Source organism: Drosophila navojoa, chromosome 4, assembly GCF_054131105.1.
Source record: "Drosophila navojoa isolate 15081-1374.11 chromosome 4, UAZ_NAV_1.0, whole genome shotgun sequence".
Taxonomy (NCBI): Eukaryota; Metazoa; Arthropoda; class Insecta; order Diptera; family Drosophilidae; genus Drosophila; species Drosophila navojoa.
In genome coordinates this window covers 23,440,968-23,585,146 of record NC_142892.1, presented here as the reverse complement: position 1 = coordinate 23,585,146, position 144,179 = coordinate 23,440,968, and the positions used below count along the sequence as shown (strand labels likewise).

Genomic DNA, 144,179 nt, shown 5'->3' with positions numbered 1-144,179 from the left:
CTGAACAACAAAGCTGCTCAGATCAAGGGCAAGGATGAATTTGCCGGTGTTGATCTGCAGTGCGATTTGGCATTTGAGCCCACGGAAATCTACAAACTGTGGAACGACAGCCGCGAGGAGCACGTGGAGGGCAGGCAGGAGGATGCTGAAGAGTTCTTGGGCTACGTTCTCAACAAGCTGAACGATGAGATGCTCGAGGTAGAGTTTCACTCTCCCTTAACGTGTGAATGATCTAACTCTAAGAATTCCTGTTTTTGTGTAGATTATCAAGCTGATTGCCAAGCCAAATGCCCAGCAGAATGGTGTGGAGCAAGAACAGGAGATCGAGGATGGAGGCGACGATTGGCAGGTAATTGTTTCCTAATGTATCAAAGTATTGCCTGATGTTCTATGCGTATCAGCAATGCTGATTCAGCATTTATATTAATCTTTGGTTCAGCTGATCGACAATCACAGTAAGCTTTAGTCTTTAAATAGGATAAAACGCCATTATGTCGACTTAGCACTGTCCGTCTGTCCGTATGCTTAAACGCGTCGATCTCAGAAGAAAAAGAGCTAGAGACTTTTAAAATGTCCGTGTGTATATTTTGTGAAAAACCCTATCGAAGGATAGTTATTGAATTATATCTTTAGAGGAAGAGTCGGCAAATTTTAAATGTAGACTCAAGTATTTTTTATAATTTCGATTTTAGTTGTAATTTACCCCCACCCCTGGAATTATTGTGAAGTATCAATTCCTCGAGGGGTTTAGGGGATTTTGTACTCGAGAAGTCTCGACTAGAGCTTTATTCCTTGTTCTTTATATATACATATATATATAATATTAATATACTCTATTTTTCCAGATGATTTGCAACAATCGCAATAAGGGCAGCATTACACGCCAAACTGATTTCGGACGCACTCCGCTGAGCGATATCTTCCGCGGGGAGTTACGTTCGCGACTTCAGCGTGAAGGCGAACACTCCACAGATGTTATACAGCCCTTCTTTACGCTCCAATTGAACATTGAGGTAAGTGAAATTGTGGAATAGCATATTAGGTGGAAGAATATTAATGGAATGATCATTGCAGAAAGCGGCGTCGGTGAAGGAGGCTTTGGAGATACTCGTGGGTCGTGATCAGCTAGAGGGCGTCACTGGCAGCAAGAGCAAACAAGAAGTGGTTGCCTGGCAGCAAATGACGGTGGAAAAGTTGCCCATCGTTTTGATATTGCATTTAAAATACTTTGACTACAGATCCGATGGCTGCACAAAAATACTGAAGAAGGTCGAGTTCCCAGTGGAGCTCAAAATCGATGCCAGTAAGTTAATATTCCAGGCCTCAAGGAGATAGACTCAGTTGTTATATGTTTCGCAGAAATACTCGGCTCGAAGAAGACGTCACAGAAGCAGCGCACCTATCGTCTGTTTGCTGTGGTCTATCACGATGGCAAAGAGGCTTCAAAGGGCCATTACATAACGGATGTATTTCATACCGGGTATAACAACTGGCTGCGCTACGATGACAGCTCGGTGAAGCCGATCGGAGAGAAGCAAGTGCTGCAACCGCACACGCCGCGTGTGCCTTACCTACTCTACTATCGCCGCTTCGATACCCTGCCTCCTGTGCAGGCTAGCAATGGCGGTGGTGCTGGCAGCACAGTAGGCGCCACCAACTCCCACGCACATGCCCATGCCTCAGCCAATCCCGCGTCCACAGCAGCCGCTAACTCAGCGAATAATAAATGAAACTAAGTTGTCAAAATAATGGCATATTCGGTCTGAGGGATTGCCAGTTTTTGGTTTTTATGCATATACAAACAGATGAACGGTTATATTATATTTAAATGCCTATGTTTAAGCCCAAAGTCCAAAGCGCATGTATGTGTGAATGGTAGTTGTATTTGTGTGGTGAATGCGTGTGTGTGTGTGTGTGCGTGTGTGTCGTCTAAGTTTAATAAATAACACACAACTCTTAGTTGGTAAGCTTTAGCCCTAATCCTAAGTTGATAACAGTTTAGTTGTGCAACAAAGCAAAACAAAAGCCAACAGCAGGTCGTTGTGACGATACCTTTGTACAAAACTTAGCGTTTGGGATGGCTACAGAAACAGCGAGCAAATTATATTCATATAGACTATATAGTAAGTCTCTTAGATTCAAACCAGCCAATATCTGTAAATCCTGTGTGCCCCTCAATCCTATCTGAATGGCACAAAACTCAGATGCGTGCATACGTAGTTGTAGTAGACCTCTTCAATATGACAAACGTTTAGAGCTCTATATGTACATAGATTCGTAGTATACATATATGATATGATATATTATATACAAATTAAGATGTAGAATTTACTTGCAGTAATTGTTTATAGCATGCAGAATGCATTTAGGCGACAGAGAATACAATCAGCCGTGCATCAGGTTAAAAACAATAATCTTATATTGAAATGCTTTGAATATGCTTTAAAACCAACAAACAAAAAACAAACATCTTTTGTATACAATACAAGACATGAAAATACATGAATAAATAGCATTATTTCGTGTGTAAGTTGAGAATATGTGAATGCAAAAACAAACAAAAAAATATAGAGGAAAAAAGAAAATTTAGGCGATTTTTTTAATAATTAATATAGTTTGTTGCTTAGTTAGATCCCATATTCATTTTCAAACTACATATATTACGTTTATGAAATCTGTTTGCATCCATTATGATATTTTAGTATCTGTTACGAGAAACCGTCAAATTGGCTCATTCATATATATATATATATATTTTTTTTTTTTTTTGAGAATTGTTTTATGTTTCCTTCGCAATTATAAACAAACATGATTGCTAGTTGCATATGGAGTTAATATAACACATTACGCGTATACATAAAGGTTCACATATATTATTTTCTAATTCATATATTATATATAAATTACTATAAATAACGTGCCAATGTTAAAAATCGATAAAAATGTAAAAAAAAAGTTATCCAAAACAATAATTTTTGATACTTGTGTAGTCAGTGACTTATCAAAGGAATATTGTAAAAGTTAGTTACAAACTTTTGTTGAAATCGGTTTTATATTTAATAATCGATGTAAATTAACGTTAAACCTATATAAAACCAATACAAGTGCGCCAACTTAGAATTGTTAAAACCTTCATCTTAATGTAATGAAGTTTAAACTTTCAAGTTACAAACACTATTCTATAAACAAATTGTTTAAAAATAATATATATATATATTTTTTTAAATTATAAAATGAATAAAATTATATTTCTGCATGTGGCGCGAAAATTTTTTCTTTTAAATAAATATCTTGAAAATTGAGTAAATTTCAACGCAAAGCCATTGTAAAAGAAAAAAAATAAATAAAAAAAACATACAAAGAAGAAGAAAATAAACAAGAATTCTTGAATTATTAAAGAGTAAATGTAATGCAATGCATATATACATTTATATATATTGTATGTACACTAATGAATATATAAATTGTACGATATATATTTTGATGTTACACATATATGAATTAATTGTAAGCCAAATTATAGTAACATTTTTTTCTAAAGAAATTTTACAGCGTCTGTGCTTTGCTAGTTACAAATAGGTTCCTAAAAATACGTGGAAATTATGTAAAACAAAACAAAAACGAAAACGAATAAGTAATGTAACAACAAACTAAAATCGATTCAAAGTAAAACACAACTAAGAAGCAAAGAGAATTAACGGTAAAAAGAAGCAAAAACAATAATATTCGGACTTGTAGTTTAGAGCCAAGCTAACGACATATGAAACGTAAACAAAAATTTACATATATACATTTACATATAAATAAACATAAATTAAATTTATACTTCAAAGGAAAGAAAAACTAAAAAGCTGAGGAAAATCATGATAATTTTCTTAAACATATATTTTTTCAAGCAACATTTATATGTTCAACATACATCGCATATATGTAGATATATATACTATATATATTAAAACAAAAACAAAAAGCTACCCAAACTAAAGACGTAATAGATGTAAATTTTTGTGAAAAATTTGTTTTATTGTTTAATATTATTTAATACTCCGGAAGCCAGGCCCCAAATTATAAAAGCCTTTCTAGATTTTGCAAAATTTTATACTTTTTTTTTAAATTGTTAATTTATTAACATTTGTTTCCTTTTTTTTAATATTGCTTTTGGCGCTACATCGTTTTTAATAGCCCTCGTATATGTTTTATGTTTATGTAGTTTCTAAGGCTGTGTAACTAACTAAATACAAATTAACAATTGTTTAAGTCGTAAAATCATATAAATCATAAATGTTGATGAGTCATTGCCTGACAATTTTTGTTTACCTTTGTTTTCCCGTTATTTGAGAAATAATTGTTGTGACCCTAGAAGGAATGAAAATGAAATAAACGAAAATTGGCAAGTGCACTTACTAAACGTATAAACGAGAATACGATAAACAGATAAGATATACATGAAATAATAAATAATTTCAGCTATAAGTAATAATTAAACAATTATGAGAGTATACAAGCAAACGACAAACAAACAAAAGTTAAAGTTAAGGTTAAATGTTTTGTAATAATTTTCTATTGCGAAAGAGAAAGTCGGAACGGCGATGCAGATAAGCAATTTTGAATATACATATTGCGAATGGAAGCAGAAAGCAGAAAACGGAATGAGTCTTTAGACATTGAAATACGATTTGAGACATATTGAACGAAGATACAAAGAACTCGTAATAATATTAGCCCACATTTAGTGTAAACTGAAACAAACGAATTGAAAAGTTGTACTAACTAAAGATTAAACATACCTATATAAATTGTAATATGATAAATCAAGCGAACCTAAAATGAAAATTAAACTAGCAATAAAATAATACCATTACCAAAATCAATTGTTTTCACAAATATATGTGGGAGAGTACCAAAGGGCAAAGGCGGACGAAAAGTGAAATGAGACAAGCTAAGAGAGTCGCTAACAGATTCAGGTGTGTAGGTCAAAAACAACACGGCACGAAGACGCTCAAAACCGGTTCTCAAAATAGCAAGCAATGTGTATGGTGGTTTATTGAAAGGCCGAATCTTGAATACTCTTTCGAAATCAACAAGATGAATGAATAATACAATGTGCCTTGTATAGACTATATATTACATTGAATATAAAACGGAGGGTAAATGAAATAGAATCGACTCATTCAAGGTTTCTGCTTAATAGCTTAAAGGTTTGTCGAAAATATATTGCAACAATTTCGTTATCGATTTGGACTTCTATTACATTCCATATTTATTTATTTGAATATTTGAGTCAACCTCAAATTGTAACGCAAAGCTCACCGTTTTCACCATAGAGCAAGTGTGACATAAGAGTGTAAAATATTCAACATTATTAAAAGAGAAGTTCGTTACGTCAAGCTGCTACTTACGTTCTATGTATGGTTCGCACTTCAATAAGCTTACGGCGTTTCCTCTATTCTTGGACTTGGAAAGGGAATGGAGCAGAGAAGAGTTTGTTAAATTTAGTCGGCGAACGTCTTCAGAGCATTGTAATTCATTTGTTATGCGATTCACAAGCCAAACCAAATCAAAACTCGTTTTTAGCCCACGGCTGTGCAAGAGTCACTTATTTGGAGACCGTTTTCGAGCTGAGCGATCAGTCGCGAGGCACCTGAATGCAGAGGCACTTCGCTCGGAGAAGATTTCGTACGGCCCAAAGTTGAAAGTTTCGGCAAATGTGCGGGCTGGTCGGGCGGCATGTTTCGGAATATGCTGTGTCTGGCGCTGGGCCTGATTGTGGGCATGCAGCTGACCGAGCTGTGGGACTACATGACGCTTACGGGTGAGGAGTATGAGAGCACGGTTGTTGCGGTCGACACAGATGCGTCTCGCACCAGGCCGTCGCCGGCGGATTGGCTGTTTCATGAGGCACGTGTGCTCTGCCTGGTGCTGACCATGCCAGCTCACCACAAGACCAAGGCGGCTAAGGTTCTCTCCACCTGGGGCTCGCGCTGCAACAAGCTGATCTTTATGAGCAGCGAAGACGACGACGCGCTCGGCGCCGTGAATCTGAATGTGTCGGAGAGCCGTGACAACCTGTACAGCAAGGTGCGGGCGGGGTTCGCCTATGCTTACGAGCATTTCGTGGAGGATTATGACTGGTTTCTCAAGGCGGACGACGACACGTAAGTGGCGCATAACCTACGGCATTCAATTGTTCTGCTCTGCTGACTGTTGACTGTTGACTGCTGACTGCATTTCTCTCAGCTATGTGATAATGGAGAATCTGAGAATGTTCCTCTACCCGTTCGACCCGGAGGCGGCTGTCTTCTTCGGCTATCGATTTCGCACTTCATATCCGCATGGCTACATGTCCGGCGGTGCTGGCTATGTGCTCAGTCGCGATGCACTGCGTCGCTTGAACCTCTTCGCGCTGAACAACACAAAATTCTGTCCGCTTAATACCTATTCAGAGGACAGACAAATTGGCTACTGCTTGCTAAATGTGGGCGTAACCGCCGGGGACTCCAGGGATGAGCATGGCCGCGAGAGATTCCTACCCCTTCATCCCAGGCACTTGATGCCGAGCATTCAAAACGGCACTTGGCTGACGACTTACTCCTACTTTACGCCGAATGTATGCCCTCCTCTCAGCTGGGATTGAATTAATATAGATTACTGTAATTGCATTTCATATTCACAGATGAGCGACTGCTGTGCCGAGACGGCCATAAGTTTCCACTACACCAAAATGCATGATTATGATAGGTATGAGTTCTTCTTGTACCATCTCCGAGCCCTGGGACTGCCGGAGAAGCCGACTGTGCTGCCAACAAAACTCACCTCTGAGCAGATGGAGCAAAAGCTTGAATTCTGGAATCAACAAGTGACGGATCAAACGGTGCCACTTAGTTGAGAACTCAGCTAAAACATTGTCAAGTATCAATAGCAAGAATTACGTCTCGTTGTTCAGCTAGGAATTCGAGTAATTAGTTGTAAATGAAATCAATAATCCTAAGTGCGATTAATTAATTCCATGTATGTACATATGTATGTATGTACATATGTATCATATTCTGTGCTGACTGTAAATGTTGCAAAAAGACATGTAATGCCGACTGCGTAATACTCGTTCGCGCTTTGAAAGTGATTAAATTTAAGTTTAAATTCAGTGACCATGTCATAATATTTATACATAGTTCGATCTGTAGGAGATGAATCAACTTGCGGATTATCGATTCAAGGAGCGCAATCGCGATTCCTATAATACATAAAATTTTATATACCAAGAGGAGATATGCAGTGACCTCACTCTTTATACCCTGAAATGTATGTAACGGGCAGACGTCCGTCCGTATGTATGAACGAAGATATAAGAGCTAGACTCTTGAAATTTTGTTTCCTAGTTCCGTGTATATCACGCGAACATCAAGTTTATCACTAAAAATCGATAACTACTCCCGATATTTTTATCGATTAAAACCTTATCGAAAGCTAGTTAATTAATTATATCTTCTACAGACTTATGTCTATTTTATATAGTTTCGATTTATGTTGTAACTTACCCCTCACGCCTAAATCCACCCCTCACACTCACCTTTGTAAAAGGCGTACTTCAAGTACTAGAGACTTGAGCTTTGGAATGTAAATACACTTGAACATAATGATTAAGTTCTGAAAGTTTCATTAAGACTGTACGTCTAGAAATTAAATTAGTCAGCAAATATATTCATATAATATCGCCCGCACTGCAGAGTAACCCAAGCGCAGTCGCTGCTTACTGCGCACTTATCAGAGCGCGCCTAAAAGAAGTGCAGAGCGATTAGAATATAAGATTGGAGGGTTCAGGTTATCTCCTAAGCGAGCAGTCTCGACTAGAGTCTTCTTACTTGTTTATCTTAGGTCTTTGAAAGGAGTATGAAAGCTTGGACCAGTCAAGATTGTGTTAAAATATATACGTGTAAATATGTATGTAAATATGTATATTGTATATGAACTACAATGTGAATATTTTATATATTCAAAGATCAGAATTACACATATAGTTCCTGTGCGGAATGCATATGAAAATATATTTCGGCAAGCGTGTAGATACATCATACATTTGTATGTGTTCATGCACGAAAATATTTATTTTAATGAACATATTTGTAGCTACATACATATGTATGTGAGTATATGAGAAGTCGGTGTACATACATACGTATGTACATACATACATATAAATTAATGCAGATATGTGCATATCTATAAATATATGTAAGTTTTAAGTAAATACCCATGTCTATTAATATATGTATATGTATTCACATGTATACATATGTGCATAAATAATTGCGACTCGTAGTGCATACCGAAACTTCTTAGTTTTGCAGAGAAATATGATACCATTATGTTATTAAAAATGTGGGAATTTTCCAGTTTTCCAATGTTATCGCTTTGTTCTGTACACGTGTTAAGTCGATTTATGAAGTAAACGTACGCATAAGACCCCATCAATCTCTCAACAGCTGAGGATGATTCAATTGACGTGGCAAAACAGATTAAAGTCACTCCATCAACAATCATATCAGTTCTACCCGAAAAAGAGTTTACTCTGAATAAATCAAACTGAATCAAACTATATAAATATTTAAAATCGAGTTTCGTTAAGCCTCTTCAAATAAAAATCTTGATAAATCGTATAGCCATGTATTCCGAAAATATATTCTGGGTGCGTTTTACTTGGGAGTCCACTGTATATCGGGACTCCATATGGAATGGATATGGAATGTTTATATGTTAGGTATGCATGTATGATGTGTGTATGTATTATGTATTTATGAATGTATTCATGTATGTGTGTACATATGCATGCATGTATATTTGTGTGCTACGTGTGTAAGACAAATTTGTATTACATATAGATATATCTATGTATATGTATGTAAATATAGATGCATCAGTCGGATTATATTTATTTACTTGTATCTACTTATATAAAGATAAATAAATGAAAGGTATATATAAATATTTATTTATTGTCAAGTCCATATACGTAATATCACACAGCAAACACTGTGTATCTGCCGACTTTGACAAATGATATAGGCGTATCAGTGAACTTAATGTAATTGGCCGACTTTGTAAATAAAACAAGAGACTCGCAGCCGGAACTAAGATTTATTTGACAATGTAGCAAACAATTGCATGTTGCCATGTGGAGACAGAAGGGAGAGGAGGTGAGGGACGTACGAGAGGGAGAGGGAAACCTAAAGTTTGGCTGTCCATTGGCACAGCTTTGGCAATTTATCAATGGAGTTGGCTGGATTCGGCCGTGGACCCCTGCTTTAAAGCCCAATTTATCACAAAGAGGACGGGCGCGTGCCGCGTGCGCCGCTCTCCGTTCCCCGACCGCCTCAGAGGATTAGAGGTCTGAGGAACAAATGCCGAATGGGAATCGAGAACCGGAAAATCGAGTGAAACGTGCCAAACACGTGAAAAATACCTGGGGATCTCGGTTGCTTTTATTATTCGAGTTTCTGTTGCATCCGCGCCGCCATTGTCGTTATTTATGAGCATCGAAATGAGCTGAAACTGCAGCACAAATGCCACGGTGTGTCGCAATGGGGTGAGCCGGTAAGGGGCTGGTGGCACGCGAGCCTCGGCCCGACCATGGACCGCGCCTTGGATAAGGATAAACTCGTTTTTGGCAAAGCCAGCGCCGGCAGCTGCCACACGGACAAAGCCCAAGTGCAGTCGAGCCGTAAATGTTATGTAAAAACGCATTTACGAGCTGCCTGTATGTGTCTATGCGTGTGTGTGTGTGCCGTTATCTAACCGGGGGTTGCCTTTGGAACGTGTTCTGGATCGTGCCATGCGCCCCTAACTCTACCCGCGCTCTCTCGTTCGGCTTGCGCTTGCGCAGCGCCCGCCGCGCAGTTTGTTAGCTTAATTTCCATATTTGCATAAATAAATAAATACATGCATGACAGACATGGAACAGTTGGTGCCGAGCTTTATCTACTCGACCCCCTCCCCGCCCCTCATGTAAATAAGCCAAAGTCCGTGTAGAATCGAACACGTGTGCTGGCCAACAAGCCGTGAACATGCAAATGACTACGTACCTGGAATTGGTCCTAGACATGAACAACAGCATGACAGATTTCTCCGCCGGATTGCTAGCAGCTGCCTGCCACGCGGCACCCGTTGAAGTTGCTGCGGTGAGATAGCAACGGAATTTCAAAGGAATTGATTAGTTGAATTAATTGATGAGGCGTGAGCAATCGAGAGAAATCTCATCAAAATCTTTCTTTAAATGACAACAGCTATCATTTTGCCCATGAAACTGTTAACAGGACGCTTAAGGCAACCTTAAAGCTAGCCCAATAATTGCCCACGCTTAGTGTGCAAGGACCTCCCTCTCCAGTACTCAAATGTCGTCCTTCTTCAAGCAGCTCGGCACGCCCCCCACTTTAGCTCTTGCCGTTTCCATTATTGCCATTGATAAACCCTTAAGTTGTCGCTTACTGCGCACATTGTTGGAATCATTCGCTGCTTAAGACCCAAGTCACAATCCGCATACGAGTCCTCCTCGGCAGGCTCCGCAACGCCCATGTAATTAGTAGCATTCCTTAGCTGACAAAGCGAATCGAAGAGATAGAGAGGGAGAGAGAGAGATGGAAAGAGAGGAAGAGGCAGTGAGAGCGTGTCCTTGCTCAAGACTCTCGCTCTGGCGACAAGCTGTCTGACATTGTGTTTACACATTTCGAAGACTTTTTATAATCAATTTAATGGCTTCCCTGGTGCAGAGCAAGCATAAAAAGGAACTACACTCAAGGTGAGGACGCCGAAGACAATGGCTGAGCAAAAGGCACATGGATAAAAAGCCAGCGCCAGGGACTCTCTGCGGGCATTTCAATTTGTAGCTGCCTAAAGTGAAACCTACAATTGGCACTTTCCAGCCAAAGGAATTGCCCCTTTTGCGTTCGCCCTATTCCTTGCCTTTTATTATTTCATTCCCTTTTCATTTTTTTTCTTGCGGCGCCGCAACTCAATTAAGTGACGAAAGTTGAATGAAAACCCAAAAGGGCAAGCTGAGCGAGCACCTCACAAAGGCGGGCTGGCACCTTGCAGTTCCTATAAGAAAGGCGGCTCCGAGCAGCGGCTCTGCCTGAGCCTGAGCCTGAAACCGAAACCGAGACTGGAACTGGAACTGAAACTGAAACTGAGAAGGGTCGGCAGCGAAGCACATAAATGCCGCCGCAAAAAGGGGCTGCGGTGACTCAACAATGTCTTGAACGTGTTGCTTCGCTTCCTTCGGAATGTTTCTTATAAGGATTTCCACTGCTCTGCCGCCAGCAACCCCTAAACAAAAGCAGCCAAGACAGTCGAGGGTTTCTTTCAGCCGCGACGTGTGCCAAGGCAGCTACTCCAATTGGGAATGAGGAAGAGACTCTGACTGAAAGCAAGGTATGTACTTGTGTATGTGTGGTACCTGTAGCAGGATCTGGACTTGCGCTGACAAGGCGACGTTCATTGCGCCATCGTCCGACGGCGCCGTCAACGTCACCGCCTCGCAGTTCCGTCGCTTAAGTCTCTGTGAAGGACATCAGGAGTTCCGAGCGCTGTGAGTCATTGGCGTGTTGTAAAGCGGAAGCGATTGTCAGAGCGGGGACTGCATTTTCCTTTTCCTCGTTTTCATACACAAAAATATTGAAAATTACAATCAACTAAAAACGGGCAATTAAAGGACCCGTGCACGTGTATGCAAAAAGGACTCGCGCTGCAAAGGAAGTGGCAGCCAAGCGTTAAATTGAAGCATGCCAAATCAATTAAAAATTTGTAGTCGCTCTTGTTTTCCTTCCTAACATAGTTTACATGGCAACAAATATCCAAATAGTCTCTCTTTTTATGACCATTCGCTGTGTAATTTGTTTGATTTTTTTGATGTTCGTTGTCGATTTTCCATCTGAAGTTGTGCCGCCGCTGCCCGCATCGGCAGCTGCTGCAATTCGCTTATCGCGTCGGGGTAAAAAATCAAAATACCTTTACACATGATTTATCCAAGCACTGCATGTGTGTGCGCGTGTATCTGTGTGTGTGCATGTACGTGAGTGTTGCAGCTGCCGTTGGTTTCTGCTGCCCCCTTTGGCATTCGAGGGCTGCGATCGCCCTTGGCCGAAAAATGCTTATGCTATTGCCCGAGAGTCCAAAAATCAACCCCCTGTTGGTCGGCCCAAAACAACATTTGGGGTGGCATCAATCCATATGCATGCCACTTCGTGCGTGAGTGTGTGTGTGTGTGTGTGTGTGTGCGTGTGTGCTATACAATTTAGACTAGCACTCCGTTATTTAGTTGCTGCTATTCTATGCACATAATTTGCATGAAATCCAATATATGTATCTGGTCCAAATTCGAGCGCCGACGCCACCAAAAATCTAAAAATCTGACCATCCGAGTTGTTACTGTTGCAACTGCAACTCCCATTGAAACAGCTCGTTTCCAGTTCCCTAGTTATCCGTCCATCTGTGTGCGCAAGGGGACCGGGCCGCTGTGGTTACTAGCCACATGCAATGGGCTCGCCTCGAATTGCGTCCTGCTTTCTAGATTTCTAATGCGCGAGCGTAACGAACTCTTTACCGACCGACAAGTCCCTTCGACTGGAACTAATGAGTATTGCCCTAGCGGTGAGACTGGGCCGAATGTAGCCAAAATTCTATGTCATAAAAGTTGGGCTTCCAATTTCAGAATCTAGAACTCATTAGACAATATGATGTTTTTGTCGGGTTTGATTTGCTGGAATTTGCATATGAGTTAGTTTGAAAAAAACAAATTATACGAGAAAAGCCCTCGGCTATTCATTGGCTAAATTTAAATTGAGCATTGTTAGAAAATATTTAATCTATTTTGCTGTATAAACTTATAAGCTGCATTTATCTTACCTAACCAAAAGCCCACGTAATGGCGTGGAACTTTCTACGGTCTTCAAAGCACAGTTATCTTTTAGCAAATCAACAAACTATGAGTAAATGTTTTTCGAATAAGAGTCGAACTTTGATAAGAAACATATTTTGGCCAACTAGTAAATAAACAGCTTATTAAAAAAAAAATAAATAAAAAAATTAATAAAAAACAAAACTATTATACCCTGATTTCCCATTTTCAATGGGTTCAGGGTATAAAAAGATCCCGAATATGAGACACCCTGAGCAAGTGGATCCCGTTTAAATTGTTTTTAAGAAACCATGCATGAAAATAATTAGCATGTAGGAAACAAAACATCTAATCGAATTTTTTATCCATCACATTGATATGGAATTAGTCAAATTTGTCGATCAACGCGTTCAAAATGCCCTATCTGGTCTTCATGCTCAAAGATAAATATACTCTGTCACGCCTCCTTGTGGCTGTTACAATCATGTTGATAGAATAATTATATCCTGATCTGCTATTTTCAATTGGTTTCAGGATATCGAGATTGAATTGCTTGATTGATCGGATAAATATTGTGAGACCTTTCTCCCAGGAAAAACTATTATCATTATCTCTTTAGGTACGATGATAGATATTCTTGACGTTCTAGACATTTCGTGGCAAGTGAATACAAACTCTATATATATAAAAAGAAGTTATCAATGAAAAGGCCAACAGTGAATCAATTCACACTTTTCATTTCTCAGAAATCCGGTTTGGCTCTTGGCTAGCAACATGAGTGGCTAACAGCTGCTTATAGCAGATGACTAAGACTGTAAATTTGATTATCTTGGCATCGGGGGACAGACAAATAGACTTTGTCTATTCCCACTACATTCATGTGGTCTGAAGCTTTGGCAAAGCAAACGCTTGATGCTGATAAGGTTTGATAACGGAGTCATGTAAATCAAATTTCTTACAACAAATATGCTCAGCCAGCGAAATCAAAACAAGACAAGATAAGCATCTACCTATATAAAGCCCTTAGGTCGGCTTCAGGCAGTATAAAGTACTAGCACGTTTAATAGAATGCATTTCGTTACAATAGCTCTCACCGCGATCTGTTGCCTCGGCACAGGACTATCGGCAATCGCCCCCGCTCCGGCAGCACCTGCAGCAGTTGCCAACCCCACTGCACCCGCAAGCAATTTCTACTTGGAGCTGAGGAGTGTGTTGCGGAATGTGCCATATAAGCAGATCGAGCACCTGGTTCAGGCCTATCTGCTGAACGATGCCGAGTTCCAGGCACTCATCCGGGAGATCAACTCGCTGCCAACGTATCGTCTGCGAATGCAGCTTCTGAATCAGCCAGAGCTGCGTCAATTCCTGCAGTGGCTGTCCCAGCAGCTGATCCTCTCGGGCGGCTCACTCAAGGTGTTCGAGGACCTGGAGCTGGAGATCAAGGTGCTCAACAAGTACCCCCACTGGGCGCAGTCAGTGAACGGCATAGGCGGCTTCGGGCAGGAGTTCTCATTCATCTATCCACTGGCAGCCATTCGCAATCTGCTCGAGACAAGTGCCCAGCAGAGCGCCGTGTTCGGCGAGTTCTGGCAGCGCGTGGTTGGCCTTAAGCCGGTCTACGAACGCTTCCTGGCCACGACACAGGCCAAAGCATTCGCCAACCGACTGCGGACTTTGGGTGTTGACGTTGCCGGCTTGGACTCATTCTTGCGCTATCAGCTGGGCTGGAGCAATGACACAGTTATCCCAACCTACGACTACGACTACAATTATGGATTCTATTAGGGCCCATAGCTAATGAATGCAGATGAGTTTGAAAACAAGAGAGGACTGTAAGACCCCATACTTATGTATCAGTATTCCAGAATAATCTATATGCTATATATAAAGCGATATTATATAATTTACTCTGATATTATACTACTAAGTATAAATTCTACCTAATATCAATAAATGTTTTAATAATTGCTAATTTAATCGAGTAAATTTTAATCTAAGGCATGGAAGTGAATGAAAATTTAGATTAATACTGAATGCTCTGTATACTTTGAATTGATATATATGATATGGTATTAGGGATTTGTTGAGCAGGCAGAAGGATACGGGTCACATTCTATAAACTACATATGTATACATATGTATATAACACGACAATGGGCGGAGTCGATCGAATGAGAGATTTAGAATTCGTCAAACATACAATAAAATATGTAGATCATATGCCTAGGATGTCATTGAAATTCGGTGAGAAACACAAAAGTTATTCACAAAAGATTACATTCAATGTGTTCCAGCTCATTCCAAGTAAGTATCCTAATTACGAGTGATTTGTATTTGATGTGAAACTGCTACTTGTGCTTAGATTTGATAGTTGGTTTTGAAATAAGAAGTGACTATCCGTGAGTTGTCCATCTGTATATCTGAGTGACATATTTGTGCAGATATTTCATGTCTTTAAAATGACATTGGGAGAGACAATCCCTTCAATAGAATACTGGAGTAAGGGGTCATCAGTTGCAGGCATATCCTTGAAGCTGCATAAATAGACAGTGGAATTAGCGTGCGAGTGCAGGCACACACCCTCATCAGCGGGGCCGAGGTATCCATGGCAATGCCATGATTAAGTAACAGATGAGCCATGTGCCAAGCAATGTCCTGCCTGCACTGCCTGGCCTCCTGGCCTGCCATTGCTTCTGCTTGTGCTTGTGCTTGTGCTGTGGGTCGCACATGCGATTTAATTGAAACAAACCAAACAGGAAACGGCACAGCAGCACAGGCCAACGCAAATGGGGTGCTTTTGTAATGAAGTTCACTGTTGGCCGTTGTCACTTCTCAGTTGCCAGTTGCCAGTTGCCAGTTGCGAGTTCCCAGTTCCCAGTTCCCAGCTCTGGCATACAGTTACTCATTAAAAGTGGCGGACGAGCCGCGATGAGGCGGTGGGGGCAGCGGCGGTGGTTACGGAATTGGAATTGCAGCGGAAACTAGTTAATGTGAGGCTATTGTCAAAAGCAGAAGCGCAACTTGTGCAATTTTCACACAGCAGCGACGCCGACGTTGACGTCGACGTTGACGTTGACGCTGAGGACGACGCTCGGTTCGGTTACCTCAATGCCGATGCTTCTGCCAACGTCGAAGGCAAATCTTGCACAGGATCTTTGCTTGTTAGGCGGTGCCGGCTCGACCATAATATTTAAACAAACCAAAGCTAGAATTGAGCTTGACGAATATTTTATACTCTTAATATTGCAGGTGTTTTTCGATATTCATATGTCGATTGTATCTGTTTAGTTTATGTCTGGGAATTATTACTTTACATTACATAAGCGGAAATATAGTAATCTTTTATTAGAGAAGTATTATAATATATATGAAGGAAATTAATATATATAGAGAGTTTTTACAGGAAAACTCTGTTTAGTAATATACTACACCATTTCTATTTTACACACTATAATGCGATACCACGTTACAAAATACAGTAATATTACAATAATTGGCATACTCTATTATAATATCAAAGTATATTAAAGTTTATAATTACAGATACACTATACAAATTTACCATGCGAGTATGGGATTTTGTAGTTGTTAAGGTAAAATTCGGAATAAATTCAAAATGGTTTCAATGGATAAATTCGATAAGCAGAACAAAATATATTCATTCAATAATTAATGAATATTGTAGAAAGTTGCCTAGAAAGTTGTACATAGGTGGATTCCAATGTTGATGTGTGTCTCAAGTATATAATATAATATAATATAATATACATTGGGAGGCTTTCAGTTGAGCATGATCAAAGCTGATCCACAATGTTTTGACTTTAGGGAACCAGAGCTGGTTTTTTCTGTGTGTCACAGATTTCGTGACAAAGTGAAAATGCCTTATGCAAGCATAAGCATAACAATGCAATAAAATTGAAAAGGTTCGCCCCTTTTTTTGCGGTAAACGCGTCCAATTGGAATTTTATATTGTAGACAATAAGTGCGGGGTAAAAATGAAATATATTTTTTAAATACATACATATATATGATCCCTGCAATGCCTCAACCCCAGTTCGCACCCTCCAGCCCAGTGTGCACTGTGAGTGACATGCGGATATACGACTCTGGAATATATGCGGCTGCAGTTCGAGCCACCCCTAAAGAGCGAAAGGCGCCCTAAAACAATTTTTAAAGCGCTTTCGAAATCAGCAACAGCCTCAGAGCGCGGAATCGAAATCGGAATCGCGCTACGCCAGAGCTCTGGTTTATATTCAGCTGTAAAGCAGGGGCTCGTTGCGCTGCGCTGTTCCGCCCCGTCCCCCTCGGTTAATGTCCTGCGCTGGCTTACGTTTACGGCCTGCGTTTGCTTTTGGCTCGTGTGTGTGCACCCTACGACATTTTGGTTAGTGTTTGCAAATGCACCTGGCTACATTTTTTCGGGCTTCGATTCCGTTCGACTTTTGTGCGTGTGTTTGCTTCTGCGTGTGTGTGTTCGGGTGGTTGCAGTGCCTTGCATTGTGATTTCCATGGCGCACATGCCAATGTGTGTGCCTATGTGGAAAATGACCCTTTGTAGCATTGACGCTATGCACCAGCAACTATGCGACTACGACTGTGCACAGCAAGGGCATTAGCAACAACAACAGCAGCAACAACAAAGCAACGTTGGTTGATGGTCGCGTGCCCGAAGCACTTCGACACCCAACTGAATTGTGATTGTTTTCCTTTTTCTTTGCGGCGCTTTTCCTTTTCGCATTTTGCGCGCTCATGCAAAACGCTTTGACGAGTTATGAACGAATGTATGCGTATGTGTGTGTGTGTGTGTGTGTGTGTGTGCGAGTGTCCTGCGGCGCGTAAATAAATGAATGCATGCATTTCGCCTTGACTCACACACAATTCCATACAATACAAATAGGAATAGAGCACATCTAGTATACAATTATTATTGCTCATGAGCTGTTCCTGCCTTCCTCTATTAAGTTGGCCAATTTGCTGTGCCCTGCCCAAATGGGGGTTAGTCATGCCGCTTTTGTTTGTATTTGGCGTGGATTAGAGTGCAAATTCCTTAATCCTATCCTGACTTAAATTTCGGCATGCCCATACAGCCTCGCTCCTAATTAAACACTCGCTGTCCAAATGGGACTTTGATTTAATTGAATATTAAAGGACGTATTTGTAAATGGATCAGAGAACTTTTATGAAAATTTACTTCTCTCCAACAGTGTGCCAATTTAATATTTTTCTGCTTTTGTTTATAGAATCCCACTTTACACACCAATTCGGTAAATTGTTGTGAGCTGTGAAGCCTTTAATACTAGTCAAAAGCTCAAAAACCTAAGTCGGGCTAAAAATAAAAAGTTGTTTTGAAAAACTTTGCAGCAGGCGGTTAGTCAGCTGGCAAAGCCTCGACTAACTAAATCTCCCTTAACAATCGCCAGTTCCACTCAAATCGCTGTTAATTGGTGCGGCGCAGCCAGCTGGGAACCTGTTCTAATGGCTTCCATATGGCACTCGAATTAAAAAAACTTGAATCAACTGAAAAACAATTAGAACAATTCACACTGAAATTAAAAGAAAGTTCAAGTCAGCTGTGTGGCACTGACGGATTGCTAAATACCCTCTCACAGCTTTGACATGCCGACGGAATTTGCAAATTTGTGAACGAAAAATAAAAGTAAAACCTAGTTCAGTCATCGTTTACCATTTTAGCAGTGGAATCAGATACTTGATACCCGTCGGATTTTAGGAAGGTTTCTGGGTTTTCAATGTTATCGTGTTCAATATATGGAGAACCTCTTTGAAAAACTAGAAAGAAATTGTTGCTATACTGATTATTAATAATAACCCCCTCATGGTCAAGTCCACCTTGTACAATTATTTCATTCTCATTTTCTACTTCCTAATTTTATTAGTGTCATCTCTCAAGTCATTTCGTGTTGGGCCCTAAAATGAAAGTGTTTAAATGGTGTGTGTTTATGTGGTTTGTTCTTCATTCATTAGGAAAATTTATATATTCGTATGATATAATGCAAACTCTTTGCTAAATTGGACAAGGAGTTAATTCACGAAAATAAATATTAAATAAATATGAAAAAAATTTATATATATCTTATATGATTCACAAGAATTCGTGATAAGAATAGTAAGAAGCAGCTAAATTTTATGAGTCCCGAATATGTAAATAATATGCAATTTAATTAATAAATTATACTTGAGTTTTTATTAAGAAAAAATTCAGATTTGGGTCTGACTAAGTAGTATAAATATTATTAGTATTAGCAATAATATTAGTATAAGAATAGTATTAGTATTATCAATAGCATTAGTTGTAACAATAGCAGTGGTAGTGCTAATAATCAGCAAAGCAAGCTCGACTACAGATTTTCTACTTTTATTGTATCTGCCTTAATGAACTTGGCTATAGCAATAGCAATCATTGAGGAATTATTTCTTGCTCAAACAAGTACTACTGGAAAGAGCCTGACTGCAGATTGTCTGTTACTATATACCCTTTTTATCACGCATTTTGCATAGATCTAGGGTATATGACCAAATCCCAGCCAGTTTCCGTTCAATTTTCGCGTGCCGCACACGAAAATTGCATCAAATTATGAAAGCAAAAATTTAATTACATCTCAACCGAGCTCTCCCCCCTCGACAGAGAGGTGTGGAGTACAGATGGGAGCGGCTTGGGTGTGTGTGTGTGTGCCTGCGGCAATGGCAACATGTGCTACAGTGGAGCATCCTTGAGGAGCTGCCCAAGCAAAAGTACACGGCGGCTGAAAAGCCTTTTGAGACACACAGATGCGAATGCATTATGCCACATAAACGATGCATTTTCGAACATTAATTATTGCCAAGCAGGCAGGAAGGTGGGCAGGCAGGCAGGCAGGTAGGGAGGCAGGGACGATAACAGATGCATCAGCCTTGGGGCTGGGCCTGCACTTGAAATTACCATAAAAAGATGCACTTAAGGGTTAGCAATGAGCAAGCAACAAACAACAAACAACAAACAACAAACGACAAACAACAAAATGCGTAGCCCAGTCGACACTGTGGCGGGGGAGCACTGTCATCTCGGGTCGTCCTGGGTGTTGTTGAGTGCGAATTTGAGCTAAGCGCGCCTTGGAGCGCAGAAATCCGAGCAGTCAAAGGAATACGCCGAATCGAGGTGCGAGTGCGACTCTAGCTGGAAATAACGCAGCATTTGTAGATGACAGCCTGACTGACTGATGAGCGATTTGGGTTTGGGATTGCAAACAGGGTTGGAATTTCGCAGGGCGGCGGCTGCTCGCGTGGCCGGCGCACTTCTGTCCGAATTGCTTTTCGCTCAGCTTTTGGCTTTCAGTTCTCAGTTCTCTGGCCCGCTCGGTGCGTGTGCTATTAATTCTAAGCTGCATGGCAAACAGAGATTCCTGCTACGAAGGGGTCACCACCCCGCCACGATCGACAAAAGCAAATGCTGCTGTCGCTCTGGGAATACTTTAAACCCAATTGGGGTGGTGACAGCGCCGTTGCTATTGCCACGCACGTGCCTACCGTAATACAACAACAGCAGAAGCAGAAGCAGCAGCAGCAGCAGCAGCAGCGTCAGCTACAGCAACAATGGCGTCATATTGAACATAATATGCCATATTTGTGTTTGGTGCGAGCGGTACGGCCAAAAGCCCTTCACGGGGAATCGAAAGTGCATTCCCTTTCATGGCAACCACGAGGACAGCGCCGGCAACGGCGTCGCATTTCGATTATATTAATGCAAAGCACACGCACACACACACACGCACTCCAAGCACTCTGACAATCGCTTTGTGGTGGCTGAGCAAACCAAGCTGTGTCTGTATCTGTGTGTGTATGTGTGTGTGTGTGTGTGCGAGAGTGCGCTATGTGCCTACCCCACCAAAAGCAAACTTGACAAGCTTACAGCAGGGCTGAGTCGCTGCCTGTGTGCGGGAGCGAAAGCGGGAACAGAGCTGAAGTCGTCGACACAGCCGGAGCCGGAGCCATAGCCAAATGAAAACCTGAAAATGCACCAAAGGCCAAAAAAATACACGCAGAGAAATTACACATGTAATGTTTCATAAACAATAATATGCTGAAGAAATTTTGCGTAGACGCGAGAAGAGTCTTTTGTGATTATCTTACTATACTGTGTTAATATTGATATACACTGTGTCATTAGTAAAACTATAATACTCTTACTGTTAATAAATCTCATCAATTAAATTCATTACGATCATACCTCTGGCTTAATGTTGCAAAAAGATAAAAATAAACTTAGCTCTACATATACATACATATGGTTATTAATGGCTTTTATATTTGCATATTGTGTGTAAAGTGTTTCTCGACAAACTGTACGTATATAAAATATTATAAATATTAATGGATAACAGATCAATTTTTATTTAATTTAATTTTCATAATTGTATTCGCAAGTATCTTCGTAAATTGATAAATAAATAAAATGCTGTGATCGGATCGGATATAAGTTCTGTGTTTGTTGTAATGGGAAATGCATTTTTTAAGATTTTCTGAAAGTAAAGAGAAAAAGAGAAATCAAAATTGCGATAAGCATATATAAAAAGAGATTTATGCGTGTTCCAAGTTAATTTATTCATTATTCATTTAAATTGATTATTATTAGTAATTATTATCTGCAATTTCGCAGAAAGGCAGCTGGATTAAATAATTATTATTTGGATGCTAAAAATATTAATTGAACTCAGTTAGACTTAGAACATTGTAATTAAGAGCGGCAATTCGTCTAAGGGATTGCCTATAGAAGATATTTATGTTTGTAATGAAATTGCGGTCCTTATACGTTCTCACAGTGCATCTCTCTGATCAAACTACACCGGTGTTATACTTAGTTTATCGTTCGATTAGTGGATATACAGCACAGTATTTGTTGTCTCCTGCTCAATGTTGAGCTCCTGCCTGAGCCCTGTCTTAATTTAGTACTGTGTTTATCATGCTCATTCAGCTTCTTTGAATTTATTTAAAGCTACACGACAAATCTCGGCAGGTGAACGATATGAATTGAATTGTTTGATTCGGTATAATTGCGTTGATCGTGGGTTTTCAACAGACTCTTCCTACTCGCCAGTTAGCGCCCGCTGAGCATGAAAATGCTTCCAATTGCCGCAGATGTTTAAGAGTCCTGCACAACAAGGCAACACAATGTGGCAGCTCGCATACTTTAGGTCATTCTGGCCCATTGAGTTTCTGGTTGTGCGCACATTTCGCCTTTATCGTCGGTTTCACGGCTATCAGCTGTTTGCCAGGATCAACAGAACGGATCCAAAAGATCTTTTGTGCCTTGCCAAATTTCCATGAATCAGAGTTTTTGCAAGCCAGACTCGAACATGTGTTGCAGTTCCTGTCGCGTGTCCTTTTTAGGTGCGTGGCAGCTCGGAACCTGAGTCACAGCTGCAACACAGAATAGCTACACAATGATTTCTCCAAGTGCAGGCAGGGCACAGTGCAAAGGACTTTCACTGCCAACTGCTGCTGCTCCCCCCGCGCCTAACTGCATTTGTGTGTGTGTGTCTGGCTGGCTGGCTGAATGGAAAAAAGGGTGACTAATGTGTGTGATTGCTAACAAAAGATTCCGGCTTTGCGGCGGCGTCGCTGCCAGCGCCAACGCCAGGCGTCGGCTGCGGCAGAACGAGGCACAGCGAGGCAGCAGCGGCGAGGGCTAAAAGGACAACGACTCGAATTGGGGGATGAAATTTCCAAGAGCGACGCCGTCACAACACACAAACAATGATTTTAATTTCGCTTTCCTTTGGCACACATAAATAGAGGCGGCAGGATATGCTGTTAGTCATTCGCAGCAAATACGTCGAGCCGACAGGAAGCCGCCAAAGGAGCGCTCAACGTTGCCAACGTTTCAATTTGTTGTTAAGTTTTGCTTAGTTCTTCAACTCTTTGTTCCTCCCGTTCACCGTTCACCATTTACCGTTCATCGTTCATCGTTGTGCATTCACCCTTTACCGATCCCCGTTTCCGTTTATCGTTTCAATCCAGTTCTTAAAGCGCGTTCAAGTTTCAGTTTATCATCATTTCGTTGATACGCGGAACAGTGCAATGGCCAGTGTTGCCAACCATCAGCCGGCAGGAGCCAACCACAGCCACCACCCCCACCCCCACTCACACCAACACCCACATACACACAGCATACAGCTGCTGCACAATGCAACGGCTGGCGGACTGCCTCACGGCCTGGGGCTGCTGACCACAGTGGCCTCGCTGCCGCCCAAGTATCGCAGCCGTTATCTGAACATTAAAACCAAGTGTGAAATTCCACTGGATCTGTCTGTGAAACCGCCATCGCCAGTGCCAGGCGGTGATGTGCCAATGGCGACCGCATTCGCCGAGGTTCCCAGCGAGCCAACAGAGGCGGCGACTGCAGCCACCGAGGTGGTGGAGCTCGCGCAGGAGGTGGCGCACGAGGTGGTCGTCACTACAGAGAAGGCCATGACACCGCCGCAAAGTCCAGTCGCAGGTCCCGCTCCAGTTGAAATGGCAGTGGCTTCACTCAAGCGCAAGCTGAGCGAACAAAGCGAGTGCCTGCCCGCTGCCAAATTGGCCAAATCAGACGTGAGTCCTGTCGCGCCCGTAGATGCCACTCCTGCCAAGCCCATTAAGGTCTCGGACACGGCGCCGCGAACCAGTAAGGCATCCACGTCGAGTGGCAAATCGACGCGCAATAAGGCAACGCGCAAGCTGAAGTTCGACGAGGAGACCAGCTCGCCCGTCTCGGGGACCATAATCAGGCCACTCGAGGACATCACCGATGGCACGATGCAGTACAGCAACGGCGACATTGATCCCAAGTACAATATTGTCGAGATTACCGAGGAGACCAAGGCGGAGCTGGCGGCCATTAAGAACGTAATTGGTGACTATGTCTGCCGGCTGTGCCGCATCAAGTTTGACGATGCCTTCGGCCTGGCGCGCCATCGTTGCGCCTGCATCGTGTTGCTCGAGTACCGTTGCCCCGAGTGCGGCAAGCAGTTCAATTGCCCCGCCAACCTGGCTTCGCATCGGCGCTGGCACAAGCCCAAGAAGGAGGCGGCCGCTGCCAAGAAGGAGAACCGCAACACCAGCAACCAGGAGGAGCAGCAGCAACAGCCCACCGCCGCCAAGAAGCCAGCCGAGTCGGCGGAGCTCGCCTTTGACTGCGCCGAGTGCGGCAAGAAGTTTAAGCGGGCCGCCTACTTGCGCAAGCATCAGCTGACGCACGCCAAGAAGGCACAGACGCGGGCGGCTGAGCCGGACTCTGAGCCGGAGCGACAACCGGGGGCAGCCACCACGATTACCGGCAGCTTCCAGACGACGGTCTACAAATCGAACAGCTCCAGCTCGGCGAGCAGCAGCTCTCACTCCTACACGGGCACGCACGAGGACGAGGGCGTCTACGTGGCCGGCGCGGCGAGCAGCAGCCATTACGACTACGAGGGCGATTACTTGTCTGACTGCAGCTCCTCCACCTCCTCTGCAGGCTACGGCCGACTGCAGATCGTGGAGCACGGCCTGACCGAGGAGGAGAGCATTGCGGCTGCTGCCCTGACAAATCTTCGCAACTGCGCCTCTGTCATCCAGCACACGACGATGGCGCACTGAGTAAGTGGAGGGCACCGAGAGCCAGAGAAAAAGAGAGAGGGAGAGGGAGAGATGGGCACATCTGGGCCCGTTGGCAACTGTATAATTTGTTCATAATCCCCTATTGTTAAGTTTAGAGTTAAATTCGTCTCTTGTTTTGAGGGAACTGCAGCTGAAACAGACCAAAGAAATTAGTTCTTATATTCCAAATTCAACTTTGATTGAGTTTACGCTAGTTTAGTTACTTAAAGTAGAATCTCTCAGTTCGTAGTCAATTAGTTCCTATCTTATGATGGGTTCAGTTCTAGTCAGCTCTATACTTCAATCGGCATTCCACTGTTGTATTTAGTCATTCTAGTCATTCGAACCAAAGACGGCAATCAGTCTAGTCAGCCTAGTCTTAGTTTGAACTTTAGAGTATACATTATATCCATTGGCAGTCAGTCAGCTTCAATAAGATCTCATTGGAAAGGCTCAAGGCAAATGGTTGTCATCTCAGACCAAGCCAAGGCACTTTTCCTCTAGTCAGTAAACTTCTAGTCATTTAGATAAAGTCTAGTCAGCTAACAATCAGTTAACAAAAGGCAATAAACCAAACCAAAGCTTCTTGGTTTACCAAGAATTCAAACGTTCTAGTCTTAAATCTAGTTAGCTTTCAGATAACAAAAGGCAATAGACAAACAAACGCATCTTTATTTACTAAGAATCCAAATGTCAATACTAAGCGTACTATAGAACTTAGTAATCCAAACTCATTTATCTTTTATCAATTTCTATCATTCCTATATCTATCATTTTCTATCTATCAATTTTGGCCAATTTCTATAAATTATCAATATGTATTGTATCAAAATCTCCAATTTCTTATATAACGTTCTCCCTTTACTTAACTTTTACTTCAACTGTCTTCCTTATTGGCAATCATTCCTTTTCATTCTCTATATTTCCAATTCACATCATTCGTACATCTAGTCATTAATATAGGCAGTCCTAGTCCTCTAGTCAACTCATTCATTTCTTTTCATTATTAAGTCATTCGATTCGATTACCTTCACGTTCATTCATACATCACCATCTACTCACTAATTTAGGCATTCCTCTAGTCAACTCTTTTGACGTCTCGTTAATACGAGTTTAATCGCTGTCGTATGCAGTTCTAGTTTAACTTTAGGAACAACATATTTATTTTTGTTTATTTTGCAATTATTTTCTCTTTTCAAAATTTCAAAAACAAAATATCGAAATTCAGGCGAAATTGTGCAGTACTAGTCGTAAGTCAAGCAAACCAAAAACCAAACAAGAAACCAAAAATCTAAGTTAAGCAATGAAGTCCAGTCTCTGAGCTGGAAACCAAAGTCGAGTGTGAGCTCTAGTCATTCTGTAGGACACTAAGTTTTGAGGCAATAACTCAGCATCAGTTAAGTTTAGTTAAGTTTAGTTTAGTTCACTTAGTAGTTAGTTCTTTTGGTTAGGTTAGTTCACAACACAAAGAAAAGAAAGCAAACGGACATTGAACCAGCGTTTCACTACCAGTAAAAGTATTTAAAGAGTACAACTAAGCTATAGACAAGAAAAATCTGTACATATAACACGTCTACTTGGCCAGAGGCAACGACAGAACCCGCGGTTGTGTACTTACAAGTCAACTCTTAGCTCTTAAGCAATATCGAAACCAAATCCGAGCAATATCACAGCGCTATTGTTCCTTAGTCTGTAGAAAACAATGTAATTGGTTGTAACCGCAGAGTACAACGAAAATGGGAAAAATTCGCTCAATCTACAATATAGATCATATACATACATATATATTTATATTTTTACATGTACTAGAGATACGTAATATATCACTGATAAGCATATCTAACTATTAAGTGAGATCTTGTGATACTAAGTGTTAAGCCTAAAGTTTACAACGACTTGTGCTCGACGTTTTTGTCTGCGCGCAGTGCATTTACAATAACGAAACGAGTTGGATTTCTACCATAAATCTGACGAATAATATTATATAGTACATATATTTTTATACGTAATATTTTTATAAACTATTTTGAGAAATTGTACATTTTGGAATAAAAAACATATGAAATAAAATAAAAATTTAAAAAACGGGAATATTTGAGAAAATTCTGGAACTCAATGCGCAGTTTATATACATAGCTATAAAATTGAATATGGGTTGCTAGGCAATCCTGCCCTCTTTAGGGCCAACAACAACTGGTGGGTAATCACTTTATAATTGTGGCGCTAGTAAACACTTCTTATATGAAGTCCTCACCTCCAGCTCGTGCACATGCCTGACAATGGGCTTTCCATTTGATGGAGGGTTGAAGCGAAACCCCCATGGTAACTGAAACGGGAATTGGTTTTCTGTCTATTCACGATGATGAAGGAGGCGTTTCACTATCTCTGAGTCTTGGCAATTTTCTCATCATGTTCAATGACCATTTTTGATGGCTCGTAAAGTAACTGCAACTGATGGGTAAACAAAACCGCAGCAGCAGCAGTGGCAGCAGAGGCAGAGGCAGCGGCAGCGGCAGAGGCAGCAACATTGCTGCAGATGTAATGAAATGCCACTAAAGGACATTGACATGGGCCATCGATCTCCACTAGGCAGCACTTAAAGCAACTAAAACAAATATCCAAACAAACACACTCACACACACGCACATAGACACACACACACTTTCATGCATGAAACTTCAATAGCGGAAGTGGACAGATGCAACTTGCGCCTAAGCACACAATAAGAAGGAAATGCCGCAGCAAGGGGTGCGTTCAGAGCGGGGTTGGCTGCGCTGGGCTGGGCCGGTCCGCGCTGTGGGGGCGGGGGTGGTGCGCTGCTGGACCAAAACGCGTTGAGCACGCCAACTAATGATGCCCCGAACGGAAGTGCGTAAAAAATGTTTAATCAAATACAAATGCATGACAGCACGGAAAACTGACACGAATAATGCACCAGAGAGTCGTGACTATTGGATATCTCTTACAAAACTAATTTAAATGTATATTTGGAAAATTAAAAATATATGTATGATTAAATTTATGGTTCAGATATATCTACATTTGGGATTGTTATAAGAACTTTTCCCAAATATGAGAGAGAGAGAGAGAGTGAGATATTCAATTTTAGTGGGAGATCGAATAAAGTTTAATATATTCATGTTTGAATTTTAGAAGTATTTTTCATAAAGTCTTATGCTAAATTATTATATGGGATTATTAAAATATTTTTTATGGCTTGGAATATTTTCTGTAATTTTGTTGCATTTATAAAATATATTTAAATGCTATTATTCTTATCCATAGAAACCATCAAAAAATGTTCCAATAAAAATATTCATATTATTAAAATGTTATTAGGATGTTGAGCCGCTTCAATTCAATGGAGTTTTTGAATATCTCGGATGCATCATATTCCTCCCTAGTAGCATTTAATAAATTACAGGGTATTATTGTGGCACTGAAAAAAGCCCAACAGCCGTCACTGAACTGTGGGTGGGGCAGCAGCACATCGTGTGCGTGCGCGGCGTGAATCAATTTAAAGCGTCAGAAGAGCCATATACTATTAGTAGATGTCCTGCACGGAGCAAAAGTTCAGTGCGCAGAGCAAGCGAAGGGTGTTGGAATTATGTAAAATCATGCCGAAACAAAAAGGAAAACCTACCCTTACCCTGCAGCAGCGCACTGACAGGGGTGCAGCATCAGCCATCCATCGCCTGGTTATTGAATACTGCAACGCGGGCGTGTCCACAAAAAGTCAGCCAGGGCAGGCGGAGTCATAAAAATGTGTGCCGATTGGGTTTCACAAATAATAAAACGCGGCATGTAAACTGATATCTGGGCCCGTGAAACGTGCATTTGCACCTTGGCACGAGACACAAGGCGCACAACAGGAACATGGGCATGGCCATGGACAGGCACATAAATACCTTTGCTGGCGAGCCCGCATCTGGTGCACGATCGGCCGCATAGCTGCACTGCGATGTGCAACACTTTCTGCGGGCTGTGCCGCGGCAGCTGCTCTCGCAGCTCTTGCTAAGCGGCAGATATCATCATCTAATTATGAGCTCGGGCCTCTCGACCTGCGGCGGTAATTTGGCCACCTTGAGAGGCTGCTCGAGCATTTGTCGCACTTGAGGTCCTTGCGACATGCAGGCGCTCTGTTCGGCCCTGAGTGGCCGTATGTTCGCATCGAATGCAAAGAGTTTAGAGCAGATTGATGAGGCTGATTGGCTCGAGCGATGAGTGGACACTTGAGCAGCCTGCGTGATTACCATCATCGTTATCCTTATGCCGGCTTAGCCGTTACGGTTGTTCGCGAACTAGCGAAAGCTCGTTCGGCTTTTGCGCAGTGTAAATTCGGGCCTTTGCAACTCTGCATGGCCTCGGGCAGCTGCCGTCGAGCAACTCTGCGGCCAGCGAGTTGGCAGGGCTTTTCCTTCGAATAATAACGGTTAAAGGGACTTTTTCTCCGATTGGGACTCTCACTGAATCTCTCGCGCGCTCGTTGAGAACCTCCGCTCGGGCAGGCCGTCGTCGATTTGCCAGCCAAGGAGCAGACAAAATGGAGCCGGAATCCACGCACACCTGACATTCGTGTTGTGGCGACGCTGAAAGTCAGACGTGTTGAGCGCAAGGCAGCTGAATAAAATTCAAACCGAGTGCAAAGTTGAGAACAGTCTAAAAAGTTGCCCGCTGGCCAAGTCGCGTTGAAACGGTAATAGCATGTGAAGCTTCGCACAGCAACGGCGCAGCCTTGTTTACATTCCGATTCGCTGCTGGCAACTCGATAATTGCCTAAAAGTCCAACCAAATCCAAGAACATGACGTGCTGGCAGCATGTGCTGCCTGTGGCGACGACTGAGAGTGGGGGAGGCGAACGTTAAGTGGAGAGAACGGCGAGGGGGGAGAGTGCTGGACGACACCGTCGATGACGCTTGGCGGGGGGCTGCTGTGCGCGCTTTTGCTCTCTCTGGCTGCACTCTCTCATCCCCACTCTGTCTCTCTCTCTCTCTCTCGGGTCTCACTCTCTGGCGGTCGGCGAAAGCTTTGAAAGTCTGCGTACTTATTGATTGCGTGTCCTTTTCTGCTCTCAGTCGCTCTCTGGCTGCCAGTGTGCGTGTGTGTGCATGTGTGTCTGTGTGCGTGCGACTCTCACTTGTTGTTGGCTATAAAGAAATTTAATAACGGTACTTTTCTGAGATTTCCAAAGCTTCTGCCTTTGCGCTTTGCTTTTGACTTTCGCCTGGCATGCGTTTGCGTGCTTTGGATAAATTTTTCACAAATTTTCATTTTCAGTTTTTCTCCCGACTGTTTTAGGGCGGTTCCGCAAGGCAGAGGCTAGCTACTCAGCCAGCATAGAACACAGCTTGGACGCGTCTCCCAGCACACTCTCCACGTATGTGTATCTCTATGAGTGTGCGAGTGTGTATGTGCGTGTGTGTGTGTACGTGCATGTCGGTGTGTGTGCGCGTGTTTGTGGCATTGTATTTGTGCGCGTTTGTGGGTCTGTGTACGAAAATTTGTTGCAAATCAAAAACAAATTCACAAAATACTTAACAACAATAAGAACATCACGCCAACGAATTCCGAGACTGTTTACCAAAAGCGGAAATAAGCCAAAAGGGCAACAGTAAACTTAGATGTGGAGCGCGTGTAAATCGAGAGCCGAACACATGAAAATATTATGACAAAAAAATGTTGTTATTGTGTCGGAGCACATGTGTGTGTGTGTGCTTGTGTGCTCTGGTGTTAGTGTGTGCGCATCTGTTAGACAAGCTTTTTGTGCTGCGTGTATGTGTGTGTGTGTAAAATTCAATAAAATGCGAAAATTGCAATTGCCAAAGGCAATTACAACAAAAACGAAAAAAGAAAAGCCATACAGCAAACACAGGCGCACACAAAGAACACACACACACATACATTGCCATACACATGCAAATGACAGGACACACTGACACACAAACCGTTGAAGGCAGCGCCTTTTTGGTGTGCGCGTAGTTTTGATTTTCTCTGTGGCTCTGTGGCTTATTTTACCCACTGATTTCGCAGCGCCTTTTCTTGCCTCAGTGTTGGTGCTCCGTATATGTGTGTGTGTGTGTGTGTGTCCGTGCGTGAGTGTGTGTCCTTCTGCTGCTTACGTACGCAGACTGACTGACTCGATGCGGCTGCCCCGAATGCCTGCCAGATCCGTCGCACAGCTCTGTGCCTTTCACTGTCCTGGACCCATGAAATGAATGCGTATTCAATGAGCAATGAAATCCGTGACACATTCGCGCTTCAGTCCCTTATTCTGTCCGTCTTTGGTGTTTGTCGCCTCGCCTCGCCTCGCCTCGTGTTGTCTTTCCCTTTCGCATTTTCCATTTAATTTATTTTTTATTACATTGCTCGCCTTTGTTCTCGGCGCTGTGGTCCGATATCCGCTTTGAATAAAGGCGACATTAACACCATAACCTTTGGCATTTATCTCGAATCGTTTTGTCTTCTCGCAACGTTAAATGCTTTTCAAGTGCAAACACACACACACACACGCAGACACGCAGACACATGCACACAGACACAGGCGGGCATGCCACATGTGCGGTTATACTCTCACATTCACATGAACCTGTGTCTCTGCTCTGCGCGTGTGAGTGTGTTTGCATATATCCCTGTATTTTATGAAAGTATTTCACACATTTTGATTTGGTCGCTCGGCTTTGTTTCTGTTCTTGGCATTCGCATTGGCATTTCTGCCATGCACTTTAGCAGTTTTGCAGTGTTCTGCAGCCGGAAGAGGACGACTGCCAGCAGCGCCCTTCTGCCCGCCTAATGTGCTACAAATTGTTTGCGTTTCGCTTTAATGTCTTAACAGGTTTTCAATAATTGGCAGCCGTGTGCTAAATTCCATTGTTTAACGTGCAAAGTGCTCGCGTGCTCGACTCAGACAACGAATATCGCAATATTATCATAGCATTACCAAGCAGAAACAGTGAAGAACCTACCATAACTCTTGTAACTCTGCCAAGTAGTATGCAGCAGCATGCAAGTGTACCTTTTGGAAAGTTAAAATTAAAATAAAAAGAACTACAGACTAACAAATCGAATAACTTGTTGACCCACAAAATTCAATCTTGAGGAGCCGTCGATGAATATCAAGCGTGATTGTTAAAAGGTAAGCGAAAATTTCACATTTATTACCCATAGGTAACGTCGTTTTAGGATAGCTAAGATTTTCTTGTTGTCTTGGCGGTTGCCTTGATTTAAATTACTGTTTTCAGAATTTCGTGCCTTTTTTTTGCATATGGTCTTCCCATCAATTATAAGATTATCCCAGATGCTAGGATTTTTGCTTTTGCCCAAGGCTGTAGCTAATACTGTAGCTAAATAATCGAATAATAATAGTTATTATTATTTTCATTATAATTATTATTATTATTTTTATTATTATTATGGTAATAATAATAATAATAATAATCACAAAGGGGTTTTTGGAGTACCCTATATTATTATAATTAAGACATACCTATAATAAAAACTACAAAATATTAATAATAATTATATAATAATAATAAATATTATAAGCCTAGGATTATTAAAATAATTATAATTAAAGACGAAGGTAATTATATATAAAACAATAAATGTATACATATACCACTGACGTGACTTGGCGAAGAGATCTCTTCATGGAGCAAATTTCCCTGGTGCAGTCACGCCAACCCCTTTCCTCTATGAGTAGCAATATTTTAATTATAAGAGTAATCAACGTACTTGGCTCACTCTCTGCCCCATGTGCAAATTTGTACAGGGCGCACCTAAACTTTGAATTAAAGGCGCAATTATAAAAGCGGCAATATAATACTTACACTTTGCAGGCTCATAGCAATGTTTTGCCATTCAAAACAAGAAAGATAAACGAAACTCAATTTTTTCGATTTATTTTTTATTTTGTGGCGTGGGCGTCATAACAACATATCCATTTACGGATTAAACATACACGAAATTTCATAGCAACTTATCCTTTCTAAACAGCCGCTGGACGCGCCGACACACGCACACGTACACGCACACGCACACGCACACGTACACGCATACATACACTCGCATAGATGGGCTCGAACCCTTTTGATTGAGAAGTGTAACATAATTTTAGGAGCATAGTCGCTGTCGGACGGCTGTAGAGTAAAATATGGTTTGGCATTTTGCGAAAAGTCTATTAATAAAAATAAGCAAAAAATCAGTGCCCAACCCAAAAGAATTAACCCAGCTCAGCATTGAAAGTGCCGAATGCCGAAAAATAAAAAAGCAAACAGAAAAAGCAAGACCAGAAAAAAAGTACAAAATAAAAAGAACGATATAGCAAGAAAAATATGAAGCCAAAAATGTTAAGCAACTAAAGTTCAAGGCATTGGCTCGTCGCGGCTTGCCTCGAGTGCGTTTACTTTAGCAATCAACCGACCTCAAATTCACATACACACAGACAGACACACGCATACGGCCAGGAGGAGATATTGAGGGATTCTCGTTATTTGTATTATAAAAACAACGACTAAAGAGGCCGCAAAGTAGAATAAAGAAAACCCTTTTCTTGTTTTCTCTGTTTGCCGTCAAAACGAATTTGGCACAGAAAAAGCAGTACATTATATATATATATCTCTCTCTCTCTCTCTCTCTCTCTCTCTGTGTGTGTGTGTGTGTGGTAGACAAATAAAACATTTGGCTTGTTTGCTGTTGGTGTTTTCAATGCTTAGTTTTTCAATTTTGCGAAACGAAATCAAATCCACAAAACATTTACACGCATGCACAACAAAAGACGTGCAAATTTTCACGTCAACAGGCAAGACACACACGCATCTACAGCACACAAGCACAAATGTACATCGACAGCTGCAGATACACACAAATACACACAAACACACACACTATCACGTACTTAGGCAGCTGCCAAAAATGTGTAGCGCACATTTTGGGGCGCTTTCAGCATTATTTGCACCTTGCCATTCCTTTCTCGGTGGACCTTTTGTTGTTTAGCATTCCTCGCTTTCTTTTTGTGCCGTTCGCTCTCTCTCTCTCTCTCTCTCTCACTGCTTGGCTGTTTTGTGTGCTCCGTTTTGGGAGCAGCCTCTCCGTCGCCATGCTGCAACTTCAAAGCTTTGACTCCTTGTTGTTATTTAGTGCCTTGGCGTTGCTTTTTATGCGTTGTCCTGCCACACAAATTTTCTTTCGTATCTCACGGCTGGCGATTGTATCTGCTATCTGTTGTCTCTGAGCGCGCGCCTGAGTGCCAGTGTGTGTGCGTGCGTATTTGTTGTGTATCTTTTGCTGAGTACGTGTGTCTGCCTGCCTGCTGCAGTCTTCAGGCTCTTTTATGATGTGCGCATAAAATATTTGTCATACTCCAAAATCTGCCAGAAGCCCAGTATTGAATATTCTGCGCTGGCCGACCGACCGACCGACTGACTAACTGACTGACTGATGCGACTTACTGTGGCCTTTATTAATGTTCAGCTCGCAATCCTTTTTGCTTTTTTTGGGGAACCACGCCCCAGCTTGCATAACAAACGTATCTATGGCTCCATTCTAAGATATGCATGTGTTTGTTTATCAATATTTGTATGTGTGTTTAAATAGATATATATATATATATAAGTATATATACATATGTATATATGTATATTTTTGTATGTTTTGCATGCTCAGCGCCGCCTAACGAACTGTGCCACTTACACTTTTGACTTTATTGTCAAGTCGCGTCGGCTTTCAATCTCGACTCAATTCGAGTCAGCTCGACTCGGCGTCCTCTCGCCTGCTGCTGCTGCTGCTGCTGCTTCTGCTGATCCTTCCGTGTCAATGTGAAAATATTTGCCTCAATCCGCTTGACTGCATGCACGTTTCGACGTCGTCGTCGACTGCAGGGCAGCCCCAACCTCAGCCATTACCCCACGCCCTTTCGCTGGTGCCCCCATCTCTGGGTCTTCGCCGCGACGCTTTGTTGACTTTTGCCCGGGACGCTTTGACGTCGATTACGCAAAGCCAATAATGAAATGACTTTGGGGTTTGATTGGCAAAACATTGCGGGCTACAAATGCGAACACCACATTGCCTCTGCCACGCCCACTGCCCACAGCGTTGCGCCTCTCGGTGTGCTTGCGCTAAAATTCACGCTCTATTAATGGCGCTGTATGTATGCGTATGTGTGTGTGTGTGTGTAAGAGAGAGGCGAGTGTAGGCGCATTGTCTCTATTATACACTGTCAACATTGGCGCTTGGAGCAACCGCTTTGATTTGCCATTTTAATTAGCAATCAAACAACTAAAAATGCGCGTGCTCTATAAGCCCCTTTTGCTGTTTATTTTTGTGTGTTTTCCGCTTATATGTATATAAAGAATTGTATGTATATATTGATACGTATATATGCTTCGTTTGTCGCTTCGTTCTTTTTTGTGTTTGGCTATTACTTCAGGCCCCGCAGATCCAGAACGAGAACGAGAACGAGGCCCATAAATAAACATTCGAGCACATCGCGTTTTTCTGACAATGTCTTTTTTATTTATGTGCGCGTTTATTTTGCCATAGGTATGGCTGTGTGTTTGTATTTGCTTACATATGCCACATACTCACACACACACACACGGTCACAAACAATACACACACACTCACACACACACAGATGTACACAGAACTCGGTACGCAGAGCACATATCGAGCAGCATATTTGGTATTGTCTTGCCGGGGGGTATTTCACTCGCAGCTTTACTATGAACAACGATTGATTTCATTTTCCTATGAGATATACCTTTTTTTATCTTTTTTTATGCTCTTTCATTTTAATTTATTTTAAAGGGAACGTTAAAGAACGTTTTTCTTCGACATTTTCGCATTTAGCCAACAATTACTTAATGCACTTGTCGCAGATTTCATCTCATTTTCAAATAAAATAAATATTGTTTGTGGCACTCCTGGAGAGCATTTGGATTTTAATTAAAAGTGCCGTAGCGTCAATTTTTTCAATGTACTGAATTTTTTCTTTCGATTTACTTATGTGGCTTTTCGTCACCCAGATTAAAGATAAACAGGCCAACCAGAGCACAATTTCGTGAATAATTCCAATAGCTGAACACATGAGTTGACATCAAAATAAATTGCAAATCAAATCAAATGATTTTTGAATGATCGATTTTGGCGCTCAAAATGTGAATTGAAGTCGTCGGCAACTTAATTTATTTTTATTACCTCAAACGGCATAATCACTTTGATTCGAAATTTAAAAATACTTTTTATGAAATTTGACTTATTTTATTGCATTATATTTAATTTTACTCTTATTTAATTATTTTGTGACTAAATTAATTTTCTTTGGTCATTTCTTATATAACGGTTTTAATTTGAGAAGAGTTTTTAAAAAATATTTTTCTGCATACAAGTTTTCAGAGCTTAAGTATGTGTGTATCCATTTATTCAGCAAGTCCTTTGATGATAATAGCAAGCACATATAGAAATTTTAGATGTAGTTTGTACGACCTTAAATATACCTTTTTTTGCAGAAAATTAAATTATATAGATATTTTTTGTTAGCTTCGTATTTAAATTTTTTATATTAAAGTAAAATATAATCAACAACCGAGCTTATCTCGGTATAGCTTTAACGATTCCAATATTAAATTTCAAGTAGCACTTCAAACTTAAGAAAGAGCTAAGGCTGCTGCTATATACTAACTCAATTTCGCCTAACTAACCTTGTTCCGATATTCTCTGTCAGTTAACAGATATCTGAGCTGCTCGTACGCAATAATGGCGCCTGTCTGCGTCTCCGACACGTTGGCCATTTGTGGGTCTTGCTGCTGCTTTGGTTGGCACTGTGATGCGATTTCGATATCGAATGTTTACATAACGCCCTGGCACAAAATCCAATTGCTGAATGGCTCAACATGCCTGTGTGTGTGTGCGTCCGTCTGTCGTTCGTCTGTCTGCCACTCTGTCTGTCCCTGTATCTGTCTGTGTGTGTGTGTGTCTGTTATCTGTGTGCCATATTTAGTTACCTATATGATTTCACATCGCATGAATTTTATATGAATAAATCGCAATTGGCTTGCACACAACTCGCAACGAGTCGCAAAAAAGAGCAAAGAGCTCGCGCACTTGCAATTTTTGCCGTCTGCTCTATATGTGCTTTTTTCTATATAAATAACATTTATTTGGCTCATTTGGCGGTTTATGGCCAACAAGGCGTCGTTCGTGCTGGCACCCCTCGCCCCGCTCAGTCCTCGTGCCTTTCGAACTGGCCCAGCCCATAGATTCATGTTTATTTTTAAAGGCTTTGGCGCTTGTCCGCTTATCGTAATTACAATCTCATGTGAAGCGATGTTTCGCGATGCTGTTGCACAACTTTGTGGCCATATAAATTTAAAGGGGAGGCCAGGCGGGCCATACGATATATCTATCTATATCCAGAATATGCAAAGTGTACAATGCTCATTCTGGGGCCTGCTATAACTATGGCTATTCATTCCACAGTGCAGGCAGCCAAATAAGACATCATTTGAATGCGGTCCACTATCCACTTTTTGGGGTAAGTCATTGGTCAAACGCTTTGGGAATAATAAATAAGTGTGCTCAAGCCCTAGAGTGTGTGTGTGTGTGTGTGCTGGCCAAAATATGCATGTTGTCCAGGCCATTTCATAGTTCATTTGTATAGAGAGGTCCATAGCCAGTGCCAGTGACCAGAGTCCGGCAGCCAGTCAACCAAGCGTGGCACAGTTTCAGTTACGGTTTCAGGTTTTTGGGGCCCAGCTTGTTAGGCCTTAGTGCTTTTGTCGATGAAGTGTGACGTTTATTAAACTCAATTTAAAAGAATGGCGACTCATTTATTTTATTACTGCCTGTCAGTTTTGCCCGGCCGGCTAAAGTTACCAGGAGACGAACCAATCACAATCCCTCCCAGAGAGAAAGAAGAAGAGAAAGAGAAAACACAAATGTTAATAGTGTGGCACACTTGCGTGTCTGTGTGTTTGTGTTTGGGTTTTCCTTTGCGTTTGCGTTTGTATTTGTGTTTGTGTTTCTGTTTCTGTTTGTGTGAGGCATAACAACAACCAATTTGTTATTGATATTGACAGTTGCAAATAAATGAGCAATTTGCTGGCCTGTTCTTTTCCATGGTCTTTGTGCGAAATTTAGCCGCCCCCAGCGCTGGCCAACTGAATGAATACTGAAGTTCGTGTGCCGCCCGAGCATGGGAGATGCGGGCCCAAAGTGCACTAGAAACTCTAGAGCTGCGCTGCCCTCCGAAATGAGTCCACGAAGCTCGGCAATGGCGTGTGCAATTGCTGCTAAATTTAATTTTGCGGATAGTTTATATGGGACACAAGTCTCCTTAGTATTTGCGCAAGGCTGAATAGTACTATAGATGCCATTTAAATTTCCTCATTGACTCTACATAATTTACTTTACTCATTATACACTGATCCCATTTAAAATGGGAAAGCGGGGTAATCCCCGGGGTAAATCCAGATATGTCAAAGTATATACATATACTTCTGATCAACGCGACGTGCTGTATCAGTATCCGTCAATCTATCTGTGCGTCGGTGCGTCTGTGTGAGCTCATCGATATCAGAACCCATTTAAGCTAGAAAGTTGAAATTTTTTCTAAATATATGCAGCAACTGCGCAGTATGTGTGTGCGCATGCGACTAAGATCAGGTAAGGGAAATCATTAGAATGGATGTGGATACATACGGTTTGTTTGATTTTTCATAAAGATCTCCTTCCGCATGAAAATATCTAGGATATTCATTTGCATTTCAATTACAAGAAAAAACAAAGATAAATTGTCATTTTGAATATTGAAGTATAGAAACAGTACTTTCGGAAAAGGTTTGTTGGCCTCCGCTTGGCATAATATATGTTTTATCATGAAATATGAAGAACATAAGTGTATACAAAATGTGTATTAGGCAATAAGAGTAGATTAGCTTTCTAAGGTATTCTAAGCTATAGGGTGAAACTATAATAGAACTAGATATTTGAAATGTTTAAGGTCGAGCTGCGGTCCAGTAGAACGGTGACTAGCAAAGGTTTAGGATGATTGCTATTAAAGTGATAATTTATTTTCACAAAGTACTTTTTAGTCAGCTCTAGGATGCTGTCTGCAATAGCTGGCACCTTGAAGTCTTGATCCATTCGAAGCATTACACATTTATTTCATTTCATTTCGCTTTAATAATTCGCTTACTGAAGCAGATTTACTTTTAGCCTCTCTAATTCCGTGTGACGCTAAGCGGCATGGCTTTCAATTTGAGCTACTAATATTAATGGTTCTTAAGTTGTCAAGCAACCGCTATACACACATTCGCTCCATTTGCTTGGCCTGCTAAACGAGCGAGCCATAATTTGTTGTTGTTGTTGTCGTTATTTTTGTATTTTTTTGTTGTGTCTCTTTGGACTTGTTTTTTCGACAACATCTCGAATTGACAAATGCGCATAAGTAAGCAACACTTTTTCCCGCTTCTCAGTTAAGCAGCCAACACTTTTTCTCCCGTCGTCATTACAGCCCGGCAAAGTATGCTGCACTTTTTTGTGCATCTCGCGTAATTTGATAGATGAGCCATGGCGGCCATTATGCAACTGTGTAGCTAAGAGCGTGTGTGTGTGTGAGGGTGTGTGTGTGCTTGACATAACTCACATTGCAGTTTATTTACCGAATGTAAAAAACAGTGCAGCAACAAAAGCAAACACGCAGCAAAGCATCAGCAAACAGCAAACGTAGAAGGAGACGCTGGAGTACGCCTGGCAGTGACAGCATCAGCGTGTGTAACAATTTTTCAACAGTGCTACACATAAGTCTGTCTACCAGCTGCTATAATGTGTTTCCTGTTTGTGCTCAACGCTCAAAAAGCGGATATGAGCGCCCCTTTCCCCATCGGAAATGTGTTTCAATGCGCGTTCACTTGCTTTCTATTCTTTCTCCCGGCTCTCCTGCACCCCGCCCACTCCACTCACTGCCCACTCTGCCTGCTTGTATTCTGCCAGCTTTCTTTTTTAGTAACTATTTGAAGAGGTTGCACCGCTGGTCACACACACACACATACACACACATACACACACACACACACACACGCACACACACATACGTGCACACACTCTTGACTAGCTTGTGGACCTGACCAGGCTCTGCACTCCCGCCACTCCCCGCCTGATGTTATCTTTGCGGGCAGCCAAGATCGAGCATTAGGAGAAGAAGGGACCGCACAGAGCGCTGGTTGTTTCTTTAATTTTTGCTGCCAAGCATATTGCCACGGTATAGTATGGTGTGGCCGTGTCATTGCCAGTGGAAGAGACCCCCACGCTTCCGCTCCCCCACGTATGCCCCCCTTTCCATTCACTGCAGCGGCGCCCATTGCACAAAAATTGAAAAATACGCGCGATAAAACGCTTGACATGCCACGTAATGCGTTGCAAATATATTGCCAAAGTTTTTGCTGCTTTATTGTTGTTGTTGCTGCTGTTGCTGTTGTTGTTGTTGTTGTTTTTATTGCTGTTGCTGCTGTTGTGACAGCACAGCGTGCAGCGCGGAAAGCGTAGCGCCAGAGACAGCAAGCGGGTTTTCGCTGCTGGCGGGAGGAGCAAAGTTTTTAGCTCGGCCCCGTTATTATTCATTATTGAACTGCCAGTTGGGGCTGACATACGCCAAATGCCATCGAGAACCGGTCGAACAACAACAGCCACAGCCACGGCCAACAGCCAACAGGCAACAGCAACAACAACAACAACAACCATGGCTAACAAATGGCTAAAACGGCACTGCATTGATTTTGAGCTCATTTAATTTTTAAGCGCAAGGCTAAAACTAATTTCATATCATTTGGCATTGAGCGGGGGCCATCCAGTGGTCAGGAACTTTGGCCCGCTGTGGCTTCTGCAACTTGGCCGTTAGACAAATGAATGTCCTTAACAGAACGACGTCTGGGTTATTCGGAGTGCATAAAAGAGAACAGCTCGACGATTAGTCACAAATCGATAAGTATATTTTATAAACTCGTAGCATGTATATCAATGCCAGCAGTTTATCAATCTAATGCTCGTCCATTCGTCACTATTAAAAATAATTTCCATCAATTTCCTGCGAACAAGAAAATAATAGCGCAAATCAAACAAATTAATTGCGTAATGTTGCAGCTTATCCAACAATTTCATATTAATATTTTTAAGCTGTAAGTAAAAACAGACACGCATCGAGCTTAGTTTAATCTTTCCGTTTTATTATTATTCTATTATTATTATTACTATTAATCAATTTCTCTGTACATTCCACATTGCACAGATATTGTATAAGCTTAGTTATTTTATTGAAAATTCAGTCAAACAGACTAAAATCAAATATGGATTTATTGAGAGGCGACTTTTCTTCTATTTTCTGTTTATTGAATCTATTTATTTGATGGCTTAACCTAAAGCTTGTTAAGCATTTGGCTTTGTCGTCATTTAGCAAGGGTTGAGATAATTTTTCAAATATTTAATTGTGGCTTCATAAGAGCAAATTTGTTGACGTGAATAAACTAAAAGTGCGGATTAGTAACATTGTCAGAGAAAGAACAATAGAGAGAGAGAGAGAGAGAGAGAGAGAGAGAGAGAGAGAGAGAGAGAGAGAGAGAGAGAGAGAGAGAGAGAGAGAGTGAGAGAGAGAGAGAGAGAGTGAGAGAGAGAGAGAGAGAGAGAGGGGCAGGAGTGTAACCCTATACCATATGGCATGGAACTGAAGGGGTTCATTGTCAGTTGATTGGTTAACTAATTCGCAGCATTCCTTGCAGTTGTGCAGTGCACCGCTGCGGCCATAAATATGCGAGTTGTGGCATTTGAAATTTTTGTGTGGCCTTCTCTCGGTGGGCTGGCTCTGGGTCTGCTTCTGGTTCTGCTTCTGCTTCTGGCTTAGCCCACATTTAGTGGGGCTGTTGGCTTTGGTTGCTTTATCGTTTTATGGTTTTATCGCTTTTGGCGTTGGCTTTGACGTCACCTTAATTAATGGGTTAATGCGACGCTGGCAGCGCAGCCGGCAGCGCTGGTAATTAAGCGACTTTGTCGTTGGCCTTCTGTGGCAAATGAATTATGCGTCTGCTGGGTGCGACAACAACTAACAACTACTTGGGAGAAACTAATTTGGATGCGGCATTGATTTAATATTTGCTTTTTAATTAAAATTTTGTAATGCCTCTAGCTGCGCGCACACAACGAGGGAATGCCCACATTAATTATATATTGAAAAACAGTGTGCGTGCGCGGAATCTATGCTCAATTAGACACAATCGCTTGAAAAGCGTCAAACGTTGCGTATACGCAATGTGGCAGCGCCTTGATGACGCGTGAGATACGACAGCATCAGCAGCAAAGGAGACAAGCGACAGCGAACAAGGACAGCAGCAGCAGCAGTGTCCGCATTATAAGCGGAACGATGACAATGGAGATAGCAATGAAGATGGATATGGGGGTGCAGCTGGGGATGGGGGCCGGCTGCTGGCCTGTGTCTCTTCATTTACGTAATGTAAGCAATTTGTGAAAATTGCTGGCTTGGCCGGCAATTTCACAGATTAAACTGCAGCAAAGTGCAATTGGGCGCAAATTTGTGTGCGGTCCTGCAGCAAAGTTTGCGCTTAAAAAGGAGTAGATTAAGATAATGAAGCTCCAGCTTAGAGCCGGCTGAATGCTCGACTGCGAAACTAGCAGAACAGCAGAATAGCTGAATGGCTGACTGAGTGACTGGCTGACTGGCCGACTGCCTCGCTGGCAGCTACTCCATCACTTGCAAATTAAAATTAAGATGAATTATGAAGCGTCTCAAGATGCTGTCACAGGGCAGGAGACAGACTATCAACTCCCAGTTGAGCTGCGAATCGCTGTGAGCGTAAATTCAAAATTGATGTGAATTCCATAAATCAGTATCAGGCAGCGCAATGATCAATGACTTTGGCTGGATTGAAGGCACGTATCGACTCGCATTCTGATGCTTTATGACGTCAACGTGCAAGAGTCACAGACACAAAGTGTTAAGCCAACAGCCAACAGGCAACAGCCAACAGCTTCATCATTGTGCCAAGTGCCGGGCGGCGGGGGACGGCTTTGGGGCGGGGGAGACAGTGTCAGGGCTTCTGAATGGGTTACGTTGCGCCGTTGCCGTAGCCGTTGCCGTTGCCGGAATGAAGCTATGAGTTGCCTCTTCGTGGCATTTGCGGCATGGCAGGCATTACAAACAATGTGAAAGGACGGAAGGAAGAAAAAATTATGCCACGCCCCGCCAAGGAGGGTCATCAATGCTCCAAAGTAGCCGCTTTAAGCTTTAAGCATTGATTTATAAGACTCAGCGCGCAGACAATCCGTAATCCGTTCTTGGCAAGCCAACTCGTGCAACTTGGCACAAACTATTCCCAGCTAAGAAGTGCAATAAAAATGTGAGCCCATGACAAAAAACGATGGGAAAAGCAGAGGAGAGAATTGCAAACCAAAAGGGGCAGATACAGTCAATGTTGCCGCTGCACCGACGGCCAAACTGGCTGCCGAGCCGAGCCGCGCTGAGGGCGGGCGGGCCGGCGGAGTGCCGGCTAAACGGGGCCGACCATTTGCCCGACATTGCACACTATTAGTTGCAGCTGCCAAAAGTGATGAATGTGTGAAATGTAAACTTTGTTACGGAGAAATAACAGCGCCAAAAGCTGAGCGCCAATTGCAAGGAAAACCCAGAAAAAAATAATAAAAAGAAAAAGAAAAATGGACAAAAAAGGCAGCTAAAGCTCGGCCAAAGACGGGTAAAGTAACGTGAAATGAAACCAAGCGACAGCCGCCTGTCGAAAATTGCAATTCTCATTTTTTTTTCGCTTCTTCTTCTCTCTTTATATTTCTGTTGCGGCCGCAGCAGCGAAAATCCAATTAAAGCTGCTGTCATTGTGTGGGCGGGGCAGCGCGCCAGATGGGCCAAAGGCAACGGCATGGGCGTGCGGACATCCGCAGTCACAGTCGCAGTCGCAGTCGCAGTCGCAGTCGCAGTGGGTGTAAGATGGCGCTGATTGAATGTCAGACAAGACGACGTACACATGTGTCATAAAGCGGAGATTGTTTAGCGCAGCTCTCCGCCCATCGCCGCTCCTTCCCGCTGAAGGCGCCGTAAGACTGTCGACTTGCGCTTTAAACCATTTAAATTCCCCCATATATATCATCAGAATAATGGGTCAATCAGTTGATGCTGATTGAAACTACATGTAAACGGAGCCACGAACATAAATATGTATATCAGCCCAACTCTAATAGAGATGAGCATATATGGCTATAAAGGAACGCCCATTAATGAAACGGCAATAAAACATACATATACATGGCTAATAAAACAGAGTTTTTTAATGCCTTGAAACTTCTGCTTGATTTATGCCAGATAGTTTCTGCACTGAAATAAATATAAAACGGGCCTAATTAGCTCTTGGGCTTGAGGAGCATCGACTGGTGGAGCACATGCAGAACCGATTGGCCCAGTTAGTTTTCGGCTCATTAACTTTTTCATTAAAAATTAATTAAAGTCGCAAGTTAATTAGGTCTAAGCGTATTTATCATTTTTAGCGCAAGTTTTACATTGCTTGCTCTGACAGGCAACCAACGAAGCCACCAACCCGCCATTGAGCAGCGAACCAACAAACTAACGGTATGCCAAAAACTTTTGCGTGCCATGCCCACGAATCCGCTACCAGGCCCAGCTCCACCCGGCGCCTCCCCAGTGCAACGAGTCGACCGCCCGCCCTAGCGCCCTCCCGCTCGCCTCTGTCGTCTTGCGCAGCGAAGTGTCATTAGTCTGGCAAGCATTTTGGAATAAATTAGTTGGTCGCGCGGAGGGGAAGAGGGGCCTGAACATTTTTGTGGCATCGCCTTTAGCCTTTCAGCATGTAATTATTGATGAATGATCTGCCTGCTGTTTAATGCTGGCGCGTGCCTTCAACTGCAGCGCCTCGCACCCAGCGAGGAGGAGCCGCAGCCTTTGATGTTTGGCCACCCAGCAGTGCAAACAATGGCGGTAAAGCCAAGCATAGCCAAACAGCCATCAAGTCAAGTTGATAGAGCGCCAACAGAGGCCTCTGAGCCAACAACAAAAGCTCTGCTAATATTGTAATAATAAACAATGGGCCAAGTGCTTTAATCGCTTTTGCTGATTATATTGCAGGCTAAGTGCTTGAAGAGCTCTGCTCAAAGAGCAAGCCACACGATAGCCACACTGAAAGCAGCACTTGCTCTAGCAGCACGAGCAGCAGCACCGTCATCAGCTACAGCAACAGCAACAGCAACAGCTGAAGGGAATCCGAACAGAAGGCTTAATCTGATAAGCAATACTTACATATATCCCGTGACTAAGCACAAAGGTGCACGGCTCTGTGTGCGGGGCACTTCAACTATCGTGATGGGACAAACTGTTCGCTGAGTAAAATGAGGTGAAAAATGTTTTATTTAGCTAAGAGTAAAGCTGCAAAGCCAAAGGCATTCCGTGAGATGTGCGATATTGATGGGTTGGCTGAGCAGGAGATTGAAACCGTGAGATAGAAGATCTTCCCTCATGTAAAAAATCAATAAATTACTGATGATGGCAGTAATATGCGAGAATACACTGAAGATAATCCTATGGGTAGGAAAACTGGTCCGAAACTACTAATAAAGCAACAACTAACTAGGATAATCATTCGGCAATATACGTAATTGGCGGCGATGATTATGATTAGAGTTTTAGTCTTTTTATACAATTTCTATGTTTTTATTTAACGATTTTTCTGTTAGCACTACTCGTAAATTAGATTTACGTTTCAGAGTATAATAAGAGATCAAAGATAAACATAGATTCACTTAAACATATACATACGTGTGACGAGGTAAACTTAATTTCTTGAAAGTAAATAGAGACAACTAGATGGGATAGTAAATCATCAAAATCTTATATTATCATACATAACTGTTTTGGGTGCAAAGGACTCAGACTCGTCCTCTCAATTTTTCCTGCCAGCCCATTAAATCTGTGCATGAGTGGCAGCCTTACAAAATAATTTAAAGAGAAATTTAATTCGCTTTAAATTATTTATCAATATTCCGAGTACAAAACTAGCAATTATTATACCTTTCTAAAGTAAATTTCCAATTGGCTAGATCTGATCTACTGTCGATCACGAACTATACAAGAATATAATAAGAATCTATCTACATTGCAGAGCCTATCACGCCTCTTGTTGTCTTTTGCATAAATTTTTTATAAATAGAGAGGGAACCTTTGATACCAATATCTATATTAATAAATACAGGATATGAGCCGAAATGAAAGCTTCGAGCGGAAAAAGATTTGGCTCACCAGGGCTGGAAGAATTGCAAACATAAGTAAATCCCATATGAATAAATCTGTGGAGCATAAGCACAATTTCAGCTAAGACGCTTTGTCAAGAGTCTGAACTGAATTTTAGCCGCAACCGCATGATCCCATAAATGTATTTAAGCTTGCTACTCGGTCAGGCGACATAATCCTGCTCAGCCTTGAGATTTTACTCAACTCGACTGTTCACATCCAATAATAGCTGGTGCAGCACTGCCTGATGCTTTTTCCATGCTCGGTCCGGCTTTAAAGCTTTCAATTCATAAATGTGAAATCGCACGAAAAAGAAATTGCCTGCTTATGAGCGTCATAAAATGACACTCGCAACAGCAGGAGCAATGGCAACAGCAGGAGTAAGAGCAGCAGCAGCAGCAGCAGCAGCAACAAAAACAACAACAACTACGATAGCAGCTGCTGTTGTCGCTTTCGACAAGCAACGATGACGCCATTGAAAAGCTTAAACGCTCATTACACTGGCAGGCATTAAATTAATTGGAAGCTGCGCAGTTCTAACTGCAAACTATGTACCCAAAAGAGGCAGCGAGCTGCACAGTTGGCCATAACAAGCGGCTGGGGAGTGGGCCAGCGGGGGACAGTTGCTGTGCGGGTTGCTTGCGTTGAGGCAGCTAAAGCAAAAACGTTACAAAAGGCCAAAAGTTTGATGGCAACTTTTGTAACTCGGGCCAAAAGCACTCGAGTTGCATTCATTGCTAATTTGGCTTTAATTGCATAAATGTTGCGCTTTTTGTACACGAATTTTTATGAAAAGGGCGAGTGTAAGAAGCCCAACAGCAACAGCAACAGCAACAGCAGCAGCAGCAACAACAACAAAATGGACAGCAACAACAATGAGAACAAAAACAAACGCTGAGCCAAAATAACCATAAATTTAGCTGGCCAAATTCATAAAACTTAGTGAGCAATACTCTAACAATTTATATACGAAGATAGGCTGGATGTTTTGTGAAGTTGTTAGCCAAGTGCACTTTAAATTGCAATTTTGCCGAGAGGTGCGCGCTGCGGGTGCCAGAGGGGAATGCTGGCCAGATAAGGGACCGAAGGTCCGAGAAGGCAGCAAAGCAGATGCAAATGCAAATTCTTGGGCCAACAAACAAGCTCGTTTGCTTCTTATCAAGCAGCCCACCTGAATGGGGCAGACAAACTGATGCACTGAATCATGGACTGACTGATTGACCAACTGGCTGGCGGGCGAACTGCTCAAAAGAGCCGGGGCGCCGCCCATGGGCTAGTTGAAGTATTGCACAAATATTTGAAAATGCACAAAAATTTCCTACTTAAATAAGTGAAAAAGTTGATCCATCATGAGAGCAGCTGGCAAACTGAATTTAATGAATGTTGGCTACAAAATTTGCATATTTAAAAAAATAAAAATAAATGAAAATAAAAAAGTCCGTTTTGGTAAAAGATGAAAAAAATTGCCACTTTTCAGTTCGCCTTTCATGTGTCCCTTATTGCCGCTACATACATAAATGGATTGCCTGCATGCTGTGCAAGTTTACAGAGCTCCAAGCCCCCTTTTCATATAATTTATATGCTTCGTATATAGAAATTAAATTGTTTTATTCTACATATTTCATCTTCTTGAGTTTTTTATTTTATATTTTTAGTTATTTTTTGCTAGTTTTATGTTTAAATCATGAAAGTTTTTATTTGCTGGGGTAGCTCTTAAGCATTAAGTGCAAAAACTTTTAATACTCTATAAGGATAAAAGTGCATAGTGCTATGAAGGAGGAGCGTATGCACAAATATTGGAGAGGCATACGTTAAGGAAATTTAATTTTTGAAATGAGTGTTCTCTATATTTTGATGACATTGAGGTATTAGAAGAATATTCAATATATATAATAATATAAGATATTAACACCACTCATTTTTTAAGAATAACAATGAACTTTTACTGAAACTAATCGATGGGCTGCCTTTTTTTTATCGTATTTTCCTTTTTAACAATTATCCGAAGGATATTTTTGCGTCGAGCACCTTTCGCATTTTCCATTATATTATTTACTTTCCACTTTTTTGTTCTTACGGGACTGCTAAAGGTGCGTTGAAAAACTTATTGACATAACTGTCATTACCTGTCCAAGAACAACAAAAATAATAACAACAACAACAACAGCAGCAACAATAGTGTTGCTAAAGGTAGAATCCGCACTTAAACTTGCATTGGGCCAGGCAAAGGAAGGGTGCACATCGGCGTGGGGATTTAAGTTAAGCGGCCAACGAAAAGTGTATTCAAATATGCACAGCAGCGACAGCAGCAGCATCAGCAACATCAGCAGCAGCGGCAACAACAATAGCAATAAAAACAACTTGAAACAGGTGTACATGAAACGACATCATTGTCTCTGTCCCAATCCATGCGCCCCACCAATCTCTGGTCCAATCTCTAGTCCCCGCCTGGCTGAGTTTTTGGCACGCTTTTTGTTGGTGTTTTTGCACGAAAAATGTTTGCAAGTGGCAAAGAAATTTTTAATGCGATAAAACTTTAATAAAGGCTCACTCTATATGTTGGAATGTGCTACCTTCCAGTGTATCCCAGAGTGTGTGTGTGTGTGTATGAGTCTGTCTATGTATGCGGGTGTGGCCTAAAGTAGTTATGAATACAACAGTTAGCCCAGGCAGAGTCGCAGGCACGAACGCACTTAAAAATGTATGTAATTGTGCAAAAGTGTTGCAGAGAAAGGCCCGAGTAGGCGGCGGGCTGTGTGCGGTGTGCGAAGGGTGGAGTGTGGTGGGCGGGTGGATGTCGAGGCAAAGGGTGCGCAAATGTAAATGGCAGCAAAAGTTGCGTATATTGTATCTGTGGAGGGGCGTGAGGCGGTGCTGGTACGCAGTTAACTCGTAAGTAACAGAAGTAGTTATAGAAATGACAGACATGCACGCTGCAGCAACTGCAGCTGCTCCAGGAGGAGCCAGAAACAACATCAAGGAGCGCACAGAACAGAGCACCAGCAGCACATCCAGGCAAACACACTTACGCACACAGAGAGCGACGTAGATAAAGACGTAGACAACGACGTGTCTCAGCGTTGACAAGCTGTGGATGAAGATGCTTGGCTGGGCTTGGCTCACTGCGGTGACCAAGACGAGGGTTTTGTAATGAAGCTGGAGACGGACGCGAAGGTGTGCTAACGAGCAGGCGACGCCACTTAAATGACAGCTGGGAGAATACAGATTTCGTTTTGGAAACAGAGCCCAAGTTGGAGTCGGAGTCAGAGACTGACTGACTGACTGACTGACTGACTGGATGACTGACTGTTTGACAGACAGATACGCAGCTGCCTGGCCACGTAAATCGTTTTGAAATGCAAGGTGAGGATTAGAGAAATGTGTTGAAGAAATTACGGAGAAATGAAAGTTAGTCTAGCACAGAGAGAGGGACAACAAAAGGAAATTGCTGCATCTGATTATAGAATGCGAGCTGAGCTCTTAGGAAACCCATTTGGGGACAACAAAAGCTAAAACAAATGTTGGGAGATAATACACATTGAAGGAGCACGCAGACTGCAGGAGTGAGAAATTACATGATTTAATAAATACATACATTCGCCAGGGTGGAATGGAATACATACATATGTACATATGTATATACTCAGATTATTAAATCGGATTTCATTACTGATTAGACATAATACAGGTATATTTTAGCAAGAAAAATGACTATTTTTGAAACAATACTTGCCTAGACATTTCCCAATAACACAGCTGTTGTATATTGTATTTTTAATTCAATATGTATGTATGTATATTAAAAGAATAATATCGAATAACATTTACATGGCAGAGGATAGCTCGGCTATCGTACTAACATTACATCACTATATTGCTAACAGTGCCATACCTAGCTTTAACAGTCCTGTTGCTAGACATTTGTCTCTCTCTAACACACGAAATGATGCATTTTTTCTGTAATTTTTTTGTTGAAATGAATATAAAATTTGAAACAGGCGCCTATTGTTGTTAAACCTGACCACTTAAGTTAACGGCTTACCCATAAATCGTATATGTTGATTCAATTTTGTTTTGCTTTTGCTGTATGTCTAATTAATTTGGCCACATTAATATTTACTGGACCCGCTGCAAATTTATGTCCGTGGGCTAATTATGCCAAGGGCTGTACCGTTGAGCGCACACCAGCAGCCACACACTCTCACACACACACATACACAGAGTCAGACACACGCGTGCATTGTTGCCTTCAGCATTTCCGCTTCATTTAAATTAAAAGCCTATTTAAATGTTAAATGCAAAAAAAGTGGCTTTTAATTTCATATTAAATTGTATAAGCAATTACCCAACGTAAATGCAATAAACATGGCGAATTTATTTTAATTTTCATACAAGCGTCCGGCTTGGCCGGCCAAAAGGCGCCATTGCGCCCAGTCAGCAGCGACAACGGCATCAGCAGCAACAGCAACATCAGCAATATCAACAACAATAACAATAACAAGTGCAGCGCAGCTGTCAGCGTGGCTGGTGCCGCTATAGTTAATGCTCAAAGCCTTTTACAAAATTAAAGTCCGAATTGGATGGCGAGCTAAATAGGTGGCCGTCGGGTGTCAGTTGCAACTGCAACGCAGCCTGCAATTGGCAATGGACTGCAAGTGTTTGCTATCAAATTAATTGGCACTAAAATTAGCACGAACTTCTGCTGCTGTTGGTGTTACTGCTCTCAGTGGAGGTGCTGCTGCTGCTGCTGGTGGTGCTGGTGGCGGTGCTGCTGTTGGCAACGGTTGCTGCTTTGGCTGATTTAGTTGCCACTTTTCTGCACACTCTTATCCACTTGGATCCAAGTGTCGGCCGCCTGCTGCGTTTTTCCATTTGCACTAAGTACACGGATTTTGCATTAATGCAACAGCAGGAGGAGCAGCAGGAGGAACAGGAGGAGCAACAGCAGCAGCTCCCGCAGTCCTCGGCGAAAGGAGACACTGCGCACTCACATGAATCATTCATTGATTTAATTACAATGATTGCCAAGCGCAGCGAATCGGGCAGGTGCTCGGCAGTCCCTGCGCCAGTTGCCACCTCTATCAAGTGTTTAATTAAAAGTGCTAATGCAAAATAAATAAGCGGAATAGCTGACAGGAAAAATCAATTTGTGCTAATAAGCACAGCCCTTCCGCTGCACAGTCAAGTTTCAAATTTATGCTCCACTCAGCAAAAGCAAAGTAGTTCTTTATCATTCATTTTTTCCTGAAGGTTCCACCGAAGTAAGGGTAAATATAAATTGAAATATTTCTGCAATGAACCAGTCCCTATTGATTGCATTGGAATTTTGACTATGGGGAATTTGTAGAATGTGTAGGATATTAAATCAAATGAACATTTCATTGAAAGCCACTAATTAACACAGAAATTATGATGCGAAAAGTTTGGTCAGTTGCCCAGGCAACGCCAAGCATAAGAATTTATAGTGTATATTTAAAAAGTAATACAAAAGTTAAACAAACGTTGTCTACATTAATTGCTTTTTTTTTTAATATTGATTTAATATTACTATTACATCTTATTGTTATATTATTGTTAGTGTTACACTACTCATATTGGGAAAGCTTTCGTTCTAATCGTCAATGGTATCGTTTCATTTCGTTCATCTTAATTCTCTCTGGCCATTCAATGCAAACCCTTTCACAAATGGCAATCACTGGGTCCACATTCCCAGCAGCCAGAGTGCTTGCTGATCAGCCAAGTGCTTAAAAGTCCATGCATATCTGGACAGGTGCAGCAGCAGCCGGCTGTCTTTACAAACAGAAATAGAATCTCAATCCGAATCCCGACAACCCTTGAGCCCTTCAGCCCTTCAGCTCGGCAGCAGCAATGGCATTTGCTTTTCACACACAGTGCCGACACCTTTTCGAATCGTAACCACTCAATGCAATGCATACAATAATATTTTTTTCTAATTTCGTGCAGTTCAACTTTGTGTGTCTGGCCCTTTCCTTGTCTGTCTGTGTGCGTGTGTGTGCTTGTCTAGCTGTGTGTAATGCTCTTTAATAGCATTAGTCGTGTTGCAAAAGGTTTAAGCCATTGCCCATGCGCTTCTTTTTGCACATTTGCTTGTTCTGCAGTGTCTTCGCTGCGCTTTCATGCCACTTTGATTTTACTTTGTGCATTTACCACGGACGTTTAATAGCTGAAAGGTAAATTGCACACAGTTTTCCTTCTTGCCATAGCAACAGCAATAGCAACAGCCATTGCACCGACATCAACAACAGCAACAACAGCTGCAGCAGCAGCAACCATTGCTATAAGGAAAGCAGCAACACTTCCGCTGCCATATCGTTGCTCGTTGCTCGTTGCTCGTTGCTTTGCTTTCGACAATGTTGTTGCTGCCGTTGTGGTTGATGTCGGCTAGCACGGAAATCATTTGATTTGCAATGTTCGTGCGCTGGAAGGCGATCAAAGCATTTTGCCAAAGCTGCGACCCAGACAACCAATGCAGCCAAAATATCAAAAATGCATTTGCTAGCATTTCAAACGATTTGTCAACTCCAAAAGGTCGACAATTGCCAAAGATGTTTTTCAACATTGCTTTGAAAAGCCCCAAGTGATTAAATTTGCAAATATCTTACAATTTATTGCTTTGTGTAAATTAATTTAAAATGAAAGAAAAAGTAAGTCTATGAATCGAGAATGCCGAACGTGTTTATTTGAAAGCAAAGTTTCAATGTAATTAAACTTTATTTTCTTGTTGACATTAATTTATTATAGGTATGAGTCTAAATAAATAAGAAGTAGTCTTAATTGGTGCTTAACAAAATGATGAGCTCATTGAAATGAAAGAGTTTTTGCCCGTAGGTTATAAAGCCTATAACTATAACTAGAACACCGTTTTTTTTTTTTTAAATTATATTAATTAAAAATGAATTATTATATAATATATATTAATTCTTTTCTGACATTGCATAAAATTTCATATCAAATTTAAAGTCTCGTCTTACCATTTCCTCGTGGCACAATTCAGATGAGGTCGTCTTCCTAAAAGCTTTTATTCGTCTTCTGTATGTATTTGTATGTATTTTTGCATTGGCAGCTTAAGTTTGTGGCACAGCAAAAGTCTGTCGATTTTCGAGGGCCAATTTCCGGCGAAATCGTTTATCAGCATTATCGGTGCGTGCATTTGGCTATCGAAGAACTTTTTGCAGAATAAACGCGTATATAAATTAAGCTGCACTGACAGTCGAATGGCAAAGCTAAAATGATTGGCTTGGCTATAATTCAAATTAATGGCAGATTATGCCACTCAAACTCTTTTAAATGGCCAAAAACTCAGCCGAGCAGTGGCAGCAAAAGAGATGCCAAGCTTCTCGCTGCTCAGCGTCCTATGTGCCACATGCTGTGCGCAGCAAATTGCAACGAAAATAAAGAAGAAAAAAAACAAAAATTTCCTTGTGAATGTGCTCGGCTAGAAGATTTGCCTTAAATAGGATGAAATTGCATTGAGCCACATCATTGAACATACGGAATTTAGACAAACAATTTATCTTTCCTTCAACAGAAAACGAGAACAATCACACGCCTTAATTAATTATTTACAGGGTATTACAGATACAGCATTATGCTATTTAGTTAAACCGTATGATTTTATAAATATCCGACCAGCTGCCGGATTACGGGATCGGCTGTGATTGTGTGTGTAAATATATGTATGTGTATGTGTGTGAGCGGATGCGTGTATGTGTGGTGCGTGTGATATGTACTGCTGGCTGCGTTCAACACGACGTATGCGTAATCTGCGCTTAGCATGCGAAAAGTCAGTCATAAAAAAGCCATCAGCTTAAACTGTTGCGGCCATAAAGGTTAACACTGGCAACAAAGCAAATCGCAAACAGAAAACAGAAAAAACAAAAAGAAAAACAAGCAACTACAACATCAAATGGCTAAACTGCTTAAATTTTAACGAAACAATGAGCTGAAACGGTTTGTTCTGAAAGAGAGAGATCGTGCGATGGCGAGGGCGGGGGCAGCGAGACGAACACATTCCGATGCGGGGCACACGCAAGTGACGGCCATGAAAGCGTAAAAATGTAAAATTAACACGCAGCTTCTGGTTTTAGTTTTGTGGCAAACGGCAACTGCAGCTACAACACCAACAACAACAACAACAACAACGACAACAATTTTTCACAAAACAACAACTGCAGCTGGCAAACCGCAGCCATAAAAACCACACAAAAGCAAGAATGAAGTTGTTGCCGCTGCTCACTGCTAGCCGCAAAAGCGCTTGAAAAATATGTTAACCACAGTTAAAACAGCGCCAGGTCAAGCGTGCAGCGCGCACAATCACACACACAAGCGCACACACACACACACACACACAGGCAGAGTGAGTGCCAGCAAGGAAGAGACACGTGCGGCTGCCTTAAACGCTTGGCATGTTGACAAATGTTGCAGTCGACGCCAAATGAGCAGCACAAGCCTGACGCTGACCTCGCAGTCGCAGTCGCAGTCGCAGTCGCCGTTGACGTCTCTGTCGCTGGTAGTTTTAGTTGCGCCTGAAAGCACGCTGCACTTTTTAATGCCTCTACTCTGGACTGGTGAGTGATAAGCTCCGCCAACGCCACCGACTGACATTTGTTTTAATGCAAACGTCATCGTGTGGCAGCTCTTGGCTTGGCTCCTCACTTCTCACTGTTCACTGCTCACTGCCCACTGCTCAGCTCAGCTTTTTGGCAAGTGTTAAAATTTAAACACACCCATGACATTATCAAACTGTAGGTGTGACGAGTTGGCTCGCTTTTGCTTGACTGCTTGACTGCGATATGCTGCTGATTAGGCTAAGTAACATTGAGTAGTGGCAGTATATCAACATATATTAGATCTAAAATACTTCTAAGTAAACTATGAGATATCCAGTAAGTAAGTAAGATACATCTGCTTGTTTCATTTACCACTTGGAAAATCCGTAACAATTATGTCTTCTCGTATTGCTTGGTAACTAATTCATTTTGTACCTTGAATTAATATTGTCTCTCATTTATCTATTCACGGCAAACATATTAGTTGACAAAACTTAATTACATATACTGTTATAAATTCCAGTTATAGGACTTCAACCATTGCCGCTTTATAGCTTTAATTACATGCACATCTCTGCGGGCATTCCATAGTTCCCAAAGTCCCATGCAATCCCCCATTACTTACTTATGTGATTATCCTATTGAGAGCAGCATTGAGAAGGATTCACTCGGGCTCTCTGCTTTCAGTTGTTCAAGTCTGGTTTCTCCTCGTACACTATAAATTGCAGCGAACTGTAAATGACCAGAGCTCAGCTGGTCCTTGTCGCGTCATTTGATGATCCGTGTGCCGGATTATGTTCCTGTCACTCCACGACGCCGCAATGGAGCATGGAGTGTGTGCTTGAGTCTGCGAATCACAAAGCGCATAGGAAATTTGCCAACGTTGATTATTTGTGTGATGCGTACGCATTTATGTACTAGCTCGGCTGGGGTTTGCACCTGTGCGCCTTGCGCACGTCTCGTGCCTTCACAATTCATTAGGGAACGTATTGCATTTCAATTCACATTAGATGCACTCATTGGGCATTCAACAAACGTTTGCATTCAGCTCCAATTGTGCTGTGCAGTCGATTTTTATTGATGTTTTTAATCAGCAGCAGTTGCAGTTCTCAGATATCAGCCAGAAAGCAATTTTACTTGAGTTGAGCTCATTCAAGTTTTATTGCATTGCTCCCACATCCCGCAGATACACACATACACACATACACACACACACACACACACACACACACACGTACTCACACCTATTAACAAAGTTTCATTTGTGATGATATATGCCTTTTGCTGCCTTTGAGATGCCTGTGCTAGAGGTTCCTTTCGGCTTGGCGTGCGTGTCTGCTGCCACGCCCACTCAACATTCACCCTACACTCTGCATGTGTAGAGCATCTAGCGGCGTCTGTGTGAATCCAATTTGATTGACGTTACGAGTTTCTGCTACTGATTCCAATTGCAATCAATTTACTTTTGTGCTCTTCGTATCCGAGTTGAAAACTTCATTAGAAATTTTCCTTTTTTGCCAGCCTCGACTGCCATTTTATTTTGCCTTTTCTCTCTATATGCGTGAGCATGTCGGTGACTGTGTGTGAGTACCAGAGTATGTGCATGTGTGTACTTTCCTTCTTCATTTTTTTTATTTCAGTTTCATCATTTGGCTTTTTCTGCACTCGTCACGTTTGTTTGTTGCTTGGCACTTTTCAGTTGCAGCTGCAGCTGCAGCTGCAGTTAAGTAGCCAAACTCACAGAGCAAGGAAAATGCGAGAGAAAAGGCAAACGAAAAAGAAAACTTGGCGTCATATGTGAAAAGTTCGTCTGCGGCTTGAGGTTTTTTCGATACGGGTAATGATTATAGCCGAAAGTTTGCCTAATATACAGCAGCAAATTTTGCCTTGACTCTAGCTTGAATAATGTGCGTTGCTCTCAAATATGCCGATCAGCAAACCAGAAGAAGCTATCGTCATAGTTATCAATTATAAATTAGTAGAAGCCAGCAGCTGATTAAACCGCAGTTAATTATTGTTACTTAAACTGAAGCCAACTATTCACTCGCTTCTATTGCCTCTGTACATTTTGTGATATGAAGTCCCATAAAATGCCATCAATAAATACAAAATAGTTCAAAGTTGTGAAACACATTTTACAAAATAATCAGCTAACTATATACGCGACGAGCACATAGATATAGACTAACTAAAACTTAGCTTAAGTCTTGCGATATTTTGCATCGGATGTTGATTTCAATATTTATATGTGAGCGCGATGTTCTTATAGATACAGACAATTATACTCTGAGACTTGTCCCCATAACTGATATATCGTTGATTAGTTAGTGGAGCTTATCGAGGTAATCGATTGGGAAGATCAATTTCAGCAAGACTTTATGCCACTCTCGCACTCATACCTTACATTGCTTATTTCTGGTGGTTTAGTCATCAGTATTGGTTTTTGTGAGACCCGATTATGTCTAGACAATAGAAACTATTTGACCTTTTATATTCAGTTTGACACCTAACTATTTTGAAATTATATATATATATATTTATATTCAACAAATCCTTATAAGACTTGTAATATAATTTGCATATAATTTTAGCGACGTAAAAAATAAGAAATATTATATGACTTATAGAATACATTTGCTTAATTGATATAATTATGAATTATCTCATAGCATAATTGCTAATAAAATATATTAATTTAACGAATTCATGAAATTGAATATGATTTATGGAATGTATTTTCTTAATTGATATATAAAATGGACTATATATAAATAATGAATTTAATTATAGTCCATTTTTCACGACTCATATTTTATTTAATATGCTAATTGAACAAAATTCATTCTATAGCTACAGTTTTTTTTACACATATGTCAATTAAGAAATCTTTAATAGTTAGAGTAGACTTTAAAACTTAACTAACAAGTCTTTCAGTTTAAATAGTTAAATCCACTTTCATTGCTAAATATTCCATTTTATGCTGCTCAGATAGATATGACGAAATATTTTGCATGGCCAGCTCGCAAATATTTTGCAATCTGCTGTCGCATGATTTTTCATGCTGGTTAACTTCATAACAATGTCATGTGAGGCGAGCGAGGATCCAGTTAAGTGTTTCGAGCCATATTTACAAGAGAAAATGAAATACTCCAGTGCATATATATTTTTATTATTTCAAATTAAACAACATGTGTTGGATTTTAATTTGCAACGTAAATAAACAGTATGCAGCATGTAAAACATTTTCCAGCTTCCACTGGCTGTTGCTCGTGTTGTTTTCCACTTGCTTTTGTACTTGTTGTTGTTGGACTTGGTCAGGTGTCGCATCAAATTGAACATCGTGCGCGCACTTTTTGTTGTTGCCGTTGTTGTCGTTTTGTTTTTATAGCCGCTTCGCTGCAAAATGGCAGCACAAAAGTGGCTCTAATATGTATAAACTGCAATAACAGCATGAGCTGCAAGAGCGGAGCGGGTGGTTGGCGGTGGAGCCAGCCATGAGTGGATACAACAAACGGTCAAGCAATTGACATGCCTATGAACCATCAATCACTTCAAACTGACCCGTCCGATCGTCCGCCCGTCCGCCACCCGCCGCCGCAGCCTCCCGACGCGTCCTTGCAGTTGTCAGTGCAATCAGCGGACATGGACAGTGGGAAAGCAGCATTCACAGCCAGTTGATTTACGGCCATACTGTGTCTATGTCAAAGAGCATATACATTTTGTCATTTAGATAGTAGTAGAGGCTATAATGTCGATGTCTTTAATGGATCGTTTAACAGATAGTTCTATCTCCTATAAATTCTTACACACACTTTCATCTTTAATGGGGTCTTTAAGTCATTAATAATGTAGAATTGAATCTAATGCATCTAGACTTTCCTATACATTTTTACAAATTTTTTCATCTTAAAGGTTGCATGTATTGTATATACTGTATGTATTGTATATATTTTCGCCTTTAATGGGGTCTTTAACTCCTTAGACTACACGTTATAAGCAATACTGAATATAGGCAATACACGGAAATAGTATATTATTTTATTATAATTTAATTTTGTCTGTATAAATTAGCTGAGCTATCTTATTCTTAAAGTCTGTCATTGAACATTATAAAGTAATTTACACCAATTAGTTTGTATTTAGTTGATTAGTTAATATATATTAAAATGAATTAATCCAGTCAAAATAGTAATTCGACATATTCATGATTTCAAATGGGATGCATTAATTGGCTGAGCAATTAAAATAGCTCAAGATGGATAATATTAAAGTTCTTTGAACAGCCTTCACTTGAATTTATTTCCATAAACATGAGCCAACTACAGGAACTAAAGTTTCCAGCAGACTTTCATACTTGATTAGGCAGTTATTCTTATGAAACAGTTTTGGACACATTCATAGTTGCTTTTTGCCTGCTCATGCGTGTGAAGCCCTCGACCAATAACTGGCATTTCAAGTGTAAACCAGCCTCGACTTTTCAAATATTGTTACTCTTTCCACTTGACTGGATGGCCGGCGGCGCTGCCACCGCAAACAATGTAAATTATAAAAGCAAAACGAAGGCAGTTGACCACCGTTTATTGTTTTTCCTTCTATTTTCATTTTTCTGCTGTATTTTTTTGAGAGTTTTGTGAATTTGAAGTGCCGACAGGCAGCCTCGTTACCCTTTTCGCACTGCTTTCAGCTCTTTTTCTATCAGCTATCTGCGTGTGAGTGAGTGTGTGTGTGTTCTTTCTTTTTTTTTTTTTTTTGGGTCAGCAGCAATCATGCCATTCTGCTGTCAATAAATGCTTGCCCACTGCTGCCACGTCGACTGTCAACATTTTGCAGTTATTTTATCTCAGGGCCCAGTGACAATGTCATAAAAGTGCAGCTCAGGTGCAGGACAAACATTTTCGATTGTCTCTCTCGTTTTATTTTTTGTTTTCTTTTAATGTTCCCTACATTCCCTTACTCTTTCGCTCTCGCTTTCTCCCTCTGTGCGTGTGTGTGTGTGTGTGTGCAGTGACTTTTTGTTACATTGCATGTACGCACAGTTGCATTTTAATTAAGGCCAATAGATTCAGCGCTAAAAACACACAAAAACCAATTAAACCAAAATAACGACAACAGCTACAGCGACAACAACAACAACACTAACACTAACATTTACAAAAACAATTGCGACTGCCAAATAAAATGCAATTAGAGGTCCGAATCAGGGGACTAAATTAATAGCTAGCTGCACTAGTCCATGGCGCGCTTAGTGTAAATGCGGCGTATGCGTAACGTGAAACATTATGGGAGCAGCTGAGTTGTGCTCGGCGGTTGGAAGCCGCAACAAAGCGGACAATTTGCAACGTTAATGTTCGTCCTCGTGTCTGGCAAATGAATGCTGGGACATGCTCGGAAGGCCAACACGCACACACACATACATAGATATACGCAGTCAGACTGCAACTGTGACTGAGAGTACTTCCAAGTAATTACAATTGACGATGGGTGAGTATCGCAGGCCATTCATAAATGCATTTAACGTGTCGCTGTGGCTGCGACTGCGGCTGTGGCTGCATCTGCGCCACTGAGGTACTGAGGTACTGTGCCACTGTGGCAGGTCAGGTGAACGTGCCACAAATGCAACTAACAAGGAAACAATTACGCGTTGCAGCTGCCGCTGCCACTGCTGCTGCCGTTGCTGGGGATGCGAGTACGGAAAATCCTATTAGAAATGTTGTTATGCAGCGTCGCCGCGAGGACGGCAAAGCGACATGCGGGACTATCTAACTAATGAGCAAATGAAGTCGATTTAAGGGCTATACGAGCTACATGTGACTGCGTGCGTATGCCTGCGTCTCTGTGTGTGGCTTTTGCAGTTTTAAATATGAGAAACGTTGATTGCAGTGTGAGATAGCGAGCATCTGGCAGAAGGCAGAATGCTGAAGCAAGACGGCAGAAAGGGCGTATACGTAATATGGGCAACGTTGCAGTTTCGTATGTACTTAATGCTCGGTAAACTGCCCTTTGTGCTATGCCCCCTGCCAAGAGGGGACCCTTTCGCTGCAAAACTTGCCACGCAATGAGGGAAACTAATGAAACGAACCAGCTCTGGGCAGAGACAAATTGCCGTTAGAACTTGCAATGTGAATGCAATTTGATAGGCAAATGCATATGCGCCATGGATTATGGGAAACCTAGGAAATACCTCTCTGCATTAGTTCTGATGCTGAGAACGTCACAGAGTGCTGCAGCCATACAATATAATTAATTTACACCCAGTTTCAAATGGTCGACTCTTATCTCCGCATGGCAGAAATGTTTTGTCAAGCATTAATTGCAACATTTTGCTACGCTTAGCCCACTCACACACGGACACACACGCACGCAAATCAAATCGCTGTAATTATTAAAGTAAGTGCAATTTAAGTTCAGTGCAGGCGGACGCCTATATGTATGTATGTACTTTGATTGCTCTGTAGCCTAAAGCCTACTTATTTGATTAAATGCGCCTAAATCAAGCTACAGCTGCAAGCCACAACTCATTTAACTGTCATGCACTAAATAACGTTGCTGTAAATCTACATGGCATAATCGCACGCACACAAGTGCAGGCCGCACACATGCACATATAATGGTTGTGGCTGTACATAATACATATATTTAGGTATTTGCCAGGCGGCCAAGCCAGGCTCTGCTGGGTATAATGAGATCACATGACATATAATGAGGTGCGCTGTTAGCGTCGCTGCTTATTATGGCTCCATGTGTGTGAGTATGCGTCTGGGTGTGAGTGTGAGTGTGTGCATTTTGATAGCAGCGACTAATTGCACAGATGCCAACGATTCAAATTCAATTATTCAAGGAATTTCATTAATTTCAAATTAGTTGAGCGGGCCAGTGGCAACACTTAAGCCAACATACCTACATACACATAGGCACACACACACACACACACACACACACACACTGAAATTTCTCACGCCCATGGCCACGAAATGAGGCGAACGCAATGCCGCAGCCGTGGCCAGCGCCGAAAAGCGGGCAACACTTTTCATAAATATTAAAGGCAAACGCCATATAAAATATAACGCATACCACATGTTGTCCGCAAGTGCAGCCAGGTGGAGTAGTAGCAGCAATAGCAGCAGCAGGAGCAGCACTAGCAGGAGCAGCCCTGTCACCGCAACGGCAACAACACTTGTTGGTTTTGTTGCTGTGGCCAGGCAATCTGCCACCACACTGAACGCCGGACCCAACACGGCCATGGGCCTGGGCACAAAGTTTGTTTTATGCAGCATTTTATTGTTTTAATAGTCCAGAGACGGCGTTCAAGGGCAAGTGGAGTCGACGAAATCGAAGATGTGTTTGCGCAAGTGCGCGCACAAGACGGCTAACCACCAAATGAACGTAGCAGTAGCAGCACCAGCAGCACCACGGGCACCAGGAGTAGCGACAACTGAAAATTGCAATGTGTGTAAATTCACACAGCTGTGCCCCGCCCGGATATAAAGTCAGACCTGACAGTCGACAGACGGCAGACGGCAGACGGCAGATGGCAGACGGCGACCATGGTGGTCATATTTAATGTGTGCCTGGTCAACGCCTGGTCAGCTGCGCCGCTGTTCGGTTAACTGGGGATAAGCTGCTGCTAGGCGGCTGGTGGCGGGTGGTGGCGGGTGGTGGCGGGTGGTGCAGTTTGCATTTTTTATGCGCCCACAGCTGACAGCCATGGCCCAATTTGCATATGTGTGTGTATATGTGTGCACATACATACAAGTGACGTATGTTCGTATATGTGTGTGTGTGTGTGAGTGCTGCAGGTGTCGAGCCATGGACAATTTTTGTGGCTTTGATTGCCTTTTCTGCAGCAGAGTTATGAATGAAGTTTAGTCGCAGTTGAGTTGTGGCCACATCATAAATATGCCAGGACCTCCATACACAGACACACACACACACACACTCAATCAGGGTCTCAAGCAAGTTTCACGTGCTAAGCAGATTGGGCGCTTGTGTCTGAGTGTGTTTATGTTTGTAATATTTGCGTTCAAGCTGCGGCAATGCAATGAAAACATACGAAAAATGTAAATAAATCGCATGATGTGCCATATGTGTGTGTGTGCATGTGTGTAGCAAGCCACAAAGATACACACTGTAGCAGTAAAAACCAACAGCGGCGGCTACAAATAAAAGCGTGCAAGCATAAAACTAAAGTAAGTAAAAGCAACTGCGCTATTTGCTAAATTTTTCACATAAAACAACAACAACAAATACTAATAAAAATAAAATAAAATATACAGAACAGAAAAATGTAAATAAAAGCAAAAAGGCTGGCGCAATAAAAATATTTGTCAGTCTGCGAGGAACAACAAATTCTCTAATGAAATTGAGGTCTCATTGAATGGATTCGGTGCAAACGCCTCCTGCCAGTAATATTTTTTAGTGTATAAAATATTAAATCAAAACAGTAAATAGTAAACTATTGCATTGATTTAAAAATAAATAAATTATTGTCGGCAGCATATTTCGCAAGCCTCCTCAAAATGTATGAAATAGTTGTGAAAATAATGCAGAGCCGAGAAAGATTTTATTTTATGAAGAATACAACACAGTTGAAAAGAAATGAAAATTTATAATCTCTTTTAAAGACACAAAAAATATTCATTATAAGCGGAGAACACAGATCTCTCTTCTTTAGTGTATATACATGTTTATTAAACCCTTGTGCTATATTAAATATATGCTAAAATCTCTGCACTTTTCCTATTTTAATTAAAAGCCTCAAGTCTTCGGCACTTCCTACCAAATTTAATTGGCATAGATTCATGACGTGAGATGCTTGAAGTATTTTTAATCATTAGTACTTTAAAGCTTGACAAGGATTCACAGCCTCTGTCTTGAGCAAATGGATCTCAGTCAGTGGTTTATTAGCATACGCGAGCTGATCAGGAAACCAAAGGAAATTAGAGTATACGAATATCCCAAATAAATATGAAGAGTGCATTTGGAGTAAATAGAGAGTAATCTCTGAAAAGGAAACTTACAATGAACAGCCAAACTTTTCGGCTAAGATTACAAATTTGTAGGATATGGCATAAATCTCTTTTCTTTCTATTTTTCAAACTCAATTGCGTTATGCTCTTTATGACTTGCAAACTTTTTAATGAAACGAACTTACACAAACAGGTTATTGCCATAAACAGAGAAAAGTGAGCTGCTTCATGGGATTTAAAACGAATTGGATTGTTTGTGGTGAGAGTCAACATTGTATGAGTTTTCTCAAGCCAACCGCTCGACAGGTTAGTTGGGGCATCTCCAGCACTAATGAAGCAACTGCTGCCAGACCCGCTTGCATGGCAAATAAAATACGTACTATCTGCTGGTGAAAACAAGAAGTCCTGCAGCATTTTTACCATAGCGCAAGGCGCACAATAAAAATTTACAACCAGCAAAACGAACCTACGAGCAATAGCAGGAAGAACCTCTCCTCCGGCCCATAAACCAGAACCAAGAGCCACACGGAGCGGCAAATGAGAAGTTGGACGGGTAGAGGAAGTAGAGAGCGGGGCGAGGAGACACCCAAAAAAGGAACTCAATAAATTGTCATGCAGTAAAATGTAGTTTTGTGTAGTGTGGTCCAAAAACAAAATGAAAGCTAAAAGAACGAAGCCAACGGCGGTTGGGGCCAAAGCGGGAAGCGCGACATTGTTTCAGCGGAACAACGCGACAACAAAAACAAAGAGCTGCAACAAGAGCGCAACTGTGGCAAACATAAAGGGGCACACGTAAAATGCCAAGACAGCGCCAAAGTGCAGGAGGCTAACCAATGCATATGCACACAAAAATATATATACATATATTGTATATATGTTTGTATGTGTATATGCACAGATGTGCGACTGTGTGCCATCTGACCGAAAATCACATGTTTGGTTGTAAGGGAAGGATGTGATTCAAGTTGCAACAGCAACAACAATAACAACAACAACAGCACGAGCACCGCCTGTGACATTTTGGCATTTGTACTGAGCAGCGTCAACTACTGCTGCTACGTTACTTGGCGCCCCAACCGCCTCCAGTGCGGGGCTTGTCAACGTTGTCAGTGTTGCTGCTGTTGAATTTTTCATGCCCATTGCGCGACATAAACTTGGCCTGCCCCTAAATTAAGGCGGTTTCGCTTTATTGGCCAGCCAGCCTGCTGCCTCTGTTACTGCTCTGCTGCTGCTTTGCTTGTTCTTGTTGTAGTTTTGCTTGTTTTGCCGTTGCCGTTGCTGCTGCTGCGTTGCTGCTGTTGCGGCTTCATTTGGCTTTCACGTAAATGTGCGCTTAGCGTGGCCATGTAATTGAGAACTCTCCGTTCGTCCGTCTGTGCCGGAGCCCGTGGCTGTGCCGGTGCCTGTGCCTTTTAAGTGTATTAATCCTTTTTATATGCGCACAAAACCACAAACGTAGTCGAACTTCAGATGCCGAATACACACACAGACACCCACCCACTCACAGATAATGGAATGAAATACACAAAAATTAAGTATACGTGGTGTATGCTCGCGTAATTCTCTTATTTGATGTCGGCTAAAATGGTAGCTCGTTTATTTGGCTAAAATTGCATTAAAGTTGCATAAGTGCACATGGTTTTAATATTTAATTTGGCAAAGAGCTTTCCAAACAGCGCCAGAATTCTTCACGCCGTTCACACTTTGCTCTCTCTCTCTCTCTCTCTCTCTCTCTCTCTCTCTCTCTCATTCTCTCCCTCTCACTCAATCCCTCTCTTAGTCCGAGCTGCTGTCCTGCCGCTATGCACTTAGCGCTTGCCTTTGTCCAACTCTGGGGCGATAACGTTGACATCCACGCTTAATAATATCCTTTTCGCCGTTTCCTAACGCCGAAAAACAAAAGCGCAGCAGGCAGCACAGCAGTACAGCAGTAGAGCGTCCGTCCTGCTCTCGTCCTGTTTTTCCAGGTCGTGATTTTTCCCCAGTTAAGCTCCGAAAAAAGCGCAACGCGCAAATGGAGATAAAAATTTGCCATGCCAAGCTAAAGGAAACGACAAAAAATACAAAAAACTAAAAACCAACAACAGCCAAAGTGCAGCAAAAGTATTTACAAAGCGTTATCGTGATGCGACCCAAACAGCCTGAACTCTGAACTATCCCAACCAACCAACCGACCAACCTGCCCCACACCGACCATGCCCACGACCCACGACCTGCTCCGGCTCCGGCTACGGCTCCGGCTCACTACCAACACGTTCGCCTATTTATTTATTTTTTCTGCTGCTGGCATCTGCTTCTCTAATTTCTGTTGCTCTGCACTTTATAAAAGAGTTAAATAAAAACGCGATACACTCGGAGCAAGCGGTGCGAAAAGCTAAATGGAAATATTGAAAGGATTTGTTATTTTATTAAACTACCCCAGCGAAGAAGAAGAATGGTCGAGTCAGACTTAACTTAAATGTAGCAAACACTTCAAGTGTAAAGAAATCAATTTCAGAATTTCTGCCAGAAGCAAGAACAAAGTTTTATACACTTATTTTGTCTGCTTTACTATTTAAAGATGACTTTACTTTCTTTTTATGGGATGAAATATTTCCAGATTAGTGTTTGTTATTTTTCAGAGAACTTAATCTGAGCTGAAAGTTAATGAAATTCAATTTTTTAATGCTATAAATAAGTTTGGGGAAAAGGGAATTATCAAGGGAATTATCAAGTATAGCTATTGAAGATAAAGTTGATGCGATTATTTTGAACACTTTTAAAGTCAAGACCAGTTTAGGGCAAACGACGTAACTTACTGAAGATAAATTTAAAGCGGGTATTTTATATATAAAAAGCAAGCTATAAATTTTGGGTGCAAAAGAAAAATGGGGTAGAACTATCGAAAACTAAGTTTAAGCGGATATTTCGTATATTTCAAGTCAAAACAAGTAAGAAGACTCTAGTCGAGACTGCTCGACTAGGAGATACCTTGAGCCCTCCAGTCTGATATTCCAATCATTCTGCACCCTTTTTAGGCACACATACATACACACGCACGTATTAGAACGCGCTCTGCTAACTGCGCAGTAAGCAGCGACTGCGCTTGGGCTGCGCTGCAGTGTGTTCAATATTAAACGAATTTATTTATTGAATAATTTATTTTCTAGACGTCCAATCTTAATGAAACTTTCAGAACATACTCATAATGTTCAAATGAATGTACATTCCAAAGCACAAGTCTCTACTACTTGAACGCCTTTTACAAAGGTGAGGGTGAGGGGTCGAATTGAGGGGTGAGGGTAAATTTTAACAAAAACCGAAATTATATAAAATAGACATGAATCTACATATAAAATTTGGAAGCTCTAGTTCAAAAGGTGTAGGCGCTATAATTAAAAACTAGCTTTCGATAAGGTTTTTAATCGGTAATAAAATATCGGGAATAGTTATCGATTTTTAATGATAAATCTGATATGCGCGTGATATACACGGACCTAGGAAAAAAAATTTCAAGTCTCTAGCTCTTATATCTTCTGAGATCGACGCGTTCATACATACGGACGGACGGACGGACAGACGGACGGACAGACAGACGGACAGGGCCAACTCAACTCAGCTCGTCGCCCTGATCAAGAATATATATATGGTGCAGTAGGTTTTAAAAATCGGAGTCTTTACTAGTACTGCTGCAGGGTCCAACCAGTCAAAAAAATTGCCTTAGGTCGACGTATGATAAGTATGACAAAATACTTAAAGAATATAAGTTGTAAAGCTGAAATACAGATATAAAATAAATTAGTATGCTATTTTTATTTATTTACATTGTACTAACTCAAGATCTTAAGTTATTTATTCAATTTAAAAAATAAAAATATATTTATATATGTATATATACATATATATAAAAAAAAATATATATATATTAAGTCTCCTTACAAAATACAATATAATTAGGAGATATATGATGGTGTCCCAGGGGATATTTGATTTATTATAGGTCAAGACCCGGTCCTCCCATCTGCTCTGAAATCTCTTGAGATGTACTAAGGTCTGCATAAATATGCTTGTGCTGTAGGTAAAACTTATCAGAGTTCATATTCCTACTTCCCTTTCTAGAGCAATCAAATCAACAGCTTTTTCAAATGCATTTGGAACTTGTCTCAGCGTCTTTCCAACTGGCTTTGAATACTCTACTCAGTCTGCAGCAGCTGCGTCAGGAGCTTGCGCCATCCCCTCGGCGTGGCGCGCCTCATCTTCTATTCCATTTTACAATTTACGAGGTGGCAGCTCTTAAGTTTAAAGCTCGTCAAGCGCTCGGGCATTAAATTTCGTTGTTCGCAAAATAGTTTCGCATTTTTACAACTCAATTAGGGCGCCAGCTCCGAGCCAATTAAAATGAGCAGACAGCCAGCTGATTAACCTTGTTACGGACATGCATACAAATACATATTCTGCAAATAGAGGCGTCTATTTGTCAGCCATAGGCGGCGCATGAAAGTATGCAATGGCCAGCAGCAGGCCTTAAACCTTAGAGCAAGTGACCGTCGCGACGAGTCGCCAGGTCACGTTGTTGTTGTTGTTGTTGTTGTCGCTGTTTCTGTTGTCCTCGTCGGCGGCGACGTCGTGGCCATCGTGGTCGTAATGGTAGTTGTGCATGTGCGAGTGCAAACATGACGTCATTCGCACAGTGCCACGCCCACGCCATTCGCAATCGCCCAGCAAATGTTGGCACGGTAATTGTGTGCACTGCACCACGCTTCGGTTGGCAATATTGTTATGACCAAAAACCAGGTCACAAAGGACTTTAAACTATGCTCCGCCTACTCCTAACCACGCTCTCTTCTGTTCCGACTGTTGTTATTCGTTTTTCTTGGCCTCAGCTTTCAGCGCGAACGCGCGCGCATATTTTATTTGATTTATATAAAAAGAGAAGAAGAATAGTGCATAATTTTTGTGAATTTACTTACTTTAAGAATTCGCGCTTGAGAATCCTTTGTATCCCACTTCTCTTTTTTCTTTTCATTTCTCATTTTTTGTTTTGGGCAGGTCAACGCGCAAATGCAGCAACTGCTGCAACTGCTGCAACTGCTGGCTGCAGATTTCTCAGCTTTTCGCTATTTTGCATTTAATATTTATGCCGCATATCTCCACCCTGTTAACCCCCATCTTCTGGCTTTTGTGTACTTTGCAGGCATGCATCAAGCTCGAAGCGCTCAACTGCTCAACTCGTTGCGACTTGGCGACTTGGCTCAATCCCTGACCAGGCCGGGCCCGGCCATGGGCTGTTGAATAATTGATGCAGTTTTGGTAAGTGCATTTTGAGAGAGTTCTGTTCTGTAGCTCTTTAGTTCTTTAGTTTGGTGGCTGTATCCTCAAATCGCTTGGCATTTCATTTAAATGCAAGCCGGGATCTCTCCCGTTAAGTCACAGCGTCTGACATGTGAAGTGTTCAAAGCGTACGAGGCGTTCGAAGCGTTCGAGGCGTAGCTCAATCCTCATGCATAAACCAATACGCGCTGCTGCTGCTGCTGCTGCTGCTGCTGCTTCTGCTGCTGTTGGCTGGGCTAACGGTAGCATTTACGCGCCGGATGCGGAAATTGTACAGCAACAACAACGACAACAAGAACAACGACAACAACAACAATGAACAGCAAAGTAACATCGAGGCCAACGAAAAAATGGCGTTAACAGCACCTTCACAAAGCCACGCATACACACAGGGCACACACACACATGCGAGCCATACAAATGGGAGACAAGAACGCGCATTGCCTCACATATTGTCCACTATTTTCACACATTTGAACGGTCATTTGAGGGCAGAGTGAGCGGCTGGGGCTGTAAAGCGAAGATAGGTGTCCATTATTTTGGGTCAACCTACGGCCATCTCTTTCTAGAGCGTATCCCTGCTGCTGCCGATGGCATCATCAGCTTTGCCATTGAGTTTGCCGGCGCAAAGTGTCCATGATTATGCAAATGGCTATGCGAGTATATAAAAATTGAATACTTCGAATTGCACTGCCCGAGACGGCTGTAATTCGCGTAGGTCTATAAATGTTTAGCCAGCTTATGTGGGGATAAGAATGAAACTGTAAGATTTTCTTTTTTTTTTGGTAATTTATAAAAAATAAAAGAATTCACATTTAATAAATATATATAAATGAGGAGTAAATATTATTTATATATTCATGTATATGAATATATAAATATTAATGTAGACACCAACATGATATACGTTATCAACAAAGAAATTAACTTGGTTATGTTTTTCTATTGGTAGATTTCGAGCTAAATAAATCAAATTGAAAAGAAAAAGCCTGGCCCCATAACATCCATATCTATAAGACCGTAATGCAACCATAGCCCGACTGATGTATTTATAAACGGAGTAATCTCCGCCAGCCAGCCACTTCAGCAAGAGGTTAACAAAGTTCGATTTGTAGATGATAACACTGCGTATACACAACGTGAAATTGCCTGAGGCTATCTGTGCGCTCGGGCGCGCCGCGTAAGCCTGTGAGTGTATTGGCAGTTCGTGCAGTATAGTTTCTAAGGACGTTGTTTATGTATGCATTTGCTAGCCTTATCTTAATGCTGTCTAGATACAAAATTTTCGTCTGTGTTGCTGTAGCTGCTCCGCATTGGTCAGGGTCCTCGGCTTGTTGTTGTACAAGGCTTTCGCTGTTGTTGGCGCACTGCTTATCCTTATCCACAACATTGTCGTCTTTCGTCATTGTTGTTGCTGTTGTTGTGGTTGTTGCCATTGCTGTTGCCGTTGCCGTTGACGTTGCCGTTGCCGTTGCCGTTGTCATCGTCTTTGCCTTTCGTCTTGCCTTTCGCCTTTGCCATTGCCATCCATGCCTTTCCGCTCGTCGTTTGTTTTGTCATTCAATTCAATGAGGCTAATGTCCGTTGAGTTTTGCACCGCACCTACAGTTGAAGATACAGCCAGCTCAGCGCGTTGTCGTTCTCGTCGTTTGTTGTTGTTGTTGTTGCTGGTGTTGTTATTGCCCTGTCTGGTTTGCTCCGGTCTGGCTGTGCTCTTGTGCGTCCATTGCTTCCCATGTTGCTGTTGAAGTGCCATTAAGTTTAGTTGTCACTTAGCCTCTTTGCTTTTATATGCCCGTTGCTGTCTGTCGTCCGTTGTCCGTTGTCCGTTGTCCGTCGACTCCCGTCTGCTGTCTTAGTGCCCGTGCGACGCGTTGTTGTTATCCTTTTGGCTTCAACGTCTTAAGCGACTAATACCATGGCCATAAAAATGTCCAACTAATGCTTTAAAGTGTGCCAGCCAATGACAAAACCCAAGTCAAGTCGATTCGCCTCAGCCAAGGCAAGGCAAGCCACGACAGGACAGGCCAAGACAAGTCGAGGCGAGATGAGAAGAGTTCTCTTTAGCCAACATCAAGGCTCATTCCAATTCTGATTCTAAACAGCTGCCGGCTTCCGTTATCACAACGATTCGGCTTTTCATCGATCGTTTTGCGTGTTTCTGTTTGCTTGGATTTCAGCTTAAAGCTGCTTTGGGCAACTTAACTCGTTTTCCATTTTATTTCGATTTCTGTTCTCTCACTTTTGTCCAGCCTACAATTGCGTGTTAATTTTCACACAAACATCGGCACACCGACAAGCACACACACACACGGACACAGTCGCTTTTATAGCGTACGCTGTTTGTGTTTTGTGGTTTTTATTTAAGCCGTTGCCTCAGCCAGCGCTCCCAATTGCTGTTACTGCTCCTACTACTCCTGCTGTTGCTTTTGCGAATCTCTTTTTGTCATGTTTGGCTTGGCACTTGTTTAAATATTTGCATTTTTATGGCGGAGCCGGACACATTGAGCCTTTGGTTCATTAGCAGATAGTCGTACGGCTGCTCTGGTTAACCGACATCCGATGGGGCCATGCCGCATACAGATCGACTCGCTTATGCGCCAGCTGTGCTAATTGTGCCACATGCCATTCAATTAACTTGGCTGCCGGAAAAAGCGACTTGAAGCTTGCTGCGAAAGTGGAAAAACATTCGCAAATTTTTCGATCGACTTGCCGGGCCACGATTCTCGATAAGCCACCTCATGCTGCATATATTTCGGCAATCATGTAAACAAGCCGCGTCAATTTGTGTTTTTGTTGCAGTCAGCAGCGCCCGCCAGTGGCAGAAAACAACAAAACATCCTCACTTAAAAACATGTCAAAATTTGCAAGCAGCAGCTGAAACACTTTACACTTTAATGGGCAGCTCGTAAGGCAGCTCGGCTGCTCTGCCGTTCGGCTCTTCCACTGACGGAAAATGCATTAAAAATGCAGATACAGCTGCCGGCTGAAGGCAGCGTGCTACAGTCATGTGCAAATTTCAACTTGTCAATTTATGATTATGGCACCTCATGAACCGAAGCAAAATGTAAATTATACGCCAACGACGAAATAAAACTCAAGCGAATAACAAGTGAAATTGCTTCCAAGTCAGCTTCTGTCAGTGTGTGTGCGCGTGTGTGTATTTGCTGTTGGGTGCGGACTGCTAATTTAGTTTTTATTGTAGTCGCTTGTGGTAGTCGCCTGAATGTCTTCTTACCAGCCCCCAGCCTGTCTGCCTACCCGACTTAAACTTAAAGGTTTTTAACGCTGAATTGACTAAACTCTCTCACACACACACACACAAACAGAGCTGTTATGTAAATTAGAATGAGTCGCTTGTCGCCCATCGCTGTTGCTCCATAATGTTGTTCAATCGACAGCCACCGCAGCGCAGGTGCACTGAAATAGTTGCTCAGCCCTACGAGCTACGAGTACGACATGCTCAACACACGAAAATCAAATGTGCCTCAGCTGGGGAAGCAACTCAATGTCAGATCAGAAATGTCAGGCCCGGTTAGCAAACTGTCAATTCGTTTGCATGTTAAGACTCTTTGTGCAGACGAAACGTAATGATGTTCGGTTACGTTTATGAATCTGAATTCGATGTCGAATTATAATGTGCATAATTTTCATAAAAATACATTTATGGCCTTGCCTTGTCAGCACGGGTTCAAATAGATTTTTACTTGCAATGCTGTGAATGCGAATATTGCAAGATGAAATTATCATATTCTCAATATTGAATAGGTTTTTGGCTACTACTTGCACATGAGATCTTATTGTACATATTATTTTTTAGAGTTTATATTGAAAGCAGACTAGACTTAGCGAGAGTGAACCTATGTTTGAATGGATGAAAAATGTATTGGGTATAAATAACACATATCAAAGTTTTGAAATAGAGTCCCGGACCAGTTATTCTTAGTCTTCTAATTTTGTTCAGGACGCTAACATATCTTTGTACTACTGTATGCATACACGAAGCCAGAATATTAAATACTCCAAGACATGCAATGCAACATCTTGTTCAAGAAAGAGAGAACTTAAATGGCCATACTCTGACAATGAAATCCTTTTAAGCTCTGTATATAAATATTCACAAAAAATATTAAATTTAAAAATTAGAAAAATATTAAAAATACTGAAGTTGCATACCAACTTAAATTGCTATAAACTCAACATTAAACTGTATCGACCAAATTTATTTGATTTATTTGGAATATATATTTGTAATCGGCTTTCACTCTGAAATTTCGGTTCCTAAATTCTATACAGCATTTGGTAAAAGAGTTTCGTTCGATTTGACGCTCGCATTTTACAATGTTGCGGCTTTCAATTTAATAGTAAAGCCATCTAAAATTCCATTTCGGAATACACTTACTTCCAGCTAAACCTTCAAAACAATGAAAATGAAGTTGCGAGTTGTTATTGCTGCTGTTGTTGGGCGGCGGAAATGTAAATGAATCTGATTGTGAGCTTCTACGGGCGAATCGCATATAGTGCATGGCCTCACACACACACACACACACACACACACACACACAGGCGCACACATGCATGCGCACCTGTATGTGAGGCATAAAATTTGATTGTGATTGAAAAGTGTAGCCTACTTTCGGGCCGGCGCATATAAAATGCATGTAATCAAGCGAAATGGCAATGTACTGCCGTCGAGGGGCAATCGTGACGGCTGACGGTGGACGTTCGACGGCTCATGGATGACTAGTGGCGGGTGGTGGTGACGGCAGGGAGGGTCGGGACATAGTGCATTTTTGCACGTTAGCTACCGCATGGGCCGCTGCTGGTTGCCCGCGCCCGCGCCACTTGGCTAGCACAATAATTGAAATTTGATTTGATTAGTTTGCATTTCGATTTTATGCAGGCTTCAGTTTCATTTCGCTACAATCTATGTGGGTGTGTGTGTGTGTGTGTGTGTGTGTGTTGCAGAATCCAAATGATATATTAATTTGGTTTTTGCGTGCTTAATTACAGCGCCTTCGTCAAATCCGTCAATCAAATCGTCAAATCCCTTTATAATTAAGCTCCTTACAAATCGACCTGAATGGTCAGTCCCTTTCTTTTATCATTTAACAATTAATGAAAATCGCCAGGACGTCAATATAATTGAACTATTTGGTTTTCATAATTGAAATTATGCGCAGACAATTCAATAATAATTACCTGGAGACAAAGCGTGACAGAAAGAGTGAAATAATTAAAGTCAGAGAGGGGACTGAAAGCAGCGGGAGAGGGAGAGAGACAGAGATATTCAAAGGGGGAGAAACCGCTGCTAACGTGTCCTGTGCCTTCTGCGGCAGCACTCAGCGGTATGTAAAAAATTTAATTAAGTAACTTATTGTTATTATTTGCATTCCCTTCTGTTGTTGCCTTTGTGGTCCTCGGCCGGCCAGGGCGAGATATTCCGCTGCATATTTCTGTCGATTTTCTTTTGTGTGACGCAATAATTAAATAAATATTTGCTCACAGCAAAAACAATACACCAACAAATGAATAAAAATAATAATAATGTTTAATACAAAAAGAAGAAATAACATTTATGATATTGTCAATATTGAAAAAGCGCAGGAACTCAGCTCTCAATGGAATCGTTGCGGTGGGAGCGATGTGAATTGATGATGCCCACCATATTGATAAACAGTAAATGGAAGATTGGAAAATGATGAAAAATGCGCTGCACTTTCCGCACCTTTTTGTGTGGCCAAGTGGAAAGAGGAAAAAGCAAAGAAAAGAAAAAATAAGAAGTGAAAAAATGGAAAAGGAGAAAACGCACAAAGATTGTCGAAGAATTTTCTTTTATATGAATTATGACATCAGTTCGTGGACCCAGCTGAGGCGTGAAACGGAACGGGAACAGGAACAGGACGGAAAAGTCAAAGCTGTGAATTAAAATAAAGTGAAAAGAGGATTGACTGAGAGAATAAAAGGCATGCTGGCTAAGTAATAAATAGTTCTCCCGATAGTTCAAGCTTCTTACGAATTGAAAGTTGAACAATTTTTGATTCAAATAATAAGAAACGTTGAATATTGCCATCGACTGTGAGTGGACTGGAAGCTTCTTGAATACAACCGCAAATTATGTGTACTTCAATCTACTTCGCTTCATTCCGTAAAGATAATACCGGTAACTTTTTAATATATTCAATCAGCTCTAAGTTGATGCACTCGTAGATAAATACTTCTTATGTAAATATGGGAGAGTGACATGCTTGGGCACGAAGTTTCAAATAAGTTTGAATCGCCATCGCCTACTTTTTTCTAAGTTATTCCAATTCCAGTTTCTTTGCCTTGCAACAATTTTCACTTTCGCTGGCATTTTACTTTGTGCTAGATATGCAAATTCCTAAGATACTCAGAGCCGCTTCTCATGCCGTATACGCACATCTCTTTACTTTCCGCCTAGTGAGATATTCACGAACTCTCTATTTTGCTTGGCATTTGTATGTTTAGATACTCTATCAAAGGGCACTACAGACTTGTTGCGAGGCTGAGAAAAACTTAAATGATAATCGAGCCAAAATCTTGATTTCTTATATCAATATATAATATTTTATGTACAATACATATTTATATGATATATATATATATATATATATATATATATATATATATATATGAATGATGTTATTCAAAATCTTTATGAGATAAGGATCGGACAAGTGGGATTACCTCATCTATTATATATATATATTGCATATAAATATAATAAATAAATAAATAAATATATATATATATATATATATATATATATTTATTTATTTATTTATTATATTTATATGCAATATATATATATAATAGATGAGGTAATCCCACTTGTCCGATCCTTATCTCATAAAGATTTTGAATAACATCATTCAAGAGGCGTTTTCTATTGATTGATCACATAGTATTTGCTCTGCCAAGGGACATTAAAGCTTCGGTGCAGCTGCGTGTTCATATCCTTTCTTCGCTGCTTTCTTTACCGACAACATAATAATAAGTTTTGCCTTTTTCTCGTGCTGGCCCTTCGTTGTTGTTATTGCTCCTGTTATGTTGTTGTTGGTGCTGTTCTTTGCATTGCGGGAAACACTTTCAAAGGGCAACCTGCATCTGCCATTTGCTGTTGTTGTCGTTGTTGTTGTTGTTGTTGTTACTGCTGGTGCTGCTGCTTCTGCGGTATTGAGCGCAAAAGTTTACTGAACGCAGAAGAAAAAAATGAAAAACATATTACGCACTCACACAGACACACTCTTGCAATGGCCATAAGAACTTTTATCCATGTGTGTGTGTGTGTGTGTGTGTGTGTGTGTGTGTGCTCTCATGTGTGTGCGTGTGTGAAGTCGAGCTGTACTATTTACGCCGCCTTCGCTGGCGACTCCTTTGGCGCTTTATGGCGGCGACTGCGACCGTTTGCAGCGTGTCCTTACACACACTTTAAATTATTTATTTTTACACTTTGCTGTTACACATTTAAAGCTGTGTGCGTGCGCATATGATTGCGCTTGTCCATGTGTGAGTGTGTGTGTGTGTGTGTGTGTAGCTGGGCGTGTTGGCGATGTTTTTTAATACACTTGGCAAGCAACGCTATGCAGGCTTCGGCCTGCTCCAACAACGACCGAAGAAGACAAAGAACAGGGACCGCTCTTTATATTTGCACGGTTTCGCTCTCGCTCTCTCATTTTCTCAGTTTTGGGCTCTCTCTCTCTCTCGCTGTGCTATATCCCTGTCTCGGTAGTCGTTCACAGTTTCGCTCGCGCTGACTGGCTTTTCTTTTCAAAACTTGTAAATTATTTGCCTTTTGCCTTATTCCTTACACATACGCGCACAAATTGTCTTGAGTTTATGTGTTAAACTTTAGATCTCATGTTTGGCCGTGGACGGACTCGCTCTGGGTGCGGGTGGCGAGCCTTGTGTCCTGTGCTGTTGGCCATTGTAGGATGCGGCCATGTGGGCGTCATTGTATCTGTGGCCTGTGCGCCTGCATGGCATGTAAATGATATCGTTCCTTCTGGCCACGTCCATATCCACGTCTACATCTACATCTACATCCACATCTACATCCACATCCATATCCACATCCACATCCACATCTACATCCACGTCCTTGTCGTCCTTGCTTACGTCACCAACGGCGACGTCGTTTTTATTGCTCGCTTTTGTTGAAGCTGCCTGCCTGCTGCCGTTAAACAAATGAACAGCATAAATAATTGCAAAGGCTCACACTTGCACGCACGCACACACATGTAAGCGCACACGCATGCAAAGTGGGGTAAATCGCATCCTTTGCTGCATACTTAGAGGCGCTGCACGCGCCAACAAATCTGTTGAGCTTCAGCTTTGCCTGCCTCCGTTTCGAAGCAAGATTAATGAGCGATGGACTAAAAGCTATTCAAAGTCAGCTGCCAATGCAAATTCCCATCTGCGGCAGCGCAAGCAGCGACAACAACTCGTAGCCCCACCTAATTACTTATTTGATGCAATCCATAAACGTCGCCTATCAATGAGCCACCTCCGCAGGTGTGCCGGCCACTCGAATCACTCAACTAATTGCCGCCGCTCGCTCAACAGGCACTAAGCCGCCTCAACAATCCGCTCATCCAGCTCGACCGGTTGCGCCCATTAATGCTGCCACCGCTGTTAATTGTTGTTTCACCTGTCGTGTCGAATAACAAGTTGCACACCCACCCACGCCCTCCCACTAATTGCGCCTATATGTTTGCCTCTCAATATACAAATGCGATTACATTAAGCAGCTTGTCCCTCGTCCGCTCCAATTAGAAACGAACTGCACAAGAAAGCCGTGCAACAACTCAGGTTTCGATTGCGATTTCAGTACATTCGGAACTTCAAATATCACCCGTGAATCCCAATAACAACTTTTCTATATCGTATTAGACAAGTGTTCTACTAATTTTAGAAGGAAATGGAAATAGATGACAGCAGCATCACTTGTAAACTCAATCTTACATACATATTTGAAGAAGAAAGCCCAAACAAAATTCTTAAACACCTTATCTAACTTAAGTCAAAGTATAGCTAAATGTGAAGAGACAAACGTAAATAGCTCAGAGTGAGAGAACAAACTGTTTAGATAGCTCAAACGATAACCTTAAATTCAATCTATACATAGAAACTTCTCGGAAATTCTGTTTGGAACAGGTTTTGTCAATAAAAAAATACGGCTTTGAAGTCGGTTTAAGCGGTTGCCCTTACAGCTTACAGCAAAAAAAAACCCACTAAACAGATAGTTGTTTTATTTTATCTTTTCTTTATTTCTATTAGTATTAATTGTTGTTGTTATTTCCTTTTGAATGTGACTATTAGCACCGCATACTTATATTAAATTACTATAAACTCCAACTGCTTTCAGCTTTCGCTTTTGCTTTAGCTCAGTTACGTCTATCGTTTCTGTTTTGCTTCTTCAATTTCGTACCTATTCCCGTAATAGCCACAACAACAACAACAACATCAGCTCCGGTCCAGCAGGTTTTCTGTTGTTGTTATTGTTGCTTTGTTTTATTATATTTATGCGCCCAGTACTCGCTTGTGTCTTTGCCGCTCTTTCTCTCTCTTTGTCTCTCTCCCCCACAGCTGCTCGCGCGCTCGGTCTCTCTCTCTCTCTCTCTCTCTCTCTCTCTCTCTCTCTCTATCTGTTGCTCTCTTTGCGGTTGATCTGCCACGCTGACTTTCAGCGTCTGTCGCCTCGATAAGGCCGACGCCGCAGTCTGATCGTGAACTTCACTGTAGCCGGGCGTTGCTTTGCGTGTCTCTGGCGAAGAGTTGTGAAACCTAATTGTGAGTTGGCTCTATAGTATGTGCATATCTGGGTGAGAAATCGCTGATTGTGGATCGTTTTATGCTCGGTGTTATCAACATGTTAACAGCCCCAATTCGGGTCTCGAGTGTGCTATAAACTATAATTAAGTACGTGCGCGCCCTGAACCCGCAGTCGCGTTCAACTCTGCCCATTTAAATCAATACAAGAAAAAATTACCGCACTGCTTTCTTTATCGACATCGTATTATTTGCCTTTGTTTTAAAAGCATAAATGAATATAAATTCACGCCAGGTTGGACTTAATATTTCGATAGCATTAATCTTACTTCATTCCCGTTCATTCTCGCTCGCTGTCGTTGCTCTCCTGCGCCGGCTCTTGCTCACGTCTCCCATCGCGAGCCCCTTTGGCCCGGGCTCCACGTCAAGGTACATGTCCCAAGACCGGGAGAGCAACAACAGAGTACATGACATGATAAAGCAATAAAGCGAAAATTGCAACAAGTTTTCGCCGTTCCGTTACGTCTGATGGCTTTCGGCGCAGTTTGCACAGCTTGTCGCTTAAACACAATTCGATTTAAAATTAATTTTAAACAAAATAAAATAAACATGCAGCCCGTGCAAGTGTGACAAGCAACAGCAGCAGCAACCTCAACTCAATTAAATCGCTCGTCGAACTGTCGCTGCAAAAACAAGATGCAAAAAATACGTACACACACATACACATATATTTGTATACTACATACTATAAACATGCATGAAATCAAGCAGCAATAACAATACAAATGATGCTGCTTACCTCTCAATAAACATTTTCCAGTTTTTTTTTTTGTACGCGCATACATTTATTTATCCACGACTCTCAGTTTATTTATTGTGATTATATTGTTATTTATTAACATCTGTCGTGGTTGTTGCTGTTATTGCTGTTGTTGTTGCTGTTGTTGCTGCTGCTGCTATTCTTGCTGTTGCTGGCGGTATTTTTCCCTTTTACTTACTTTTCTTGTATTTATGGAATGTTTTTCATCTCTGTGCAATATCCGCTGCATTTATTGTTACTGCCAATTTGCTGTTTATGATTTTTATAGCACTTCCACGCGACTAAACAAATTCCATAAAATTCATACATAAATCTATTATGAAGCAATCGCAATACGTTCAACTTTACCATTGTTCACTTGCCTCTATTAAGTGACTTTTTATGACGAGCTCTAAAAATTCGACAGACGGCGAGCACGTGCAAAATGAGTAAGAGAAAAACATAGATAGCTATGTGCTGTATTCCAGGCAGAAATGACATCAGAATCGGGCACAATTTACCATGTTTTACAAATCGAGGTAGTACTATTTCCATCACCTGCTGCGATGAAAACATTGTCACGTGAGTGACCAAATGAACTGATATAAGTATGCCATGAAAACTAAGTGTACTGAATCATGTTCATTCAGAATTGAGCTTAGTAGCTGAGCAAGGCAATCTATACTTTTTTAAGTCTATATATACTCTTTCTCTATCCACAAATACAGCCCAAAATACCCCAAGTAATAATTGAATAGAATCACACTATAGGCTTTAATCTTTTTGAAACTTCAGCCTCTTTTTTGTAATCTGTGACAATTTGGTTCCCATATACAGCTATTTCTGTGAAAAGCAAATGTTTTTCGTTTTTAATAAATTAATAGAGAAGACCAAGAGTAAATTGGGTTTGTAAAGTTTTGAGTTTATAGCACTAAAACTGATCTAAATAAACTATCTAACGCTTTAGCGGCAGGTCCGTTGAGAAGATTTGAAATGACCTCGGTTGTTGTTTCAATTTTCCACTATTGGAATTTTCCGCCATCGCAGCACATCTCTTTCGCTTCGTTATTGAACTTGAAAGCACGGTGTTGGGTGTACGGGTGTACAATCTTGTCAATGACAATATATCGACCTGGAGTGGAATCAACAGCTACGTAGATTGGAATGGAATGCAAGCCGATTGTATTACAGGGCTATAGCTGTATTTTCAGCTCATGTAAAAACCTCCAACACATGCAACAGAAGTCTGGATTGCATGCACACAATCAGGACTGTAGAGAATAAGCTGTTTGGCAGAAACCAACAGGATTTTTGTAAATTTTGCTTATATTCCGATATTTTAGTTAAACATAAACTAAAGGCAAAAGCATAACTTTTTATTTCTACGTGATTATCAAATAAGTCCTCAGCTCAGAAACTTTAATAAACAGATAGGGTGAATATCGGAAAACATTCTGTGAATTCTTGACGAAGAGAATGTATGATAGGGTTATTATCAGGGACCGTAACGATTATAATTTTTATAGCAAAAAATTAAAAAATAATAATTATTTTTTGATAAATAAAAAAAAAATTATATTTAATTATTATAAATGATTTTTATGATAAAAATCAAAAATAATAATTACAGAACAATTTTTATATAGAAATCAAATCATAACTCTTATTTTTGATTTTTATTATAAAAGTCAAAAATAAGAGTTATGATTTGATTTTTATTATAAAAATTGAAAATAAAAATTGAATTGAAATATCTTTTGAACTAAAGGAGCTAGATCATAAATTTTCATATATATGTAATCTACGCATTAATACCTTTGATTTGATATATAATATGTATGTAAATATGTACATGTTTATGTACATATACATATATGTATATTTAACTATATGCTTAGGCGCTTGTCCAGAGAGAGAGGCAAATAAAGCATAATCGCTGTATATATGCACATTCATATGTTTATATGTATATATATGTATTATTGTAACCTTTCCCTGCACACATAGATATAGATTAAGAGCAGAAAATGCCCTTTCCACCGAAACCTGCGTGGCAGGCACCGAGTGAACTACCTTGGCAAAACGGTACAATCGTGGATAAGTGAACTTTTTGTTCTCATAATAGCACATAATGTCCACGTTTAAGTCTATTGGCTTTGGGGAACATCCATAAATTTCTGTTATGGCCAATTTGAGTTCCGGTTCGTCATCTTCCTCAGACTCTTCAGAGGATATTTTTACAATATTGAACAATTTTTAGGTTTGGTATTATTATAAAATGCATTGGCCGATAGATGCCCACTGTGCGTATGTCATTATGCTTTAGTTCAATCTATCTCTTTCACTCTTTTGCGCCTAAAGTAAATTGTTTTAAATATGGGTGCAGGGAAAGGTGACAATAATACATATGCATATATACATATAAACAAATGTATGTACATATATACAGTGATTATACTTTATTTGCCTCTCTCTCCCCCTCACATTACTTGCTGAATAGGTACGGGTAAGTGCACAGCGCAAGTGCACTGGACAAGCGCCTAAGCATATAAGAGAGAGAGAGAGAGAGAGAGAGAGAGCGTGTGTGTGTTAGAGAGCGTGAGAGAGAGAGAGAGTGAAATAGAGAGAAAGGCTCGATTGGGCTTCAATTCAAAAGCAGTTAAATCTATCTACTTCTCTCTCAACGGAGATAAAAAGCTACGAAACAATCCTAAATATGTTGCTTCAAGTGAAACAAGCTATATAACAAACTTATCACAAACGCAATAAACAACGACAATACACTTACTCTTATTGCATGGAGTTTAGATATCTGCCCTCCATGTTAGATAAAACAGCCAGGAACAAGTTCTGCGTATAGCTTCGGTACTTGTTGATGTAGGGCTTATAGTTTTGAACAAAGTTTATTAGATTGGTTTATCGCATTTCAGAGTAACTTACATGCGGATTACTATTGCCAGAAAGTGAAAGGAAATGATTTTGAGTGATTCGAAGTTCAATGGAACTTTTTGTAAATTGTGGTTAGCTGTGACACATTTCGGCAAATTCTATTTGAATACTTTCCACTTGTCACGCAATTCGAGACACATCAGCAACCACTGCCGTCAGTCAACGCAGCTCGGCTCGAAAACTCGTGCATTACCAGAAACCAGCACCACATTAACCAGGCTCCTAATTTATAGCTAATCATCACATACATTTACCTGCGGAGCCTGCCCCGGATGAAAAGTTTAAGCCGCAGTGTAACTAAATCCCTCGGGTAGGAGGCGAAGAGGCGAAGAGGCGAGGGCCAGGCAGCACGCGTCATCCGCTAAAAGTCAAATTAAATATCTATTTTTGGGCCACATATATAAAAACGAAAATTGCTGGCAGGAGAGGCGCAGGAGCGCAGGCATCCTCGCTGAAGGATTTTGCGGGCTGGCGTTGGTAATTATACCCATGAACTTGATAGTTTCCCATCAAAAGGTAGCAGAAGCAACTAATGAAAATTCAAATTAATATGAATATGCAAATGTGAAAATGAGAGGTGTGTCTTTCTCTCTCTTTCTGTGTGTGCGTGGCTGTGTGTGTCCTCCGATGTGCGTGCGTATTTCAGTGCTTTTAATTATTGTTGTTTGCGTTTCAGTCGAAATGCCGCAAATTAGTAATGTTGCCGAGTCGTATCAGGCCAGCACTGCGCCGTGCCTACAAATTTAATTGCCACTGCTCCGGCTTACAGCTCGTAGTTAGCAATTAGCATCCGGAACCGCGAGCTGTGTCTGGACTAACTGTGGAAATGGAATCGCAAATGGATTGTGTGATACAGCACATAACTAAGTGTCAATGCGATTGCTGTCGCAGCTGCGCGAATGAGGCGCAAAATTGAATCAGTGGCTGAAATTGTTGCAGCATTAGAGTCGAGCCAACATTCATCATGCAGCAGGCAGCACTCAGCCAGGCGCAATTGTTAGAGTATGAACGACGCCTGTGCCCCCGCCTACTGCTGTTGGGTAAGCAACCTGATGCCTCGAGGTTGGCTCCGGCGCTGGCTAATGATGCGCATGATGTGCGCCATTGCCATTGTCATCATCTTGGCGGCTGCTGCATGTGGCAGTGGCAGTAACAGGAGTCGGAGCAGGAGCAAGAGCAAGAGCAGGAGCAGCTGCCGCCAGAACGTCAACTTCTTCTTCATCAGCGGTGTCTGCGGCTGCCTTGACGACTCTGTTGCACATGCAGCATGGCGTTGTTGGACGGCCTCCAACTGAGCGCAGTGCTGTGCTGCGCTGCGCTGCACTGTTTGAAATTAATATTAATCGCAGCAATGCATTTAAGCCGCATTTAGACGATTTGCCAGCCTTATCCCGGCGCTTTTTCATTTCACAGCCTTTGTGCGCGCTTTGTTTATTGTGTGATTTTTATATATTGTTTTGCGGTCGCGCGGTTATTAAAATGCCGCTGGCAATTTGTAATCATTAGAGCCGCCCGTGGTGGATTATAGTGGCTCGGTGGTTACACAAAACCACTCTGCGCCTCCTCCAAGCAACTTGGCGTCGCTTTGTTGCTTTGACTTTGACTGTAACAGTGATTATAGCTATTGCCGTGACTGTGGCTGTGGCTGTGGCAGTGGCAGTGGCTGACAAAAGTCGCTGACATTTTAGCCAACTAATATCCATGCAGTTATGCAAATCGCACAAACACAGGCTGGAGGCGAGTGCCATTTTCACGTCTACCGACTGCAGCTACTTCAGCCATCAACGTCATCATCGTTTTGTTTCCGCTCGCCGTGTTGTAGTTGTCGTGGTAAAATCTAAGTGGCCACTTGACTAAATTAATATGACACTGCTGCAAGTGGCCCGCACTTGTCAATGCGAACTTGCCCTTTGCCTTTACCCTGCCCTGCCCTGCCCTGCCCTGCCCTGCCCTGCCCTGCCCTGCCCTGCCCTGCCCTGCCCTGCCCTGCCCTGCCCTGCCCTGCCCTGCCCTGCCCTGCCCCGCCAAGAGCCGTTGCCTGCTGTGCGCTACAGCTTCGTCTTCTGCCGGCTCTCCTTATCGTCTTTTGGCCAACAATATGAATAATTATGACGTCAAACTGTCAGTTGATTTGCATGCTCCACTCTGGCGACTGGCTTCCAGCTGCCAAAGACTACCAGGCCCAGCATGCCAATGGCTTAAACGGAGCACCTTACGGCCTTACGCTTCAGGCAATTGCAACGGGGCTGACAGTCGACAGGAGGCGACACAGAATATTCCAGCAGAATGAGTGTAATTTAAAGGGAGATGACCGAATAAGCAACAATGCAAAATATTCTACTCTTTCAAATCACGAAATACTTTTTCTACTCAATTGATTTCAAGTTGTAATCACACGTCTTTGGCTGATGAATCGTGGCGGAAGGAGAAGCCGATTAGTTCAATTTGTCTTCTTTTTACTAAAGACTTACCTACATAGCCATTGAACGATAGATTTATGAACTGCTAGGTGTATAGCGAAACACGGTCTTTACATTATTATCATCATTATCAAATAATATTTTCATATCTTATCAGTGAATTTATAATAGAAATAATAATCATATTAATAATAATAATAAAAGACTAGATAAATAAAGAAAAAAAAGAAATTAATTTATATATAATTAAAATAATTAATTAATAAATACATATGTATATATATATATATAAATTCACACTTGAAATATTTTTTCGCATCTGTGTCTATAAAGCAAATTTCGATGTGGCTATTCATTTGACTATATTTGTCTTTGAAATTAATGAAATGAAAATACGAAAAAGCTAAGACTTTCTAGCCCTTACTCGTTGGCATTAAAAACAGACAAAGTTGAATAAGCAGTTTAAACCAAAGTAACAGCCCACCGTATTTGTATTACGTATTTCTTTCCCATTTTTCAAAAGGGTTAAATTTTAAGTAAATTTAGTAACGAAGATCCTATGCTAAAATATTGAAGAGTAAAGGCTTTTAAACTCGTTAATTACTTATATAATGTATAATATTACTCCTAATATCTATAGCTCAAGCAGTCCCATTCAAATGCATTTCTTTCTTTCGTCTAATATGCTAAGTATAGCCATACATTTGTTGGCCTAAATTAAATCAAACACATACTTGCCCCGTTCGAGCGCAGCATGCCACATGTAGCCATATTTAATTTCCCAATGGCTGAGCTGGCTAACGCACACGTTGGCATCTCTGATGGCAGCCTACAAGCTGGCATGTCACTGCCAACTCAGAATCCAAACTGTTTGCAGGTTGTCGCCTGTTGGTTTTTTTTTTTTTTTTGTATATACCATTTTTTTAGTTTAGCTCGCTTTTTGCTGCAGCATATGTCACACTTGGCGCGCAGTTTGTGGCCAGGCCAGGGCTATGAAAATAACCGTAAGGCAATTGCCCAGGCTGCTGGCAGCCTTCATGTCAGAGCCTCCTGCCCGCTCAGATCCCCAGACTCCACGCCCAGTGTTTGTGGCACTCATAAGCCTTGAATGCTAAATGTCAAAGTTACTCCTTGGCGTAACATTCGACACATTGGGGCGTTGAGGTGTGCATACGTGTGTGCGTGTGTGTATGCGTGTGTGTGTGTGTGTGCGTAAGAGTGTTCGTAATGGCTGCCTGACTGACTACAAACTGCCTCCTGCGCTCCACCTTCAGTCCAGTCCACTGACTTCAGCCTCATCAGCCTCAGCCCGCCAGCTTTGCCAGCCCGCCTGGTTGCTCTTGGATTACATTACACTAAGTTCTGTGCAAACACAGTTGGCGCAGTTCATTAACATGTTACATGGACATGCAGACCCTGAGCTATAGCACTGCCTGGATTCGGAGCAGTTGGAGTCGGAGTTGAGGTTGGAGCTGGAGTTGAGTTTAGTTCGCTCTACTTTGAACGAGACTCTTTGGGGTTTGTTTGTTTGTTTGTGCAAATGTAGGCGTAAGCAAAATATGCACGTAAGTCTCTCAATGCCTGCCTATATCTGTGTGTGGGTGTGTGGGTGTTAGTATGTGCTCGGGATGTATGCTTTATGCCATTTTCTACACACGTTCAACGCCCAAATCGCTCAACGCTGATGCGGAAGTGTTGCCTGGGCGCCCACTTCAAACAACTAGAACGGCTCAGAGCTCAAAGCCTCAAATATGGCCACCATATGAATATAAAAATGAATATGTATGAATACTTGGCTGTTTAAGAGTCAATGTGTCTGTGTGTCCGCGTATGTGAGTGTGGCTGAGGATTCTGCCTAAGCTGCGCATTAAATGTAAAATATAAATAATTAACAGCACACTGAGAGGCCGGAACGAGGCTGTCGAACACAAGAAAAGAAAAGAAAAGAAAAGTCTGTGCGGTTAGCAGTCCTCGTTGCAATTGACGCCCCACGTGGGACAGTCTTCTCTAATTAGGCGCACTCTGAGTGCAGTCGTGTGGCTAATCAATGAGGACACTGAGGACGGATCGGGGTCATGGGATGGGCTGGGTTTGGTTTCGTTTCGTTTCGTTTGGTCTGGTTTGGTTTGACTGAAACCAATCTGCACAATGCTCCACTTAATTTACAGTTTTAATGCGTTTTGCGACTGGTTGTTGTTGCCGCAGCAAAGTAGATTTAGCCGAATTCAAGCCGAGCACACAGAGCCCTAACGGGTAGCAAACAAACTAGCAAATAAGCAGGGCATAAAGACAGATGGGTGGACGAGCGGAGAGATAGGCAGATGGATGGTAACAAGCGGAGGCTAATTCATTTGTTGGCTTCCGTGCACAAAACCAGCAGCCGTTGCATACTTTGCGGCGCAAACAAAACCAAGGCACCAGAGGCAACCACAGCCATTGCCACAATCGCAGTCGCCGTCGCAGTCGCCGTCGCCGTCGCCATCGCCGTCGCAGTTGCCATTGCAAGCAGCATCCATTCTGTGGTAAATGCAGCACTCGTATGCGGAGCCGCACGTCAATGAGTCCCCGAAACAAAAGCCAAAAAACTGCATATATAGACATATATAGTAGTCGCAGCAATACCCTGGTGAGCTCTGCTCGGACTATTCGGCCGGGCTGAGCCTGGCCAGAGGCAGGCCGGAGTCTGGCCGTAAAACTCAGAGCAATTCGTTTTAATGAATCCATCCACATGCAGACATGGGCGGTCGTCCGGGCTAGTCAGCTCGTCAGAGCAGCTGATTGTATCAACTTCCTAAGTGGATTTTGCAGTCCAACTGGCATTACGCCTCTTGGCCGCAGGTAATTTCGTATGAATGAAAAGCAAAAGTCGGCACGGGCCACATCACAGCCATTCACTACCTCTTTCTCTCGCCTCCCTCTCTCTCTCTCTCTCTTTCTCTCTCTCTCTCGCTCCTTCGCTCTTTCTGTCCTGCTCTTCCTCTTCAATCTCTCGCCACCAATTTATTTGTCGCTTGCTGTCTGCATTGTTGCAGCTGAGGCAGGTTTGAGCTTACTTATTCATGCCATAGCCTATGCATATGAGCAGCTCTTGGCTCTGATTCTGTGACATTTTATGTATATGCGCTGCTGTGGGCCAGCTCCTGCCGTTCCGTTTCAATACACATTCGTTCAGTCTTAGCTCCGCCATCCTGGGCTGCCAGCTTCGATCCCCAGGACCCGCCAGTTATGATTTTTGTTACCGTAACTTTTCCGACTTTCTTCGTGGCAGCAATTCCCCGATCCAGCTGCAACCCCAATCCCTTTGCTGTGCTCAGCGGAGCACTCGTTGCAGCTTTTCACACTCATGCATTTTTAAGCGGTATTTGGCCGTTCTCAGTTACTAACACCGGCTTTTCCGGCCAAAGACTGTGTCGCTTCCCATTCTCAGCTATTTTCAGCAAGTCGAAATAGTTTCTTGTGCAATTTTTATGATTCGACTTGGGAGTTGTACAGCCAAATTGCATTAGATGGAAAATTCGAGCTGCCTTTCAAATGAGCAGCTCTGAGATAATTGGTTTGTTCGGCTGGCGCCAGATACAAACAAGTATGAATATAATATTTATTTTAATTTTCAATGATTTACAAACAGCTATTAATATATTTATATTAATTTTAAATCGAATGTCTCCATTATCTACCCCGACGATCTACCACCAATTATTAATATAATACTTACTATAATATTAAATGCAATATCTCAATTATAAACCTTAAGGATCCACCAGGTACTTTAATGCTAAATCAAGTGTCTCAATGATCTACAATCAATTATGAACACTTATTAATATGAATATTAAAGTGCATACCTCAATGATCTATCTGATATTAAATATAATATTTATTTCGATGTGAGACTAAAGGGTATTTGAGAGAGTTGGCTCGATGTGAGCTGATATTTGAACGCAGCTGGGCGTAAATCTCATTCTTTAGGGATAACAAACCATGGCAGCTTAGCAAAGCCAACAGCGAACAGCCAACTTTAAAATAGGTACTTCAGCCAAAACTGAATTTCAATTAGTTATTATGAAATGCCGCATATGAAATTAGTTGTAATGAATATTACTCGTTGCGCAGCACACACCTTCTGCCCCACTCAGCTGCCCCACTCCCCAGTCTGGCTAATGGAAGCTGGCTATTAGTTTATGAATTACGTAAGCCTTTAGCTGCAGCGACTCCCCTTTTCTCTTTTTTTTTTTAAATTTAAAACGCATTTATAGTCTGCGCATTTCACTTAGTTTTTATGTATTAAGTTAAACAGCTTTAGACACTCAACTGGGCTTGGGTTCTTTTACGAGTACCCATGCCGACACCTCTCTCTCTCTCTCACACAGTACTTACGAATCTATCTCTTTTACTCTCGTTGCAGCTCTCCGGTGCAGAGGAACGACAAACGGCAAAACTAATTTATGGCATTAAAAATGCATATTTTCTAGCAGTGCGTTGCCAGTTTTTATCATTTGCCAAGTGCGAAAGGCGTGAGCCACGGCAGCAGCTGGTTTCCGTTGCGGCGCTCTCTGACTGCGTGTTCGTGTTGGCGCTTGAGCTCGTGTGTGTGCGCGTGAGTGTCTCTGTGTGCGTGCGTGCAGTTTATGCGATCTACGAGCAGCTCATGCAGCTAAAATTGGATTCGACTGGCACAAAGGAGCATTAGAGCAACTGAGCCTGAAAATTTCCCCAGCCCCCACACCGAACGCCCGCTGCTTTAGCCGCTTCTTCGGCATCGTCTTCATCAACATCATCATCATCATCAACTGCAGCAGCAGCAGCGTCGCATGACTGGACTGGCAACGAAATGGCTTTCCTATGTGCAACGGTGAGTACAGTTCACTCCAGCGCAATTAAACAAATATCAAGCTCTAAGACAGCTCCAGGAAAGTCAAAAGTTTTTGCAATTTTTACGCGGAATTACCCTTATGTAAAATACTATTATGATCTGACTTGACTTGGGCACAGTGTGTGAGATTGAATTCCAGCTCAAATCGGTATCCAATTTTATAATGTGGAATATTCTTACAGTTATTATTATTTATTTAGTTTATATTTACAAATGGCAGGTTTTATTCCGGAAAACGCCATATTCTATAGAGCTTTAGGCTCTGTCGGGTCCTGTTTCATATTTACACCTTATACGATGTGGTTATGGCCATAACCAAGCTGTTACGAGTTGTACTTCCTGCTGTGTTTTTTTTCATCATCTTCTTCTTCTTTCTCGTTAAACGTGCCGTTTCTCTGATATACATATTTCGCATTAAACACTCTGTCAATATGGCTGGCCCCCGTTGACGGGCACTCAAGTAATTTTAATAATGTGCAAAATGTTCGCTCGTTCTGGCTAAAGTGTGAGATGAAGCGCTAAAGCGATACTTTGAGCGTATCTTTTTGATAGGACTGTGCGACTGGCGGCAGCGATTGCAGCTGCAGCGTTAGCCAGGTCCAGGCGACGTCATAATATTAATCATACGTCGCGTGTGCTGCAATTTAATGAATGCGATTTTTAAAACTCGTGTACATATATAAATATGTATGGGGACAAATAAACAGTGCTGATAATACGTGTAAACTTTGCCAACCCCCACCCCACAAAATAAAAAAAAAAAACAGAAGCAAGACGACTGCAGTGCTAAATCCATTACTGTGTGTATATGTGTGAGTGTGTTTACGTATGTATTAACAACTGTCCGAGAGCGAGAGGTGAGAGTATAACAACAAGAAATTGCCTGCCAAACCAAATCCAGAGCCAGCGTCCAATACGATGACGATGGCGGCGTCGATGCTGAAAACGAATTCACTTTTGCCAGCGCCAGCGCCAGCGCCAAGCCAAGCCATCTTCAGGGCTTTGTTGTGTCGTCCGGCTAGTCTCTGTCTCTATCTCTATCTCCGTCTCCCTCTCCCTCTCCGTCTTGGTTTTGGTGCTGATTGTCAAGTGTCACCCACAGACACGTGCTTACACTGCATGACTCCGCTTGCATCGTTCTCCTGGCACCCACTTGCAGTTGATGTGTGATGTGTGTGTGTGTGTGTGTGTATGTGTGTGTGATGTGGGCACTGGCCAACGAGTCGGGCTGCAAGCTCAAACTATATTAAATTTATGTGGCATGCGTTTGGCTGGCTTAAGCCAACGCAATAATATAGGATTTTGCGGTTTTGCTGACAATACGGCCGTAGCAGCAGTGGCACATTCAAGTGCATTTGAGCGGCAATCATTTTTGCGGTTAACAAATACAAAAGCCCATTAATGAACACACCAACAACAACAGCAACAACAGCAACAGCAACAACAAGAAGGCTCACAATAACTAATAGAGCTGTGGTTACACTCTGCGCAGGTACACAATTGTGCAGGTGTGCGTGTGTGCGTGTGTGCGTGTGTGCGGATGTGCGGATGCGTTTTGCAGTTGTCTATGTGCGGCTTTTGTTTCACTTAATCAAGCATATTTACTTGACAAGCGCTCAAGGCGAAAGCTTCATGAGCTCTACAATTCCTTGCAATTGATTACCCAAAAACAACATTCACAAGTGAAAACTCAGCTCAGCGAATGCAAATGCAGATTCAGTCCCAGGACAATACAAACTACAAACTATAACCAACTTCGAGGCCCCCGAACCGCAACTTTCCATTGTAACTGACTGTTGAAGTGTGTGCATGGTATGAGTGTGTGTGGGTGTGCGTGTGGGTGTGTGGAGAGCGCTAGCTTGAGCTGTGGCGTTAGTTAATTGAATTTTAAATTATTCTTATCTCAAAAAATGGTTAGTTGCGCTCATGAATAAATCAGTTTTCAATTTTACTTGCTAATTTGATTGGAGACTGCCAGCGAGAGAAACAGCGCCCTCACCGGGCCGCAGAGAGTGGAGGGGACGAGTGCTAGAGACTAAGACTGAGAGGGATAACAGGCGCGAACTAGAGAATCGTGCGAGTGCATTGCTCAAGTTTTTAGACAAATCAAAAATTAAACTAATAAAATGAACTGTCAGAAACTGCAGAAGTTAAGCGATGGCTTGCGAGCAAGCCAAAACTTATTCATGTTAATTTGCAGAATGGGTTGACATTCCATTCACGACAGCGTGATGAAAGCTTGAATATGAAATGCGAATTGAAAAAAGTTAGAGTTTACTCTAAATGCCCGAGGCGCACACATTTTACTGGCAGATAACGAGCGGTTGCCCCAAAGTTGGAAAGTGAAGGGACTCTGCTATTAAGGTGTGGCTCAGCTGGACAATTTTCGTTACCTTACCAATACATATACACCCCTAACAGGTCAAAAAGTCTGCTCCAGATGCACGTTTAAATTAAGAGATAAGCCAGACCCTTGTGAATAAGTTGTGAATAAGGCTGAGGAGAGATAAGAGCACAAAGTCATTGCTCTAGTGCTTTCTAGCAAACAAATATGTATATAAAAGAAATCTACTATAAATAATTCAAATAAGCTGAATGCAGTGCCTAAAAGTATGCAATAAAGTATGCGCCCGAGTCAACAGAGGCACTCGGACACATTGATTGCATAATATTCAATTATTAAATGTTAACAGAGCATCCACGGGGGGCGTGGCAGTCGCCCCTTTCATAACTGAGCGGCCTGGCCAAAGGACGCCAGCAGAGCACTTTTGTCAATGGCCAAGCCTCTAAGTCAGATACACACACACACATATTCGCACATAAATGACTTACTGCTAGATGCAGACACACACAGAAACAGTGAGTGAGTGAGAGAGAGAAAGAGAGGGTAGGGAGGCAGGGCGTGCTGTGGCGTGCTACTTGCGTCATCAGCATCGTCAGATTTGAAGCTGCTTCTTCAGTGGAGGCCTTGGCATGCAGTCAAAACGCTGGCTCCCAGCTTCCACAACTATTTTTCTGTGTCAGCTAGCCAGTGTGTAAGATGACATATATTTGTGGGTGGGGCGGGGGTTGGTGGGGGCTGGGACAGTGATTAGAAGCAGGGAGTCCAGTCAGACTGGGCGACTGACGCATAGCCCAGACCATTGACCATTGTCTGTCATCAAGTTGCTGCACTTGCAGCAGTGGCAGTGGCAGTAGCAGCGGCAGTAGCAGCTGCGCTGCTGCAGAAGCAAAATAAACAAAAAACTTAACCTCAGCACAAATTTAAGCAAATATTTGCATGCCACATGTGGAGATTGAGGCAACTCTTCACATCCGAGATGACAGTGACTCGGTCGTAGAGTTGACTTCTATTTGGCCTAGATGGTCTGCTCTGGTGCGGCCTGGTCTAGTCCGGTCTGGCTCCATTCATGCAACTGAAGCCGGAAGCAGATGCATGGTCAGCAAAGAACTTAGCCAGGTGGCTGCATCCTGCCACAAGTCAGCTGCCAACTGGAGGCTGTGGAGCCATTGAGGAAATGTTGATGCATGCATGATTTTAATCTGTTAAATGCGAAAATGCTGAAATGCCATTGCGGACTTTTCAGCCATCGGCAATGACTGCAGCTAATGACGCGCAAAATGTTTACAAATCATTTTGTCAATAACGACAACTGGCAAGGGATATACACGCCTGATCCTTCCATAATTTGCCCACATTTCTTACATTCATCGACAGGCGGCCATGAAAAGGTCATTAGTGTGCGACTGTGTGCTCATGTGCCTGTGCGTGCAAGTGTGTGTGTGTGTGTGTGTGTGTGTGTGTGTGTGTGTGTCTGTGTCTGTGTGAGTGACTGTGGCACAAATGGCCATTCAATATGCCATAGAAAAACATATACACTCACGCACACACAGACATACATATGATGCTTATAGCTAAAGCCAGCAGCCATAACAGCCACATGCTTTTTTCCACAACATTAACGCAAATTGCAAATAATAAAAATTCAAAATACCGTACGGATAGCTGCACGTGCTGCTGTTGTTGCTGTTGCTCTCTTCCTTGTTCGTGTGTGCGTGTGTGTGTGTGTATGCAAGCTCAAGTGTTGGCCTGCGGAATCCATAGCAAACCACAAAGTGAAGCTGACTATGGGCACATTTATCGCAGCTATCGAGGCATTTTTAAGCCCACCTACAACTCATGTAGTGTTGTTCCCAAAAAAAAAAAATAAAAATAATAAAAGAAGAGAAAAGAAAAAGGAATTGCAAATTGTACTCTACATTTGCCAAGACTATGCGTGAGTAGAGTCACGTTCTTGATGGCAGATCTTATTAGTTATTCTTTATTTAGTAGAAACTCGATTTAGAGGGTGCCCCGGGTAAGGTTCCCTTTGTGGACCAGACTTGGATATTCATAAATAAATTGAATAAATTTATATAAATTTCTATGGTCAAAGCTGAATTGCAAACATATAAGGACTTAATAGTATAGTTGTTCCCTTTAGTATTACAACTGCGAACTGTAATTATATTTTCGTATTTAATTCCAATGAAACAATATAATGTAATGTATGATATATAATACTTCTATGCATCTAAATAGTGTCAAATCTAGAGAATTTCACCATTAAATGAAACTTGAGTGGTTGCTAGAGCATTTCAGTTGGGGCATTTTCCGTTTCTTTTTCATTTTCTACGGTTTTTCTTCTGTTGCTGTTCAAGCGAATCAAAATGAAATCTATTTTATGCAAAGGCACGCACCGTGCTCCGACCCCGAGTCCGGCCCCGGCCCTGGCGCCGACCCACGCTCAAGTCGAGATGCAGATCCCCAACCTGTACTGGAAGTAAGCCAAATCTAAGATGGAGCCACATATATGGTCTCTACTTTACGGCTCCCGTGCCACTGCTGTATGCATGTGTGTGTGCGTGTGTGTATAGGTGTGTTTGCTCACCCAGGCGTTTTCTGGCTAAAAGCTTTACCTATGCATTCATGCATGCGTGCCGTGCAGCTGCCACTGTCTCTTGGACTTGGCATACAATTTATGTATGTGCGAAATATGGCGCCGCATCTTAATTTTACCTTTGGCGCCTTGCAAAACCCTTTGTTGTGCGTGTGTGTGTGTGAGTTTCTTCTTGTGGCCTCGAAAATTGAAATGCATATCGTGTAACGCTTTTAACTTCCTTGAAAATCTCTTGCAGCTGGCCACAGTAATGAAATGGCGACCTGTGGTGACATATCGATGATCTCGCCGCCAACGTCTTCCATTTCGAACGATCAAGATCCGTTTGGACAGCTGCCACCGTTACCACCGCCGTTGCGTTCCACTCAAGTGCTTCAGCCATTGAGCGTATTTCCAGGTGCCCAACTAACTAACTAAATAAATCTCCTCTCATTTATCTGCTCTCTTTGATTGTCTCTAATGTCTGTTGTTGTTCTTTGCTCGCATTTTTCGGTTGGTTTTATTTCGATTTACATTTGACCTACAGTTTTTGTTTTCCTCTGCATATTTGTCAGAGACATCAAAATATATTTGATTTGTTCAAGTATTTTATTGCCACTTGAATTGATGTGTAGATTGAACTTTTGATTTTGTTTCTAGCTTAATTGGCGTTGATGTATTTTAGACTCCTTTTATTTTGATTTTGACTCCATCACTGAAATACCTGCCATAGCATACGAGACTACACGTTCTAGCACACAAACACACCCGCACACACACACACACACACACAGAGACTCCCGAATGCCTGTAAACCACACACACACACACACGCATAGCCACAGGTATACCAAACATGCCGCAGCGCGTTACAGTTACACACATTTTTGTTAACTTTGTTTAGCATTTTTCAGCTGCGCCAGCCGCACCCATTCAGGCTATCAATCAATCAACCGAATTCCATAAAAAGAAAAAATTTAAAACTACCAACAGTCGTCCATTAATTAAATGTCGCTCTTTCTATGCCCTCTATCTGTGCTTGCTCTTTGTACTTTCAACTTTTTGACTAAAAAAAAATATATATTTGTAACATTCCATAGAAAAAAAAAAAAAAGAAAAAAAACAAACAAAAAACTTTTTCAAGTAGCTGTGCTCTGTATTGATGCTGCTATGTGTTTTTCTTTAAATTGTTATTTTGGGAAATGTCTATTAGAAAGCAAATAAAAAACATTCATATATCAAATGTAATTTGCAGCTGCTTTGTAAACATTTTTTGAACGTTTGCCAGCCGTTACTCTTTCCACTTCACTTACCTTAGTGCTGTCCCACAACTGTCAAACAAATCCAAAAACCAAAACCAAACCAAAAATACTGAAATGCTAACAAATTCTAACAATTTTGTGCTCTCTTCTTCTATTTTTATAAACCGGACAAAACAACAAATCTTGACAAACAATTTACTATTTATATTGAATAATATGCTTTTATGCGTTCATTTGTAGAGTGAGTATAAAAGTGCAACTGCAACTGCAACTGCAACAAGAACAAACCCAAGTAGGAATCAGCCTACTTTTAATATATTCTATTTATGCATAGTATTTAAGCTTTTCATTTGTTTTTATTTATTTGTGCAAAGCCTTTGCCTATATTTATGATTTGAGTGATTTAGTTTTTAGTTTTGCTGGTTTTCGAATTCGTGTTAAGCGTAATCATTAAGTGGTTTTGTTTCGACACAAGTCCTTATGAGCCTGCTCGTTATCTTCTTGTCGTGTATGCCTTGTTCAGTGTCCAATTTGAGCGAAGATTCTTACGATTATGTTTTTGGTGGTCGACGTAAGACTCCGCCCACAACAACGTCAACTCAACTTAAGCTGACCTCGCCGCCAGTGCGCCTGCGACCCGAAGGTGCGTATTACTCATCCATTAACTGAATATCTCTCCCATTCGTCCGGCTGCCCAATTTCTCGAACTAACCTCTAACTGTCGCCCACAGACGCCTATCGAGGTGATAATATAAACAACGGCCGTTTCTATCGACATTCCTTCAGCTACGCCCCCAAGCGCCAGCGCCACTCGAGCCGTGATGATCGTGACCGCGAGTCAAGATTGAGATGTCATGGCGAGGATGAGGCAACACTGCGCCAATTGCTGCTCGAGTATGTAGAACAAACGAACGAACCAAAGCAATGCCAATCAGGCAGGCGAGTTGAATTGCCGTTGCATGCAGATAAAATGAACACAGAATGAACTAGGCGTGGCACTTGCTACAGCTACAGCTGGAGCTACAGCTACAGCTACAGCTACAGCTACAGCTGGAGCTACAGCTACAGCTACAGCTACAGATACAGCTACAGATACAGCTACCTCTGCGATTTTTAGCGTGTTGGCTCATTATGCGTCATTTAATTTGCATGCCGCAAATTGCTCGCCGCAAAGTATTTGCAGTTAGCTAGACAAATAAAATAAATAGCAATTATTTAGCAATATGCATATTTAGTTTGATGCCCATAAAGAATGTGCCAAGTTTTTAATTTACACATTTAATGGCACGCACACAGAGTCATTTGCATTTAATTTATCTATTTGGCTACTCGTCGTGTATTGGAGCCAATGTTTTATTTACGAATCAGCAAACACGACGAATTATTTTCAGTTTGTTTTGTCCTTTAATTGAATGCACAAACAAAATAATTTTCACAGATTTCAAACTATTTTCGTAATTGCAGTTTTTTTTTTTTTTTTTATATTTAATGTAAACAATATTTATTCGATGTTTGGACTTTTGGTCATATTTATGCGCAAATATTTAACTACTCTAACTACTTTCCCTCCCCCACACAGATTAGCGCAAATTATGTTCGTTTAAGTGTCCAGCGCGTGTCCTTAAAATGTCAATTATTTATTGAGGGCATTTGTGTTGTGTTGCTTTTGTTGCACGGCCACCCGTAAAAAGTGTAGAGGCATAGCCAACAACAAAAAGCCCCAAATATCAAACAATATTAATAACAACGGCAGGCACATGCGACATTCACCAAAGCTCGGGTTAACAAAAAATTCTCGACAAAGCAAAGCAAACAGAAGAAAACATGCAAAAAATATTAATTAAGCCAAACGTTTTTTGATGCATAACTAAAAAACAAAAAAAAAACAAAAAAAAAAAAAAAAAAAGCAAAGAAAGACAGAGAGAGAGAGAGAGAGAAGGAAAACGGAAGATTTATATAAATTGTTAAATAAACGCCGGAGTGTGAACACAAAATAAAAGCCAACAAAATGATGGGCACAATGCCACCCAGGTACATATACAAAGCATTCCAAACTATTAAAATTAATTTTCATAATAATAACAAAGCATAGTCATAATTAACAGCGCGAACATTACGCAGACGCCATGTATTCCATTTTCCTTTTATTGTCAGTTTTCAGTTTTTCTCTGTTTCTGTTGTTATTAATTTTGTTGTTGTTGGTTAATATGTTTATTTTGCACAATGCAAATATTTTAAATTAATGCAAATTTATCACAAAAACGCTCTTATTTTGTCTTCTTACCGTTTTCTGTAATTACTAATAAAAGCGTGACTGCGTAAGTCTGTGTGTGTGTGTGTGTATGTGTGTGTGTGTGTGTATGTGTGTGTGTGTTTGCTGTAAATGGCTAGGCATTAAAATTTGTATATGTTTAATTAAAACTGTTTAATTCGCTTCAATCGTTTTGCTGCTTTGTTGGTTTGCTGTGCGCTGTGTAACAGATTGATATTGGTTTCATAATGCCAACCCACTGCATTGATTACATTCATTCATATGATATCGGTGTAAAGAGAGTTTTAGTTTCTGTACATATGTAAAGTGTTTAAATGCAATTGATTTTTGGTTTTATACAAGCACTACAACGTACGCTAATCGAACTCAAAGCTGTCGAACGAAATTCCGAGTCTACATTTTTAATTTAATATCGATAGCTGTCATTACGTAACATGGTACATAACTGTTTAACCAAACATTTCCATTTCAATACATTTCAATTGTGTTCTTGTCATCTACTTTCCATCCACAACATCAACAACAACAACTGCAACTATACAACAACCACAACAATAACAACAACAACAACAACCAATTACAGAAGCCACACCCAAAGTGGTTTGGTATTTACGCCACTCAATGAGTATGCAATTTCCATTTCCCTACTACTGCAATCACAGCAATTATATAAATAACTAAATATCTATACTACTACTACTATCTATACATAACTATACATTATATACTACTTCTACTACTACTACTACTACTACTACTACTACTGCTAACTACATTTCTATCCTTCCAAGTACCTGCTATTTATTTTCTGCTCGACCTTTTGTAATATTAACCAATGCACTCCCATACGGCACTTCACAGACCATTCAATTGATTTGTTAATTATTACAAATATTTAACGAGCAACGCAAATACGCCCCAAACTCGTGCTCACCAAAATTTTGCATGTCAGACAATTAAAATTCAATTAGTATGCCTAAATTAAATTTAGTTGTTATATTGTAATTATCGCCTCTGCAGCCAATCCATTTTTCGATTGTCAAATGTATGTGATGCGGCTGACACTGTGGCTGGGTGCCGCACTGGCCCTAGACACTTGATGCGCATTGTAGGGCACTTGAGAGCAGCCACAACAATCTGTGAGCTGAAGCCTCTGTTGCTCTTATTGTGTGATTCGGTGTGTGTGTGTGAGCGAGTGTGTGAATGCGTATGTGCTATGTTCTTTATGACATGCCGAAAAGTGTTCGAGTGCCATTAAGTCACTGTACACACTTAAATGCACACACCCACACACGCACACTTGCACACTTCAATCATCAACAACAACAACAACAGCATTCTCGTCCAGGCAGTCAGTTAATCAATATTGGACACTCAGCCCCACTCACTCAGCAATCGACCCCTACTTTGCATGCCAACAAAGTCATAATTATCATTCAACCGCCCTAACCCGACCTCATCGGATGTGATTTAGCTGCATAAGGCAGAACAGCTCATCTGCTCGCTCACATCGCTCTTTAAAAGTCACTCAACATTTCAGTCATGTTTGATTTAGCTTGATTGCCATCACTTTAGTAAGTTTTGTTAAATTAATTACATAAATATTCAGTTTTTTCTCTGTCACTTTGATTTTATAAAACTGTTTAACTAATTGGCGGAATGGTCCCCTCACCAAAAAAAAAAAAAAAAAAAAAAAAAAAAAAAAAACAGGAATAAAATACGCGTAAATTAAAGCTGCAACAAATCGAAAAACTCGTGAATCAGCTTTAATTTGTTGATTTATCCATTTCACTTCATTGCGACTGCCATTTAAATTGGTGCATTATGCTTTCTGTATCATGTGTTGTCTCATTTTAGCATAAAATACAAATCAAATTTGATATCCACAAACAAATGTTAATTCATGCAAATTATACAGAACTGAAAACGACAAAGAACAAATTCAAAAATAGTAAAAAATTAATCAAATCTAAAATGCAACAAATTCAACGTGAACTCCAATAAAACAAAACAACATATTTTCGTAATTGCAAATTGTGTTTGCCGCAAAAAGGGCGAAAGCAAAAATAATAATTAAAAATGAAATAATATCGAATTGCGTACATTTGGTGAATGTCCCATATGCCAATTGGTTTGAACAACTTTAATGAGTATGTCACAAATATGAATTATACTTTTTCTGATATTTTATTGCTACTATTTTGTTTACCTTTTACAAAGCTTGACTATAACTTTGATTAGCTGAGCTGAGCGGACTGCGAGCCCCACTTGAGCTGAGCTCACCTGCCAGTGAAGCGGGCTGCCTTATTACTCCTCTATTCACTCTATATATCGTTGCCCAGGCAGCCATTATCAAGTGGCTCTCCATAGGATAATGATATTTTATTTACATGCATATGTGCATATGCAGGTGCATTCGCCACAAAGGACAACATTGTGAAAAGCGTCAGGCTCACGTATAAATTCGCGAGCACCTTAAATGAATACAAAAGGTAACTGCAGCAACAGCAACAGCAGCCGCAGCACCAGCAGGAGCAAGAGCAGGAGCAGCAGAAATTGGCACAAATTTTATTAAATGCTCACGTATACAAATCCGTTACACAAAACCGAAAATGCTTGCATCTGACAGACACACAAACACACATGCACGCACACAAGTATACGTATGCGTGATACGCATACAGATCCCTATAGAGATTCGGCTATAGCAACAGTGATATGGGATAAAGATATGCATGCCAATACATTCGCACAAGCCACAATTGTTTTCATGGAGAACAATAACTTACATAGGATGCCGCTCGTTCTGGGTGCCGTTCTGCTTCTGGTTCTGGTTCTGGTTCTGTTTCAGGCTCTAGCTGTGCTGTGCTGCTCGTGGTGCTGCAGCTCGTTTGCTGATGTATGCATAAAATAATCCTTTTATGCTCGGCACAACAATGTCCGTGAAATGCAAAACAATAACAATAATAACAACAGCAGCGGCAACAACAATGAAATGACAACATGTTGCGAATAACTCTCGCCTGCCTGTACCCCGCCGCCCCCTGCCAGCCGCATAGGCGCATTAACATAATGCGCAGCCAACTCAAGTGCATGGCTTTGCAGAGGACTGGCCGGGGGGCAATAGCTCTGGCTCTGGCTGTGGCTGGTCGTGCAGCCTATGTGTCGTATGCGCATTGTGTGCGTCGGCTATCAACGCTCTGCTTCCCGTCCGCCTGCTCGCGTTCTCTCCGTGGAGCATGTGCAACTGTCGCCTATAACTTTTGCCACACCATGTCCCGTTTTGTTTGTTGTTGCTGTTTGATTTTGGGCGCCACTCGCGCGCTCTGTTTGCACAACCAACAAAAATCACTTCTCACTTTCAGTCATAGATACGTACTATGTACACATAATGCTTTTTGGCTAGCCCCAGCCCCAGCCCTGGCAAAGCAAATGCAAACACACACTCGCATACTCACACGCGCACACACTGAAATAGTGTGGGCGTTTATTTGTTGGGATGTCGCTGCATGTTGATGAAAATGTAAATTTTATGCATTCCGTAAAGACTAAAAGTCGAATCTAAGCCGGAAAACAGAAGTGATTACTCCACTTGGTATACACTGACACCAACTGCGGTTAGCACAACAAAGGCTATGCCATTTAAAGGTCTCTTTTGGGGATCCAAAGATGCCAATTGAAATTGTCCGCAATTTCGATAAAAATAAAAATAAATTTCCAGCAGTGCGACCCGCAGAGTATTTCCGTTAACTATTTGGAATTTATGTCTATACGGATAGTAGCAGAGCTCTTCTATACAGGTCTCAGGACTCTTCCTGCTTGGCTCATTGCCCAACTGAATTTATAGTCAGCTCAGCTTTATGTATCCAAGTGTGTATTGCACTCGGCGTTCCACGCAGATCATTTATCCTTTTAATTTTGAGACTTTTACTGCATAATTCTTGGCCTAACCTAAACGAATAATGCCAACAATTCACTTTAACTTACTTTTTATGTACTTGGTGGCTTGGCTTTTAAGTTGGTGCTGTTGTTGTTGCGCCTCCGTTGGCTCTGTCTCTCTGTCCCACTGCGCCAGTGTCCCTCTTTCCGTCTGTCCTGCTGGAACCGCAACAACACACGAATCCTTTCATTTACTTAGAGCTAGCTCTGCCTGGTTTTGTTGCCTGTTTTTGGCTCTGCTTTCTGTGTTTCTGTATTTCTGTTTTGTATTTTGTATTTCGCATTTCGCATTTCGTATTTTAAGTTTTAGTTGCAGCTCAAAGCCATAAAATTTATGTTGCTTCATTCCTCAATAATTGCATAGCTCGGTAAATTTTAATGCAAGCGGTCATAAATAATTTCGTACGGTGCCTTCGTTTGCTTGACTTGCGCCACAAAATAAATTACGTTGATACGCCAAATAACTACGTAGTCTGTAGCATAATAAAAGCCAGAAGGCATTCGCCAGCTATCGTACAACTAAAGTGCATTTTTGCTTGATATTTTCTTTAACTGTAACAAATACAACAAATTCTGCAACAACAACAACAACAACTATTGCGACAATTCTACAAATGAACAACAACAACAACAACAACTACGTATCGTCTTGGGGCCACTTTGCGTGACTTGGCGTCGGCACGTGACGTCACGCAACGCCGTCAATTGAATTGTATGCATTGCACGCATATGACCCGCACTTGGCCACGGCCACGCCCCCCACACAAATACACACACACCCACTCACACTCACACTCACACTCACACTCACGTGTGGAACGGGCATTTTTGATGGGGCGGACGTAATTGCAACTGCATTGGGGCCTGCATCGCCGTGGCGCAGTCTGCAAAAGCAAGTTAGCGTGATGAGCATGAATCTATCAGCGAAACTCGATGAGCTGCAGCGAGGCGATCGACACCTGGAGACGACAGTCGCCTTGTGCGAAATCCGCACACAGCTGCAGGAGCTGACCAAGTCCGTGGAGAGCTGCCAGAGTGAGGTATCGGAGGTAAGTGGAGCACAGCGGATTAACACCAAATTCAATTGTCCTAAATTCGATTTGCCATTATGCGTGTGTGTGTGTGTGTGTGTGTGTGTTTAGGTCAAACGAGACATGGTGGCCATCAAACACGAACTGGACACCGTGCAGCAGGTGAAGGAGGAGATTGAGGAGCTGCGCGAATATGTGGACAGACTGGAGGAGCACACGCACAGACGGAAGCTAAGACTTTTAGAACAAGTTTGTAGCTTAAATTATTTGCCATGTTGTGTAATTAAATACTTGAATTTCATTTCTATTCATGTACACCAAACCAAACCAAACCAAACCAAACCAAACCAAACCAAGCCACAACCGAACCAAAACCAAACACCCAAACAGTACGAAACAAAACAAAACAAACACAAACATTGAACAAAACGACACTGAAAAGTTGTGCTCATGATGAAAATTTCTTGGAACTCAATTCCATTTCCGCATTTGCTCTTTATCTATGTCTATATATGTATGTATAAATATAGATGGGCGCAACTTTCGAGTACCCCACATACAGAGACACCGGCTTTCGAGTTCACACATTTAACATGATTATTTTCAGTTCTATTTTGTTTAATACATTATTTCTTGGTTAATAAATTTTCAAGCAGAAACCTAAACAAAAATCGTTTTTTATTGCAAGTTTATTTTAATAAGTTTTCATCAGTTGTCCACCTAGTTTTAATATTTCGTTTGAAATTCAAATCAAGTAGCGATTGGCCTCATCTCAAAGAATTTGACGTAACATTTGATTTTTATGCACACTTGTTTGCAAAGCGTTTGAGAAAACCCGCACATACCCAGCCAATCATCCCAGATCCCGTCCCGCCGCGTGCAATCGTGCTTTTCTAATTGAGTTCTGTTTTTGGGCCACCTGTTGCAGGGTCTCACCTTCTTCCTCACCTACTCCATATTCTCGGCGGTGCTGGGCATGCTGCAATTCGGCTACAACACTGGAGTCATTAATGCGCCCGAAAAGAATATTGAGAACTTTATGAAGGATGTGTACAAGGATCGCTACGGCGAGGACATTAGCGAGGAGTTCATACAGCAGCTCTACTCGGTGGCTGTCTCCATATTTGCCATTGGCGGCATGCTCGGTGGTTTCAGCGGTGGCTGGATGGCCAACCGCTTTGGCAGGTTTGTAGTCAACAACAACAAACAACACTCAAGGGATTCTACTTAATATTATCATCCATACCTTGGGCACTTGCAGAAAGGGCGGTCTATTGTTGAACAATGTGCTTGGTATATCCGGCGCCTGTTTGATGGGCTTTACCAAAGTTAGTCATTCCTATGAAATGTTATTCCTTGGCCGATTTATAATAGGTGTTAATTGCGGTAAGTACATCACACTCCCTATATTGTGTATCTATATTCATCTATGTCTATCTCTCTCTCTCTCCCGCTCTCTCGCTCTCTGCAGGTCTCAATACTTCGTTGGTGCCAATGTACATCTCTGAAATAGCACCACTGAATCTGCGCGGTGGTTTAGGTACTGTTAATCAATTGGCTGTGACTGTAGGTTTACTATTATCCCAGGTGCTGGGCATTGAACAGATCTTAGGCACTAACGAGGGCTGGCCCATTCTGCTGGGCCTGGCCATATGTCCAGCAATATTGCAATTAATATTACTGCCAGTTTGTCCCGAATCCCCAAGATATTTGCTCATAACCAAACAATGGGAGGAGGAGGCGCGTAAAGGTAACAGCAAACAGCCAACAGCCAACAGCTGAGAGCAAATGATAATCGAATTAATTCGCTTTTTTTGGCAGCACTGCGTCGTCTACGCGCCTCCGGCTCCGTGGATGAGGACATTGAGGAGATGCGCGCCGAGGAGCGCGCCCAGCAGGCCGAGAGCCATATATCGACCATGGAGCTGATTTGCTCGTCTACGTTGCGTCCGCCTCTGATTATTGGCATCGTGATGCAGCTGAGCCAACAGTTTAGCGGCATCAATGCCGTCTTCTACTACTCCACGTCGCTCTTCATGAGCTCCGGCCTGACCGAGGAAATCGCCAAGTTTGCCACGATAGGCATTGGCGCCATTATGGTAACCCGGCTACAGTTGATCCAGCCAAGGCCTCGCACATTCACATGAATCCTCTCTTTCAATACAGGTTGTCATGACATTGGTGTCCATTCCCCTAATGGATCGCACTGGCCGCCGTACGCTGCATTTGTATGGACTGGGCGGCATGTTCATCTTCTCCATATTCATAACGATTTCCTTCCTGATCAAGGCAAGTACAAGAGTGTCCATCATCCTGCATAAGCCCTACTTAGCATTTGGTATTTTAGAGTACGGCAATGGTTTGCCAAAAGTTTTGTTTTAGCATTAGCATATATTGCATATTGCATTTGATTTTGATAATGATTTAAGGACGCTGTCTAAATATTTTGACTCTAATGCTACTCATTCTATACTTGTATGTTTTGATAAATATTTCATTATTGACATAGATATTTTATGCATGAAGTTGTGTAGACCCCCTTTGCCAACAAGCCCTAGAGTAAAACCGAAAAAAAAAACAAAAAAAAAAAAAAAAAAACGAAAAAGGGCGGGCATGACAGTTGTCCCGCGCGTATATCTATAAATTATTGATGTGAGATATGTATATTTGAATTTATAACAAGTTGAATTTATAGCTGCGCCTCTGCCAGCATTCAATTGCCACACCCCTCGATCGCATTGCATTTACTACAATGCGCCTTGTAAAAATGCGTTAAAATTAGTGAAAAAAATATATATAAATGTATATACTATGTTATTTATGGGCTGCCGCTAAGCCACTGCAATTATTAATTTTGTATAAAATATATTCTCAATGTAGCACACATATCAAGCATGCAATGCACCCAGCAGCAAGAGACACAGATTTAATTTATTGCTACGTTTTTTCACCGTTTTACCTTATATGTTAATAAATCTAGTTTAAGCTTTAAGGCTCCCTGTACATATAGTATTTATAATTCCCTTTTTAATATGATCAATATGAGTATGTTTATAAATAATTTAATCTAACCTAAAGCCTGATGCGTGTCGCCCGTGTCGCCCGTGTTGCACCTATAGTCAACTTTGTTGCTTGCCTTATTCAAAAATAGTTTTTCTTTGCAAAGTTTCTATATTGTGTTGTGCCTAGGTTAAGTTGTTGCCTAAATGAGCTGCCCATTCAATCAGGTATTCGACTGAGTCTAGCATGTGAGAGACAAGGACCAACAGTTGGAGCTATTAGTCCCTGAGAGGCTTAGCTCTAACTGAGCGCGTTCAGCGGGTCAGCTCATTTGGGCAATTGTCTCGCCCCTTATTTAAAAGCTATTCTCGACTTGGCAGGCTTTTGCCCCCACTCACACACACACACACACACACACAAAGATACAGACACAAACACACCAACTTATTTAAAATTAATTTGTTTTCCTATTTTGATTATTTGACAAAGAAAAGCAGACACAGTTTCAACAGCAAAGACATGATCACACGATTTGCAATTTGCAATTTGCAGTTTTTCCGGGCACCAAAATGCAAACAGTTCACAACACAGCCAACCGCAAGCCAGTGTTGGGTAATGTACAAAGCTGTCGCTAAATTGATTCTAGAGCAGAACACGCGCTGACAAACGCTTCAAAGGCCACTTTCAACACACAAACCTCACACTGTCACCCGTGAAATGTGTCAACACGCCGCTTGATTTATTAAATAGACTTGAACTAAATCCTAATCTATATAGTACTACTTATTTAAGATATACATACATACTAGTATTCTCCACTACTTGTACTTTAAGCGTTCTCCAAAGGTGTTACAGCAAAAGTATAAAAGCTCAAGTGACAGTTTGTGACGCGACGAGAACGATTCAACTCTTTGAGAACCAAGATAGCAACTACTTTTAAAGTATCTTAACTAAGTATATGTTCCACTGGACTCTAAGCCCAACTCATGCATATAAGCGCTCAGACTCATGTTATGGTAGAGGGTTTAACTTAACTTTACATTATCTTACGTTTCTGGTTCAATGGCTGACCATATTCCTTGATTTGTTTCGGTTTGTTATCAACGAACAGTTCGTTAAACATCAAGACATATATACAAATACATGTATTGCGTACATATGCAAATATTTGTATATATGAGAATGAAACCAAAAGCCTACAAATCATCGAGAACGCGAGTACTACGCATTTTGTATAGGAGTTTTTTGGTTATGTGCAGGAAATGATCGACTGGATGTCATATCTGTCTGTGGTAGCTACGCTCGGTTTTGTGGTGTTCTTTGCCGTGGGACCCGGCTCCATACCCTGGATGATAACAGCGGAGCTCTTCTCCCAAGGCCCGAGGCCCAGCGCCATGGCCATTGCCGTGCTGGTCAACTGGATGGCCAACTTTGTGGTCGGCATTGGATTCCCCAGAATGAAGGCAAGTCCCTGTATATTGAGTGGAATTATTCATAATAAACCCATATACTGTTTCCCCGCTTTGTACAGAACTCACTGGAGAACTACACATTCTTGCCATTTAGCGTTTTCTTAGCCATATTCTGGATATTCACCTACAAGAAGGTTCCTGAGACCAAAAACAAAACCTTTGAGGAAATCTTGGCCCTCTTCCGTCATAACAACGGCAGGTACGTAAGCGCTTCCATTCACTCATAGACTTTGCACACAGCTCACTGCGATTCGATAACTACAAAGTTCTCACTGTAACCAAACCCAAAGAGATTAGACAGACGCCTATTCCATTCCTAAGAGCAGCTCAGCCACATTTCCACAAATCTATTGTAGCTAAACACTCTCCTAAAGTGAAACGAGTGTATTTCCTTCAATTATGTACTTGGAAGTTTATTATGCGGTATGCATAGAAGTTGTGTGTAGCCCGCCAGCTATGCGCCTAAGTTGTTCAATTTTGAAATTTTATCCTGTTTATTTTGTTGTAACACATTGCGTTTTAACGACTGTACTGAAAATAATACCAACCATGTCCTTTCTATGTATGCCCGAAACTAAAGGACATTTCGAGATAGTAGACTGTACGGGTAAGTTGCATGAATTTAAGAGAAACTGACAAAACATAAACAAAATAAAAATTTAAAAAACAAACAAACTTAATAAACTCCAGATCGAAGCTTAAACAAAACTACAATCTGAAGCGTTTCGCTCTATTTAAACGTAGCTCGTTTGCTGTACTTTATTAGTTCACTCTAAAAGCAACTTTATTGTACATTTTAACTACTTAAAACAAAACAAAACAAAACAAATCAAAAAAAAAAAAACAAACAAACAAAAAAAGCAAATTAATGAAATTCTATGAAAACTTGCGCTCAAAGTTTCATACTTTTTCGGCATGTCTGCTTAACTTTGCCTGTTCTACTCGTTACTTTTGTTACAAATTACAAACTACAAATTACAAATTACATTAAAAATAATTAAAACTACTACTACAATCGATTAACAGCTGGCTTCAGCTGACAAACTAATTATTCAATACAAGTTCATATTTAGCAATTTAAATATAAAAACTACTCAAATATTTCATATGAATTTAAATACTCTGTATACCCTTCTATTTAACTGCCATGTTTCATTATCAACCGTTTTGTAATTCTCTATTCTATTTCTCTCATGTCACCACCACCACCCCGAAATGAAATGATATATGCAGATATGTGTGTATACTCTTGTATGCATACACATATATACATGTATTTCAATCAATTCAATTTCTAATTCATGCAGCGCCCTTACATCTAAACAATCCCCCTCCGAGTCTGTGTCCTGATTGCTCATTGTTCATTCTTAATAAATTGGTTAGTTTAAAGCACCACAAATTTTCAGTGTTATTAACAGAGCACAACAACAAATGACAAAACAGAAACACACACGCACACACAGCTACACACACACACACGCACACACACAGTCATATAAGTTAACAAAACATTTTGATTATGTTGCTTGTCCATTTAGTGGGGAGAGTGTCAACGGCAATGGCAACAGTAGCTCCACAGCGGACATTGAGATATCGCAACGTGACTCCAATGCAACGCGAACCAAAGTGCAGTAATGTAGGGCAGCTGTTGTCCCCCGCACACGCCCCAGCCCACATTGACGCCCACGCCCATGCCCAGTTGCAATGTCCTCGCAAATTTAATTGGCATTTCAATGTGTGCACAAGGAAACAGTCGCAATCTCAACAGTCGGAAATCACTTTTTTTTCCTCAATTTCGCTCGAGTTTCGAAGTGGAACTGAACGGAAAAGTTTGTTTGCGACAGCTCTTGCGATTAGCCTTGTTTACTTTTAATTTATTTGATACGTTCTAATATTAAGTTCCATTTGTTTTTCTACTGTTTATCTAAATAAATATTATCATAAGTTATTTAATTTGTTGTTTTTATTATTTTGATTTTGGTTCTGCTGTTCGTCTTCGTGTAGCGACCGCGCCTAATAACTTCCAAGCCGGCTCAAACATATGCTCTAAGTTCTTTCAGCTGAGGCTAACCCGCCCCCACAAACACACACACACATACAGGTGTAAAAAATACAAGGTCCCGGTTTTGATCGTCCCACCTGCTCCTCTCTGTAGGCGTACGCGTATTACGCCCAATGTCTCGTAACTGCTGTCATTAGTTTGCAAAATTAAATTTTAAATACGTTTACACTTAAAACATAATCGTAGAGTGTGCGAATTTCAGGAGTATGCTAAACTGCACAAATAGCTTGGAGCCACAAAGTATGAATTCTGGCATCGAGCATGCCGCATTGATGGTATCTGAGGAGAAGACCCAACATGACTCACGTAAGAATTTTAAAAACGAATTTCAAACTGCAAGCAAAATTCCAACTTACGTTATTAATTTCAAACTATTATTTGTTGTGCAAATTGCTCGTTCAATAAAAACCAAAAATACAAAAAAAAAAAAAATACAAAAAAATTAATACAAAAATACACTTAAAAAAAAAACATACACCAAAGAAAAGTATACAGAATATTTACGTATCCATGTTGTACAACAAACACAATTACACACATGCAACATAATGACCTCTAGGTAAACTGAATATAGATGTTTAGCTCTGCCTAAAACAAAAAGTAAACCTACTTACACTTGTAACATGCACACTAATACACTCATATATGTACATGTATATATGTATATACATCCATATACACTTAAACAACACATATAAATACAACATATTCAACGTGCCGCCATTTTAGTGTTACACATTGCGTATACGCAATGTGCCACCCAGACACAAGCAGCGACATGGTGAAACTCTAAAAAAACCACTAAATTACGCATTAACACATATTTTTAATAATTAGTTAGCAAACATTTCTCTTCAAATTTGAATTTCAATTTCCATTTTAATTTCCATTTAAACATTTATTTTTACTCAAATCCACACATGTCCAGCCATTTCAATGCGTCTAACTCGTGAAGCATGCAACATGGCATGACTTTCGCTCATAACATACGTCTTTTAACATTTATTCCTACAAAATTACTATTTATTCAAAATGTATTATTGAACTAGTTAAAATTGTAGCTCTTCTAAAGCCTTGTAGTACTCCTGTACTTTAGAATTCTTTTTGCATGACTGACTAATGGATACTGGTCGGACTCTAGGAGAAGTATAAGGAATTATAAAGGAAGAGCATTAAAAATATAAATCCTTGAATCAGATATAATAAAGTTTAAACTTAAATCACAGCTATTAATGAGGCAAATGATTGTACAAACATATATACTGAACTGTTTCAACGAGACCTTAGTAATTCACTTGAAATACTAAGGGTAATCATTTCTAATTACATATATCCTGAACTAAAAATGAGAAATCATTGAATAATGATTCTATTAAGTGTATAAACCATGCAGAAGCAGGCGTGGCAGATGGGAAATCAGTGTTTCATGATATGGCAGGCAGGCATAGGGTATTCTTGATGATGAATTGAGTCTGTCTGTCTGTTCGTGTGTGTAAAGGAATCGATCTCATTATAATAGCGAGAGGTTTGTTTTCTTATAAAATTAACACCACTATGTGGTGGGCGTAAAAGCAGAGGGGTCTAGATAGAGGCAGGGGAAGCTTAGAAGCATATCATGAGATAAGTTTAGCGCCAACGGGGCATTAGTTTAAACCGAGCAACGCCGGTTAATTACAACCAGTGTCATTAGGAGATATGCATCATCACAAATTATATAGATATTAGTTGCTTCAAGCTTTTTCTGTTATGCATGCTCGCTTTTAAACCACTTCCTTTTCGCAATTCAATATTAGCTTTTGAATGTTTCCACTATTAGAATATATAAGTATTAAGAGATTTGATATAATTTTAACCATGCCATATTTTTCGTTTTGAAAATATTCATAATAATCTGGGAATATTTGAATTGTGCTGCTAAAATTATAATAAACAAATTCAAAATCAACGACAACAATTGATATATTGGAAACCAATTAAATAATCAACTGGATTTATACACAACCACAACTGCAATAACTACAATACCAACAACAACAACAATACTACCATCAATCACAATATCAAATAATAATAACACATGAACCTACTGTATGTAACCGATTGGGAAACGTCACTGATATATTGGCGACAATCTGAATAATGCATGAACAAAAACACAAAACAAATTCCAAATCGATTCGTTGCAAACTATATACTAAAGTCTTTGGTACGACTTCGTTCTCGTTGACGGTTGAAGGCATGGGTCCATATCCGTTAAGTGATAGCACCAATCTCTTGGGTCCAACGTCGACGAGTTATGCGAGCGGCGGTGTCGGTGGCGGTGTCGGTGGCGGTGTCGGTGGAGCCGGCTCCACGGCCTGCTATACAAACTACGGTACAAATATACAAACGCCAGTTCCTAATCGCAAATGCTACTACAATGAGTCTGACTATGGGCGAGACGATAGCTTTCGCAGGCACTCGGCGCATGGAAGAATGTCATGTAGGTTAACAGCAACTACTCTAAGAGCCCCTAAACCACACTCACAGAGTCCCCAATCAAGCAATTTATAAGACACCAGCTATTGGGCCACCAGCCACAAAGCATTTACATGAAAATGCCGCGCGTGCCGCTTGGACAAGACTTAACACACAATCGCACCCGCTCGTCAGTTAACCAAACGTATCTGCTCGTATCACTAACCTTCTAGGCTAAGCTGCAACGAACTGCAGATGGTTCGATCTAATGCTGAGAACCTTGGTTGATCAACTGCTTTAAATATATATCATTTTGGTTTGTTTGTTTGTTTTCTTTTCCGATTGTTTTCCCATTATAGTACGCAAGTGAACGAGAGCTCGGGACCTGCCTAAACCTTGTTGAGCAATATCATTGAATTGGCTAAGTAAACAATATCTAAAAATAAAAACAGCACCTTTAAAGAAACCACTGTACTACATAAAGGGTGCCAATAATGCGAACAAATAAAGAACATGCGGATTATACATACATCTAGTATTCAAAATTGTCCGGAAATAACTTTGGGAATCGCTTTTTCAAATCACAATTCATTTCATTACCATGAGTCATTTAGTTGCTAAATACGTTATTAATCTGCATGACCACGGCATTCGCTCGAGGCGAGAGATCATTTGTAAATTGTAAATCGAAGTAGCTAAGCGCATGTGTATTATTGGCATGTACTTTCTGCATGCACTGTTAGACTTAACCACTACTACTACTGCAACTACAACTACAACTAAATCCAGCCAGAAAACTAATAAACTAGCTCGAATAAATAAGAGAAATAAATCGAACTGAAATCAAGTTCTACTGGTAGCTCTATTAATTGGAAAACTGTCTCGATTTTCATTTTGTTCTTTCGGCACCTTTGCGCTTCTTGTAGCTGCATCCGAGCGATTTTTAGACGGCGGCCGAATTACACACCAGGGCCGGAGCGCTGCCTCTGCGCCCCATCACCTTCGTCAGCAAGCACCTGCCTGCCAGAACAGCGGGCCTTGACTGAGGAACGGCTCACCTCCTGAAACTGCCAGTGTACTTTCAACGAGTCGCGCTGAGGAGGAGCAGCAGCAGCACCACCAGCAGCACCACCAGTCCTCCTCCTCCGCCGCCAACTCTGCCGCTGCAGTCGCAACACAGCCCCAGCATCTGCATCAGCATCAGCATCAGTCCTGTTACACCTCACACGATTACGTGCATTGTAGCTATGAGAAAGATATCGTATGTGATCAAGCGCCGCCGCTACTGTCGAACAGCACCCAACACAAGCATGAGCCGCCCCAGCAGCAGGAGGCGGCAGCCGCTACCTCGCATTGTCATCAAGCAGCACAGCCATCGCAGCGCAAGCACAGCCACAGTCACAGTCCGCACCACAGTCGCCACACTTCCCCGCACAGCCATCACTCCCACCTGGGCCAGGGTCAGAGGCAGTCACAATCGCACTCGCACCATCATCATCGCCGTCGACGCCGGCAGCACAGCGTCGCTGCTGTGGGTGGCAGCGGCAGCTTGCCTGGCGCCCACACCCACCAGTCGGCCTCGGGCGGCGGCCAGAGCACACGCCATGTGTGCAGCAGTCGGCGCCATCGCTCCGTCACGGATGTGTCCTGCAACTCGATTAACGCCTGCCAGGATGCGGCATGCGCCGACCGCGAGGTGCAGGAGATAATGGTACGCAAATCCTGCTGCAGCTCGTCCCGCACCGAGCTGGCCCAGTACTTTGCAGAAGACCTGTACGGCACTTCGTCGCGTCGGCCCAGCTCCTGCTGCACCAGCTCCGACTACTGCTACCAAACGGACTCCACAAGCCTGTACGGCTCGCGCTCTTCCCTGAGCCGCAACAACTCCATCAAGTCCGCATCGGCCGCCATGCGCAAGCAGCAGCGCCTCCAGGCGCGCCAGCCCAGCTACACGTCGATATCCCTGCGGGGCCTGAATGCCAGTCGACCTAACAGTCAGCTCGGCTCGCTCACCTCCATCTTCGATCGAGCCAAGCAAATCGCCGACGAGAGCAACCTGGTCGAGCACGACCAGCGGCAGGCCACGGTGACGCCCTCCCACAGCTCCACGCTGGACCGGCACAGCTCGAAGGGCGCTCTGAGCAACGAGCTGCCCGAGTATGCCTGCTCGCCGTCGCCCATTCGCTGGAGCTTCCTAGCTGATGGCAAGTCGCCCACTGAGCTGGAGCTGGAGGGCGCTGTGGGTGGAGCTGCTGAGCCAACGGAGCCGACTGCGGAGGATAAGATGGAGGCCTGGCAAGAGCCCCAGCCGGAAATGAAGCCGTGCCGCAAGCTGACCAGCAGTACGGAGACCAGCAGCTGGAAGAGCTCCCTCTACGATGACAGGCCCAGCACCTCGGCAGCGGCACGGAAGCGACGCGGCAGCAGCTACCACTGCGAGTTCGAGGAGTCGACGACCATACTGTTTCACCAGGATCAGGAGGGGGAGCCGTACAACAACTGCTGCAGCAACTACATACAGTGCAACACCTATCTGGATCAGGACCTGCAAATCACCAGCGAGGACATCCATCAGTACCTGTCCAAGGGCAATCCGATGACGGGCGATGTGCTCAACAATTCCAAGAACTATCCGTTTCAACCCAGCAATGCGCTTGAGTTCCAGTACAAGAACAACTTCCAGCAGGGCAACAACAACACGAACAACAACACCAACACCACAAACACGGCTTCAAGCGATGCTGGCGAATGCTTCCATCGGTACGAGCGCAGCTACCACACCAGCTCCAGCAAGGAGACGAATCTGAATCAGAATGCGAGTGGGACCCAGGCGGCGCTGGAGCAGGAGCCGCTGTCCCCCAGCAACATCAACCTCTCGAGCAGCAGCAACAACATCAACATTGTGTTTGGCAGCGCCGGCCAGGAGCGGAACGCCAACGAGGTGAAGTTCATCAACAATCGAGCGGGCGATCGGCAGCGGGAGCGGGAGCGGGAGACCGAGGCGTCGGTGAGCTCCGAGGCGCACCACTCCGGCTACCTGCCCTACACTTATCCCAGCTACGACTACTCGAACATGTCCGGGAATTTGCACTTCGAGAAGCCGCTGGCCATCGATGAGCTGCCCAAGGAGTTTGCTGGCATGCACCTGGACGGCGGTGGCTCCACGACTAGCGAGCATTCGTCATCGTTGCACTTCGACTCGTTTGACGCCGCCTCGGAGCAGAACTTGCTGTCGCAGCCCATGTCGCCCGGGTCGCCAGCATCGGTTTCAGTTAATCCTGCTGCCGATGGGTACATGCACCACGCCCACTTCGATCAGCATCAGCATTATCATGGCCAGTACACGCATGCGCATCAACTGCACCCACACATGCACAGCCACGCCCACGCCCACGCTCATGCCCATGCCCATGCCCATGACCATGACCATCACAGCACCAGCACCAGCACCAACACCAACACCCACACCCACACCAACAGCAGCGGCACGCTCCACTATGGCACCCACGACCTGGCCGAGGACCAGTTCCGGCTGGGCAACGCCCTCAAGAAGGTGCGCAAGCGAGCACGCAAATACACAGACTTCCTGCGCAAGAAGTGAGCCGAGATCGTGAGCCAGACCCCTGCTGATCAGCCTTACTATTCCCATCCCTAGATTCGCCCTACTTTGGCCGCAAGTATGTGGTCGTCTCAAAGTCGCGGCCGGTGCAGCCGCGGCGATCGCAGAGCCTGGACGAGGATTAGCTGTGGACGGACCATTCGAATGCATTCTCAGCTCACTCTTTTCTAAAAGCAATAACTCAACATTTTTCGTAGACACACACACACACACACACACATAGATCGCGAAATGAATAAATAACTTAAATTTGTACACTGCCAAATGATAAAGATGATTTCAATAATGTTTATTTGTGGTAAGCTGAGTACACTGTACAGTACACTGTGCGGTATACAGACAGGCACACGCACACACACATTTACACACACACACACAGACACAGGCACACTCACACTAAGGCATATTAAGTCATTCGAGTACGGCAGCCAGCTACCGAATAACAAGAAGAACAACCACAACAACGACTATTTTAAAAATACCTAAGCTAACAGTGCGTATACATGATAAGTATGAAAATTTGTATATTCAACTTAAAGATAAGAACAGGTTTTGAATTTGCATATTTAACTTAAAGATAACAAAAAGAAAAAACTAAGAACTAAAAAAGCAAATGGAAGTAATAATGCACAACTACCAAAGTATAGTTTTAAATGAAGCGGAAAGAAAAACAAAATGAAGAATTAAACATCTTTAAATAATTATTTATTAGGGTTAAGTGGTCGAAGGAGCGCTACAAGATTTAGAGTTTCAGCAAATGCAGTAAGAATAACAACAACAAATATTAACTATTTAACTACTACAAAATTATTAACATATGCAAGCAAAGCAAACAACTGTAGCAGACACATACAAATGCAAAGCTATTGAGCATTCCACTAAGTCAGTAAGTTAATCTTAAATATTGCATATAGGAAAGTGATTTTTGTTGTTGTTCTTGTTTTAGAATTATTTACAATTTGATATGCGATTTTTTATGATTGCAAATTTCTTCAGGGAATGCTTGCAATTTATGTATAAGCAATATGCCGTTTTGCTCAAATGAAAATTAAACACATATTATATTTTCCAAATTTTCAAAATTCATATTAAATTAAGATCAGTTTGAGTTTTCCCTACATTTCTTATTATTTTTTTAAATTTGTGTTCATTTTGCAATTTTTGTTGATTGCATGGATCCCAACAACTGTCTTCCAATTGTATTTGATAGAAATATTATAGTTTGAATTTCTTTAAATATAAACAATTTACATATATTGATTACTCACATACGAATACATACATACATAAATATATGATTTGAGTAAATTATTCAATCGAACGTACCTTGCGTGACACAAATAAATCAATACAAAATTAATGGTAAACAAATGACGAAGAACTGTAAATATTTGCTGTTAGTTAATCATTAAATTAATTTACAGATAAATTACATAAAGAAAGGAATATAGTTAATATAATTTGTAGTTATTAGCTGTAATCATTAAAAATAGGTAAACCGGAATAATAAATATAAATGCACTGCCAAAAAGGTTTTATAAAAGTAAAAAACAAACAAACAACAACAACACAGATCGACGATGACGGCTCGATTGCAGAAGAAGTCGGGAACGACGACGAAGATGATGATGATAAAACAATAACTGTTGTAAATATAAGAATGAATACATATAGAGAAAATCATAGACATTTTTTTATGGCACATTAAATAACGAGGAGCATGCGACTTGCAGATTTTTTACATTATTTTAAAAAACTAGGTAAATCACAACAATAAATGGATTACCAACAAATTCTAAAAAAAAAACAACCAAACAAAAAAAAAAAAAACAACAACAACAGGAAAAAGAAAAGGCCGCGGCAGCGATTTTGTAGCAAACTCAAAATCAAAAGAGAAAACGTTAACATTGCATAAAACTTAAAAATAAAATAGAAAAATAAATTAATTGAAGCCAAAAGCAAACGAGAAAATACAAATAAATTATACGAACGATGTTAACTGGTTGTGAGTTTGAATGGATAACAGCCGAGATACTCTCGATCGGGGGAGTGTCTGGGATGCATATCACTTGAGCCGAACTAGTCTAATGTTGTGTGCATTAGTCAAATGCAGATGTGTAAATAATGAAATTGGAAGCCCAACTTAGTTAACTGACGCCCGTGCAACTAAATATACACACGCAATGAATTAACTATGCAATTTAACGACAAATTAGTTCATAACAACAATAACAATAACAGAAACCAATCCAATTAATGATGCATACATTTTTAATGTTCACTGAATGCAAAAATTAAACACCGTGAAGTTTGCGTAAGCAAAACAAAATTCATTTAAAACAGAAACAAAATAAAACAAAACAATTTATGATAATCACACACAAAGTTGAAAGCAAAACACAACACAGAATGATAAAAAACTACAAAAAGAAAACATTTAAACAAAAACAAAAATCCAAAGGATAAAACCGAACAGAAACAATTAGACAAAATCATAAAGGACACAAAAAAAAGGAAAACAAAAGAAAATAAAATGTGAGAGCCGATAGAAGAAAAGCTATACTCTATCGATGGATCCACAGAGAGGATTGGTCGATTCCCTGAACCAGATGGTTTGATTTTGATTCATTTCCAACAAGTTTTTTGTATTTGCAATCTGATTTGAGGGCGGAGCATAGGCGATAGATACAGTTAATTCAATATGTTCTAGTATTTGTCATAACAATATATAGTTGTGTACATAACCATTTAAAATTATGGATTGCCATACCAGGGGACTTATCTTAATTATATAAATACATAATAAATACTTATAAAGGTGAATAATTAGGCACAACTATACATAACCATACTCACACACACACACACACATACAAATATACCCCCCCACACACACATGAGCACACAGAATATTAGACAAATATGAGTTTGCGTTAGTTAAAGAAAAATGGGCATTGGAAAATAATAATTAATAATATAATATACAATAACAAACTTATACTAGGTATGTAATTATGAATTTACATTATTTTTAGCAAGCCCAAAAATTACAAATTTAAAAACCAAAACCAAACAAAAGAAAAATCCAAAAACCAAAAACAGAAACAAATAATGAAAAATCTAATACCACTTAAATGCAAGAAAGAAAACACTTATTGAAATTAAATTGATGAATTAAGAAAATAATTGCTCAATTTAGCAGAGAGTATAAATAAAGAATTATACGTTAAGTAATGATTTCAAATAACATGACTTGTTTCTTTGTGGTGCAAGCGGAAATACACTGATATATGACTGTAAGGTAAGGATGATCTTCAACTTAAATAGAGCTTGAAATTAGGTACGTGGCAAAAGATCTGTTCATTAATGACGTGTGGATCAAGTGCTAGATAGATCTGTGGCAGCATATGAAAAACCAGTTAATATTCATTCTTTTCAGATTGAGTGCAATATGAACAAGTAAGAACGTTGCAGTCGGGCGCTACCGACTGCGGAATACTCATTCACAGGCCATCAGTAATTTAGTAGCTAAGTTTTGCTCGAACACTGTTGGATTTAGATTTTCTCGATTTGCCACGCCCCTACTAGACGTAGACACTTAATTTCTGGCCAGTTCATAGAACAAGCTAACAGTAATCAAACTGTAAAGTTTGGTTGCTTACGCTCAAAAAATTCACCAAAGCTTTTTCGTCTTGGGAGGCCAGCCCGAGTATATATACAAAATTTGAGGCCTCCAGCATAAATCCAAAACAGCAAAAATTTGAAAAATCCCTATATATTTACGTCCGATTCGCCACGCCCCTAGTTGGAGTAGACATAAAAATTTCAAGTGTATATGTAGCTTCAACAGCGCCGAAATGCGTTCATACGAACAGACGGGCATGCACAAAACCAATATACTCATTTCACTTTCGTAAGTAAGTATATTCACTGTTCTCTTGTCAGTAGTTCTATGGTTGATAGTATAATTAAGGATGTCCTGCCAATACCAAATGAATACAATTCATAAATTTATGCTGTTATCGATTTAAATAACTTATCGCCACTCCCATAGCAACATGCCTCAATATTGTAGCCATCAGGGTGCGAATGGCACTGCCCATGCGCAAGGCACGGCAAACTATTCGCAGATGACAGTTCCTGTATGTGGTTGCTGTATAGTATACAGCGAGTGGGCATGCAAAGGAAAGGCTGAGGCGAAGATGAAAATTTAATCCTTAATAAAATATGTTGACTGCCTTGCGTCGCAAAATTCGCCTAGGAATGCAGCGAACGGTTCTAATTGCGGTTCTGTTGGCGGTCGGCGTCTTCAGCTATGCGTTCCTCAACCTATCCTTCTGCTTCAAGCTAATGTCTCACAGGAGCCTCACGCACATGGTAAGAAAGAAAATTTGCAAATTATTGAACATATATATTATATGTACATATATATATATATGTATATATATATATATATATATATATATATATATATATATATATATATATATATATATATATATATTATTTGTGGGGCAGTGCCAGAAGTATGAGCAGCACGAGTTCAGTGGATCCCTCTGCGAGGAGCTGTGCAGCAGCCAGACGGCCTTCGACAACTTCCAATGCCCGTTGAACGACATGAAGACGATTCTGTTTACGGCTGAAAAGAATGGCGACATGCTCGCCGTAAAGGTAGGTCAGTTTGATATTAGGGCTTCAGATGCCATGACAACAATACCGCTTCCACGCAGCTGGCGAAGCACAACGACGACGACTTGAGCTGGACGAACAGCAAGGGCGAGGAGATTTACCCAAAAATCGAGGAGTTCCACGAGATTGTCAAGCTCCACATCATCCTGGCGTACAACGTGACATTGGATGATAATATGGTAAGCATCTGAAGTTCTCCTAAAACCAAAAAGTTAACTTTGCTCATTCGTATGTCAGATACGCGCCCTGGTCAACCAGGAGATCGCGGATAATAACTCACAGCAGATGGTTAGCTTTTGGCGCTTGTTCAAGGACAACAACTATATGATGGGCAAGCTTTTTGACGAGGACTCCGTGTTTCCAGCGGTGTTGGGCTCCTGTGGCCCCTACTATGCCACGGAGGGCTTGGAGATCGTGCAGGCTAATCCCAGCATCATTCAGTATCTGTGAGCAAATGCCAAACATATATCATTCGCATCTGGCTAAATCTGTTTTGCCTACCTGACAGCTCGTCCAATAGACAGCAGCGTCTGAAGCACGCTCTCAGCATCATGGAGTACATATTTCGGCTGGAGGAGATGAAGCCGGAGCCGCTGCGTATGTGCAAAATGCAGGTGAATCGCTTCGGACTCACGCCCGACAGGCGCCTGAAGTACCAAAGCGCGGAGCACGTCTATGTCGAGAGCTATCTGGACAAGCGCATATCTAATGGCGTCAAGTGCCACAGCAACCAAGACTGCAGCTTCCACTCCTGTCGCGGATTGTGCGACGCAGAGCGCCAGGCCTGCACACATATCCAGCAGAACAACAACTTTCAGATATTCTGCGATCACGTCCTCTTGGGCAGTGGAACGTTCCAGCCAGGTCTGCTGAGTGGCATACGCTTGCCGCGCTCTCTGCAGAAGCTTGTCAAGATGTGCGTGCAACCGCCAAAGGAGCACCAGGTGCCAGGCCGTCGCCAGGCGCCCAGCCTCCAGCTTGCGCTCAGGCTTTACAACGAGCTGAAGCAGCTCTTGCAGGCCGTAATCACGGCCTCCGGCTCGGACGTCGAGGTGGACAGTCAGAGCTCTCGGCTAGCCCAGCGAGGAGGCGCTTAGGTGGCCAGGATGCACATGTAGTAGAATTGGTAACTACGCCTGATGGCTTGCTCAACAATTGGTAGCATTTTTACATAAATTAGATTTAGTTAAGTAACGCATATAGATTTAACAAAAATAAACGTTTTTTAACATATGATAATGCAGTTAGTTTTTTTTTTTTTTGGTTGTTTTTATTTTCGTTTTAAATTGTCATAAATTATTGTTAAACTGAAACAGTTTGTTTCTCTATTTTTAAGCTTGCCGATGAATATTGTTTTTCTGCAACTTATTTCGAGTTCACATTGAAAATCAATTGGCCTCGCGGGCGTTTCAAACTTGAATTAAAATTTCGTCTTTGAAAGTGCTCAAAAGTGTATTCCAAAAAGAGCTACATAAAAGTGTTGATTAGTTTTTATCACAATGACATTTTAAGTTTTAAATTTTTATATGTATTTATCATTTATTTATTCTGCCTTGTATTTTTGAAAAGTACAGCGTGCATATGCCCTATTGTTAAAATGTAGCTTGATTTGGGATCCCTCTTGATTTTACATGGATTCACTCACATCTCATAATTTTCTTTTTTACAATAAGTTAATCTTTTTTTGTTTCGGCATAGCTTTGTTTTATATTTTCCTTTGCGTTTTTATACTTTTTCTTGCATAGGCATCGTTAGTCAATTTTTTTAGTTTTAATGATCTAATGATTCTACCTGTAACAGAAGTTTATACAGAGGTTGTTCAATCATTTAAATGTGGCAGATATCGAACGAAATAGTTTCGTGTGTTCTCTCTTCGTTTATAATTTAGAATTTATGTTTGTTTTATGATTTTAGGCGCTTAGCATAATTAATTAATTTTAGCGCTTCCTTAAAGCCATTTCCAATGGTTTATTACAATAATCAAGACGTTTTAAGTAAATTATAAAAGAGTAGAAAAATCTAATAGATATCGTATTTGTTGTTAGTACATGTTTTCGTTTTGCAAAAAGTGCCCTATGCGCTCAAAAATTATTACATTTTTGTTGTAGATTTATTCTCATTTGTTAATTTAGTTGTTTGTTTTGTTTTTCATGCGTTCTCTTATTTAACGTACATACATTTTTTTATCAATACAATTTCTAAAAACATAAATGTAGCGTTCGACTTAAAGTAAACTCGAAAAGATGCGGACTTCTTAGTCAATTCTAATGGGGAGCGGGTGTTGGGGTAATGATTTAAACGTACTGAAAATATGAACTGCCTGTCTAATTGTAAATTTTTCAAATGTCAGAAAGAGGGAGTGCAAATAATATGTGCATGTGGGTTAATGGTGTGTGTCTGTGTCTGTTTATGTATGCGTATGCGTATGTTCGTGCTTATTCATTCTGCGTTTGTCTTTATGCCGTTGTGGGCGACGCTGCTGCAGATGCGGAGTTTGCCAAGATCGGCGGATGGGTAGCATTAACTACACGACCTGGGGTGTGGGCATTCTCCAGCGTCTTCGAGTGCTGCAGCTGCATCAAATAGTGCTGCTGGGTGGGCTTGTGCAGTGCCAGCTGGGACAGTGCATCATCAATGGTGAACCATTGGCGCTTGCGTCCAATGCTACGCGAGTCCTCCCACTCATCGAGCTCTTGAGTCACGTTCATTACGAACACCTCGGTACGATGCATGTGATCGTTGTTCTATAAAACATCAGAAATATACATATATTTGGAAACACGAATTCACTATTTAATTGATCGATACCTCAAAGACACCCAAACAACGTCCCAGACTGCCCACAACGCCTGCCTCCTCCAGAACCTCGCGCACGGCGGTGACCGAGGGCTCTTCCTCTGGCTCAACCCCGCCGCCTGGCACAATCCACAATTCTGGACGGCGTGAAGAGGTCACCAGCAGAACCTGCAATTTAGTAAAGCTTTATTATGCTATACGCCATTTAATTTAAATTTTAACTAATAATCAAATAACTGAGCTATAGAAAAAAAGAGAAACTATCGACGATTACCTCGTCTTCGTTCTCGGCGCGCACACAAATGCAGGCAGCTCGCCGTCGAAAACCATCCTTATCATAGATGCGTGTCGAGTTGGGTTTCTCCTTGACCATCTACAAGTATAAAGATATGGTTAGTGGATCGAACAATTCGCAAATTCCCGTAACGATTCGGGCCATATTTCATTCAGCTTTATCATTTTGTTTGTGTCGCGTTTAATTTGAATGTGCCCGCACATGAGAATCGTGATTCCCTCTTATCAGACATTCGATTGAGAGGCCGCCGGTAACTGCAGCGCCGGCTTATCAACGATTTATTTATGTGCGCTGTGTGCGTGTGTGCGTGAGCTGGGTACCGTTTGCCGTTTGTGAATTAGCCGTGTCATGAATGATGATTGAAACACTTTCGCGAACATCTGGGTGCTTACCTTTGCGTTTTTAATGTGCGGTGGCTGATAGCTGACTGCTTAGGCACTTAATGAAGAGACGGCCGCCTTGACGTCCCTCTTCTATCTCCCTCTCTCTCGTAGTCGCTCCCCCTATAGGCTCGCGCTAGCTTGCTTGCTCACTCACTCTCCGCCTCTTCTTTTGCTGCCTTTGCAACAAGTGTGTTTGTGTGTATGGGTGTTTCTGTTGTTGCTCTTTTCACTATGACAGCTGCACCGGGAGCCGGTCGCTGGTCTCGTGCCGTATTTGCAGGTGATTTTTGTTGGCTGCTGCGTCACAGCAAATAAACTGTTGTATGTCGGATTGTTCGTGTGAGAGCCGTACGTGTCACTGTATGTGTGAGTGCGTGTGTGTTTGTCTGTGTGAGTTTTGTATATTGCTGTAGTTGTTGTTATTGTGTAGTAACGAAAAAAGAACTGCGCGTCGGATGGTTTAAAAGAGATGTGGGGAAAGCGAGAACAGAAAACTTGTTGAAATTAAAACGAGTACAAGAATGAAGGGGAAATAAAGCGCAGACAGGGCAGAATTATTTAACTACTTTGCAGTGGGTGCATGTTGTTGTGGTTTTTTTTATGTGTGTGTGTGTTTTGGATGGTGTGTGTACTCGAATGGGGATTGTAGTTGTATTCGTGTTAAGTTGTTGTTGCAGTGATTTTTGTTGTTGTTTCTGTCACAGCCTTTGTCCTGCTTTCAGCTGTTTGGTTATTCGCAGTCGCTGTGTTGTTCGATTGTAAGCCTAGCCGGAAACTTTTCGCAATTTGTTGAATTTGAGCGAGACCGACGCACAGCTGGGCCTTATCTGAGCACGAAACATGCGTTTTCCATTTTCTCGCTCCAAACACGCCCCGAAATTGTGATGAATAGCCGCGTTCGGCAAACAAACACACGTGTCACGCCTTGAACACGATTTTTCAGTTGCACTGTTACGATTTGTAGCTGCGAGCCACTGTCAAAAATTAACAATTTTAACAATTTCACGAATGTTGCATCGGCGAACAGCTCGACAAAGAGGAGGATGCAAAAACAGTGTGACCTCTCTGCGGAAAACGAAACTGCCACTAATTGCACCAGTTGGCAGCTCCATGCAGCAGTTGGCAACGCTATATTACATGGCTGGCAGCTCTGACTGCTTACATAAAAAATCCAACAGATGGCGATAGCTCAACCGCCAAATTTGAATTTTGTAACATTGAATATTTGAGAAAACAAAATTTAAATAAACTAATCCATAAGAAAAACACAAAATTTTATCATATAAATTTTTCACCAAAGCACTTACAGTGCTCAACAATATTATAAATAAACCATAAACCATAAACTAGATTCGCAATTTGAATTAATAAGAATAGTTTTTTTTTTTTTTTTAAGAATTAAATTCACTTACAAGATCATTAGATGAAACACACATATCATTATGGCTTCACTTCATGAATGAATTAACACTTTTAACGGTGTAATTAACCTGCAGATTGAAGAACTACATATATCACCTGATATTTACATCTTAAATAAAACATGTAAAAATCGATATTAATCGACGGAGACTGTTATAAAATTAATAATTTTAAATATTCCTATCTATCTTGATATTTAAATCTCTATTTAACCAATTAATGGCTATGACAAAATGTTATTAAAATTCATATAGCTAAATAAATTGTTCATTCCGTATTTATATTAGCAAACGATTACGGACAATCGATTCGATATTAATCGACACCAATCATAACTGGAGTCAAGCAGATCGCGAATATATATGGTAACTGATTTCATGGCGTATCCCAAAATTAATATCTCAAATTCACTGATATCGTCACTCAGCCCTCTGTAAGATATTCAATAAAACTATTCAGGAATTAAACTATGCTAGCGTAGAGTAAGCGACCTTCCATCCCCGTTAAACATCCATAATGAACCGTTGCAATAATCCCCACTCACTCAGCTATCGATAGCTATCGAATCACTCACATCGACTATTCATACCGAATTAATAACAGCTTTAAGGTTGTCAACTGGCTGAGCAGGCAACGAGAAATGATTTACTGCCGCAATGGAAGACGTTACTTGAGCGCCTGCCAAAAACCCGTCGCAGCAGCAGGGGCGACAAGGGCGCACAAAAAAGGGCGTGGCAAAGTTTATGGGCTGGGCGCCTGGAAAATTTGCTTTGCATTTGTTGCAGTCGCCGAGCTCTGGGTTTTGGATATTCGGTTGTAAGCTTTTAATGCAACTACTTAGCGTAGGATAACTGAAGGCCCCCTCCGAGAGGATGAGCGGGGCAGGGGCTGGGCGGGGGCTGTATGTCCTTGGCTAGCCTTTAGCATTTACTGCCAGCCTCTGCGTTTGCATTACAGTCGCGACACATTGGCTGGCATGGCCCGTGGCCCGTGTCCTGCGTTCTGCGTCCTGGTCCTGTGCCGCCTCCTGCATCCTACATCCTGCGCCTTGTGTCTGTTGCTCTGCCGCTTTTTGCTGCTCTGGCAAAGCAAATTGCTTATTTCTTAATGCATTGCCATTTCCTTTTGGCTTTCTTAGACGTTCCCAGATCTCTTCTCTCCCACTCTCTCCCTCTCTCTCTCTCCCACTGTGTGCGACTCCAATGAATTATGAGCTTCATTTCTTTCTCTTGGTGTTTGGCCCGACGTGGCCATGCAGAAGTGTTAAACTGTTTAACACGCGTTTTTCTCGCTCTTTGACTTTTGATTGCGTTTAAATTTAGACACCGAAATCTTCATTGTGTGTGTGTGTCTCTTAGCTCTTAGCATACTTATGAATTAATTGAGCTGCAGATCAATGAATTTTTGCCTGTGAAAGTAACGTTTCCTTTAATTTTAGTTTCAGTTTCAGGTTGAGTCTGTCTGGCTCTCTGCCTCAATCTGTGGCACGCTTTGTTGCACATTGATTCAGAGCCATAAATTTGCCATAGGCGTCCTCTTGGCTCGCAAACTTTTTCTATTTGATGCGTCCGCCGTCAAATCAAGTGCGAGAATTTACAATATACCAGGGCTGCATTGTCGCATTGAGCTACCAATTGGCACCAGGGCTGCCATAACTAAATTTAAAGACTTCAAATAGCCGATTGATCGGTTGAATGACTGATTGATAAACTATTTAAATAAAAGCTTTTGTCATGTTCTGTGTGGGAATTTACCTCTCGACGTGTCCCTGCCGCCCAGATTGTCCCTTGGATAATTACAATAGCAGCTAGTTAAATGATTTCAATTAACTTTATTTGAAGTGGGTAATTTTATGAAGCATCGATCGATATATGGATCATCATCATTCCAAATAATATTCCAAGATAATAAAGAAATAATTCTTAAAAACGAATGAATAATAATTCATGTTTAATTATGCCATTATTTAACTTTTGACGAGCAACAAAATATGATTGATGCTTATAAATCAAATTATTAATTCGACTCCCCTCAAATATTTAAGTATATACATAATACCACTGACCAGAGAACACATAGACTAGACATGTAGAACAAACTTTTCTACACCTCGACACTGTTAAGTTGAGGTACCACTATTCTTCGTATTTGCTCGGCTCGGTCGCTGGAGGCTCAAGCAGTGAAAATGCTGCACGTCAAAAACAGTGCGCTATGAGCGCTCAACCGAAATGGTCCCGATTCCGTATGAAGCACGGCTCTGTGCCATTTGTCCTACTCTCTCTCTCTCAGTCCCTCTCTCTCTGGTCAGTGATAATACAAAAGCTTTTTGCTTGCCTATGACCTTGCGATGGTCCAGTAGCGACTCGGTCCGAATTAACCGTGGCAGTATTTTGACTCACTTGTAAATATATATTTTCTTTTTATTTTTAATTTTTTATAGGTTATCCATCAGGTTGATAATATCCATTAGACTTTAGAATTACATCTAATCTGATTGAAAATAATGGAATATATATGTCTAAATATTTTTAAATCCTGGGCGCATTGAAAATGGGCCCTGATGATATTTTGTTTTATGTGGGTGTACTCATATACACACATACATATATTGTTCATTGGGACATGATATGAGTCGATGTACGCATCCCCGTCTTCCTATTAAATTTACTTTAGAGCTCATCTAATGAATTCAGTATTTAGATCATCTCGTAACACTCGCTTATCTCTCAGACAGTATCAACTCTACTCTAGTCAAGCTATAAAAACTGTGCAAGTTCCGTTATAGGATATCATAATATATTTATATAGTATTATTTTTGTATTCTTCATTGTTCTGGAATTCAGTGATTAGACTCCATCTCCGAGCATCTGTATCTGTATCGATGTCAATGATTGCTCTTTGGCATATTATATTGTGTCTTCGCTGGCGTTAGGTATACGACCCGTTGCCTGCTGAGACTTGTGGCGCTTCAGTGAAGGCGAGTTGAGGTGAGGTGCGGCATTGCGACACTTACTGCTAATTGACAGCCAGTCGAAATTCAATCAGTCTGCTCTCATCCAAAGCCAATCCAAAGCTGCTGACTGCAGTCCTGCCGCAGGTGTTGATCCTGTCATTAATTTGCTATCGCTGTCATCAGCAGCCGCAGAGTTTGCGGCGCACGTGCTCCCAATGCTCAATAGAACGCGGCACGGAGAGTTGACGGCCCGGATGCTTGGCTGGCTGGCTGGCTGGCTGGGCAACATATTGTTTCATTTTGGGTTACTCTTTCTGCTGGCCCGCAGAACAAAGGTTCACCTACGAACGCAATTTGGCAACAAATTCGCAAAACAGACAACGGACAACGGACAACAGACAACAGCAACAAGCAACAAACAACAGAAACAACAACAATGAACAGAATTATACAATTTATGCGATTTACGAGCTCCGGCAGTTCCTTCAGTCCAGCCTCAGCTTCAGCTCCTGGTGCTGCTCCCGTTCCTACTCCGACTGGCATCATACGCCCGCCCACCCGCTCACCCGCTTGCCCTCGCCTTCTGTGCCCTTTTTGCCTCGACAGCCGCAAAACTATTTCTATTGCTGCGGCGCCGTCGCCTTTGCCTTTGCCTTTGCCATTGCCTTCGCCATTGCCCCTGCCCCTGCCTCTGCCCCTGCTCCTGCCATCGCCACTGGGCAAGGATATGCCGTATTTCCGTTTACATAATAAATTTGCTAACCACGTTCTGTCGGCGTCGGGCCCTGGGCCACCAGCACCACCAGCTCCACCAGCTCCACCAGCGCCGCCAGCGTCGCTTGGCATCAAGTGCCTGCGGTTGGCATTTTTGTTGCATGTTTTTCTTGTTTCTCTCAGTGTATCTCGATGTTGTTTTTGTGTGTCGCCGTCGCCGTCGGCATCGCCATCGTCCGGGCCACCTTGCGGTGCCAGTTGACAAAAGGCGGCGCAAAAAAAAATGGACGGCAGCCGCAGCCGCAGTCGCAGTCGCTGTCGCAGCAGGCGTTTGAATTGAGTTCTGCGTTTGCTTTTGCTCGGTTTATAAACTTTAACTTGGACGTCACAGCAATGCAGAGCAAAGCAGAGCAAAGCAGAGCAGAGCAGAGCAGAGCAAACCAAGGCAACACAAGCCAAGCACAGCACATATTGTGACGCTCTGGCAAGTGTCGCCTCCACCTGCTGCCACCTCCTGCGCCTTCCCCTGCGCCGCTGCAGCACTTGCAGTGGCCAGTTGATTGACGGAAGTCAGCGGCGCAACAACTTTTGCTTAATCATTGGGCGGCGCTCGCCTTGCCTCTAATTAATCTATTAAATGCAAACCAGAGACAGCGCCTACAAAAAATGCGTCGTCGAGGAAGTCATCTCGCAGCCGCTTGTTGGCCAGGCCAGGCCAGGCCCGGCCCGGCCAGGCAGCGAGCTCCAGCTGCAGCCAGTCAAACGAGCTGCTTCCGTTTTCCGCTGGAAGTGAAATCTGTCAGCGGACGTCATAAAATGCCAAAAGGCGAGCAGCACCGCTAAGACCTACGGCCTCTGCTTACGTCTATTCTGGCTGGTAGTCAGATTCCTGATTGAAGTGGTCAATGTAATCTACGCGAATATTACACCTCGGAGTGCGTAGGCTTTACTTGACTTCAATCACCATATCATATTTTATTTGCATATCCATAGTTTACGCAGGCAGCCATATAGTATCTACAAATATGGGTCGTTAACACTTACTTGTTGTCCATTTTCGATCGTTCGATATATATATTGTATAAATATATTGTATAAACTATATAATACATTATTTTGTATATTAAAATAAATTACTTTTTTCTTGTATTTAAATATATTTCACATAAAGTTATACTTTAATATATCAATTGCTTTGCTATGTTGTATTATTTTTTGTATTATTTGATATAATCACGGTACAATGGGTTTATTTTATTTTAATAAATACAAATTTCAATGTACTATAAAAACAAAAAGGATTATCGCTGTCAAGCATCCTTGGCAGGGCTCCCTTTAATTTAGATACTTCTAATTTTCGCTATGGTAATAAAAAATTTTGGTTCGGCGATCAAGATTATGCAGTGGAGAATCGAAGACAATCTATCCCCTTGAAAAAAAAAGTGCTATTTCGGATTATCGAGAGTCGACTGCATTTTCTTTGAATTTTAAATTTGTTACTTGACTTGCCAAATCAATTATTTGTCAACGCGACGAATAGATTTTATAAAGTGTTATATTTAGTGTTTTCTTTTCTAACAGAAAACCTTCCAAAAGCTGTAGACGGTCTATAAGGCATTTCTGGTGACAATTATTTGCCAGTCAGATTAAGAAAAGCTAATCATATAATTCAATAATATAATTTAGTGAAGATCAGTCATTTCTTTGATTATCTTGGGTTGCTCATCAACGGACAAATGGACAAACAGACAAGCACATTCAGGAATCTGAAATACAAATGAAATATAACTTGCAAAAGAAAACAAGGTGGAACATACATAATATACATTTATAGCTTTATCGCTAACGACTTATGGTAGATTTACCTCTTTTTTGTGAGGAGGCGCCCTTCAATGGCGAGTGTGGGCAGAGGCTGCGCCCACTTGTAGGTGCCACAGGCTCATCAGCTTTGCTGTCGCCGTGGGGTAGGTTCAATAACCCGCGGCTGCACACTTTGCAACGCGCTGCCTGCCACGTTTGCCACCTCAGCCACCTCAGCCACCTCAGCCACCTCAGGCTCCTCTGCGAGATCTGCCAGCTCGTCCCGCTGCTAATGGCTTGCCACACTTTACATTAGCGTCACAATTTATTGGCCGGCTGTTGATGCCAATGCTGCTGTGGCTGTGGCTGCTGCTGGATTCGCTGCGTCGGCTGCTTGGCAGGCCGGCGCGTCGTGACGTGGTCGTGGGCTGACTGCCTCCCGGCCCACTTGGCCGTATGCTTTACGCACGCTTGGTAGCTAAAATGGTCATAATAATAATAAAAATTTTCTGCCTGGCCAGGGCGGGGGCCGCGGGAAGGCGTCTGAGCGCATGTTTGACGCATCAGATGACGGCAACAGGTTACGCAGTATCTGAGCAGCAGCATCCCATGCTGATCTCGTTGCAAGTGCGTAAGCAGCAGCAGTCGGACTTGGAGTCGGAGTCGGATTCGAGGCAGCAGCAGCAGCAGCAGCAGCAGCAGCACCGACTACGACCGGTTTATGGTTTATGTCAATGCATTGGCAGGTGTATGCTGCTCCATTTATGCCAGCTCTGGCTTCAGCCGAGGCCCCAGCTGCCCCGAAACTGGCTTGGATGCATGCATTTGAATTGATTTTGGGAGGCAAGCGCAATGTCAATACGGCCATGAATTTATGTTTAATAAATGCAGTCAACTGGCAACTCTTTAGGCTTTCCGCATTCCTCGCCAGTAGTGGCTGTTAACACCCACAAGAAGACGCTTGCCAGGTCGACGGCAACAGCAACAGTTGCTGTTGCAGCAGCAGCAGCAGCAGCAGCAGAGGCAGCCATTGTGCAGCCAAAGCCAAAGCTGAAGCCAACAAATTCTCCAAGAGGCGGCGGTGGCGGCTCCTTTGTGCCTTTGGTCAGCGCGCTGCAGTTTTAGATTATTTGTTGCTGACAGCTTCATGAAATATTTATTATTATGGTATGAGTATGGGTATGGCTATAGGTATGGGTATAGGTCGGGGCTACGGTTTTTGCTTCGGCTTCGGCTTGGGCCTGCACTTGGGCCTGGGCTGCTCTCTCGACCCGCTATTCCGTCTCTTTGGCTGCAGGTGTTGGGGGTGCAGCAGCCGCTGCTCCAGACAATTGCCTCGGCATAGGCAAAGCAGTTCGCGCTGGCTACCAAAATTGAGAATTGAGGTGTTTGCCGCTGCGCACCAAACTTGAAAGTCAAAACGCCGAACGCCGCACGACGGACAACGAACACTCGAGCACCGAACGCCGAGGATCAAAGAGAGCTCCACAGCCGGAACAATGCTGCGTTAAAGGTAATTGTTTGTCAATTACTTGACTCCCGGCCAAGCGCGTGGCCATTTTTGCATTGGCCGGAGAGAACGTAGCTCACAAGCTGACTGCCCCGAGCAGCCTCTGTCTGCCAATGTATTTGTATCTGCATCTGCGCATGCGTCTCTGCCTCCGCCTCTGCCTCTGCTGTGACTGGGCTGGGCTGGTCTGGCCCGGCCTGGGCCAATTATAGCTGCCTGCTCGTTAGCATACACGAACTGTATCCGTACTGCCATCGCAATCGCTGCCGATAATCGCGCAGAGTGTAAAATTATTTAATTCCCGCTTATCGCTGCCGTCTGCCGCCTGCCCCCGTGAAGAGTGTGAGAAAATGTTGCAGGTTCAAGACTGTCTTATCTGCCATACGGTATACGATATATCGCAGGTATGGATATGCCTGATTTGTTATACTCTATTGGTGTGATTTGTTGCAGACCTTTTGCTGGCTGATTATCATTCTCTTAGTATTATGGATTAGAAGCCTTTGCTGCTTATATGCAACGGTTGTACACCTTACAATAAAATATACTTTCTGCCAGCAATTGAACAACTTAGAAATCTTTTCGGGCATCTATTAAATCTTAGCTGGCAGATATAAATAATACACAATTAAATGCGCAGTTCAAAAAAAAAGAAATCAAGTTATTTTAGCCACTTACGATTAGAATTGTAAAGCTAAATAAGTTAGCAGTCTGCTTTACGCTGTTCAAAGTGTTACACAAATATTCTATCTATACAAGCATTAACCACATATCATGGAATGAATCTTGAACTTTCCTACTGATTGCACATTATCTCCGCCACCGCTAACATGCTCAACTATCGATTGCATTATGGTTATCAATATGTAACTTTCGATTCCCACCACTAATTCCTATTGGGCTACTGCAAACGTACACACATACATGAGTACATATTCACACACATACAATCATGGTTTGATACAAATCAAGAAGAGTGTTATAAATTCGAAGCTTTAACTTCATCTAACTCCTTTGTGTTGATATTGTTGTTCGCTTTGTTTCGTTTTGTGTGCGTGTATATAAGAAGGTATGTGTGTGTGTGTGTGCAACAGTTACACAGAAAAGTAATTTCGAGCATGTTGCCGCAATCAGACGATTCTGCCGCCGTTGCCGCTGACTGAGAGATGCTTTGATATGGCCTCGTTCTGCTGGCTGTGCCACATAAAGTTGCAGTTGAAGCTGAAGTTGAAGGTGTTGTCTGTGGCTTGGTCAGTGGCTGCCACAGCGACTGCCTCTGCCTCTGTCTCTGCCTCTGTCTCTGCCTCTGTCTCTGCCGCTGTTGCTCTTAATTGCTTGCTATTTTCAAATGCTGGGCGCTTTCAATTTATCACACGTATGCATGTGACATCTGCAGTGACATTTTATTAGGCGATAACGATAAATTTACAAAGATTTATTAAGTGGCAGCGGGCAGTGGAAAACTGCGCCAGCGTCGCCTGCGCTAATTCAAACAAATTAAATGAAAATCTCGAAAATTATTGATCGCATGCGGCATGAGGCGTACGGCCTATGGCAAGTGGCAAGAGGCAAGAGGCAACGAACGCGCTAATGAGCTGCTCGACGCGACTCAGTTGCAAGTTGCAACGATCAATTTGTTGTCATTGTTTATGCAACAAAAGCATCGCAGTCATAAAGGGGCTCACCCGGCGTGTTTATAAGCACAGATTGCTCTATTGCCAGGCATGTGGGCAGCGTCGGCTGGCGGCTCTCGGCTGTTGGCTGGCAACGCCATGCGGGTGTTGGTAATTGACATGGATGCACTCATAACTGACTCCGTTCAGCGAGTTTATTCAACGGGCGGCTGGCAACTGCAGCTGCCAGTCACCATTGAGGCAGGCGTGGGTGATCCTAGACGGGCGGAGCAGCAATCCTTAACAGCAAATTATGCAAATTTTGTGACTGCCATGAGATCAGAGACCAGAGACCAGAGACCAGAGCAACTGCTGGCTGTCTGGCCAAGTCTGGCCTTCGGTCTAGTCGGCTCTGTCGTCTGCTCTTGTGGGTGGACAATGTGACAAGCGTCGTCGTGAAAAACAACAGTTTACTTGCCGCAGAGTCTGCCACAGCCACAGACCCTCGCATGCAGCGCGCTGCTCGCTGCTCTCTGCTTGCTGCTTGCAGCTTGATGCTTGGAGCGCTCTGCCGCACTCGAGGCCTCCGGCCCAGACAGTTTTACTGTCTCAACCGAAAATTTATATTATTTCATGCAATTTGTCATCGTTTTGCCAGCAGAAGAAAGATGGCTCTGTATGGGTTTTGGTCTTCAGTGCTCAGTTTCTCTCTTTGTGCCTTGCATCATTTACTTTGTTGCACGATATGCGGTTGCTGAGCTAAACACGGCATGCGACTCTAGCAGCGGATGAAGTGGGAATCGCCGCGGCTTATGACAATGCTGAAATGTGATCACGTTTTAGAATGTTTGCTAAATGACAAAACAATTAAAACGATATCAAGCGCGGATCATTAACGAGGCTCTGACTCACTGTGGACCATACAAACTCCAAGTGTTTACTTTATTGACTCGGGACCCAACGGCAGGCAACCTTCCTCAGAAACGTCTGTTGGCATTCAATTGCAAAATGTTTTATATATTACATACAGTGTACCAATAATAATCGTACAGCAGCAACATTGTTCTTTGAAAACGAATACAAAATACCTATGTATGCACATGTGCATGGAATTTAATGGAATTAAAATGAATTGAAATACAGTCCTTGTTAATAATCTGTATATGTTGATCAGACTAGGTCAGAAAAACCATTCAAAGAAACATTTTCGGTATCAAAAAAAATCGTAATGAAATTTTTTGTGACATCTAAGATACCATAGATATATCCACTTTTGTTCCTTTCTCTTGTGAGTCGAGCATCGATAGCTTACCATTGAAGAGGGTCAATCGGTCTGTTAATAACTTAAAAATGTACAACGCGCTCATACAAAGCCGCCTATAAAGTCTGTATAAACCTAGCTCAACGTTCGAATAGAGCTAGTGTAGTCCCATGGAGCTTTCATATTTTCCTTGTACACATGATATTCACAACTGGGCTCGCTTAGCAATTTCCAGTCAATTTTCCAGTTAATTTTATTTTTATTTTTTGCGGAGGAGCCCGCTGAATGCGGCGTGCGACATTCGCAAAATATGTGGCACATTATTGTGTTTGCATATTTACATGCATTTAGAGAGTTATTAAATTGGAAGATTTATGAAGCACGCGTGGGCGTTGCGACGACACGCGTCGTTAGTTGTCTTAGCGAGAGTGGGCGTGCGAGTGGGAGTGGGAGTGGGAGTGGGAGTGGGAGTGGGAGTGGGAGTGGGAGTGGGTATGTCACTCGCTAGACATTAGAAGATTGGAGCATGGTGCGACCTTTGGCGCTGTTGTTGCGAAAGCAAAGCCCGCTCACTCACTATCTCTCTCTCTCTCTCTCTCTCTCTCTCTCTCTCTCTCTCTCTCTCTCTCTCTCTTCTATGTATTTCTCTCTTTCTTTTCCTCTGCCTCTGCCTCTCTCCCTACAATGTGTTTCGGCTTTATAAAGTGAGGCTTGAAACCAAATTGATATTACACTAATTAAAATGCAATAAAATATCGCAGAAATTGCCATTCATAAATCATTACGACTGCCGCAGTTGAGGCGCAGAGCCCGACGCGGAGCATGAGCCGGGCGTCGGGAGCTCGGAGTTGGTAGGTGGAGTGGGACTTGCAGCAATATACAATTGAAGATTGAGGTGTGAGCCGACAAAGGAAATAACGCTCCTGCAATTTGCTGGCAAAAAGCGATGCGCTCATCATCATTAGAGCTTGGGCTGGAGCGTTCGACTGGGCCCGATCCCTGCTCATATACTATTTGCTTTATGATTTTGTTAATTCAGCATAGATAGCCGCCAAGTGGCCAAGTGGGCTTGGGTTGTGGGAAAGTTGGCATTGGCGAGCGAAGCTTATTAAAATCGCGAGTTTGGCTCAAATATTTTAACAAAAGCTGCCACATCTGGAAATGATATGCGTAATTTGCGAACAATGGCGTCGTCCCCATGCTCTCGGCTACCTGGTACGTTAATCGGCAATCAATATACGATACGGCTCCGACTGCTGCTGCTGCAATCGGAGCCACGGGCAGCTGCCACAGGCGCGCCCATTAAACATAAACAAAATTAAGTGACCATTAAAATGCCATAAACTGGCGACGGCAACGCCGACGGCGACGGCGTCCATGGCCATGTCGCTGGATGGGCCTGGATTAACTCTGGCCAGCGTCGAACGGGCGGTATTTGAAAATCTGCACCAATCGGCCAGCATCCCAGCATCTGCATCCCAGCATCCCAAGCGACAGCTTCCACATCCAATGCCTCTGCCCTGGATCAGCATGGAGGGGCACTTTCGTTTAATGCTGTTGCTCGTCGGCCCACATAAATCGTGTACTTGCCGCTTGTAGCTTTCAATTTGTGAGCAGCCGCAGTCCGCAGTCCGCAGTCCGCAGTTCGCATGAAGCTCGGAGCGGAGAGTGGAGATGCAGCCCTGGCTGAACGCGATTTGCCAATGTTGACTGAGTCCAGCAAAATGCTGCGTGGGCGCATCGCGCCACTTGAGTCAAGCAAAGTAAAGCGCTGTCCCATCACAGTGGCGTCCTCCCACCTCGTCTGACCGCTTACGCAAAATGTTTCAATTAAGCCAAACAGAGCGTCCCAGACGTGGCAGCAGCAGCCGCAACAGCAGTTGGAGCTGGAGACGTTGCGCCGGAAGTTGCCTGCGTTGGTCGAAGTGCTGAGAAATGGCAGCGCGGCACGCAAATCATCAACCAAACCCGCTTCGGGTCCCAGCCGAGTCGAGGCCGGGATCCCACTCAGCCAGGTGCCAAGCCGCGGGTCGCCCGATCTCATTTCAGTGCGGGGCTAGCTGCTCTGATTATGGGCGCTGTTCTGGTGATTGATTTATCGGCTCTGCTGCCCAACTAATTGAGTTACATTAAGACGCTGCTCTCTTATTTTTTCGCCGCTCTCACACACTGTCAGTCGGTCTCCGTTTGACGTTCAGCCGCTAAGCTGGCGATGACGAGGCTCGTCGGGGCCCGACGTATATGGCTAAAACGCGCCATTAATTGCAGCGCCACTTTAATATTTATTGTCAATTATTGTTAGTTTAATTGTCAATTATTAAAAATTGTTTCAGCAGTCGCTGACGACGTCGTTCACGTCTGTCGATGTCTATGGAAAATTGATGCACGCGGCGTATGCGCAATGCACTCCGCGCTGCCAACTGAGTTTTCTGCCAGGTCTCAATCAATGCGTAGCTCAGGTGCCACATTGGATTCCCAAGCATCAGCCAGCTGTCAAGGCTTCGTGCCGGCTTCACACGCTTTTTGGGCCGCACCGAACCGCGTCGAAATAGCCGGCTCGACCTGGTACCGACCGGGTCGGCCTGGTATTGCATGTGGGAATGATCAGCATCTGAGCTGGGGCCAAATGTGAGTCTCTGCTTTCCGGTTTTTCGGTAGCTAAGGGAGTGCTTTATCAATTACCTCTGGCAGGCAAATACACAAGTTCAGCTGAAGCCCCATCAGAACTGAGCTCTGAGTGAAGCCAGAGCCTTGTTAATTCCATCATCAGCACCAGAAGCAATCCAATTGTGAACCCTTTTCGAAGTTAATTTAAAACTGTTGTGCCAGCTGATCCATATTTAAATATATTGATTGGACTTAATATAAAACAAGATAGAGCATATGGGCTATAAAATCTATATAATGAATTATACTATATAAGTTTAAGTCAGTTTAATAATTTGCGTTCAGTTCATTCAGCACGTAGGTAAATATAGATTATAAATAAAACAGATTATATATGTTATAGTAGGTGAATTAAGTTGAATTAAGTTTGCATTAACACTCATTCAGTAAGTGTATTAATACAGATTATACATTTAATAGAATGCAAAGTATGTAATACAACTTTGATTAAGTAAATTTTCATTTTCCTTTTAGCAATGAAATAAAGATGATAATTGATGATCTCAACATTCTCCTCTCATTTGTTGCATTTGTACTGAGTCCTAAAGGGTATTTCAGTTTCGACAGCCCTCGCATTTGCATCGTTACGCACTTTACTGCTTAATAGAGGCGATGATGAGAGAACGTCTCCTCGATTGCAGGTGCTAACAGCTGAGGTAGCCGTTGACTCGGTTTTTACAACCTGGCACCATTTCATATTGATATATATCAAGTGCAATCAACGTCTGCCGATTGCAATCGCTACTCTTTCTCTGTCTCTCTCTCTCTCTCTCTCCCTCATCCTCTCCGTCTCGTTCCTTCTGGCTCCCTTGTTCATTGACAAAAGCTGAGCGGCACGATCAAGGCTGAACGGCGGGGACAGCTGCATCTGATGGCCGCTGATGCATCGGGCTGCGCTCTCGTCCCTCCGATGGTTACGTGGCGCTGCTTCGGCTCATTATTTATTGTTTAGCTGCCCCCGTTGGCCTGCCTCGGCAGCGAGCGGGCATTGATTTTGTGGGCAGCTGGCGGGCTGCTTGCGTAATTGCCCGAGTGGCAAACAAATCGGAATCCGCCAGGCAGCGGCTGCAACTGCACCGGCGTTGCCAATTGCTGATTTAGTGGCACCTGGCAGCGTCTAATGCAGCGATTGATCGCACAATTAACGGGTTAAACATTTTGACAAACTGCAGAATGCCAGACGATTTGTCTAAGCCAGGTGGTCTCGGGCCTCTGGTGGGTGGTGGGCGTTGGGCGTTGGGCGTGCACATGGAGCAGAAATGCAATAAGCACGCGCGTAAATCAACAGGACATGCCGCAAAAGGATGGGCGAGGCAAGCACCACTCGCCACCTGGTCGTTGCTTCTAATCAAGTCGACGAGACGAACGACGACGTGGACAACGGCTGCTTGTTGTGTTTGCATCCTGGCTGCTCGCCTCATAAAAACCAAATGAATGTCTGCCATTGCAGGAGCTGCTGCCTCGCAAAAACTTTACGACAAGCCACACAAATTGGATGATGCTCTTGTTTTGGGGCAGAGACTCTCGCCTCGCCCTATACTGCTGCGGGTATATTGACTGGGCTAAAAGGACAGCCACTTTATAAATAAATATTTACATAGATATATCTGTATGCAAACAAATATAATGAATGAAATAGGAAATAGTATTTCGAATCGGAAGTACCGTCTCGTGACCACACTCTCAGCTGTTGACGATTCTTAAAAAACTATCGATAGTCACTATCTACAGCGATTGATCCCCACTTCTAAATGCACTTGGTATACTAGAATGCAGAAATTCCTATATATAATAATGGAAGCGTATTAGTAGTTCGTTGTTTGATCTGTCTCTTGGCTTCTTGTTTTATGGGTCATACGGCAGCCACTTGCACTCGCATCATGTCGATGCTGATCACCAGGGCAGGTGGCACCGCGCTTGAAGAATGCCCACATCTCTCTGCAATGCCCGTTGGCCATTTGCATGCTCATGGGCAGCCTATATATGTACATACATACATACGTATGTACACACGGCTTTCGGGGCAGAAATGAAATGCAATTTTAGCTAAGCACAGGGCTCTTATCATTTGTGTAGCATCAGTGCACAAATTAAATAAAATTGCTGTCAAAGAGCCAAACGGCGAAACTTGTAGGAGGAAGCCACCAACGCTGTCATCTGCCGATTCCAATCGTCTGTGCGGCTGCTGTGCTCCGTTTGGCAGCGCCAGGCGGGCGCTTCTGATTGGTATCGCCCAGGCAACGCCCGCGGCACTGCTGCAGGCTGCAGGGCAGCAGTTCTTAGTTTCCCACACTCACGCAGCCAATGCGACATTTTCTAAATCGAATAGATGCCAAAAAATAAAGAAAAAGCCACTCAAAGACAAACCGCAAAAGACTATAAAGATTTTTAATATGCGAGCGTCAGATAACCGAGGTGCACCGAGAGACGCCCGACGCTGGCGCAGGGGCCGACCACAGCGCAGCTGCTGTTGCATTAATTACACTGCACTGCGCCTTGGGGCAGGTCCGCATCGGGGACATCAGACGGAAACCAGCTTGGCCGGCTCTGCTCTCACCTCTCTGCTCTCAGCTCTTAGCTGTTCCCTGCTGTCAGTTGCCTCTTAACTGCTGGCTGTTGGTTCTTAACTGGCCTAGCGAAAAGCACCCGCATATTGCTGTTCAAGCTGCGATAGACGGCGCATAAAATTCATGGCTTTTTGAATGTCATTTGTCGTTAATGGACCACAAGTTTGTTTCAAATAGATTCGAGAATGGCCCAGCTGAAAGCCAAATCGAATAAATTGCAGCTACAAAATTGTTACGTGCTGGCGTTGTTTCAGTTTTGTCACAGGTCAAATATGAAATATGATAGATCTTAAATATATGAAATACTGAGCTGAGCTGTTAAAAGCATCGATAGTATCAGTGAACATAAATTAATTAATAGCTGAACTTATTAGAAGAGGAGGAGAAACATCGATGTTTGCTACTATCGATGTTCTTAAGTAAAACAAAGTTTAACGGGTTTTGATTTAAATAGAAAGAAAATTAGTAAATATTAAAAACCGAAAAACAATTAAGGGGAGGTCTGATTGGTTTATCGTTTCCAAGTGCTGGGTCAAAGCAAGCATTGCGTCCACTACAGATGATTTTACTTTAGCTTTCAGTTTGGATTGTAGAAAAGAAAACTTGGCTGCTACCTTTGAGTTCTTGATTTTCATAGTGGACAAATCTATCAATTAAACAGCTCAATAACGTTTCGTAAGCAATACCAAAACCAAGCTTTGTAGTTTATTGCGAGTCTCGCAAATCACGGCAATGACAAGAGGAATAGTTCTACCCTTGTATCCGGAATTGATCTGAGTTGCATCGTCAAATGGAAATTCCGAAAAATCCTTTAAAATATATATATCTTGGAGCCTTAGTCGTGTACAACAAGACAGATGTCAGTGATTTGTGGCGATCTGGCATCACAATAATTCTCGATCGATACTATCGATAAAACATGATCTCTCAATTACCATCATTAGTAATAAGAATACATATAGACACTTCTTAAGCTTCAGCGCGACACATCACATGTACATATTACATCAACCTTAATCAATACAATTTTAGCAAATCATAGCTGTGTTCTAATTTAATACAAATAAATAGTGACGCATACATTCTCCACAAAAACCAACAAACAATATTTTCATAAATGGGAATCCCCACATTCACATACATTCATCAACAATTCCCATAAGAAAGAAAATTAGTAAATATTAAAAAACGAAAAACAATTAAGGGGAGGTCTGATTGGTTTATCGTTTCCAAGTGCTGGGTCAAAGCAAGCATTGCGTCCACTACAGATGATTTTACTTTAGCTTTCAGTTTGGATTGTAGAAAAGAAAACTTGGCTGCTACCTTTGAGTTCTTGATTTTCATAGTGGACAAATCTATCAATTAAACAGCTCAATAACGTTTCGTAAGCAATACCAAAACCAAGCTTTGTAGTTTATTGCGAGTCTCGCAAATCACGGCAATGACAAGAGGAATAGTTCTACCCTTGTATCCGGAATTGATCTGAGTTGCATCGTCAAATGGAAATTCCGAAAAATCCTTTAAAATATATATATCTTGGAGCCTTAGTCGTGTACAACAAGACAGATGTCAGTGATTTATTCGTTGCTAGAAGTCGCTTTATCATTTGGTAAGCACTACTCCAACGAATTGGTACTTCCTGAATCAATCCAATCGGGCTTGCAACATTCTGTGCTTCTTAAAACATTTCGCACGCCCTTTTCATGGTGCTGTCGTTGTTTGTTACTATAGGAACAACTTTTTGCATCAGACCCCTTTCTGTCAAAACCACTCGAAATGAGTCTGCAATGCGTGAAGCATAGTGATTGGTTGGAAGATTGGTTAGAACAAATTTTGGAATGAGTTATCGTTTTTAGTGATAAAATCGAAATACGTGCGCTATGTACGGACATTTAAAAAAATTGAAGTCCTTAGCTCTTATATCTTCTGAAATCGAAGCGTTCAATCATACGGACAGACGGACATACGAACGGGCGGACAGACAGACGGCGAGGGCCAAATTGACTCGGCTCGTCGATCAAGACGCCTCCTTCTGTCTCTTACATACAATTCAACAAAACCATTATACTCGGATTTCCCATTTTAAATGGGTTCAGGGTCTAAAAAGAATCCTATCACGTTTTTATCTTATAGATATAATATATACAAGCTCTTTATAAGGACTTTATTGTTGAAATTTCAAATAGATTGGTAATAAGACATGTAATAAAATTCGCATTATTTCATTTGTCTCTTTCGTTAGGTTCGACACTAGTGAGTGGCATTAATTAGATATCAAGTGTCGCCACTATCGATATCGAGCGAATTGTACTTAATCAACATTTATACGCTTTTAAAATATGTAAATAGCCTGAGGAAACGGATATTCATGGAATCCTCATATTTGGAATCCATATAATATGATCGTTTCTATGGTAATCATTTTCCGTATCCATGCAATTGCATAGTTTTTTATTTACTTACATATGTATAATGTATTTTGATTCCCAATCAATCTTTCTGCAGATCATTAGTAAGGAATTGCAAAGCGCAGATTACATCTGTTACAAACTCCATTTGCTTAAGATATTCCATTTAAGACCAGCGCCAAAACAAAGCAAAGCAATTATAAACCCAGAACCGCCTGCTTACCGTATTGGTTTATACATCCGACGGACCATATTCACTTCTACGGTTCTGAGGAAAACTGTCACATTTATGAGGAGCTTAAGGGAAACGGGCTGCGTATAAATTGTGCCTTGTAGAATGTATCTCATCGGCACCCGGTCCTATTACGTTCTCCCGTCCGTGGAATGGCATCACAGACCATTTTCATTGCCCTCGGTGCTGGCAATTGGCGATTACGCCGCCGCGATAAGCATATTGGTCGCATGGAGCTGGCTAAGATTCAGTCGCTGGCGCACTAAAGTGGCAACAGCAATTTGTAGTGGACTGAACGTGTAGTGACCAAAACGGCAGCAACGTTTTTGCTACGGCTGCTGCTGCCGCTGGTGGTGCTGTTTAATTAATAGAGAGCTGTTCCATGGACTCTCGAGTCTGGCGACTGCTGACCACTTGCATATGATCAATACGTGTTGATTAGTGTCTGGTATCGGGTTCGTATCTCGGCGCTCGGCTTTTATGGCTCGCTTTGCTGACAATTTTTTACCATTGCAGCTTTTGTCACATAAATCAAGCTGCTGTGCACTGCAGCTGCAAGTCAAAGCAAAGTCACCCAAAAAATTACAACAAATAACAGAACAAAATCGATTGCGGGTGTTGCCCCTTCCCAGGCATTGGGGCAGCGGCAACGGGTTTCGCTTTACCCTTTGTCTCTCTGCCTCTTGGCCTCCCTCGAACGACCTTAGAAAATATGCAATTGTCTGGCATTAATTTATCGCTGGCTATGCACTTAAATTGCAGGCATAAGGCCATTGAAATCAATGAGTTGCTAAGGTCGTGTCTCGTGTGTGTGGGTGTGGGTGCGGGTGTAGCGAGAATTTTCAATGCCCAGACAAACTCCATAACAACTGCCACGACTGCAGCGGCTGCACCTGTTGCAGCTGCAACTCTGACTTCAGCTCCAACTGCATTTCCGTCCGTCTGGCTGCCTGACTGTCTGTCTGTCGACTCGAGGCCCCAATGCGCATGCAAATTTGTTATTAAGGTCAGCTGGCATCAGCAACTACGGTCGCAGCGCCCGCCTCGGGTTCATCTCTAGTTCGCCTGCAATTGCGAGTGGGTGCTCAGGGCAATGGCAACGGCAACGGCAACGGCAACAGCAACGGCTGTTGCCAGCCAGACGCACAGCCAGCGGTGATGCGTGCACGGCTCGACAGTTAATCTGTAGATGTGAATGGTAAGGGGTCTGCCCAAGTGTCCATACCACTTGGCCGGAGCTTTGACTTTCTTGGGCATGTCTGCAAGCATGAAGTGAAAATTCGGGAGAGGAATTTTCGATGTTGGCTCCAGCAAAGATATATAAACTCTATTTGTTTGATCACCTCAGACCTT

At 42.0% G+C, this 144,179-nt stretch overlaps 7 protein-coding genes and 1 pseudogene across 18 annotated transcripts in view; 7 read left to right on the top strand and 1 right to left on the bottom strand.

Annotated features, from left to right (window-relative positions):
* Usp10 (ubiquitin specific protease 10) overlaps positions 1-4,867 on the top strand; it is a 25,877-nt gene extending 21,010 nt beyond the window's left edge. Inside the window, exons 6-10 of the mRNA XM_030383430.2 lie at positions 1-198; positions 263-349; positions 846-1,013; positions 1,075-1,303; positions 1,360-4,867. The exon at positions 1-198 is cut by the window's left edge and continues 52 nt beyond it. Coding sequence (XP_030239290.2) covers positions 1-198; positions 263-349; positions 846-1,013; positions 1,075-1,303; positions 1,360-1,730 — 1,053 coding nt within the window. The 3' untranslated portion in view covers positions 1,731-4,867. The remainder of the gene's footprint in view (positions 199-262; positions 350-845; positions 1,014-1,074; positions 1,304-1,359) is intronic.
* A 574-nt stretch (positions 4,868-5,441) lies between these two features.
* Positions 5,442-7,130, top strand: LOC108650532 (glycoprotein-N-acetylgalactosamine 3-beta-galactosyltransferase 1). Its single transcript, XM_018099707.3, has 3 exons — positions 5,442-6,155; positions 6,238-6,607; positions 6,674-7,130. Exons 1-3 carry the CDS (start codon positions 5,728-5,730, stop codon positions 6,884-6,886), a joined length of 1,011 nt encoding a protein of 336 aa, XP_017955196.1. The 5' UTR covers positions 5,442-5,727; the 3' UTR covers positions 6,887-7,130.
* Positions 7,131-13,914: 6,784 nt separating this feature from the next.
* Positions 13,915-14,863, top strand: mat (materazzi). Its single transcript, XM_018099705.3, has one exon. The coding sequence runs from the start codon at positions 13,955-13,957 to the stop codon at positions 14,669-14,671; it is 717 nt and encodes a 238-aa protein (XP_017955194.1). The 5' UTR covers positions 13,915-13,954; the 3' UTR covers positions 14,672-14,863.
* Positions 14,864-22,679: 7,816 nt separating this feature from the next.
* On the top strand, positions 22,680-26,267 carry nerfin-1 (nervous fingers 1). The gene has a single exon (XM_018101700.3). It carries the CDS (start codon positions 22,958-22,960, stop codon positions 24,494-24,496), a length of 1,539 nt encoding a protein of 512 aa, XP_017957189.1. The 5' UTR covers positions 22,680-22,957; the 3' UTR covers positions 24,497-26,267.
* Positions 26,268-29,037: 2,770 nt separating this feature from the next.
* LOC108651809 (Glucose transporter 1) lies at positions 29,038-115,640 on the top strand. 12 transcript variants are annotated; one of them, XM_089259968.1, is made up of 19 exons: positions 29,038-29,192; positions 31,329-31,628; positions 68,513-68,628; positions 89,015-89,461; positions 94,661-94,819; positions 96,187-96,306; positions 96,395-96,557; positions 102,758-102,923; positions 103,017-103,184; positions 103,834-104,090; positions 104,167-104,291; positions 104,377-104,655; positions 104,727-105,004; positions 105,072-105,194; positions 107,165-107,368; positions 107,437-107,576; positions 109,642-109,745; positions 111,640-111,921; positions 115,552-115,640. In XM_089259968.1, exons 4-19 carry the CDS (start codon positions 89,452-89,454, stop codon positions 115,638-115,640), a joined length of 2,667 nt encoding a protein of 888 aa, XP_089116094.1. In that variant the 5' UTR covers positions 29,038-29,192; positions 31,329-31,628; positions 68,513-68,628; positions 89,015-89,451. The 12 variants fall into 12 exon arrangements, 1 of the variants encoding a protein (XP_089116094.1); XR_016196751.1 differs by lacking the exons at positions 109,642-109,745; positions 111,640-111,921; positions 115,552-115,640 and adding exons at positions 107,958-107,984; positions 108,916-109,325 and having other exon boundaries at positions 107,165-107,576; XR_016196756.1 differs by lacking the exons at positions 109,642-109,745; positions 111,640-111,921; positions 115,552-115,640 and adding an exon at positions 108,916-109,325 and having other exon boundaries at positions 103,017-103,154; positions 107,165-107,576.
* On the top strand, positions 113,605-115,554 carry LOC149091526 (glucose transporter type 1 pseudogene; annotated as a pseudogene).
* A 4,001-nt stretch (positions 115,641-119,641) lies between the features above and the next one.
* aln (divergent protein kinase domain 1C) lies at positions 119,642-121,437 on the top strand. The gene is made up of 5 exons (XM_089259116.1): positions 119,642-119,892; positions 120,034-120,186; positions 120,246-120,383; positions 120,442-120,650; positions 120,713-121,437. The coding sequence occupies exons 1-5, from the start codon at positions 119,743-119,745 to the stop codon at positions 121,299-121,301; spliced, it is 1,239 nt and encodes a 412-aa protein (XP_089115242.1). The 5' UTR covers positions 119,642-119,742; the 3' UTR covers positions 121,302-121,437.
* A 711-nt stretch (positions 121,438-122,148) lies between these two features.
* Aps (diphosphoinositol polyphosphate phosphohydrolase 1 Aps) lies at positions 122,149-124,748 on the bottom strand. The gene is made up of 4 exons (XM_018101702.3): positions 123,688-124,748; positions 123,275-123,373; positions 123,013-123,168; positions 122,149-122,948 (listed from the first exon to the last, which is right to left on the bottom strand). The coding sequence occupies exons 2-4, from the start codon at positions 123,371-123,373 to the stop codon at positions 122,661-122,663; spliced, it is 543 nt and encodes a 180-aa protein (XP_017957191.1). The 5' UTR covers positions 123,688-124,748; the 3' UTR covers positions 122,149-122,660.
* Between the last annotated feature and the right edge of the window lie 19,431 nt (positions 124,749-144,179).

What these genes read in the sequence shown, in the direction of transcription:
- aln (XM_089259116.1), top strand. Translation starts at nt 119,743, where the DNA reads ATGTTGACTGCCTTGCGTCGCAAAATTCGCCTAGGAATGCAGCGAACG. An exon ending in GCGACATGCTCGCCGTAAAG is followed by an intron (nt 120,187 to 120,245) that starts GTAGGTCAGTTT and finishes GCTTCCACGCAG; the next exon opens with CTGGCGAAGCACAACGACGA. An exon ending in CCCAGCATCATTCAGTATCT is followed by an intron (nt 120,651 to 120,712) that starts GTGAGCAAATGC and finishes CCTACCTGACAG; the next exon opens with CTCGTCCAATAGACAGCAGC.
- nerfin-1 (XM_018101700.3), top strand. Translation starts at nt 22,958, where the DNA reads ATGGCCAGTGTTGCCAACCATCAGCCGGCAGGAGCCAACCACAGCCAC.
- LOC108650532 (XM_018099707.3), top strand. Translation starts at nt 5,728, where the DNA reads ATGTTTCGGAATATGCTGTGTCTGGCGCTGGGCCTGATTGTGGGCATG. An exon ending in CTCAAGGCGGACGACGACAC is followed by an intron (nt 6,156 to 6,237) that starts GTAAGTGGCGCA and finishes CATTTCTCTCAG; the next exon opens with CTATGTGATAATGGAGAATC. An exon ending in ACTCCTACTTTACGCCGAAT is followed by an intron (nt 6,608 to 6,673) that starts GTATGCCCTCCT and finishes TCATATTCACAG; the next exon opens with ATGAGCGACTGCTGTGCCGA.
- Aps (XM_018101702.3), bottom strand. Translation starts at nt 123,373, where the DNA reads ATGGTCAAGGAGAAACCCAACTCGACACGCATCTATGATAAGGATGGT. An exon ending in GCGCCGAGAACGAAGACGAG is followed by an intron (nt 123,169 to 123,274) that starts GTAATCGTCGAT and finishes ACTAAATTGCAG; the next exon opens with GTTCTGCTGGTGACCTCTTC. An exon ending in GTTGTTTGGGTGTCTTTGAG is followed by an intron (nt 122,949 to 123,012) that starts GTATCGATCAAT and finishes GATGTTTTATAG; the next exon opens with AACAACGATCACATGCATCG.
- LOC108651809 (XM_089259968.1), top strand. An exon ending in TATAATAGGTGTTAATTGCG is followed by an intron (nt 104,292 to 104,376) that starts GTAAGTACATCA and finishes CGCTCTCTGCAG; the next exon opens with GTCTCAATACTTCGTTGGTG. An exon ending in GGAGGAGGAGGCGCGTAAAG is followed by an intron (nt 104,656 to 104,726) that starts GTAACAGCAAAC and finishes TTTTTTTGGCAG; the next exon opens with CACTGCGTCGTCTACGCGCC.
- mat (XM_018099705.3), top strand. Translation starts at nt 13,955, where the DNA reads ATGCATTTCGTTACAATAGCTCTCACCGCGATCTGTTGCCTCGGCACA.